This window comes from Stenella coeruleoalba (genome assembly GCF_951394435.1).
Source record: "Stenella coeruleoalba genome assembly, chromosome: 13".
Lineage (NCBI taxonomy): Eukaryota > Metazoa > Chordata > Mammalia > Artiodactyla > Delphinidae > Stenella > Stenella coeruleoalba.
The window spans coordinates 54454550-54598728 of NC_137159.1; the positions used below are offsets into that span (position 1 = coordinate 54454550).

The following is a 144179-nucleotide window of genomic DNA, read 5'->3' on the forward strand; positions in this document are numbered from 1 at the left end:
AAATACTTGAGCCAATTCCTTGCCTGATCAAGAAATTCACTACCTTCTATATTCCTAAAGGCAGGTCTTTGAAGTCATCAAAGTTAAGCTAAAAAGTGTCTAATTTAGGGGGGTTATAAAGATTTGTATTCATGTAGAATAAGCCACTTACAAACCTATTTCCCTTTACATTAACTATAAACACTGTACCTCATATTTCAGATGAGATCTGGGCGCCATAAAATCAGAGTCACAAGATGCTCTTACATAAACATTTAGAAATCCAGTAACTTCTGATTTAAATGGTGCTTTTAGAAGGGAAACAATAATGACTTTTATTAAAGCCTGCCCTTAACCATGAAAGTCCCTGGAATAAAAGCAAAAGTACTGCCAAGAAGCCACAGGTAATTAACACGTGGACAGAGCAAAATATGATTTTGAAGGGTGCAGCGATGTTCTTCTCTGCCTCCATTAATGAATGGGCTGTAAAATTAAAGGTTAATAGCAGTATAAATACTATAATTACATAATGTTGGGTTCGTTTGTCTTTCACGTTTACAAAAAACCTTTTTGTTCCTGTAATTTTAAGGCCTTGTAAGGTCTGCCAGCCACTGCCTTTCTTGTCACCAAAGTTCTCAACAGGTTTACAAGTGGATGTGCCCAAGACTGCCATCTGGTGGAAATGATAGAAATTGAAATGGTTTTTGTAAGTGATTAAGTCAGCTGTCTACTAAGAAGGTATGAATTAAAAATATATTCTAAGAACCTTTTAAACATTTTTTTAGATTCCATATATATCTGTCAGCATACGGTATTTGTTTCTCTCTTTCTGACTTACTTCACTCTGTATGACAGTGGCATGGACATATATACACTACCAAATGTAAAATAGCTAGCTAGTGGGAAGCAGCCGCATAGCACAGGGAGATCAGCTTGGTTCTGTGTGTCCACCTAAAGGGGTGGGACAGGGAGGGTGGGAGGGAGACGCGAGAGGGAGGAGATATGGGGATATATTATATGTATAGCTGATTCACTTTGTTATACAGCAGAAACTAACACACCATTGTAAAGGAATTATACTCCAATAAAGATGTTAAAAAAAAAGAAGTCATGAGGATGTAATGTACAGGAGGGTGATTATAGTTAATAATACTGTATTGTCTATTTGAAAGTTGCAAAGAGTAAATTTTAAAAGTCCTTATCGTTAGAAAAAATTGTAATTATATATGCAGACAGATGTTAACTAGAGTTATTTTGGTGATCATTTTGCAATATATACAAATATTGAATCATTATGTTGTACACCTGAAACTAATATAATGTTATTATGTCAATCATACCTCAATAAAAAAACTGTAAAAACTAAAAAAAAAAAAGAGACAATCGGAAAACAAACAAACAAAAAAGACTGGTTTATGTATTAGCTACTGAGGGAATAATGGAAAATATTACATTAGGTTTTTGCACTATAGTAATACTCCAAGTAAGTTCTATTTGTATTATATATTTACAATAAAAAGGTCAAAATCGTAAAAGAAAATATATGTAAATACTTACTCAGAAGGTGAAAAGGCTGTCTAAGTATACAACTGAAGGTTCAAACTGTTAAAGAAAATGATACAATTCTAACACTATTCAATGTAAAAATCAAGAGACACTTCTCAAAACTCATCAAATTGAACATCTTTGCAGTTTACTTCATGTAAATTTTCCTTCAATTTTTTTTAAAAAGTAAAACAAAAAGTACACCCCACTCTATTCTTAAAACAGCATATGGAGAATAAAAGATAATTATTTTTGACCAAGGAGAACTATCCAGTACTCTTCAGATGACAGCATCTTAGCTCTCTCTAGTGACTCTCCAATCATAGTGATTAGAAAGCCTTTATTCTGCCTACAGGAAAAGCTGGCATAGGAACAAAAAGTTATTGTGTAAGAAAAAGCACAGACACAGAGTAGCATGATGTAAGATTTTCTGGGGAAAAATCCTGTCACTGAGCTTGTAGCTTTTCAGGAATTAGGAGGTTTCAGTATCAGTTAGATGTGTTTTGTTTGGTCCCATCCATGCCTTGACATCCTTATTTAAACAAACAAACACACAAACAAACAAACAGTACTGAAAGGCAACTGGTGAACTCAGGAAAATAATTTGTGACATATGTAACAATAATGGCTAATTTCCTAAATACATAAAGAGCTCTCACAAATCAATAAAAAATGATCAATGTGTTAATAGAAAATAAGCAACTTATGTGAACAAGCTTTGATAAAAGACATACAATTACCAAAAAAATGAGAAAAAAATTCAATCTCACTAGTAATCAAATAATTGAGAATTAAATCAAGAAAATCACAAATAGCAATATTTTACCCACAAGATTGGCAATGTGCAATACTGGCAAGAAAGCATAAAACATGAGCATCATTGTTGTATACTGTTGGGATTATAAATTGGTGCCTGCTTCCTGGAAGGCAACCCAGAACAACTGAATTCATTTAGTTTCTGTATTTTACTTTTTAATTCAAAATTTTATTAAAAATTCAAACATACAGAAAATTACATAAAAGAATGTAAGACACCCTTACTTACTACTCAGATTTAACAGATGTTAACATTTTTATAACTTTATTTTTGAGGGAGGAGAAAATAAAACTCTCACACTTCCCAATGCTTCTGAAGTAACTACTGTCCTAAATTAATGTGTATTTTTCCCATGCATGTTTTATACATATTATGTGTCTATAAATTATGTACCATACTTCATCAACTTTATGATTTCATTATTTTACACACCATTCCTTTATGTAAAACTAAGAAAAAATGTTGCCAATTAAACCATGAAACAATGCTTTAATAACACTTAGGATTATTTTATACTTATTGTAACAGAGGTTTTTAAGACTTAGACTTTGACAAAACCTAATTATGAAATTAAAATATGAAGTTATGACAAGTTGGTGCAACTATGCCATGAGAGCTCCCTAGCCAATGGCAATTGTAAGATGCCATTGACTTAAGACACTTCTCAATTTCAAAGATACTAAAATATTAAAAAAAAAAGTTCACTTAGAAATATATTTTGGAGATTTAAGCTTTTCCATAAATGACATCCTTTTGGAACTTGCTATTTCCCTCAGCATTACGTTTTCAAACTATAAGAAGATGGCTCACCGCCTAAGGAAGCAAAGTCAGTAGCAACTAGCCACTTCTAGAGCACAGGATTCTATTCTTATACCAGCCTTTCCCTCATTTCTCTAAGTGCCGCAAAAAAAAAAATTGATCTATGCTAAAGAGGACTAGTAGGGAGAGTCATTCCTCTGTGGTAATGTCTGCCTTTAAACAGGAAAACTGTCTAGAGACAGTCACTTCAAAGGCCCAAGAATTAACATGTTTATCAGTTGGGGCTAAGGTGATACAAGTGAGGCACTTGCCTTGAAGACAAAATATAAGAGGTGCCTAAATTCGGTAATCAAGATAAATATTTTAATGCCAACAGTTACAAGAATCAAAATGAATGCAAAAACCATGACACACGAAATATCAAAAAATTTAAAGTGACAATTATTACTTAATTTTCCTTTTGCCTTAAGCTCCAACAGAGCATGCCAGGGCACTTTTACTGGTCCAACCTTATTGGACGAAGGAAGGAGGTCAGAGTGATGCATGTGATACCAGTCTACAGTTTAAAATGTAAATATGCGGGACTTCCCTGGTGGTGCAGTGGTTAAGAATCCACCTGCCAATGCAGGGGACATGGGTTCGATCCATGGTCTGGGAAGATCCCGCATGCCGTGGAGCAACTAAGCCCGTGTGCCACAACTACTGAGCCTGCGCTCTAGAGCCTACAAGCCACAACTACTGAGCCTGCGTGCCTAGAGCCCGTGCTCCACAACAAGAGAAGCCACTGCAATGAGAAGCCTGCGCACCACAACGAAGAGTAGCTCCCGCTTGCTGCAACTAGAGAAAGCCCGTGCGTAGCAACGAAGACCCGACACAGCCAATAATTAATTAATTAATTTTAAAAAAGAAAATAAGGGAGAGAAGATACCATTGCCAGGAAAGCCAGCAAGAAGCGAGAATCAGTAGTGATGCGGCCTGAAAAGCAACTTACTCTGTATTAGTAGCTACACTGTTTTACTTCCAATTACAATGTAACATCCATAAGTCACCAGAACAATGGGCAAAAATAAACGCTTATCATTTTCATTAAGGTTTACAGAATAATCCCCAAAGTTGAATAGAAAAAAAAAAATCTTACACAGCAATTGAGCATAAAAAAATGACAATGCATAGGAATTCCCTGGCAGTCCAGTGGTTAGGACTTGGTGCTTTCACTGCTGTGGGCCCAGGTTCAATCCCTGGTAAGGGAACTGAGATCTTGTAAACCACATGGTGTGGCCATAAAAAACAAAAACAAAAAGACAATGCAAATTGTTATAATGTGAACCTAATAATTTATTTGCAAAAGCAAGTAACTCTCAGGATCGCTTTGAAATAACTTAAATTCTAGTCTTAATGATTATACTAGCTTTTGACTATCTTACAGATTTTACGCACATTGTGCATTGTTTTTTTGTTTGTTTTCTTTTGCGGTACGCGGGCCTCTCACTGCTGTGGCCTCTCCCGTTGCAGAGCACAGCCTCCGATGCCCAGTCTCAGCGGCCATGGCTCACGGGCCCACATATGGGACCCTCCCGGACCAGGGCACGAACCCGTGTCCCCTGCATCGGCAGGCGGACTCTCAACCACTGCGCTACCAGGGAAGCCCTGTGCATTGTTTTAATATGTGAAAATCACATGGTATTTTTTCAATAATACTATTTAGCTACCCAAAACAGAATGTGTCCTAAAATCTTTATCAAATGCTTTCCCTTATCAAACCAGACTAATTTCAAAATACAAATAAAGGCAATTTGGAAGAAGAAATATAAATACGAGATGTCATTTAAAAATGCAATCTAAATTCTGGAGAAGGATAAGATTTGGCTAGCAAAAGAAATACAGTGGACATCTTCAGGTTAACTTCAATGACTGAAGTTGAATAAAAACTCAGTTTAACTCAAGCAACATAAATTGCTTGACAGATCATGAAAAGACAAGACCCGACTGAATCCTACACATCTGAGAATAAACCTGGCTTAGGGAGAAAAGAGAGTTGCAGTCATTCTTCGCTATCCAAACACACTTAAAACCAAAAAGTCAAGTAATAAGTATCTTAAGTAAATATTATAATTACCATGCCTCATAACTGGGCAAGAAATGTGTAACAGAAATTGAGTGCTTTTTCTTTTTTGTCCGCCCTAACCAGGGATCAAACCCATGCCCCCTGAAGTGTAAGTGCAGAGTCTTAACCACTGGACCCCCAGGAAATTCCCAAGAGTGCTTTTAAAAAAAACACTTCCATGGTTAACTTTCCCCAACCTTGTTGAATGTTCAGAAAATTTTTAAATCTAACAACAAAAAAAATTCAGCATAAAACCCTGACCCACTTAATCACCATTAAAAAAGAAAAGTCCTGTCTTTATCTGGCCCACCTGAAATGACATCTCAGTCATGGTGAAATGATTTTATTTAAAATATGAATTTAAAAATTCAATATTGAAGTGAGACCTTCTCAAAGAAATAACATAAATCTACAATAATTGAAGACCTCTTAAAAGATTTAAATAATTTAAATATAAGCCATACAAAAACCAAACTCTACTGTTAAACAATCTTAAGTCATAAATTTTCCAAGTTGAAACCCATCATAGGAATTTTCTGGGAGAAAAAAAAACAACATAATATTAAAGCCTCCACCTTGTTTATCTTGCTAAGTATCAGTGTAACAGTAAACATATAAACACCACCTCTCTCCCCCAAGTAAATTTTATGTCAGATCTGTATGTCTTAAGATTCACTTACTATGACACTAATATTTGGAATAAATGACATTGTCAAGTTGTCCAAAAGGATGAGGCAGCAACTCTGAAGGTCTGGGGGTCCCAGAGAACCTTTCAAGGAGGTCCAGGAAATCAAAACTATTTTAATAATACTAATACTTATTCTTTTTCAAAGTACTGACATTTGCACTGACTGTGCAAAAGAAATGGTGGGCAAAACTATAGGCACCCCAGCATGAACCAAAAAAGTAGCATCAAACTAGTCAATTTCAGTTAACAATGTTCTTTAGCAGTAAAAATTTCATTACACCTCTACCCTTGAGTACACATCTTTTTAATATCCTATATGATGAAATGAGAAGTACTGGCTATATAGCATGCTGAAGTGTGATGGCTGTCTCTTATGTGATTATTTGAGATGTGTGCTGAACGAGTAGCCACTTTTCATGAAAACTGTTTTTACTTAAAAGAATGACTCACAGACTATGGTTGTTCAGCAGACATTTTCTCTGAAATGAATGAAGAAAGCCCTGTCACTTAAGGAAAACAACTGACAATATTTGTTGCCAATGATAAAATTTCCCCTTTCAAATGAAAGTTAGAATTTTGAAAAATCTGTATCCATCACTGTGAGCTTGACAGCTTTCTAATACTTAAAAGATTTTTCTGATGAGATCAGTTATATTAACATTATAAACACAGCATAATAAGATGTCAATGTTCTAAAGAACTGCATAATTCAATGAACCAGTATTTTCCAAATGACCAATGCATGATATTATAAAATCACGCAAAAGTCAAAGATCTACTATTCACACTGCAAGACAGATCAAATGGATTTTAATGTAACAGAGAACAAAACTGATTGATAAAGTTTCAGATTTCACACTGCAACTAACCTTCAAGAAACTACCCATTCCGAAGTTTTGATAATGTATCAAAGAGGAATATCCACAATTATCTGAAGCTATTAAAATACTCTCTTTCAATACATATTTGTGTGAGGCCAGATTTCTTCATATACTTCGAACACAGTGCCACACTGCAACAAATTGAATGCAGAAGCAGATAGGAGAATCCAGTACAACATTAAAGGATTTACAAAAATGAAAACCAGTGCTACTTTTCACACTGTTTACAAAATAATTATTTTCATAAAACAATGCTATTTATGTTAACAGGTAATGTAAAATTTCTTGGTTTTAATTTCTAATACGATAAATATCAACAGATATAACCCACAAAAGCAAAAGTTCTTTGGGATCTTGAATTTTTAGAAATATAAATGGGTCCTGATACCAAAATGGTTGAGAACAGCTAGACTAGGGAATTCAGATTAATAAGTATTGAATATGGGCTTTTCTTTTGCTAACTCACACATTATTTATATTTCCAGGGCCACCAAACCCCCTAAGAAAGATTTTTTAAAGTAGTATAAAAAATGTTTTTGGAGTGGATAAGGGGTTACTTAGTATTGTCCTTTAGAGTTTCGTTAATTCTTACTTAGAATTATAATTCACCTACATGGTTTTGTATGAAATTTTTCACAATAAATATTCTAACTATATAAAATGTTTAAAATAACATTCAAAACTGGACTTTTATTTTTAAATATCATATGAAATAGTAATATGTCACACTGTTTTTATCAATTCTTTATTTAGGTAACAAGTTGGTTATGTTCACTGCATTGTATGAAACATCACAATATCATACTGGAAAGGTACTATCAGTACAGGGTTGGATCAGAGTGGACAGTTTGAACAACAAACCATTTTGCATTCTTCATTCCCTAGCTTTTAACAACCCCCCAAACCCAGTCAAGGGACAAACAGCTTTTAACATTATCATGTAAAGCACTTCAACTTACAAGGCTAAAATCTAAAGAATAAATAAAATATGTTGTGGCAATAATTCCTTTTTAGACCAAAAATCAGGTGCACAATAAATCAAATGATCAAGAAAGCTGTATTCAAATGTGTGGCTCTCCAGAAACAGCTTCAGGAAAATGTTACAGAAAATACCATGAATTCCATTTCACACAGGACCAGATGATGACTCATTTTAACTACACACAAGGGCAATTACATCCTGCTGAAACACAATTTAAACAGATAGAAAATGTTTACAAAGCATCCACAACATGTAAACCATGTACAAATGGATACATTCATTGCTTCTCCTACCCCAATAGCTTCTTTTAGATAAATATTTCACTCTTCATGTTCAGCATTAACTGGCTACATGCAAAACTCAAAAGAATTCAAGGATTCAAGGTTATTGTAAAAATAGAATTAAACTAATAATCTTCAAGTACCTTATGTGACAGCCACTCCGTACCGTGCCCAATGTTATAAAATGAAAGGTTACTGAACCCATGAAAATATCTCTGTAATATTTCCTTAGATCTAAAATAGATAATTTTAAATGTATTTATAGTCATTTCAGTGATATTCTGAGCTTTTAAAATAACGTAAACAATTAAAAATTATACCAAATTACACAAAACTTGTTGTATCTTAAAAGCTGAAAAATTAAAACTATAGAAACCCACATGTAAAACAAAAATCACAATTTACATTATAAAGGCAAATCTCATTTAAAAAAATTTGCAGCAGTGAGATGTCAAAGCAAATTATAAATAGCCATAAATTAATCCATTTGGTTTCAAGAGGTTTTTCTAGTGAGAGTTGAAGGATGTGGTAGGTACATGCATAAAATTTGTAAAGGTTTATAATATTATTGCCAAATACACTTTATCTTGAAGCAGGCAACATTACAATTTGGACATTATTGGAGAACCCAGTTTGGTAATACAGGTAAAATTGGAAAAAAATTAAATAACAATTAATAATAAATATAAATCCTACAGTAAATTGCTCAAATGAAATTTTAAGTCACAGAGCTGCAAAAGGCTTCCAACTTGGTGAACTGAAAAAAGGAACATCTCATACAATTCTTTACTCTTACATGCTTATATGTTGTGTGTCTCGTTTAAAAAAAAAAAAAAACACATAATGTATCTTCAGAGTACAGCTAACTATATTCCCATGCACCTCAGGCATATTCGTTATTTGTGGTGAAATAACTCCATTGGTTTCTAGGGTCAAAAGTTCAATATAGATGTAACCAGTATGCCTGAGGTTGGCAAAAAATACTGTAGTACAGGCAATGCTACAAGTGGCAATTACCAGAAAACACAAATATGAACAAATGATGGGAAATGCTAATGATTTTCTGCTCATATCACAAAACGCTGGGAATCCACAAGAATATTTTTTCCCTTGTACTGAAGAAAATTGTGATTAAAAGTTTTTTTCCCCCAATTTTCAGAATCAAAAGCATTTTAGAAGGCTTATAAGGCTACCATGGGTCTTCTAGATCTCCAGCACCCTACAGGAAGAGAAAAGGAAGAATATTATTATTATTTACCTACACCACTTCCAGGTTGGATTGAACTTCAAAAGAAAACAAAATTAGATGAACAAGTTACCTTCCTTTCTTTGTTTGAAAAGGTAATTTTTACATAGAGGTGTGTGTACTGTTTATTGTGTGTATACACACATGGATCTACCTAACATAGATAGATAACTGGTTGGGTTTTTTCTCCCCTTTCCACCAAATGCCTTCCTCTTTCTCAAACCACTTAAAAATATTCTGGCATTGGAAAAATAGATCAAAAAAACAACAGCTACATCCGAAGATTCCAAAGTTTCAACTGTACCTTAAGCAACTTTAGACATATGATAAATATAAAACATGAAAAAGATAAGTTAAAATGTTCTACATACACAAAATAATTGTTTTTAAAAATACTTTCCCATGTGACTGAGTCATCTGTATTTTAAAAATTCATTTTAGCAAAAGTGAAACTCATATGTGCCACTATTTAAAATATCTTATAATTCTTGCATTTATATCTGATGAATACTTATAGCAAAACTCACAGTCTTACAATCTTTAAAAAGCTCATCACGGCAATTTTCTGACATGTCTACATGTGTCCATACTGTCCAAAGATTAATATTTTGTATCACAAAAAGGGGATAAAAAACAGAATAGATTTACTTTGAGTAAGCAAGACTTCTCAAAAATTTTTCCCTTTTAATTAATGAAAACCGCACCTAGCCAAAGTTTTCTAAATTTTATATACATACAAATGAAATTCGAATGAGTATTTTTCCAATATACCAAACCTGGTTGTTTTCAAAAAATTAATTTAAAAATAAGTACAACATGCATAGGTTATTCCACATCACATGCTTTATTTGGACTTAAACACTTATAATTTCATTCTAAACACTTGGTTGACATACATTTTGATGTATGTAGTTAGGCTATACAGAATATACAAACCAAAGCTGTATGAATAATACATAGGTTTTTCAAAAATTATGTCTCATAAAGAATACAGAGAAAGGAAAAATAACCACACATCCAGTACCTCAGAACTACTAAAAAATAAAACTACAGAGATGTAAAATATAAACAAGTCAAAGAACACACAAATTATCATCCTTGAAAAAAGAAATTACAGGCCAGCATCTGCCATTCTTTGAAGAACTAAAATTACTAAAGAAAACATAAATTTATTACAAAGCTAACTATGAGTGTACTAATACGTGAAGCAGTATAATTCTACATTAACAAGTTCTTCCACAACGTAAAGTAATCTTGCTAATTGGTAATCTCTAATCCTATCGAGTATGAATTTAACTACTGACTTTAATAACTGGTAGCCTCATTTCTGGCATACAATATGAAATGACATATAATTTTATTAAATTCAAAGTACTCTAAATAGCCAATTTTAAACTATCTGATAAAGATGTATGCAAAGGCCTTCTTAAAAAACAAGGCTATATGACTATAATAAAACTAGTTTACCAAGATTCAAATAACAAAACGGTTATATAAATGCATACATTATACTTCCTAAGTAAAAACCATCAAATCAAAGATCACAAAAATATTACCACAAAGTAAAGTCATAGTTTTTCACCACTCATCTTTGTCCCTGCATCTTCAGTACAGCTGTCTAATTCAGCAAGATCACTTTTTGATTCGGTATGGCTTTCCTGCATTGTCACTGGGTTTCCAGCATCACTGTTCGAAGAAGTAGCTGTAGCAGCTTGTTCAGCAGGGTTTTCTTCTCCCTCTACTTTAGCTAGCCTGTAACTAGTCAGCATCTCCTCCAGAAGTTGTCGGTAGTTTCCCCTATGATTAATTCTCATTTGCCTGAGAGCTTCCACCAATTTCCCCTGTGATCCACTTTCCTCTGCTTCATCGGAGGCCTTTTTTTAAGATTCAAGACCCCAGTGTCAGTAGACAAACTAGGATATCACATGTATTTCATAACATATCACAGCAAAACACTCATTTCTCTACCATGAGTAATATAGTCTAAGAACGAGAACATTTCGTTAAATAAGTATCAAGTGTTACTTGTGTCAATTAACAAAATTTCCAATTGAAATATCTCAAGTAATTTTTAGCAAATGATCATGAACTAGTTTATGTTTTATTTCACATCGATATTTGAAGCTTAATCTGAAATTTACTTGGCTATTAAAATTCAACACCAACACAAGCATCTCCTAAAACTGACTTACTTAATTAAAAAAACAATAATTGGATATAATTATTTAGTACAAAAGGAAATTAGTGTTTAAAGCAATAGGAAAGGACAGAAAAGCAAGCCATTAGATTCTTCATTTCTGCTAAATGACAGGAAGGAGAGGAGATACAAAATGTAAAATTATATAAATTTAAACTAGATTTTGCGGGAATTGTAAAGCTTCTGTGGATAAAATTTCTATTTACTTTTTGTCTTTAAATATTTTACTAAAAACATCTCTAGATTAAAATAGTCATTTTAATCATTATAATAAGATATGAATAGTAAACTACTCAATTCTTTTATATTTTATTGAATTTTGTAAAACCTACAGGTTTCTACAATAGTAGCTACTTAATCTTGTTTACAGAACAAGCTCTAATATCCAAGCTGATCATACTGATAAGCTGACAGACTAAAAGCAAGTCAACCTTGTAATATGTGACTCCTGATGTGATGCGTTAGGGAGTACAAAGTTATGTCCTGTGTTCTTGCCGAAAATGTTTAATATGACTCTAATAAAGCTAAGTCCCAATTCACAGGAAAACAGGGAATCACGTGAAAGGGCACCACAAGGAAACAATCATATGATCCAGAATGTAGGACATCCTATAAAAAGCTGGCTTAGACTCTTCATGTTCAGTGTTAATGGGAAAAAAAATTGGGAGCTTCATTAAAGGCTTGCTTAATGTGCTTGATTGGTAACAACTGGACTAGACCATGTAACAATTATAACAGTCATTCTATGGGCAACTGGGAAAATTTGGACTCAATATTAGATAATATTAAACTTATTATCAATTTTCTTAGGTATAATAATAATGTTATGGTTATGTATACAGAAAAATGTCCTCATTCTCAAGAGCTGCATGCCAAAATATTTACAGCTAAAATATTATATCTGCAATTTGCTGTCAAAGGTTCAGTCCAAAAAAAAAAGTCATCTACGTATACATAGAGAGAGAGAAAGCAAATACGGTAAAATGTTAAAACATGAGTCTAGGTAGAAGGTGTACAGGTGTTCACTTTATTATTTCAATTTTTCTATATATTTGGAAGTTTTCATCATAAAGTGTTGGGAAAATAAAATACAAAAAGGTTACTGATATAGATGATCTGTTACAAACTCTTAACCATCTTTGGAGGCTGTTACTCTGTAATTCTACAACAAAGATAATACTACTATAACCACATAATAAATGGCAATGTTTATTAGAAAAATCAGAGCACTGGAATTTTTCTTTTAAATCGCCCCTGTGGCAAAAAGCAAGAGGTGATACTGTGTATAACATATGTTTTATGTGTAGGTATATGTGTGTTCTGTCCATATTTTTTAGGATATTATTATGTAAAATGTCTGGGAAGAAAGGAAATACAGCAATATAAAAATGATAATAATGGGTAGTGAAGTTTCAGAAGCTTTATTTTTCTTTGAATTCTCCAATTTTCTACATCAAGCATATTAACTATCAAACTAACTTTTTTTAATTTGCAAAATTTATTGTGTGGAGAGAACATAATAAAGTGTGCTCTCTGTTAAGATTTTTCTCTTTCTTCCCCCCTTACCTTTCCTTCTGTACTAAATAAATGTTATTTCCCTAAATAAAGTTTCTCATTTGAATCTACTCAGGAAAGGTTAAGATGGAACAATGAGATAAATGCTTGCTAGTCGTAAACCTTATCAGTCTTTAATCAGGTCTACCAAAAGGAAATTTTCTATTTGAGAGTATATCACAAAGAACTTTTAATGAAGGGCATAAGACTCCTCTCTGCCCTCCAAATAAAAACCCCTCAAACCAACAACTCCCTTTGACAACTCCCTAGGACACAAACAAAATCTGCTTCAAGTGGACAGTTACACATAGAGAGCTCAACCTTGGTTTTACATCAGAATCACCTGTAGAATTTTCAAAATTATACAGATGCCAAAGCTCCATCCCATGATATTCATATTCAGTGGGTTGGGGTGATTTTCTTAAAGCCTGATAGGTGATTCTGATACACGGCAAAGGTTGAGAACCACTGATAAACTGTCCTACTTCTTTGAGCTTATTGATACGGTTGGATCAAAGGTTGTTGTATTTGGATGTATGTCACTCTCCATCTGACACATTTATTATTACAGTAATCATCTGTTTCTGTGAATTGCTGTAATAGTGGTAGTTGGGGAGAGAAAAGTAGTTGCTTTATAAAAAACACATTAAAACCCAAACTGTAAATTAAGTAGGGATGGATTTACAATGGCCAATTGAAAAGAATTTGAGTTAATGACCACATTTAAGTCATTTTATATTATAGCAAATTACAGTTTCTTTTTGTGCTAGATAGACAATGGATGGGTGAAACCTCTTCCCCAGCCATTTCATTTGATTCCTCAAAATGATGTTATACAACTCTCTCATGGATTCTCATTAATATCAGAAAAGGAATCTATTGTTTAGCTGCACCTTCTTTACCTGAATTCACACACAAAGCACATCACGTTTATAGATTTACCACAGCAATTAATTCCACCTTGCAACTGTTCACAAGTCTCTCCAAATCTCTGTAAAATCTCTGAGATAAAGATAATTTCGATTCCTTTCTGTATCCTCCCTACCACCTAGAGAAGGAAAATTAATGCCTGTGGCTAAGAACTTTATATACATAATCTCATTTAATCCTTACAGGTACCCTACGTAATAGATACTGCAACTCTAGTTTTTATAAGTGAAGAAACTAAGGCTCAGAAAGATTTAAGTTATTTGTCAGGGTAACAAAGCTAGTAAGTGACAGAACTCAGATTTCTGTACAGGTGTAATTAACATCAATGTCCCTCTGAATGTTCTTTTGAATACACTATGGTAACAGTTTTTGCATACTAAGTGCCTCATATAAATAGACACTTACTAAATAAATATTGGTTAAAATTATTGTAGAACTGGACCACAAATTATTTCATATTGAAGTCTATAATGCATTTCCTTGTCACAGAAAAATTAATAAAATTATAGGACAAAAAAATCATATTAGATGGGATGGTTTAAATTACTCTGCAAAATAAATTTAAGGCAATTACAGAAATGGGAATTTAGGACTTTTCCCTCAGATTTTGTTTTTAAGGTTTTACTGTCATCTAGACTTACACAGCTTGAGAATCAAATTTCTCATTATGAAAACACTGCCTTACACCAAATAAGACACAGGAATATGGATACATCAAGCAGAGGGCAAAGAGAAGGGGGGAAAAATTTTTTTAAATGGAATTTAACTAGCTAATATTTATTTGCAGCAATTTTTAAAAAATAGTTGTCATTAGTGAAATTCTTCAAATGATTAGCTAAAACAGTGGAGAGAAAGTGAAGAATGCTAGTATATTTACTATGTTTTTTGGAGTCCCATGCCCTGCTTATCAGGTTAAAAATAATTTTTAGAAGATTCTCAAATATGACTTCATGAGATACAATTAACAGTGACTAATAAAGAATCTAATAAATTATGTTATCTTCAAGGATCATGTAAACTTCAATCAATCTGAAATAATTTAAAAAAGTCACTTAAATGGTCAAGACCACATAGCTTCAAGAAGTGGTATGTCAAATGACACCTTAAAAAATAGTGACTAGGGCTTCCCTGGTGGCGCAGTGGTTGAGAGTCCGCCTGCCGATGCAGGGGACACAGGTTCGTGCCCCAGTCCGGGAAGATCCCACATGCCACGGAGCGGCTGGGCCCGTGAGCCATGGCTGCTGAGCCTGCGCCTCGGGAGCCTGTGCTCCGCAACGGGAGAGGCCACAACAGTGAGAGGCCCGCGTACCGCAAAAAAAAAAAAAAAAAAAAAAAAGAATAAAAAAAAAATAGTGACTAAAATTAGTGCATTTTCAAACAGTGTAGGTAGGTCTTCTCCATAAAAATGCTTTGACAAGTGAAAAAGTAAACAAGAAACAATTTACAAAAAACCTAGTATTCACAAAATCCTAAAACTGTGATATAAAAATATAATTGATCTATTTGAAATAAAATTAAAAAGAAGACTGTATATAAAACTTAATAATGTGAAAACAGAACAGGGAGATTTTGGGGGGCTTTTGTCCTGTCTTCCCTCCCCTTCTCAAAATCCAAATGCCTTAAAATTTTTTTTAGTTAGAATAAAAATGAGTATTTAAATGAAAAATAACTAATAAGACACTGGGCTTCACTACTTAGTCTCAACAAGTTTATAAAATATTCCTCATCAAAAAACAGAGTATTTTAAGACTATTAAACATGAGATTCACTAAAGAACGGGAAATGATTTTTCTTGCACAACAGACAGAGGTGGGGGTACAGACACATATGTAATCTCTAAATATCTTAGAAAGGCTGCATGGAAAGGTGTAAAGGGAATAGTTTTTGGAGTCATTCTGAGTTAGATTCAAATTCTGGCTACTCGATTTATCTAGCTTTGCAACCTGGGCAAGCTACTCTGCACCAATTCTTAGTCTTCTCTGTAAGAGAAGGGTGTTGAGGAGATTACCTATAACTAATATTTAGATATAGATATGTAGATATGACTTAGCACAAGTAGGAGTTGGGTAAATACAAGTTCCCCCTTTATCATTGGAAAATCATCAACTTACATAGCTACCTGATCAGTGGTATACTGATTCAAAAGCATCTTAAGTCTCCATTGAGGGAAGAAGTGAACCTTTTGGCATGGAAAATATAAAGCTCAAAAAATAAACTTTCCTTCTAATTAGTAACCTCATATTATTTTTTAAAATACATGACTTAAAGATAGTCTTAGCCATATATACACTACCAAATGTAAAATAGATAGCTAGTGGGAAGCAGCTGCATAGCACAGGGACATCACCTAGGTGCTTTGTGACCACCTAGAGGGGTGGAATAGGGAGAGTGGGAGGGAGGCTCAAGAAGGAGGGGATATAGGGATATATGGGTACATACAGGTGATTCACTTTGTTATACAGAAGAAGCTACCACAATACTGTAAAGCAATTACATTCCAATAAAAATGTAAAAAAAAAAAAAAAGATAGTCTTGCAAACTACTAGAAAGAAAGAAACAGAAATATTTCTAACTTAACTAGTATTTATTGAGCTCTCAGTGTATGTCAGGTGAGAGAGCTCAGCACTGCTGTAGGTGCTGTGATATAGCCATAAACAAATCAGATGAAGTCCCAGATCCCAAGGAATTTAAATTCTAGTAATAAAACCAGACTAGCATTTTTTTAGATAAACAAGGACTTACTGTATAGCATAGGGAACTATATTCAATATCTTATAATACCCTATAACGGAAAAGAATCTGAAAAAGAATATATATATGTAAATACATAAACAAAACAGAAAACTGTGTATCACTTTGCTGTACACCTAAAACTAACCCAACACTGTAAATCAACTATTCTTCAATTAAAAACAAGCTAACTAGCATTTTAAAAGAAGGGCAGTCGGGGGGGGGGGGGATTCCAGAGCCCTACCTTATATAACAACTTAAAGCAAAATGCAGTTTTACTTTTTCTGATCCTCTGGGTGATTATTCTTTTGGGAGTCACAGACTCCTCTGAGGAACTAATGAAAACCACAGACTTACTCTAAATCATTAAATAATGTGTATGCACACACATAAATACATTTGCAAAAACTTTTGGGGGATTCACGAACCCCTTTATTAAGAATTCATGCTTAACTCTTTTCTACAGATTTTGATTTTAAAGCTGGGAAAATATCAGTATTGCTTATATTAAGAAGACTGAACATATTCCAGAAAGTTGAACTAAAATACAAAAATTTAGTAAAGCAACTTAAGAAGAGTCCCCTAAATAATGAACTTTCTGAATATATTTTAAATGATTTACGTTGACTTATATCCAACTGAGCTTTTAAAAATACTTTTATTAATCAAAATATTTTTTTAATATAAGAAAAATGAATAAATCCCTATTTCTAATGGTACTACTTATAGGCATTCACAGCAGAACAATTCTATCTTGGACATAAAGTAGACATTTTAGGAATCTAAATAATCTCTGATTTACTCTGATGAGCATTCATTTTTTTAAAAATATCTGAATAAAAAATTATTTTTGTTATTTAAAAAAAAACACCTCCCAACTCTCTCCTCCTCTGTATTTCTACCATACCTCTGTCTTTCCCATTCTGCAAGTTAACTACATCAGCCCCTGCCACTGTGTACTTCCTGGCAGCATCTTCCGCATGGCACGGATCTAACCAAGCTGAGAAGCATTTATGGAGCACTTCTGTGTCTAACTCACTGCTATCGTAGGTAAAGTTAAGAGCTAAGAATTTAATCAAACCTCTATAAGTTCTTCAGTTTTCTGTTTCTTTTGTACTTTTTAGTACATTTCTTCTACTTGTGATTATGGTTCAACATTTTTCTAAGGTTGTGATTATTCTGAAAGGGTAAAGTAATGTTTCCCAAAATAGGATTCTGGGCTGCAAAAGTGAGTTTTTACAGTAAACAAGGAAGTTTCTCTAATCCACACATCTATCTACTAATGATGAGTTTATACTTATCATCTCTGTGATCATTTCACAACTACTTGACTTCCAGCATCTCTTTAATCTAATATTGCATATGTTTCTAACAGATTAAAATACCAGATACTCCTTTGAGTCTGTCATTCTTATGCTGCAAACACAGGGTGGCTCTACACTCTAAAATACAAAGTTCAAAAGGTGTGTCCAGTCTCTTCACAAATACTTCTGGCATCCTGAATTCTTATTTTTCACCATAGCAATTCTCTGCTCTAGCCAAAACGATGTCCTCTCTTTCAAAGATAGCTTAAACTTTGTTCTTGCCTTGACCATCCATGTGAACTATCATCATCCTCCTTTACTTTCTGCCATTCAAACCATTCTTCAAAACCAATCTTTTCTCTGAAAATCTGACTTCCCAAGCAATTACTGTACAATTCACATGGCAATTAATCACATTCTATATTTTGTCATTTCTTTTTATCCTTTAGTAAATGATGTGAAACCCTTTTATTAATTAATTTGTATGTTTATATCTACACTGCCAGGTGCATTGAGAGTAGGGATGGGGGACCATGCCTTGTTTCATAGTCTCCTCCCATATCAATTCATTACACGGTGGATTGTCAGTGTTTAGTCTTAGAAAGCTTATATATAAAGGTGATTAACTATACATCCCCTTAATTTATAGTCATATAATAATGGTCTTTAAGGCCAGTTTTATATCCTGAGCATCTCTTCTGAGTTTCATGGTTCTGTTGCCTATTTATTCACTGTTTATATAGCTACTATGTAAAATAAGTATTTTCTATTTTTTAAAAAAGTTTAAAATTCATCCTTGGTAGATGTTAAACAGAAATTCTGGGTTACAAACTTTTTTTTTTTGGAGTAAAAGCTGCCAATGTTCTTGAGAGACCAAGAAATCCAGCAAGTATATTATGATTACACACTGGGGTTGCATTTTCAAACACATGAGGGAACAGGAGTACTTACATGGCTAATAATGAATCAATAACTATTTGAGGTCTCATTTCCTCCAAAGCTGGTGATGGGTGCTGTGTGGAACCTATAATCTAGCTGAAGAGGTAAGACTCTCTTTACTCTACCTCCCAATTACTACCATCTTTTTAGTTGTATCAACATCCTATCCTCACTTGTTTGGTTTAGGGTTCTTCAAATGCATCACATGACATATCTTTATTTTTAATTTCCACATCTTTGTATACAATTCTTAATACTTTAAGGGACGTGCCACAAAAGAGTCTCAGAATCACTGCTCCAGGCCAAGGTATAAATTCTGTTATTAGCAATATATAGTATCATTTATTCAACTAACTAAAATGCATTAATTATAAAAATTACCCTTTTTATCAGTATAACTTTTATTGTTAAGAAAAAAGAAATTATATGATATTGCTGTACAATAATGAACCCTGGAAAACATGCAATTGAGATGATACATAATTTCTACCAGTGGCTGATGTCTCTCTCAAGACCTGCCAAGAGGAGCTAGAGACTTGGAGGGTGAGTCTATTTCTTCTTAACAAGTCATTACTATGTTTGGCTCCCTTAAATCTCTGAAGCATACATGTTAAAATTAAGTTGTTCATTTTTAGATGCCCAAAAACTTGAAAACTCATAATCTGTCTCTGATTGAAAACTCATAACTTGTCTATGAGAAGACAGTTAGTTGAATTACTGACTTTGAAATTTAGGGCAGTTTTTTTAAAAAGGACACTGTTTTGCCTGCTCGTACTAGTATTAAAATAAAACAAAAAACTTACACAGGAGCAGCTGATCAGTATTTCTAAGGAAGGTAAAGGGACAAAGAGTTTTGCTCTGATGAAGCACAGCAGGATACAACAAAATGGTTATCCCAGTTCAACAGATATACCCACAGCACAACAAGAATGTTAAAAATGAATTATCCTCAGGTGTTCAACTGGGCACAAAGGGGCACTGAAAGGTAAAGGTCTACTCTTTAAAATAATAACATCACTATTGCCAACTTCCAGTGATGCTAACAGCCTGCTGGAGGAGAAATTGACATATTTAAAAGCACATTCTTTGTTTGCCTCAAAATTAATATTTAAGGGAGAAAGAGAAGGAAAGGCAGACATACAGGGAAGAAGTAAGTACAGCCCACACAAAAAGGTATTTGATGCCCATTAAATGAAAACAAACCTATCTACAAAACAGAACTTTATCTCTACCTTCCACTTCAATATATTTCCTTTAATTTTAACTGACTCCTTAAAACGAAAAGCAGTCATAATTTCCAGTATTTGTATTATAAAATTATTTAAAATACTTAAGAAATAAAATAAAGCTTACCCCATCACTTTCTCTATGTGGATTCAGCCTACTATAAACAGCTTCAATAACATTGCGCCTAAAAAGAAATATGCTTTAGTTTTATTAAATTACATACAGTTGTTAAGCTTCTGAGTATTTTAAATAATACTTCATATCTTAACTACACTCAAAAATTAATTGCTTCATTAAATACCTGCCAAGAACATAATATCTGCATTTCACTCAGAACTTGATCCTGCACAATCCATTTGTTCTCATTTACCAAGGAAAGAAGGACCTTCATCCTCAAACAGTATAATAAATAATGCCTTGAAAAGAAAATCTCTTCTCGATGAAATTTTAGAGTTCTTCTCTAGTATAAGAACTATCAACCCATTTCATCTTTAGATAATTGATGTACTTCTTACCAAAAATTATTTAATTACTAACTATAAATGAAGTCAAAATTTGTTCTTTTTCTTCTACTTACTTGCCGGCAAGACCTCCCCCAGGAGGCAAATTCGGGATATTTTCTGCAGACAAGATGCGCATGACATGGGCAAGATCAGGCATTCCTTCCTCACCAGACTTCTCCATAATTTCTGTAGGTTTTTAAAAAGAGTTCCTAAATTAATGTGATAACTCAGAATTCACACAGTGAAACAAGAGGTACTATTTGGTAGTACCTATTTTAAAATATAAAATGCAAATATTACCTTACTATCACAGCACAAGGAACAAAAAAAGTAAGATAAAAAGTTATTTGCATATATATACTCATTTTAGCATTATTCATAAAAGCAGAAACTGGAACAAATTAAATGTCCAATAAAAGGACAGTTAAGAAAATTTTGGTATAGCCACTGAGTGAAATGGTTTATAATCAGTAAAAATGATCCCTATGAGCACAGCACAGCCACATGGAAAAACACTTTTGATCTATTATTTTATGTAAAAATATAAAAGTTATTAATGCTATAATTACAGGAAAACAAAAGCAATGGAAAGATAAGGACTATAAGAAGGGGAAAATTAAAAACTGTTTTATAGGTTTTTTGATACTTAGTTGTGTTCCACAATTTATTTAAAACAGAAAAGGAAAATAAATCTCAGAACTTGCTAATACTTAGAACAAAATAAAACATTTCCATGTTTCACTTATATTTACAGTTTATGGAAAACAGATTTTTAAAGCATGATCATTTGGCCAGTATTCAGACATAAAATCCTCAAAAATCAGACAACAGCAAACTTACTTTTAAGACAACAAAAAAGCAGAGTCCTAAGCAGCCCTCAAGATGCAAACTCCAAACTGTTTCCCATGTGTCCCTCACAGGGACTTCACTGTGACCTTGATTTTCACTGCTCCCATTCAACTCTGCTCCGACTCCTACCTGTATCTCCAAAGGTGCTATTCAAAGAAACCTTCTAGATTTTCACATATACTTCCTCCCTTGGTTTGCAACACTTTTTACATCAATCCAACCAGCCTCTTTGTATGGTTAAAGTGTATTTATACTTCAGGTTTCAACTTTATGTGTCACTTTCTCAAATTCTTCTCTGACCCACACCTGGCATAGGTGTATTGCTAGATACTCCAACTGTACATGATATTTACTAGATCACGGACCGCAAGCTTCATGAAGGCAGGACTGTAATTTTTCTATGTTACACTTGTATCTCTACAGTGCAGGGTTTCTCAGCCTCAGCACTACTGATGTTTTTGACAATTTTTTGTTGTGAAGGCTGTCCTATGCATTGCAGAATGTTAAGCAATATCCTGGCCTCACTCACTGGACGCTAGTGGTACCCTCTCAGTCTGAGACCAAAAGTGTCTCCAGACATTGCCACATGTCTCATGAGGGACAAAATCCATCCTCCTCCCCACACCGGCCACTGAGAACCACTGCAGTCTAGCACTTCACCAGCCAATTTTCACAACCCACTGGTGCCCCTGCAGTCCAGTCCTCCACCATCATCTGCCACCTGCTTTAATGCATGATTCCTAATTGGTCTCTTGGCTTCCTCTCTTGTCCACTCTTTACAATCTCTTCTTCACATGGCAACTGAGAGAGATCCTTCTAAAAGTCAGATCAAGGGACTTTCCTGGTGGCACCGTGGTTAAGAATCAGCCTGCCAATGCAGGGGACACGGGTTCGACCCCTGGTCTGGGAAGATCCCACATGCTGGGAAGCACCTATGCCCATGCGCCACAACTACTGAGCCTGCGCTCTAGAGCCCGCGAGCCACAACTACTGAGCCCGCATGCCACAACTACTGAAGCCTGCGCACCTAGAGCCCATGCTCTGCCCCAAGAGAAGCCACTGCAATGAGAAGCACATGCACTGCAACGAAGAACAGCCCCCCGCATTCCACTAGAGAAAGCCTGCACACAGCAACGAAGACCCAATGCAGCCAAAAATAAATAAATAAATAAAATAAATTTATATTAAAAAAAGGTCAGATCACGTCACTCTCGCACTCTTCCAGTGACTTCCCAGCACCATTTGAATGAAGTCCAAAGACCTCATTTTAGTCTGCAGAGCCCTACATGATCTGCTTCTTAGCAATCTCTCTTCATCTTTCACTTTTCCACCAGCTCATTCTCATCTAGCCACACACTCTAAGCATATTCCCTCCTCAGTCCTTGTTGCTCCCTTTGCTGGAATGTTCCTCCCCAGATAGCCACTCTCTTCCATATATAGGTATCTGCTCAAATGTTTTTCCTCAGAGAACTGCCTAACCAATATTCCTTGTTACTGTCTGCTTACTGTTGTTTTTCTTCTATTAAAAAAAAAAAGGTCTCTACTACATTATAAACTCCATGAGATCAAGAATGTATTTGTTTTGTTTTCTGCTGCATTCCCAGTAACACACATGCTCAGGGACAGCTGAAGAAATGAATACATGTAGAAGGTATTCACCAAATATCTAATCAATTTAGGTTAAAGGCTATTCCCTGTTTAACATTATACCTCCCCTCTGCATTCCCAATAAAAACACATACAAAGACTTGCCAATACACAGAATGATTTCACCTCAAAATTTTAATGTCAGATTACATGATCTAAAACCCTAATAGAAATATAATGCTCTTGAACAACGCTACCTTATAAAAAAGAAGTTAGGTACCAAGGCATATTGATTTGTAGTGGCTGCTTTTTCAATGATTTTTAAGTGTTTTTTGATTGAATGATTAATAATCAAGTATCTACCATAGCCCCCAAGACCATATCATATTATTACATATCTGTCATCTTTGCCATATAACATATATTTTGAAACTTTAAAACTATACAGAAGAAAATTAATATTAAATGTTAACCCACATTGAGCTGAACTGACCACACATTTAAGAAATTAAAATTTAGGGGGCTTCCCTGGTGACACATTGGTTAAGAATCCACCTGCCAATGCAGGGGACATGGGTTCGAGCCCTGGTCCGGAAAGATCCCACATGCCGCGGAGCAAGTGAGCCCGTGCGCCACAACTACTGAGCTGCGCTCTAGAGCCCGCATGCCACAACTATTGAAGCCTGCGCACCTAGAGCCCATGCTCTGCAACAAGAGAAACCACTGCAATGAGAAGCTTGCGTGCTGCAACGAAGACCCAATGCATCCATAAATGAATGAATGAATGAATAAACAAACAAATAAACAGAAGAGATTAAAATTTAGCTGTTATAGAAGAGTTTATAAAACCTACAGTTTGCTGAGGACTTAGGCACTGTACCAGGTACTTAAAGTTATCTCATTTATTATTAAAACAAACTGTATGGTTGGTGTTTTTACCTTTAGTTCACAATAAAGAAACTGGAGCCTTAAGAGATTAGGCAAGTTGGTTGAGTCATATAACTAGTAATTGACCAAATTTTAGAGTTCTTCCCCAAATGAAAACTATTTAGTTTCTTCTTTGTGAATGAAGAAATAGGACAATAAGAAAATTCAATAGATAGCTAGTGGGAAGCAGCTGCATAGCACAGGGAGATCAGCTAGGTGCTTTGTGACCACCTAGAGGGGTGGGATAGGGAGGGTGGGAGGGAGGGAGATGCAAGAGGGAAGAAATATGTGAACATATGTATATGTATAACTGATTCACTTTGTTATAAAGCAGAAACTAACACACCATTGTAAAGCAATTATACTCCAATAAAGATGTTTAAAAAAAAAAAAAGAAAGAAAATTCTTCTTGCTTTCTGGTAAATTTGAGCCAGCAATCCCCCACCCAAATACACTAGACCTTTTAGAAAACGTGTATTATTAAAAACTCCTATAAACAGCTCCTCTTAATAATTATGATATTATCAACAGGAATAAGAGTGCCTCTGACATTGTCTTCAAAGTGTTCCCACGTTTCTTATCTTTCCATTACCCTGAAAACAGAACTCACTGACAATTCAGAGCTGAAGAAATTGCAGACCAACAAAAACAAAACCTTTATGCACCTTTGTTTATGGTGTGTGGCTAGATAGCTGTAAAGCTAGAAAAGATACATCTGTCCCCGCTCTCTAAATCTGCAAGAGAAGGTAGTTTTCCTTTGGTAATTACACATTTGAAATTGCAAATTTTTGCATTTCAAAACTATTACCAATTACTATAGCTACTGTTCATCTAAAACATGACTCGTAATAGGACAAATCTGACAAGCTGACTACAACATAATCATTAATTATATCATTCAAGTGTACTATTAAAAAATAGTAATAATCAAGCCATAACAGTGTTAGGAAAAAATATAGGTCAATATGTAACACTGAACTCTGCTCAATATTATGTAACAACCTAAATGGGAAAAGAATTTGAAAAAGAATAGATACATGCACATGTGTAACTGAATCACTTTGCTGTAAACCTGAAACTATCACAACATTGTTAATCAACTATACTCCAATATAAAATAAAAAGTTAAAAATATATAAAACAAAATTTTACATTTTGTTCAAAAAAAAAAAAATGTAACCCTGAATTGAGGAAAGAACTTTGTTAAGAATGATATCAAGGCAAAATAAATAAATAAAACTGACATAATATAACTTCATAAAAAGTAATTTTATATCTAAAAAGCAGCACATATAAAATCAAAATGAAGTATTAAGTTGGAGATCCTGTCACAGACTCTAACATGTATTCTCTATCAGGGTAACCACTAAATGAATATTTAAAAGGATGTATAACTGATAAGCAAATGCAGGGATGAAATGGAATGGAAAATACTGATTAACCCAAAAGGGACGGAAGGAGAAAAAGGGAAAAAGAACAGATGGAACATATGTAAACAAGTAAGATAACAGATTTAAACCCAAACAAATTAGCAAATTATGTTGAAGATAAAGAGACTAGGTTTTCCTCTCCCTCATTCCTGAATAATAATTTATTTTTAGTCCAAAAGCTGCAGGAAATTTTAAAAGAACTATTTGATAAACAAGGAATAATAATCTTCCTTTCCTTCTAAATAATAATAAAAAAAAAGCATCTGTCTTACCTTCCACCCGTGATTCCAAGTACTTATCCAACTCTGAGTCTTTTCTCATTGCTTCATCTGAGACCTTGGGGGCATTTGAAAAGCAAACTAGTACAATACTCATGTTATCTCGACTTCCCTGTATATTAAAAAAAAGAAAAAGAAAAATTATACTTCAATAGTCTACCAACTTTCTATTATTTACTTCAAAACAGATTTAATTACAATAAGCAATTACTTATTTAATCATCTAGAATGTACACCTTCAACACATTCATTTTCATTCCAAAGAACTATTTGAAGCACACCCTGAAGAAACAAGGACTCCAGGTATGCATAGATCATAATTATTTTATGACTTTTGATTCCGTGTACCTTTTCTTATCCACCACCATTCCACAACCTGAGAAATGAAGATATCTTCACATATATTAAATCTTCTAAAAACTTTGTTTCCCACTCAAGATTGCATATTCCCAAAGTGACTTAAGCCCCAAATGCATCCTCCCAAAGAAATATACATTATTTTCCTAGCTAATTAACCTGCATCAGAGCAGTGCTACTGAAACTCTATTGAACTGACTTGGCTGAAAATTGTTGATCATTAGGATACCCAAGACACTAAAATGAACAAGCAGAGAAGAAAAGTTAAACTGGAAACTCTTCTGAGGGTACACTATCAAACAATCAAACTGAGATACACTGTAGTCAGATGTAATAACTTTTGAAGAAATGACATCAGACTGTTACACAGAATTACAGTGTAAGGATTTGTAGAGAGTAGCTAAAACTGCTAATTTAAGGACAAATTTTACTGCTGCCTTTTTAATCACACCATCACAAAAGGAAAAGGAAACAATATATAGTACTCTATTACCGTGAGACTATAAGCAATAAATTTAAAACATTTTCTCACTAGTTTTCTTATAGGTATATTACTTTTATTGAGTTTTTTTTTAGAACAGAATGAAACTGTTCTTGGAATAGTGATTTTTTTTAACTCCTTTTTTTTTTTTTTGCGGTACGTGGGCCTCTCACTGCTGGGGCCTCTCCCGTTGTGGAGCACAGGCTCCGGACGCAGGCTCAGCGGCCATGACTCATGGGCCCAGCTGCTCTGTGGCATGTGGGATCTTCCTGGACTGGGGCACGAACCCGTGTCCCCTGCATCGGCAGGCGGACTCTCAACCACTGTGCCACCAGGGAAGCCCATTAACTCCCTTTTTAAAATTTTATTCACCACTCTAAGAAACTAAGTCAATGGCGGTGGGATTTGCCAACCCAAGTGAAAAGAGCCAAGGTCACACCCATGCTAGTCTAGTCTTTTCAGTCATCATGGCCAGAATCTAGGCAGGCATTGTTTGGTTAAGACTTGCCACCTTTTTGGGACCCACATGACATAGCCAAAGATAGGCCGGTCTTGAAAAACTTCTGCCACAATCTCCTAAAACTCAGTGGAGCAAAGTTTGAAGGCACTAAAGGCTGGGTCTTAAGAAGGCTTCAAAAAGAATAACCCTCTGCACAGAATTCTGATGCTTTAGTAGAAAGAATCATGATGAGTATATAACCCAGTTCTCAATATCTGGAAAAAGAATTAGGATTTCCAAATTGGCCCAAAAGAATTTTACTCCTTAATGAAACCCACCAAAACTTGCATAATGACTTAATATTAGAAATACTACACTGGCTATATGAAAAAAAAAAAAATATATATATATATATATATATATATATATGAAGATATACACACACATATCCCACATATAAACCCTATGGTTCCAAACAGCAATACATTCCACAGGAATCAGGATTTACCATATAAATTCAGGTCAGGCAAAATCTTTATACCACAGATATTCAAGAATCAAGCATCACTTGAATACCAATGATTATTTTTTAAAGCAATTTCATGAATAAACAGAATTCACACCTTACATTTTTAGAAATCCAGTTTCTTCTAACCATTCTCTATTTTGTTAACAACAGCATGATTGTTTAGCCATTCCTAATCAATCAATCTATCTATATAGTTTCCATTAGATTTTTATAAGTTATAAAACATACATCTTATCATTTGGAAAATTAACTAAAAGATAGTTTCAAGAAGTTTAAGTACCCAAAGATATTTAAAGGAAATAATTTAGATGTTAGGTGTTAACCTTGGCACATGTGATTTCAATGATGGTGTTTCTATTTCTACATAAAGAGGATTTTCCCCTAAACACAAAGTATGAGTGTGTTTCAGTAATTTTTATACAGCAATTGAAAGAGATACTTCCCTTTATGCCTCTTCAGTTTTCTAGAGATAAATCATCCTTGCATATTCAGTATAAATTTTCTGCAAATTCCAGAATTGAAATGTCATTCAAAAAAAAAAAATCAAGTTGAACAACTAAGGCAATTAGCCAGATGTTTAAAACTAATTATTTCAGCCCCTTTTCATTTTTTAATTTTGACAATAGCACAGCAGTAGTATTCTAAGGAATGAGAGCTTTAATAGACAGTTATAGATCAAAGTAGCCAGTGCCCCTGCTATAAGTAAGGGTATCTAAAATTAATCATTAAATAATTTGATGCTGTTAGCTTTAAAGATGAATGCTGCATGGTTACAAAGAAGTGTTCTGGATCAAGTCTTTACACAGCATATGAAATAGGTTGTGAACAGAATCTCTAACACTACCAAAGTTAGTAAATGAGTATCTGATAAGTGAACCATAAATATTCCTCATTTTTTAAATCAAATTTTTTAACCTGCAGCTCACTGCAGTTATCTCATTTACACAGAGCTCAAAAACCAGCCAAACTTAAGGAATAGCCCAAATTTTCAGCCATCCATGAAAGATGCATCCTACCATCACTTCCTTTCAAGAATACTCAATTCTCCCACCATTTCTTTATTGCTTGAACCTCTATTTCCCTTCATACAAATCTACCTCCGTTTCATAACCATCATCAATAGAACTAAAATTTATTGAGGACTGTAAACCAGATACTGTTCATGCACTTGCCAAAAGCTTTACTCTCAGCAACTCCATGAAGAAGATATCATTACCTCTATTTTATAAGATGAACAAACCCAGGCTTTGCACTAAGTGGCAGAGCATAATTCAAATCCCAGCTGTCTGGTTCTAATACCAAACCCGTGGTTCTAAACAGTGTGCCAAGAAGCCCCAGGATGCCACAGTGCACTCAGAGATATTTTAAATGCGGGGGGGGAAGGGGACGACACAGTGATACTCAACATCTGTGGACACCTCACAAACTAGCTCAAGGTAGTTCACACTTTTAACATTAGACAGCACTATATTCCTCTCAATGACATCCTATTTTTCCAAAGCTGGGGTTCTGGGAGTTACTGTGATTAAAAAGCAAGTCCTCATAAAAGTCAATGTGATACAGGAAACAAGTGTGACAGTGCCTAATGATTCCAAGGTTTGAGAAGTTGTGCATTGTCCAACAGGTGCACACATGTCATCAGTATGTAACTGTAGTTTTTAAAAGAATGAAATAAAACATTTTTTCAATGTATGAGTATTATTTGTTAATTATTTTGTATACTCATTAAGTTTGGCTCTAACTACTTAATACTCATAACTATTAGGTATTAATACGGCTAAGTAGCACTGTAAAAAAACTTACTGAGATACTCAAGACACCATCAACAAAGAAAGTTGGGGGATTTCTACACTACATATACTGTATTTTTACATCCTTCTCTTCCATACTTCAAAAAACCCAGCCACACCCCACTCTAATATTATCTATGTCTACTTTTAAAGTAGCATTATTTATGATCATATTTTCTGAAAACTATAATGGAAAAACTCCTGAGTTCAGGGCTAAACAATTATTTTGGGGGTATACAATTTAAGTACATTTTCCATGTTTTATCAATAATTTGGATTGATATTGCCTTTGGAAAATGTTATTAATTTCCCCTAACTTAATCCAACTATCAGGTATTATATCTCATGTTTCAAAATAAATAAGCTTCTAATAGGTGATATATAAATTGAATTAAGGGAAATCAAATTGTTATTTTTAAAAAATAACTTAAAGGAATATTGACTTTTATGATTTAAGAAAAACAAAGCAGGTGGCAAAGTAACATGCATAACATGATCCATTTCTGTAAAAAGCAAAAAACAAAAAAAGGAAAGAAGAGGCCCTGAACCAAGATGGCGGAGTAGAAGGACGTGCTCTCACTCCTTCTTGCGAGAACACCAGAATCACAACTAGCTGCTGGACAATCATCAACAGGAAGATACTGGAACTCACCAAAAAAGATACCCCACATCCAAAGACAAAGGAAAAGCCACAGTGAGATGGTAGGAAGGGCGCAACACAGTAAAATCAAATCGCACAACCACTGGGTGGGTGACTCACAGACTGGAGAACACTTATACCACAGAAGTCCACCCACTGGAGTGAAGGTTCTGAGCCCCACGTCAGGCTTTCCAACCTGGGGGTCTGGCAACAGGAAGAGGAATTCCTAGAGAATCAGACTTCGAAGGCTAGTGGGATTTGATTGCAGGACATCAACAGGACTGGGGGAAACAGAGACTCCACTCTTGGAGGGCACACACAAAGTAGTTTGTGCATCGAGACCCAGTAGAAGGAGCAGTGACCCCAGGGGAGACTGAACCAGATCTACCTGCTAGTGTTGGTGGGTCTCCTGCAGAGGCGGGGGTGGCTGTGGCTCACTGTGGGGACAAGGACACTGCCAGCAGAAGTTCTGGGAAGTACTCCTGGATGTGAGCCCTCCCAGAGTCAGTCATTAGCCCCACCAAAGAGCCCAGGTAGGCTCCAGTGTTGGGTTGCCTCCGGCCAAACAACCAACATGGAGGCAACCCAGCTCCACCCAACAGCAGTCAAACAGATGAAAGTTTTACTGAGCTCTGCCCACCAGAGCAACAGTCAGCTCTACCCACCACCAGTCCCTCCCATCAGGAAACATGTACAAGCCTCTTAGATAGCCTCATCCACCAGAGGGCAGACAGCAGAAGCAAGAAGAACTACAATCCTGCAGCGTGTGGAACAAAAACCACATTCACAGAAAGATAGACAAGATGAAAAGACAGAGGGCTAAGTACCAGATGAAGGAACAAGATAAAACCCCAGAAAAACAACTAAATGAAGTGGAGATAGGCAACCTTCCAGAAAAAGAATTCAGAAAAATGATAGTGAAGATGATCCAGGAAAAAGAATGCAGGCAAAGATTGAGAAGATGCAAGAAATGTTTAACAAAGACCTAGAAGAATTAAAGAACAAACAGAGATGAAGAATACCATAACTGAAATGAAAACTACACTAGAAGGAATCAATAGCCGAATAACTGAGGCAGAAGAACGGATAAGTGACCTGGAAGACAGAATGGTGGAATTCACTGCTGCAGAACAGAATAAAAGAAAAAAGAATGAAAAGAAATGAAGACAGCCTAAGAGACCACTGGAACAACATTAAACGCAACAACATTTGCATTATAGGGGTCCCAGAAGGAGAAGAGAGAGAGAAAGGACCAGAGAAAATATTTGAAGGGATTATAATTGAAAACTTCCCTAACATGGGAAAGGAAATAGCCACGCAAGTCCACGAAACACAGAGAGTCCCATACAGGATAAATCCAAGGAGAAACATGCTGACATAGTAATCAAACTGGCAAAAATTAAAGGCAAAGAAAAATTATTGAAAGCAGCAAGGGAAAAAGGACAAATAACATACAAGGGAACTCCCATAAGGTTAACAGCTGATTTCTCAGCAGAAACTCTACAAGCCAGAAGGGAGTGGCATGGTATACCTAGATGAAAGGGAAGAACCTATAACCAAGATTACTCTACTTGGCAAGGATCTCATTCAGATTTGATGGAGAAATCAAAAGCTTTACAGAAAAACAAAAGCTAAGAGAATTCAGCACCACCAAACCAGCTCTACAGCAAATGCTAAAGGAACTTCTCTAACTGGGAAACACAAGAGAAGAAAAGGACCTACAAAAACAAACCCAAAACAATTAAGAAAATGGTCATAGGAACATACGTATCGATAATTACCTTAAACGTGAATGGATTAAATGCTCCAACCAAAAGACACAGGCTTGCTGAATGGATACAAATACAAGACCCATATATATGCTGTCTACAAGAGACCCACTTCAGACTGAGGGGATGGAAAAAGATATTCCATGCAAATGGAAATCAAAAGAAAGCTGGAGTAGCAATACTCATATCAGATAAAATAGACTTTAAAATAAAGAATGTTACAAGAGACAAGGAAGGATACTACATAATGATCAAGGGATCAATCCAAGAAGAAGATATAACAATTATATATGCACCCAGCACAGGAGCAAGTCAATACATAAGGCAACTGCTAACAGCTATAAAACAGGAAATCGACAGTAACACAATAATAGCGGGGGACTTTAACACCTCACTTACACCAATGGACAGATCATCCAAAATGAAAATAAATAAGGAAACAGAAGCTTTAAATGACACAATAGACCAGATAGATTTAATTGATATTTATAGGACATTCCATCCAAAAACAGCAGATTACACTTTCTTCTCAAGTGCACACAGAACATCCTCCAGGATAGATCACATCTTGGGTCACAAATCAAGCCTCAGTAAATTTAAGAAAACTGAAATCATATCAAGCATCTTTTCCGACCACAACGCTATGATATTAGAAATGAATTACAGGGAAAAAAATGTAAAAAACACAAACACATGGAGGCTAAATAATACATTACTAAGTAACCAAGAGATCACGGAAGAAATCAAAGAGGAAATCAAAAAATACCTAGAGACAAATGAAAATGAAAACAAGACGATCCAAAACCTATGGGAAGCAGCAAAAGCAGTTCTAAGAGGGAAGTTTATAGCTATACAAGCTTACATCAAGAAACAAGACAAATCTCAAACAATCTAACCTTACACCTAAAGGAACTAGAGAAAGAACAAACAAAACCCAAAGTTAGCAGAAGGAAAGAAATCATAAAGATCAGAGCAGAAATAAATGAAATAGAAACAAAGAAAACAATAGCAAAGATCAATAGAACTAAAAGCTGGTTCTTGGAAAAGATAAACAAAATTGATAAACCATTAGCCAGACTCATCAAGAAAAAGAGGGAGAGGACTCAAATCAATAAAATTAGAAATAAAAAAGGAGAAGTTACAACAGACACCACAGAAATACAAAGCATCCTAAAAGACTACTACAAGCAACTCTATGCCAGTAAAATGGACAACCTGGAAAAAAATGGACAAATTCTTACAAACGTATAACCTTCCAAGACTGAAACAGGAAGAAATAGAAAATATGAACAGACCAATCACAAGTAATGAAATTGAAACTGTGATTAAAAATCTTTCAACAAACAGCCCAGGACCAGATGGCTTCACAGGTGAATTCTATCAAACATTTAGAGAAGTGCTAACACCCACCCTTCTCAAACTCTTCCAAAAAATTGCAGAGGAAGGAACACTCCCAAACTCATTCTATGAGGCCACCATCACCCTGATACCAAAACCAGACAAAGATACTACAAAAAAAGAAAATTACAGACCAACATCACTGATGAATATAGATGCAAAAAGTAAACAGAATCCAACAACACATTAAAAGGATCATACACCATGATCAAGTGGGATTTTTCCCAGGGATGCAAGGATTCTTCAATATAAGCAAATCAATCAATGTGATACACCATATTAATAAACTGAAGAAGAAAAATCATGTGATGATCTCAATAGATGGAGAAAAAGCTTCTGACAAAATTCAACACCCACTTATGATAAAAACTCCCCAGAAAGTGGGCATAGAAGGAACCTACCTCAACAAAATAGACGCCATATATGACAAACCCACAGCAAACATCATTCTCAATGGTGAAAAACTGAAAGCATTTCCTCTAAGATCAGGAACAAAACAAGGATGTCCACTCTCACCACTATTATTCAACATAGTTTTGGAAGTCCTGGCCACAGCAATCAGAGAAGAAAAAGAAATAAAAGGAATACAAATTGGAAAAGAAGTAAAATGGTCACTGTTTGCAGATGACATGACACTATATATAGAGAATCCTAAAGATGCCACCAAAAAACTACTAATCAATGAATTTGGTAACGTTGCAGGATACAAAATTAATGCACAGAAATCTCTTGCATTCCTATACACTAATGATGAAAAATCTGAAAGAGAAATTAAGGAAACACTCCCACTTACCACTGCAATAAAAAGAATAAAATACCTAGGAATAAACCTACCTAGGGAGACAAAAGACCTGTATGCAGAAAACTATAAGACACTGATGAAAGAAATTAAAGATGATACCAACAGATGGAGAGATAGCCCATGTTCTTGGATTGGAAGAATCAATATTGTGAAAATGACTATACTACCCAAAGCAATCTACAGATTCAATGCAATCCCTATCAAATTACCAACAGCACTTTTTTTTTTTTTCGGTACGCGGGCCTCTCACTGTTGTGGCCTCTCCCGTTGCGGAGCACAGGCTCCGGACACACAGGCTCAGCGGCCACGGCTCACGGGCCCAGCCACTCCGTGGTATGTGGGATCTTCCCAGACCGGAAGCTGCATTGGCAGGCGGCTGCATTGGCAGGCAGCCTCTCAACCACTGCGCCACCAGGGAAGCCCCAATGGCATTTTCTATGGAACTAGAACAAAAAATCTTAAAATTTGTATGGAGACACAAAAGACTCTGAATAGCCAAAGCAGTCTGAGGGAAAAAAACGGAGCTGGAGGAATCAGACTCCCTGACTTCAGACTATACTACAAAGCTACAGTAATCAGACAATATGGTACTGGCACAAAAACAGAAACACAGATCAATGGAACAAGATAGAAAGCCCAGAGATAAACCCACACACCTATGGTCAACTAATCTATGACAAAGGAGGCAAGGTTATACAATGGAGAAAAGACAGTCTCTTCAACAAGTGGTGCTGGGAAAACTGGACAGCCACATGTAAAGGAATGAAATTAGAACACTCCCTAACACCATACACAAAAATAAACTTAAAATGGATTAAAGACCTAAATGTAAGACCGGACACTATAAAACTCTGAGAGGAAAACATAGGAAGAACACTCTTTGACATAAATCACAGCAAGATCTCTTTTGATCCACCTCCTAGAGTAATGGAAATAAAACCAAAAATAAACAAATGGGACCTAATGAAACTTCAAAGCTTTCTCACAGCAAAGGAAACCATAAACGAGATGAAAAGACAACCCTCAGAATGGAACAAAGTATTTGCAAACGAATCAATGGACAAAGGATTAACCTCCAAAATATATAAATAGGTCATGCAACTCAATATTAAAAAAAACAAACAACCCAATCCAAAAGTGGGCAGAAGACCTAAATAGACATTTTTCCAAAGAAGACATACAGGTGGCCAAGAAGCACATGAAAAGCTGCTCAACGTCACTAATTATTAGAGAAATGCAAATCAAAACTCCAGTGAGGTATCACCTCACACTAGGTACAATGGGCATCATCAGAAAATCTACAAACAACAAATGCTGGAGAGGGTGTGGAGAAAAGGGAACCCTCTTGCACTGTTGGTGGGAATGTAAATTGATACAGCCACTATGGAGAACAGTATGGAGTTTCCTTAAAAAAACTAAAAAAAGAATTACCATATTACCCAGCAATCCCACTACTGGGCATATACCCAGAGAAAACCATAATTCAGGTGTCTACAGGCACCCCAGTGTTCACTGCAGCTCTATTTACAATAGCCAGGTCATGGAAGCAACCTAAATGCCCATCGACAGATGAATGGATAAAGCAGATGTGGTACATATATACAATGGAATATTACTGAGCCATAAAAAGGAACGAAATTGGGTCATTTGTTGAGATGTGGATGGATGTAGAGACTGTCATACAGAGTGAAGTAAGTAAGAAAGAGAAAAACAAATATCGTATATTAATGCATATATGTGGAACCTAGAAAAATGGTACAGATGAACCGGTTTGCAGGGCAGAAATTGAGACACACATGTAGAGAACAAACGTATGGACACCAAGGGGGGAAAGCGGCGGGGGAGTGGGGGGTCGTGGTGTGATGAATTGGGCGATTGGGATTGACATGTATACACTGATGTGTATAAAACTGATGACTAATAAGGACCTGCTGAATAAAAAAATAAATAAAATATAAAAAAATTTTTTTAAAAAGGAAAGAAAACCTTGTTTTTATACTTCTATTTGTATGAATAAACACAGAGAATTATTTGGAAGGATATATAGCAAACTGTAAACAGTGGTTACCTAAGGGGAATGAGACTGACAAGGAGGGACATAAAGATTAATAACTTTACTTCAAACATCACTGCATTTGTTTAAAAATTCTTTAATCTTGTAATTATTGAAAAAAGAAAAGGAAAGTCTTAATGTTTCCCTTAGGAAAAAATTTTTCATCAAATCCTCTGGGAAAGTTTGGCGACATATATACAAAACTTAAGTCAGAAAACTTGGATTCTAGACTCTGCTTCAAAACTCACCAAATATCTGACTTACAGCTTTTCTTTCTTCCTTTTCTTTATTTTTCTTAAAGTCTTTTAATGACAAACCTCCATTTCCTTACTTGCAAATTGGAAATTAAAATTTTAATTTTTTTCACCTGAGAAGGTTACTATGAGGATAAATGAGTGTGATCTATAAGTTATGAAAGGCTATGCAAACAGCTGTCACATATTCTATGTGACCTGATATTAGTTAGCATAAACACCACGAATGCTAGCAGCAGTGGCAGTAAAATGGGGAAGCTGCTTTCTTGGGGACCATTCTTCCCTAGAGTTAATCATCTAAATAGGGTAATACCTGACCAGAGTCATCCAACACTTGTAGCTTCATATTGTTAAATAGCAACTCTGAAAAATGACTATCTTTAACAATAATAATGCTAACTACCTTTTATGGTTGTTGTGAAAAATAAATTAAAGTATGTGTAAAGTGCTTAGAGTATACTGCATTTGGCTCATAAAAAGCAATTTTTTTATACTGTTGTGATTTTGATGGTTATCATAATCTCCCAAGAGTTCATGAGTTAACATATAAAAGTCCCTGTAAACTATTAGGGAATGACAAACGTTAGAAGTGTTAGAAAAATTTTAACACTTAATTCATTTATTTATTTTTTATTTTACTTTATTTATTTATTTCTTGGTTGCGCCATGCAGCTTGCGTGATCTTAGTTCCCTGACTAGGGATCGAACTGGGGCCTGGCAGTTAAAGTGCCAAGTCATAACCACTGGACCGCCAGGGAATTCCCAACACTTAATTTAAATCTATTATCAGGAAAATATCTTTAAAAAACCTACTTAAAAACCGGATCTACTCTATCTTTTCTCTTAAAGCAGCTAACACCTGGACCTAGAGATTGTCATACTAAGTGAAGTGAGTCAGACAGAGAAAGACAGATATCATATGATAGCACTTATATGTGGTATCTTAATAAATGGTACAAATGAACCTATTTACAAAACAGAAATTGAGTCCCAGATGTAGAAAACAAACTTACGGTTACCAAGGGAGAAAGGTGGAGTGGAGGGATAAATTGGGAGATTGGGACTGACATATATACACTATTATATATAAAATAGATAACTAATAAGGACCTACTGTATAGCACAGGGAACTCTTCTTAATACTCTATAATGATCTATATGGGAAAAGAATCTAAAAAAGAGTGGATATATATAACTGATTCACTTTGCTGTACATCAGAAACTAACAACACTGTAAATCAACTATACTCCAATAAAAAAATTAAAATTTTTTTTAAAAAAATAAATTTATTCCACCATTAAAAAAAAAGGCAGCTAACACCTACTGAGCAATTGCTAACGGCTAGCACTGGCCTACCTGCTTTCCATGGATTTTAAAATTTAAATTCAATCTTTCAGACTAAATTCAAAGCAATCATATGTTCTATTTTAATCCTATTGTTTTATAATATTGCTAACCCTTGGTTTTACAATACAAACAAGTGGAATGACAAAATTATGGAGTCAGAAAAACAGGAATGGATAAGAAGCTTATCTAATTCCATAAGTAGCATGTGGCAGTTCAAAAAATTCATATGTCTGCTGTGTTTCAACACAAAACAGCTAACTAAGCTTCTCAAAACTGATTTCAATTTAAATGCAACTTCATTCAAAGGGAACTACGATGGCCAACTTCATTCAACTAAGTTAAATGAAGAGGCTGGTGTTCCAACCCCTTGTCCCTCTATGACTATCATTTATCATTTCTGAGATTCTGGGATTCTGCCTAGAATCTTTTAACACCATCAACAAAAAAAAATAATCAATTTAAACTGATGAAACCTATCAAATGAAGATATACCACCAGAATCATTCAAACCCCATTCAGAAGGGTTGGGTCAAAATTCCTGAAAACTAACATCCTTTCAATGGAAGGCAGAGTGCAGTTTATCCACAATATAAACTTCTTTCTTTACTCCAAATTACAGATCTAATAGATTTCTGGCTATTCCCTCAAAACTACATGACACTCCACTATGCAACCATGAAATATGATTTTGATAGATACATACAGACATGGAGATCTTTCTACAATATATTGTTGAATGAAAAAGCAGACTACAGAATAACAAATATAATGATCTCATTTTTATAAAAGTATACACATTCAGAGGCAGGCAAAAAACTGAAAAAATAAATACTGCAATTATGAAGATAGCCCACTTAGGTGGGTGGCAAAATTTTTGAGTGTTCTTTACATATTCTGTATTATATAAATTTTAAAAATATATATATTCTGTATTATCTGGCTTTCTTTTCAATAACTTTTTTTTTTTTTAATAATCGGGAAAAATGTTGTTTTCACTTCCTAGTTAGGCAAAAACATATGCTTGCTTTTGTCTCAAAAAGCTGCAGGTCAGACGCTCTCCATATAGAGTCCAAGGAGATAGACATCTTTAGAACCACGTACTAGTCCAGCACTGACAACCATCAATATTTCTGTGTTTAATTCATCTAGAGAAGCAAAAAGGATACAATACAAAAACAAATAAACAAAAAACAGAAGAGCTAGAAATACCATCATTAAAATCCTTTCAGAAAAAAGCTGGAAACACCAGCTCTTACATTTTCTCTTTTTGAAGTTGTCTCTTCCCATTCTATGGAAAAGAAGTAGATACTTCAACAAAACCTGGGCATTTCCATAGACTCAGAGATCCTTTGAAAAACTTTTTGGCTATGCCTGTATCTTCCCCAGCATTTTACATGGTGAGGAAATAGAGTGGCTCTAATCTAGACAGAATAAGTAAGGCAAAACCTTTGCATCACATAACCAAAGGTTGGTTTTGTCTTGATAGCCTTTCAGAGTCACAGAATACTTATATATTTTAGGCACTGGCCAGATAACTAAAATTTTAATTGACTGCTATGTAGACGCTGTCAAAAACCCAGTTGAAACTACTGAACATTTTAAAGACATCCAAGGAAACTGCTAATTATCTGTATTTTCTTCCCTATTATTGTATCAAGTTAAGATTCATAAAATATTGCAAATGTAAATTAAACTTTTGTGTTCCAAAGGAATTCTTAACAAGATTGCACTTTATATTAGTCTTTGGTTTTTTAATCAGTAATGATAAAAACATCTGTATGAAAAGAATTCTGATTATCTCCTCTAAAAATATTATCTACCATGTCATATATTATTTATATACAGTCACATGTAAATTCCTTTTAGATTTTATGCTAGGAAAAAGCTTCTTTTACTACAGAATAAGAAATATACAACTCTTACTTCAGTTTTTGTCTTAGCTGCTAGTGAGCTCAGAACTAAATTACAAAACTTTACTTAGTCTAGGCTTCTGGTGTATCTTCCAATACTATGTGGCTCTTGATCTTTTGTATATCTAATATAGAATCATACCCTCTCTACATTTTTTTTTATGAAACTGCTGCATAGACAGCTATTGCCAGGAGTTCCCTGGTGGCCTAGTGGTTAGGATTCTGGGCTTTCACTACCGGGGCCTGGGTTCAATTTCTGGTCGGGGAACTGAGATCCCACAAGCCTCACAGTGCGGCCCCTCGCTGCAAAAAAAAAAAACAGGACGGCTACTACCAATGTTGAGAATTTTAATCAAAAGTCACAAATGTGTATAGATGCCTCTGCCACAACAAAAAGCCATAAATTATTTAAATGACAACAAATGCCACAAATTTATTAAACTTAATTTGCAAATTAGAAGATTAAGACAAATGAGGACGGCAACCAAAAAAAAAGGTTTCATTTCTGGTGAAGAAAATAATTTTTAAATATATAGGTCTTCCCTAATGAAAATATTAAAAGCCTTAAAACTAAGTTTGCTTAATTTTACTTACCATGTCTTTTCAAAATTAATAGGGCATTTTAATTATAACAAAAAAGACTTACATACCTTATGCAAACAAGTGTCCACTACCCAATTGCACACATTTTCCAGGTCATCAGATACCTCAAGCCTAGATTTAACAAATTCACAGAGCTCCTCATTACTCATAACATCCCAGATCCCATCACAAGCCAAGATGATAAATTCATCCTCTTCTGCTCTTAAAATTTCATAAACCTCAGGCTCTGGAGAAACAAGTTGTTCTGTTGGGCCCTTGCCATCAACACACTTGTAATCATAGTCCCCCAGAGCACGAGACACTGCTAATGAACCATTAACACGCTGTATCATTACGCTGCCTCCTGCATTTTGGATTCGCTCTTTCTCCCTTGGGTTGCAAGGTTTGTGATCTTGGGTAGAAAAGCAGACTTGTCCATTCCTATACAGAACAGCCCGTGAATCACCACAGTTGATGAAGTAAATATGCTTAGGTGAAATCATAACTCCCACTGCAGTTGAACCGCTCCTGTCCATGCCATTTCTGAGATCTGAAAAGTTACGCATGTATTCATCAATTTTCAAAAAGCCAGTTCTGATACCATTCTTGACGTTTTCCACTGAAGGCTCAAGAGCAGATCCTGATTTTCCAGCTGCCCTAAAGTCTTCATTATTAGTGATGTGTTCTAATAAGTGTGTTGAGCAGTAATTTGCTACTCTGGATCCAGCGTGACCATCATAAACTGCAAAAAACGACCAGTCTTCCAAGCCGTGAGGAATACCTACGACAGCTGTGTGTGCATCTTCCATCTCCACTCTCCATCCTTGCATGCTACTCAGGCCATAACGTAAACCATTCCCAGCACCATGAGCATTATGTTTCTCAGTTTTGGGTTTATCCAAAAATGCACCCATGTTTAGTAATGAATCTGAAAGGAAAAAAAAATTGTAGGTGTTACATGTTTAAATTTGATAGAGCATTTATATACAATATTTTATCTATTTTCTAGTAACTCCTGATCAAGTATATTTTTCAGTATTATCAAAATTTACTGGAACAACAACAAAAAAGAAACCAAGAAAATGTCCCCGTATACCCTTCTTCTAGAATAGTAGTTTCTCAATCCTAGCACATTAGAGTCTCTGGGGATGGGACCCAGATATCAATATCTTTTTAAAAATGCCTCCCTGGTGATTTGTCCGTAGAGCAAGTTGAGAACCACCATTCTAGGAGAAAGGAAACCAAGAAACAAAACCTGGTTAAGTTTTTTTTTTTTTAATTCAATTTATAACTCTAGGGTTCAATATATAAGCCGCAGGAGTGAGAATACTCAGAACGATGCAACATCTTGTTCAATCTACTAAGGTAGAAAAGCATGCTAATATATTTTAGAAAGACTTCCAAAAGCAAGTGTTGTAATCAAGTATTTTCCCCCCAGTAATCCTGAAGACAACCCCCCAAATTAATTAAAACATAAAATCTCAGTTTTACAAACATGTGATTTTACTTAGGTTTTACTGCACATCAAATAAAAAACTTTACTTGGATTGACTGAAGCCCATTAACCCATAAAAACAAATATAACTTTAATGATGTGCTGAAGAACATACTACTTAATATTGCGTGTTTCACAATCCATGAAGTAACATTAGGACAGCTTTTACTCAGTGCTGGCTGACAAAGACTTAAAGCCCACAGAGAGAACTGTAAAGTACCACTATGCATCACGCTCCCTCTCAGCTTTACTATTACTTTAGAATAAAGCTTTTCCAATTTCAAATGACTTGGACTGGAACAGTGGGGATGAGAATGCCTGGTACGTTTTCCACATACAATCCTGGCCCTAACACTTGCTAGCTGTGTGATCTTGAGTTTCCTAGTCACTGGTACCTCAAATTCCTTCTCTGTCAAATGGGAATAATAACAATAGTACCTACACCTGACAGGGTTGCAGTGAAGAATGAGTTAACATATAGTGCTTAGAACAGTTCCTGAGACACAGTAAACACCATAAAATGTTTGCTGTTATTATTTGCTCAAAATGCAAATTCCATGGCCCTATCCCCACACCCTCAATTTTTTTTTTTCCAGTAGATCTCGGATGGGATCTTCAAAAAAGCCTGCTGGTGACTAAAGAATCACATTTTGAGACACACTAGTCTAGATCAACTGACTTTCATTTGGATCTAGGTATCTTTGTGAGATATCTTTTTCAGCTGTAACCATTACCTAGCTTTACAATAAAACTAAATATTCCTATTCCTAAAAACCCAATGAACCACCATATATAATATTTATAAATTACAGCAATTCTATAAATTTTCATGAGTTATATATAATACTGTACTAATAAATTACAAACACAGATATTTATAAAAAGGAATTTTGGAAGGACAAGACTTAGGACTCAGACCTAAAAATTAATTTCATTCAAGTATGATAAAAAAATTATATTTTGTATTGAGAACAATGTAATAGAATATGCTTATTTGTTAGCACATTGGTTTGATATTTTGATAAAATGATTTGAAAGCCTAGTTCTAAGCACATTTTAATTTAGATTGTTTTTAATGCTTATTTCACCTGAAAAAAAAAAACACCCTTATAAAGATAGCTAAACGCAAATGAAACTGAATTGTTGACTGTATTTATCACCCATTCTTCAATCCCAACTACCAATTATAAAAAAAAAATTTGTTATCATTTCCCTTATCTTGATGTTCTTCGAATTAAGGTTCTGCTGTTTCACATTTCAAGAAATGGGCTCAAAATTCACAAGAGTTCCTCATTTAGAAGAGTTTTAAAAATAGTTTGGAAATTTCTATTTCCAAATTTGTTTTTAATTTAGGGATAAAGAGAGAAGGAAGGAGGGGTCTTCAATAGAAAGCTATTGGAGACCCTAAGAATCAAAGGGAGCCTGGAACGCCAGCTTGGAAAACCATCAGGAAACAAAGGAGCCCTGAGGCTGGGCAGCCAAACACTGTGAAAGTTACACCAAGAACAGCCTTGCCTGCTGCTGCAGTGATCTTCTACGTTCCGTCTAATTGCTTTCTGAAAGTCACTTTCTCAAGATTCAAGGTTTGGGAAACAGGTATCTAAGTATCTAATTGACTGAGCTTCGGTCACCAGCACACCTGTTGGCTGTAACTGCGACTGCATTCTTTCACAAATCAGTAAAAATTTTTTTACGTTCAATATTGATCTCATTTTAAAGTTACGGTTGTCCCATAATGATTTAATTCTTTAAACATCATGAAATATCATACATATTTTATATAATGTATACACACAGCTAAAGAGTACTAAAACTACCATACAGTTTAAGAAATAGAACATTATCAAGACCACTGAAGCCTCCTATTATCCTGAATTTTAAAATTAGTATTTCTTCTAGTTTAACCATATTCATGTGTGGTTGTTTAGTTTTATATGTTTGACACCTTACACTGATGTAAAATACAGTATGTTTTACTCTAGTACTTTTTTTTTCCAGCTCAACACTGTATTTCATTTACATTGATGTATAGAGCTGTAGTTCATTCACTATATGCCACTGTATGTTTGTACCACAATTTTTATCCATTCCACTATCAATATGAGTTATTTCTCAATTTTTTAAAGTATAAAACAGAGCTGTTTTGAACAATCGTGGTGCACATATGTGTTTTCCTAGAACATATACCTAAATTCCCAAGTGCTTAAAGTTTATATAGATCTTTTTCCCCCAACAAAAATCACAAAACAAACCATCTCCAAACATTTGTTTCTCAACCCTTCTTTCACTAACACTACTTTCTTTAAGACAATTACTTTCTTAGTAAGTAAGCTTCATCTTGAATGGCATGATTAAGAGTGTATTTTCTTTTATCCAAAAATATCTGCATAGGAATTAGCAATTACTATTTTAAGTTCTCTAACTCTTCAAAAGCAAAAAACTTTGCTATGAGATAATCATCAAAACTCTATGTGGCAGACTGTACCTTCTTGGTCATTTCTCATTTCATTCACAGTAAGCCCTCAGTATCAGCTGGTTCCACACCCTCAGATTCAACCAACCACAAGTTGAAAATACTCAGGGAAAAAAAATTCCAGAAAGTTCCAAAAAGCAAAACTTGACTTTGCCTTGCACCAGCAACTTGTACATGGGATTTACATTGTATTAGGTAATCTAGAGATAATTTAAAGTACATGGGGAGGTTGTGCATAGGTTGTATACAAATACCACACCATTTATAGGGGGCTTGAGCGTCTGCATATTTTGGCATCACCACTGTAAATAGCTCACTGAATCTTAAAGTTAAAGGTCTTGTTTTTATAAAGTTAACTACACTGATGACACCCTAATAGCTCTGAACTCCTGGTTCAATTTCTTTGCTGCAGTAATTTTCCTATGAATGTTGCAGTGAACAATTTTCACCTTAAGTGACTATGATTTTTCTTCCAAAAAAGGTTATCTTTATTAAAGAAGCATTTACTGTTGAGAATATACATCTGTCTAGCATCTCTTTGCTTCTACTCTTCACTCCCCCCCAAAAAACAGACTTTATTACTGAAACAAAATTTAGCAAATACTAAGAGGAACGTATGTTACAAACACCTATATTTTAGTCAATCTTAAATCTCCCATGTGTAATAGTTCTCACACTGGTTTCTTCAACTTGGCAATGATTACTACATGTTTCAAAGGCATGTGATGACAAAGGAATGTATTTTAATTTGGGGCCACATATTCTACGTATTATTTCAGTCATTTTGACCAAGGCAGGAAAAACTAGTGTTTCCCCAGTGGTATGCTTTGTCTTTTACTACTCAGCAAGAAACCTCAAAGGGCCTTGTAAACATTTATAATTAAATTTAGTGAAACTTTGTAGTTACTGTATTGAATATTATATGGCTCTATCAAACACCTCTGGGGGGGAAAAACTCATAAAGGTTAGTTTTTACCCTCCGAATGCAATTTTTAAAATGTCTTGCTAATTTGCTATGATTTTATACTATGATTTAGCCATACGTCAAGCACACTATACACTTAGGCAAGCTATGGTTTCAACAACAGTAAATAGAGATCCACATTTCAAATAATCTTTGACAATCTCAAATTTTGAGAGGTTGATATTTGAGATCTGATTATATTATAGGTTTTACCCCATAATAAGAGCCCATACTGGGATTAGGAGTTCTAACGTTTTTTACACTGTGTGCTTGTATGTGCTCTATTATAATTAAAATCAATCTAATGTTTTGATAGGAATCTTTTACAGTCACTTGCTCATTTTTTGAAGACTGTTTAGTTAAAACTAGATCACATGGAGGGACTTTCCTGGTGGCTCAGTGGTTGGGAGTCCACCTGCCAACGCAGGGGACACAGGTTCGAGCCCTGGTCCGGGAAGATCCCACATGCCGCGGAGCAGCTAAGCCCGTGTGCCACAACTACTGAGTCTGCACTCTAGAGCCCGCGAGCCACAACTACTGAGCCTGCGCTCTAGAACACGTGAGCCACAACTACTGAGCCCGGATGCTGCAACTACTGAAGCCTGCGCCCCTGGAACCTGTGCTCCACAACAAGAGAAGCCACCACAATGAGAAGCCCGCACACCGCAACAAAGAGTAGCTCCATCGCAACTAGAGTAGCTCGCCGCAACTAGAGAAAGCCTGTGCGCAGCAACAAAGACCCAATGCAGCCAAAGACAAATTAAAAAAACAAAACCAAAACAAGAACAACAATAACAAAAAACTAGATCACATGGAAAATCAATGTAATCACATGTAAACTTCAATGTGATACAGCAATGAATACAAGTGAGGAAGTAAAAATTCTACCGTTCCTTAGGATCTCTCACCAGCCCATTTGACATACTAACAGTGTGGGGAAGCCAGTGTCAATCACTATATTAAATGTAATTTGCCTTTTTCAAGATGAAAGACAATTGATGGATGGTCCTGCATACTCCCTGTAGAGACCACTTGGTCTATACAACTCTGCGGGCCTAAGAGGTTTTACAAGACTGAGAGAGAATATATGCATAGCAAGCACTGTCTAAAGACTGAATGAGCAATATTCTCTGCACATGTCTTTTTCCATTGCCTTCTTTGAGATAAATACATTACTGAACTCACAGCAGCATAATGTTATTATTTACTTGCTTAATCAATGGAACACAGTAATTGTACTATAAAGTAAGCACCTGAGAAATGGTATTTTAAAAGGAGTTATACACGGAAGACTGGGGACTACTGGCTGTCTTTTTTATTTAAGTAGTTTGCTATAATCACCTTAAGTAATCACATTTTTAATAATCACTTAAAAGGTATCACATGTGTGTATATAGTATATAGCATTCAATTCTGGGCTGATTCTAAAATTTTTCATTCAGAATCAGTACATAAAATACAGCAATAAATCATACCTACTTGTATTTGCCACAGGAATACCTTAAACGTACTTTAACAACAGTACATTAGACACTCACTCAAGCATTTTCTGACTGCCTACTACCTGCCAGGCACTGTATTAAGTACTAGGAATAAGATGCCCCCCATCCCTAAAGGAATGTATAGTCTGGTGGAAGACAAAGACCAGTGCACAGGTTTTGAAGGCACACTGTGATACAGGGGCTATAATGGGATAAATACAGGTATGCCAAGAAGAGGTATCAAAAAAGTCTTATGTAGTTATAATTTTTCCAAAGGAAGAAGCCTAAGCTGAGACCTAAAAGGTGCAAGTGGGAGAAGGAAATAGCCAGCATATACAAAGACCAGAAGAAGAGTAAGAGCACAATTAATTTGGTATGGTTGTGTGTGTGTGTGTGTGTGTGTGTGTGTGTACATGAGCATTTCAAGGAGCAAAGCAGAAGCACTGAAATTCTAAGAATAACATTATTTCCTACTGAGATGTCCACTGTCTACTTATCTTAGAATCACAGATTTGGGAACTCAAAGATGTGTCATGCCCTTCTTGCCTAAACAAGTAGCAAACCAAACTGATAATAACTGCTTTTCATTGAGAAGAACAAATCTGGGGAAAAAATTCTAGAGGCCCTAAAATTTAGATAGGTAGATTTGGAGTTGACATTTTTTTCTGGAATAAGCCTCCACATTAAAAGACTCTGATACCTTTGAGCTTGCTTACAAACCAACTCTGAAAGGGGGTGAGGGAAGAGGGTGGGCAATCTTTACACATAACAAGCCAAAATTAGGTTAAACGAAACTTAAAGGGCTGTTTAAATACTCAAATTGAAATATTACTATAATGTTCAAAATAAGGTCAAATACATGCAAAAGCACATACTAAGATACTAACACTACTCATCACCAGATGAAACACTTTCAAAACTGAGTATTAGGTTCCCGTTTTCTAAACCCCTCTTTAGCTCACTCAAAGTCATCTCTACTCCTTAAGTCAAATGATCCATATAACAGAGGCTTTTTTCTCCCTTTCCCCCTAAACATATCTAGGGAATAGACTTCATCTAAAGAAGTGGATTCATAGTTGCTGGAGAAGAACAAAAGCTAATCTCGACTTACAAAACACCCGATTCCCTGGATAAAACTCTATACTATTCCTAAAAACATTAAACATAGTGCACTTGGCTAATCATTTATTTTGATGATAAACTCTGACAAAGAACAAGAAAAATTATCTGAAGCATTGTGTTTTAAAAATTCTTTTGAATTTAAAGTTCTAGTTCCCTTGCCTTTGCTGGCAGACTGGCTGATTTGTTCTCATCAATCAAGTAAGAGGGACCAACTTACTTCAAAGCTGTCCTCAGCTTACAATCTAGCCCACCTATATTACATATTTATAAACAAAATTGACAGCACAGTAGGAAACAATAGGTCCTCAAAGAATATAGCTTCATTTTTTCAAATAACAAGTAACTTAGAAATATAAAGGTGAAGGAAAAAACACTTATCGTACTGAACATTTGTACTAACTGATTCTAATATAGTCTAAAATCAAAAGCAGGACTGTTGGGACTTCCCTGGTGGTCCAGTGGCTAAGACTCTGTGCTCCCAATGCAGGGCGCTCGAGTTCGATCCCTGGCCAGGGAACTAGATCCCGCATGCCTCGACTAAAAGATTCCGGACTCGGCAATGAAGATCCCGCGTGCCGCAGCTAAGACCCAGCGCAGCCAAATAAATAAATATTTAAAAAAAAAAAAAAAAGCAGGAGTATTTCGTCTACCATAATTTAGACAATGAATTATTTTTAAAATTGTGCCCTCCCCTTCCTTAACTTCCTCCCATCCTTGCACAGTTACATCCTTCCTGAAATGTCAGATTTGGGTCCTATCTTTCCCAGAAATCCTTTCCCCCAAGGTGCTCTACTAAACTTCATTAACAGTTCTTTACCATCCACTTAGCACTTAGCACATGCTACTCTGCATAATTAACGGTCCTTCTGTGTATACCTATTTCCCAAAATAGTAATTTGTTTCTTTATCTTCCTGCCAAAACAAATACTAAATAAGTGTTGGAAGATTTTTTTAAATTAGTTTGACAGAAGTGGTTTAACAAAGCAACGTTTCCATCCCTAATAAATGTGATAAATTTCTTATGTGGCCTTTACCCTTAGTCCATACACCCCCTAGAACTGGAGTAGATTCCATAAAGAAAATAGACATTTCTTACATTACCGAAAAGAGAAAGGACTCAAGCCAAAAAAAAAAAAAAAAAAAATCCCTGAACTCATCACTCCTGTGTTATAGAAGACCCTCATTCTCTCAAAGGAAGACTTCCAGGGAGGACAGCATCCAGGAGTGGAATCTGGAATAATGGATGCTTAAATGGTGTCCACTACATGAAGGCAATCCAAGAATTATACCATATGAATGAAGCTGTACACAGGCTAGGCACAGACTAGATTATGTATTTGGCTATTGTGCTCTACGTTTATTTCCCCTTGGAGTTCCTCTACCTTTAATAAAGTTTAAAAGTTCTTATCTCAATTAACTCATGTCAAATTAAGTAGGAAAAGTCTCATGTCCATGTTCTAGAGAGGGCACTGAAGGTAAATTGAATGCTCTCTGCCTCAGTCAATACTGAGGGGCAATAGTAAAAAGGGACAGAGTCTCCCAAAGGAGAGAAAAATTTTGGCTTAAGAAAAAGAGCTGGGAATGAGAGGACTGACCTCTACCTGCTTGGACCTGGATTTTTTTTTTTTTTTAAGAAGTAACAGTTTACTCTCACATACTCATAAAGTCATTTTAACAGTTATGACATTTAACAGTTTCCCTTCATAGAATCACCTATAAGGTTTGGCCATGAAAACTTCCTCATATGAATTACAAAAGTATCTATTAGAAGAGATTATTAGGACCAAGTGCCATATTTTACTGAAATGATCTGGGAAACCTTCATGCAACAGAAATCCTAGAAAACTATGCGTTTGAGTACCCACATCTATCTAGACTTCAAAAGTACCAAGAAACCCATAGTGCCTAAAAAATTAAATATTTTCTGATAATAAATAAGAGTACCAACTTGTACCCAAAATACATACACATACAATAAACATATAATCTCAAGACAGTGAACTGTAGGAAACAAGAAAAAGAATGCCTAAACATTGGGTTTGATTCCTCGCTCTACCAAGTATCTGTTTTCTTAGAAAAAAAGCTATACACAACAATATTGAACATCTACTGTTCTGAAATTCTATGTTCTGGGAGTCTGATTAGTAAGTGAATTACCAGCTACCAACAGGTAAAAGATTATATATGACACTGTAAGACCAAAATACAACCCGTAATAGATAGAACAGTACCACTGGCCAAGTTCATATCTCATATGCAATACCTGATTAATGTAAAAAAAGAATAAAAAAGGATTTAGGAACTTGAACCAGATTTCTCAATTTCTAAATGAAAGTTAAAAGTTATGTGGGCTTGTTCCCCAAAGCTTCCAAAATGATAGCAACCATATCCTCTACTCCAACTTAAAAAAAAATAAAACAAAACCTCCAAGTCAAGCACATCCTCTTATATGAAATTTTATAAAACACTCCAATCAAAAGTATTTATCATCCTTCTGAACTCTTGGAAGTAGCGTCTCTCACACACAAGGCAATTAACTATATACTGTTTTATGATAAGCCTTATATTAAATATTAACATTTACACCACTCTAAATGTGCTCATGTCATGTGGAACCAAGTTTCAATGTCAACATTTTATTCAAACCAAAAGCAGTCTTCTTGCTGAAATTTACCTTTTCACAGAATTATACTTGCTTGTTATTATATTTTTCTTATTTACCCAATTTGGATTTTCTTTTTCTTTTTTTTAAAGGAGTCACTGGTTTGGCACGGCTATCTTTGGTGGAATTTTAGTTTTACATTCTACATAAAGGAAGTCAATCCTTCATGTTGCTGAGCATTGTTTGACAAAAGAAGGGACTAACATTTCAGTAGAGAATACCCCTAACTGATAGAATGTAAATTCTAAAAAATAAAATGTATACAAAATACTGTGTATTTATTTTAATTATTTTTTCTCAGAGGACGTTCGAAACATTCATCAGATTGTCAAAGAACTTTCTGATAGCACAAACAGATGAAAAACAACAGCCACAAAAAGGCTGAGACATTTAGCTTTACCTGATCCAAGCTTATCTCTGAATGAGCTAAAATATTTAATGACTCACGTAAAGGACTTCCAGTTAAAGATGAAGGACTGAACACAAACATTTGTTTCTCTTCTAAAATTCTGCTACACTTTTATATCCATAAAGATAAAGTTAATGGGAGTGGAGACAGCAACAGGTACACGTGAAGCCTGGGAAGCAGAAGAACCAAGACCCTTAGTGGAATGCTAAGTTACAAACTAAGCCAGCTGCGAGGAAAGAAAAAAGCAAACTAGCTTAAACTCCTCTGGAAGTGGAAGTGAAGCTTGGGCTACAAACTGGAGCACTGACTGAAAGTGTACTGAAGAAGTAGTTGGACTCCCCAGAATTCTCCTCTCCCGTTCAGTGTAGCAGAATGAATGAATACAACACTCACTCCCCAAAGAGAAGGCTTATTTCTGAAGAACGTAAAACAGGACTTTGGGAACTGAAGAATACCAGGCAGAGATGAGGGCTGGAAGCTACAGTTAAAAAACATAAGTGAAAGTTTATACTTATTATTTGACATACTAACCTTTTTCAGACACTTGATTTTTCAAAATGATGGCAATCAAATGTATACCCTTGTTTTTCTACTCTTTAGAATCTCACTAGCCCAAAAGGGAGATCAAAAGGTGCTAACATTGGAGGTTACTCAAATATTTCAGCCAAATCACCCTACAGTGAAACCCACAGCCAACAAATCCCACGGACAAGCACAGAGCTTCCAATCAGCTATTCAATGCCCACTTTAAAATATAAGCAGACAGTCCATGGACAAACATAGAAGAAGTTCCCTAGAAGAAGAGAGGGGGGCCAAAACAAGCAGAAAAGGGCAATTTGGAAGAGAAAGGGATGAGGTTAGGAAAAGAAAATTTAAGGAAAGAAGGGAGGAAAGAAGCAAGTGAGCAAACTCCTTTCAGAAAGATAAGATTTTGAATTCATGAAATAACAGGATGTTATTAAAAGGAAAAACAGAACATTCAGAGGAACAAAAGAGCTCCTGTAAAGTAAAAACATAATCATAGAAGAGAAAGCTGGGAAGATAAAAATTGAAGGAAACTCCCAGAAATTAGAGCACAAGGCAGACATGGTAAAACAGTAGAGGATCAGTCCAGGAGGTTCAAGAGCCAAATAACAGGAGTAAGAGACACAGAAAATTGAAGAGAAGAAGTAATTTTTTTTTTCATTTTAACATCTTTATTGGAGTATAATTGCTTTACAATGGTATGTTAGTTTCAGCTTCACAACAAAATGAATCAGTTATATATATATATATATATGTTCCCATATCTCTTCCCGCTTGCGTCTCCCTCCCTCCCACCCTCCCTATCCCACCCCTCCAGGCGGTCACAAAGCACCGAGCTGATCTCCCTGTGCTATGCGGCTGCTTCCCACTAGCTATCTACCTTACGTTTGGTAGTGTATATATGTCCATGCCTCTCTCTCGCTTTGTCAGAGAGAAGTAATTTTTTTAAATAATCTAAAAAAATTTCCAAACTGAAGGGCATCAATTTCAAGACTGAGAGGGCCCACTCTGTGCCAAGCACAATGGATGAAAACAGATACTTACAAAGGCACATTATCAAAAATTTCAGAACACTGGAGGTAGGCAGAGCCTATATGCTTTCAGAGAGAAAGAAAAAAGTTTCATACAAAAGCTCAAGAATCAGAATGGCACTGATCTCAACTGGGGGAAAACTGGGGGTTAAATTAATGATTAGCACACCAAACAAAACTTATTAACTCCAAGGAAAACAAGAAATTGTGCAGGAAATAAAAAGTAATCCTATCTGGAAAACATGAGGAAGAACGGGGCGGGGGGGTTGGGGGGGGAGAAGGGTATGTGGAGTGTGTGTGTGTGTGTGTGTGTGTGTGTGTGTGTTTGGGGTAATGGAGTGATTAAATCTCACCTTCCATAATGGGATAGATAATTCCTAGAACTAAAAAAAAAAATCAAGAAGCACAGTTGTTTAGAAATCTGAAGATAAATTCCAAAGGAATCAGCGGCAAGAGTTCGAAATGGTTCTGGGGAATCTTCTCCAAGAAGAGGAGCTTATAGAACTATTTGGTTCTTTAAACTGTGTAAATGTTTATTTTAATTAAAAAAGAAAACACACTAAATTAAGGAAGCATAAAGTAAAACAAAAGCACACTACGTGCATAAGAAATAAAGAACCGTATTGCATATCATGAGCTCATTTCCCTAATATAAAAAAGGTCCCATAAATTAGTAAGAAAATGACCAACATGATAGAAAAATGGACCAAAAAAACCCACAAATGGATCTTAAACTGCACCCAACACTCAAAAAACAAATGAAAATTAAGACTACACTAAGGTAACATTTTTCATGTGTCAGATTATCAAAGGTTTGGTAATCATTCTCTTGACGAGATGATGCAGAAACATACACTGCTGGCACCAACAGACTGGTACAATCTCAGTGGTAATCAATTTAATAAAGTCTACCAGAAATTACAGTTGCACATAATCTTCAGCCAAATTCTAAAAATTTACTTACAGGTTTACTCCTACGTGTACAAAATGATATGTAGGCAGAAGTAAAACACACAAAAAAATCTTAGTATCACTCATTTGGGAACTGATAATTTTATTTAATAGGGATGAATTATGATACATACTAAATGATAAATCATAACACCCTACAGTTTTTTAAAAAAGAATATATACACGTGTGTGCACATGTATAGCTGTATATATTCATGCATCAATGTATGTATTCATTTTCTGGAAGCATACAAAGAACTGATACCTTTGGGAAAGAAAAATCAAGAGGCTGGAAGACAGTAATGAAAGATGTACTCTCCATTATACACTATGTTGTACCTTTTCCATTTTAAACCATGTAAATGTAATAAAAATTAAATAACAAATTTAATGACATTTAATGAATGTTATTTCAACTAGGAAAATTCCTTTATAGTGAATCCTTCTTTAGCAATCGAAAGCTATAATCTATAAAAATGTAAACCATTATAAATATCAATATATTGATACCCAAAGGTTATTTTTTCCCTGCAAACAAATCAAAGAAACAATCACTCATACTGACATGGTGAGTGAGCCATTAACACCTAGCAGATACATCCTGTTCATTTTAATATACTGTCATTTCCCTGAAGTAGTAAACCCACTGGTGAATCCTGCTATTAAAAAGAATAAATAAAAAGCATAAATTCTACACTCAATGCAAGATAAAAACTGAGATGTAATTAATGGTCTCTATAAGTTAGCATCAAACTAGGGCAAAGCATATCATAAATTCATAAAGAGATGTATATACCACTAACAGACAGAAAAGCCCCTTTCTGAAAAGAATTTAGAACAAGACTAAATATTTAGTACTGCTATGATATAAATAAAAGTATCAAATTCTACTTAAATGAACTGCACTTCTGTAAGAGACAAGGTGAAAACAAAATTCTCATGGTGTACTTTATAATTTTACAGAAATAGGATTAACAGATACTTCTCTAAACAGGAATATAAAATCTGTATTACGAGGCATGTTAGCAAAAACCCAATATTTCTGGTACCTCTTGCAAGACATTTCTTCAGTGTAAGATACCGTAGTATAAGCACACTCTGAAAGAGACTTGGTACAAATGCAGTATTAAGCAGATTTTAGCTAGCAACACAGAGCTACAGGAAAACAAAAAATAATTTTTTCATATTTTCACAATGGCAGTAAACAAAAAATTACAGATGTCCCTGAGGAAAAACAAAAAATACGAAGTTCCAATTAAACAGAACTGTATCTTACATAGGGATCGGTGTAAAAAGTCAGCATATGGCTAACATTATGTCGACTCAAAATTACCCTTGCAAAATCCTTTAAAATAATAAAAGTTAACATTTACATAGGCTCTTTAATATTAGCAGCCACTGAAGCCTAATACACCTATATCAATCAACTCATTTAATCTTTGCAACAACCTTATAAGGTAGATATTATTATTGTCCTCATTTTATAGATGAGGGCGCTGAGCCAAAGAATGGCTGAGTAACTTGTCCAAGGTAGGCAGAAGAGCTATTGTAACCAAGCTGTCTGGCTCCAGAGTCCATTCTCTTAACCATCAACAACACACACCATAGTAAATATTTAAAATATGCCAGTGGGGCTTCCCTGGTGGCGCAGTGGTTGAGAATCCGCCTGCCGATGCAGGGGACATGGGTTCGTGTCCCGGTCCGGGAGGATCCCACATGCCGCGGAGCAGCTGGGCCCGTGAGCCATGGCCGCTGAGCCTGCGCGTCCGGAGCCTGTGCTCCACAACAGGAGAGGCCACAACAGTGAGAGGCCCGCATACCGCAAAAAAAAAATAATAATAATAAATAAAATAAAATATGCCAGGTTTCTTCCTCCAGAGTTGAAACAAATCTGTTTCCTCACATGAACAAAAATATCTGTATGTCAGAACATTGACTCTGCATTCTCTCAAACACACCATTTATTTCATTAGCGAATCCTATCAGTTATATCTGCAAATATATCCAGAATCAGAATCAGTCCACATCTCTCATCTGTAGCTGCACCATCCCAAAGTGATCATCGTCTCTTGCCTAGAATACTACTGTAACTAGTGGTCCTGCTTCCACTTCTGCATCCCTGTAATTCATTCACCAGAGTGATCTTTCTTCAAAATGTAATGAAATCATGTCACTCTTGACTTCCCATTGAATTTAAAAGAAAACCCAAACTTACTACAGCCCTCTATGATCTGACCTCTGTTTAGGTCTTCAACCTTACACTCTCTAGCCACTGTGGACTTTTCTATTCACTCAACATGTCAAGCTTGTTCCCTATCTCTGGACTCCTGTTTTTACTGTTTTCTCTTCTTGGAATCGCCCTTACCTCTCCACCCCCATACCTGCATGGCTGGCTCCTTCTTGACATTTAGATCTCAGCCCAGCTGTCAACTCGAAGAGACCTTTCCTGACTACCCAATCTAAAGTATTCCCCTAATAACATCACAGCTCATTTTCCAGTTTTCTTTTGCTCATAGCTTCCTGAAACAGTTTCTCATTAAATTCTTTACTTTTCTGATACCAACCAGAATGTGAGCTCCAAGAGAAGAGAAACATCTGTCTTGCTCACTGACAATATGATTAAAACTACGCATGACACATGGTAAGCACTCCATAAATATTTATGGAATGATTGAATGAGCAAGTGAGCACCAAATGAAGTAGCTGGCTTACTAGAAATAATCTGCATTTGACAATGCTCACATTATGGGAGGCTGAACCATGGTTCCCAAGTCAAGCTCATTAAAGCTATAAGGTTCAGTACTCTGACTTACCAAAGATATAAAACAACACATTCTGTTCTGAAGCACCACATTTTAAGAGGAACATTGACAAAATTAAAATATATCCCAAGCAGAAGAATGAGAACAGCAGGCAGCTCAAAAAACACATCATATAACAAACATCTGAAGAACCTGGGACTGCTTAGACTAGAGAGGAGGTAATAAGTCCCCGTGTCCTTGTAAAAGAAGAAATGGCATATTCATTTATTCCAGAGGGCAGATCTAGCAGGTGTCTGGTTAACATTAAGACATTTCTTAAAAGATTGCTATTTATTAGGGATGCTGAAAGGATGCTATTAAGTTAAAAACTGGAGTACAGTTGTCCTTCAATCATTTAACTTTTAAAAATTTACACGCACTCCTCACCTACTCCCACCAAAGATTAAAGAGAAAAAGACACCTCTATATTAGAAGATGTCTATTGTTTATAAATACATAGAAACCAATATGCATCATCTTGGCATCTACTGCAACATAAAAATATGAGTGCCTTTTCTAAGCTAAAGTCAAAATAGAATATGGAAAGAGGAGCTAATAAAGAAGGGGGAGTTCGGGGGCATAAAATAAAAATTGTGATCCCCACTAAAATGATTATTGCTAATACTACTTAGAAAGAAACATAATACAAAAATTGTACTCATGTAATAATGTAAAATTTGTACATATAAAGGAAAATATACAAAAAATGAATATGATTGCTGTTAGACTGATGATGTTATGAGAGTTCACAGCAATTTAAAAATACTATCTTTAATTGGCTCTATGTTAATAACTGTTGAAGTAGGGTGATAGGTACATGGGGGCTCAATTTACATTGTTATTTCAACATTTAGGTACGCCTGAAATTTTCCATAACCAAAATGTTTCAAAACTAATTTAATGCTGTCTCTCTAGGTTCTACCAAAATTAAGACCACTTATTCCTGAGCAACCACACTTAGATACTTTTAATTGTAATGATATTTAAATTGCAAGTCATGTAGAGGAAAACAAAATGCCTGAAGCACTTCATTCTGCCTTTATTCCCTCATAATTACAAATGCCAGATAGTTCTCACACTTTTATCAGGCTCTTGGCCAAAGGTAAGAATCTTTTGCTGTCTCAACAGCATGAGGGGGCGGACTGCAGAGAGTTTTGGTCAGAAACCAAACCCTTTCAAGGACAACCAGGTGACTAATCTGAGAGGGTTAATGGTCCTCTCACCTCTTATTTCAGTTAATTTTTGCTCCAGAGGCTCATTATAACAAGTAATCATAATATGCTTTTATTTTATTTGAGGCACTGAAGAATAAGTAAATACTTCCACAACACTCATTCTGTGGCAGGCACTGTTTTAAATGCTTCACAAACATTAACTCATTTAAATTCTACCCTTTAAAAAAACAAATATCAAAAAAGCAAAGAATTCTCAAAGAGACCTTTAACCAAAAATCTTTAAACAAAGCAAATCATAAAATTTCAACAAAGGACATTCAGATACTGCAAAATCCCCCCTCTCCTTTCTACATTTGGCACACTATTTCTTAGAGGGGGCACATGGACATTGGCAAGCCCTGCACAAGAATAACACAATCTGTCAATCCCATCTGCTTCCTATCAAACAGAAGAGGTAGTGTCAGGGATGCCTCAGGCCCGTGGACAAGATTTTCCCCAAGGGTTTCTAAAGATTAGTATGTTGTTCTTTTGACTAAAAAACTAATATAAACAGCAATAATAAAAATGCTTAGTTTTTTGGTTAGCTCTTCACGCCAGGCTTTACATTAAGAGACTGATGTGCACTATATCATTTAAATCGAATAACAACTTAGTAAAGTTAGCACTATTAATATTATTATTTTACAATTGAGAAAAGTGAGATACCCAGTGTATCCAGACAATACAACTTAGGTGGCATGTCAGGATTCAGACCAAAGCAGACTAGCCTAGAATTCATCTTCTTAAACTCAAGGCTTAAGTAGTTGATGCATTACAAACTTCTCCTTCTTTTTTAAAAATCAAAGATAGTTACACCAATGTATGGGGACCTAAAAGGCAAGGGTACTAAATATAATGTGGTACCCAGATTGAATCCTGGCCCAGAAAAAGGGAATTACCAGAAAAACTGGTGAAATCCAGATAAAGTCTGGAGTCCAGTTAATAGAATAGTACTAATGTTGGTTTTTTAGTTTAGACAAATACACCACAGTAATGTAAGAAGTTGACACTGACCAAAGTGGTTAAAGGATATGCAGGAACTCTCTCTACTATCTTTGTAACTTTTCTGTAAATCTAAAATTATTTCAAAATTTAAAGTGTGGATAAAACAAGGATTATAAATTGGCTATGGAAAAATCTTTCTACCTGTGACTTTGCCCATCATGCTAGGGTGGCTTAGAAATGCATCCTAAAAATACCAAGATTATAAAATTGGAAACTCTGACTCAGTGGTTCCGTTTCTCAGAAGTTACCTAAAGAAACAACCCCAATTGTACATAAATATTGTTATTATTTTAGGGCTTCCCTGGTGGCGCAGTGGTTGAGAGTCCGCCTGCCGATGCAGGGGACACGAGTTCATGCCCCGGTCCGGGAAGATCCCACATGCCCCGGAGCGGCTGGGCCTGTGAGCCATGGCCGCTGAGCCTGCGCGTCCGGAGCCTATGCTCCGCGGCGGGAGGGGCCATGGCAGTGAGAGGCCCGCGTACCGCAAAAAAAAAAAAAAAAAAAAAATATTGTTATTATTTTAAAATATTAAAAATACTAGCAAATAGAATCTATCAGCATGTGAAAAAATCCTCTATAATAGGAATAGAAAAATAGTTGTATATTTGGAAATTAATGTAATTCACCATTAATAACAGATCAAAAGAGAAAAATCTTTGTGTATAATGATGTTCATTACAGTGTTATTTATACTGAATATAAAAATAACTTGCATTTCTAACAACAGAGGAATGGAATATATCTATAGCAGTGGTTCTCAACCAGGAGAGATTCTGGCCCCCAGAATACATCTGGCAATGTCTACAGACATTTTTGATTGTCACAACTGATGTGGGGAGGGAATATCAGTAGCATCTAGTTAATAAGAGTCCAGGAAGGCTGTAAAACATCCTACCCTGCAAAGGACAGGCCTGCAGCAAAGAACAGTTCAAATGTCAACAGTGCTGAGGCTAATAAACCCTCATCTACAGGATGAAATATCATACAGCAACGTCTACAAAGGATGTGGGGGAAACATATTTACAATTTAAGGAAAAACTAGCTGCTATATTTAAGCTATTTGATTTTAAAGGCAATTAAAGAATGCCATGAGAATTCAATTCCTCACTCTCCCACACCCTTCTAAATAAAGCCACTTAAAGCAGGAGAGGAAAAGATAAATCAGGCTAGTTTTCAGTCTTCCAAAGTGCTATGCACAGGGAAGTGGCACAGTGTCAGACTTCAAGGAAGCAACGCATGACAGAGTGTTTTATCTCTAACTCAACTGTTGTTCTTTCAAACATGTGAAGGGATGCAAATTATCTCCCAGCGGCATAAAAATTATTTCAAGACATCTGAAAATCAATAGATGCAGAAAGAGGCTTTGTCTAAACCCCACTCCCCTTATCTACCTAAAAAGCAGAGTCTTCCAAAAGAATTTAACTAGACAAAAATGCCACTTTCAAGGGAGGTTTCCAATAATAGAGGACATTGACTCCTATCACCTGAGATGAGAAATCAAACACTGTCAAAGACTATCATAACTCCCATCTACCTTCCTAAAGACCTATTTGTCTTTCCTAAAAGTCTTCTGTTTTTCCATAAGTGGAATAACACTACACCAAAATACATAAGTAAAAACTACCAGTAACACAAGGGTAAAGAACCAGAAATAACAGAACAGAATTAATTCACCACTCCTGGCCTATGGTAGATCAAACAAAAAAAAATTTTTTTTTGTACAAAGCTAGAATAATCTGAGCAACAAAATAAAGTAGTATTGGATTATAACTCAAAGTATAAATATTAATGAGTCCATACTGATAAAAATAAATGGTTGAATAAATGAATAAATAAGAGAACACACAAATCTCCAGTGTGGACAAATGCCAGGTAATTTATGTAGATACTCCACACTCAAATAGATGGACTATTTAACGTCCCACCCTGTAAGTGTAGATTGGGCTTGGGGACTTCCTTTTCAAAGAGCACAAAATGAAAAGGGGGGCAAAAAGAGTAATTACAGTGGAGAAATCTGACACACTATTTCAGCCAGGGGATCAAGGTCAACATCAACAGTCATAATCATGTTCACTGTATGTTCTCTTGATACAATGCGATGAAGATAGCACTTAATCTCTGTGGTCTTCTTCCCCAAACCCCATTACTCCAGTCTAATCATGAGAAAGCATTAGACAAATCTCAGTAGAGACATTCTACAAAATACCTGACCAGTACTCCTCAAAATTGTCAAGGTCAAAAAAAACAAGAAAAGTCTGAGCATCTCACATAGCCAAGAGGGACCTAAGGAGATATGACGATTAAATGTAATGTGGTATATCTTAAATGGGACCCTGAATAAGTATGAGCTTTAGTTATTCTTATAACCAATACTGGCTCATTAATTGTAAGGGCTCAATTGAGCAGTTCTCACTTGGGGTTTCTCATATTATTGCACACAGATAATGGCTGGGGAGACACAGGCAGTCCCCCATGTCCACAGGTTCTGGATCTGTGGATTCAACCAACTGCAGATTGAAAATAATTGGGGGGAAAAATTCCAGAAGGTTCCAAAAAGCAAAACTTCAATTTGCCATGCTCTGGCAGCTATTTACATTGTAGTGGGTATTATAAGTAATCTAGAGATGATTTAAAATATACGGGAGGATGTGCATAGGTTATATGCCAATACTTCACCATTTTTTGGTTAACTGTCAGCAGTCCTGGAAACAATTCCGACACCCACCCCCCAATACCAAGGGATGACGGTAGTCACCTGAAATCTCATTTAATGATTAGCAGCTGCTAGAAGCTCTTGGCTAGGAATTCAGGTGGGACTCGTCCCCAGGAGTGCTTGTAAGTGGTCTCTCCAGTTTGACTAGGTTAGGGTAGTCAGACTTCTTACATGGCACCTGGCTTTCCCCAGAGGGAATGTCCCAAGAGAACCAAGCAGAAGCTGCATGGCCTCTTCTGAGTGTCACCAGAGCTACATGCTGTAGGTTACAAGCAAGTTACTAAGGCCAGTGCAGAGGGACACGGACACACCTCTTACATAGGAGGATTAAAAAACAATTTGCAGACATGTATTAAGACTACTACACATGGGGGACTTCCCTGGTGGTCCAGTGGCTAAGACTCCATGCTCCCAATGCAGGGAACCAGGTTCGATCCCTGGTCAGGGAACTAGACCCTGCATACTGCAATTAAAGATAGCACACGCCACAACTAAGAGCTGGCACGGCCAAATAAATAAATAAATATTAAAAAAAAAAACTACTACACACAGGAAAAGACTGGAGGTTTACTTTGAAAAGGCTGAACTACAAGGGCTCTGGATTCAGAGACAGATTGAGTTGAGAGTCAGAGTAAACAAGTCTTAGTGAAACCCTCAGCCTTCTTTCTCAACTCGACTTCCAGAAATGTTATAAACCTCAGGCAGGCAACAGCTCTACTGCTCTCTGAGGAAAATTCAGTAAAATCCCTTACAGATTACTTACAGGAACACTCTACAAAATCGTCAGGTCACCGTACAGGGAGGCCTGCCAGATGACAGTCTCCATCCATTCACATAAGGCTTCCAAATTCAAATATGAATAGGCATCCAAAGATTACCAGACATAGAAGGAAAACATACAACACGAAAAACAGAATCAAAGAAACAAAAAGGAATCAGAGAGAAAAGAGAGTAGAAAAAAAAAAATCATCAGGAGAAATAAGAGTATTGTACTCATGAAACAAGAATGAGATGTTATAAAAATTTTTTTCAGAGAAAAATAAAGTACTCTTAGGAACTAAAATGAGGACAGACGTTTTTCAATAAAAGGTCACAAAATCAAGTTGGAAAAACAACCCCAAAAAGATTCTCTGCACCTTACCCCCACACCCAGCCAAAAACAACAACAGAGAGACTTAAAATAGGAGAGAATGAAACTAAGAAAATTTTCAGATCAGTCCAACTAATAGAAAGAACAAGAAAAACAAAGAGAAGAACTTTATCAAAGAAATGATTCAGAAAAGTTTCCCAGCACTAAAAAGTATAAATGTCAAGACTGAAAGTGTCTAGTAACTGATGAAAGTACAACCACAAGAACAACAAAAAAGGTAACCGAAATTTCAAAACACTGGTGACATAAAAACCCTGAAAATTCCCAGAGGGAAAAGAACAGGTCACACATAGAGAATCAGGAACCAGACAGCATCAGAAATCTCAGAGTAATATCTGGTAGAGTTCAGATGCACATAACTTCCCATGGAATTGTTGGTTTACAGACTATTCACCCTAGAGAAATTCTCATCTCTATGCAAGGAGAAGCAGCCAGTGATGCTGATGCAATGTAACATATACAGAAGTTAAAAGTATGGGTTTCATGCACATGTATCACCATGAATAAATCTCAAAAACAAAGCTAGCTGGAAAAAAAATGCATACAGTGTGACGCTATTTATGTAAAATTATAAAACTTACAAACCAATAAATAGATTAGATGTGCGAATAAACAGCAAAGGTATTAAAAACATGCTTAAGCAGTATAAAAACTAAAACTACTATCAAGACCCACTTGATAATAGTTAACTTCTAGGAAAGAGGAGATGGGGTGAGATAATACTCAGATAAAGCTGGTAACATTTTCATTCTTTATGAGAGCAGTCTGATGCAAACAGCAAAATTTAATGTCCATTAAATCTTGATGATGGGCACATAAATCCTTATGTCAAGAATCAATTTAAATTTTCACGCTGCAAGAAAATTTTCATGCTGTTCAAAAAGCTGCACACCCCTATAAAATTTCAACAGAATAATTCTGCAACAATTTCTCTTATTATTGAATGGTCATCTATACCCATTTCCTTGACAAATGTTACAGTAAAATTTAGTCAACCCACTTGCTCTGTTCAATTTATGGAGTGTGAAAATGCTATGTAAACACATATGTAGAACAGAAACTGTTTAGCCAAAATAAATGTCACTTCTGTTTTAACAGACGCCTGGTCTAACACTTATAAATAAGAGATTAACTCGTTTAACTTCATCAGCCTACTAAATTTTGAGAGTTCTTTAAAATTATTTTCAAAAGAAAAGAAAAAATCTTTCAAAAAATGGGAACAAGTAAATGGGAGAAAAGCTTCAAAAGTGCTATAGGAAAGAAGACATGAGACTTAAAAGTTTCAGTATTTTCTCAAAATCCAGTATTTTTAAATTTCTCTATACTCCTATTTTCAAATAATGATCTGTGCACAAACAAATGCCCTATGGTAGCTTAATCTTTAGTGAAATATTTTTGTAACGAAAATAATGATTCATACTGATATATTAACCCAAGTGATAAACGATTTTCTAGTTCAAGACATGGAATGCAGCCATTTTCTCCAATCCCTCCCAATACACCATTCAAAATGATAGTAAAAGAATTTTTTAAAGTAGAAAAAACAATGACAACTTAGGAGGCAGGAGAGGGAAGTAAGAGGTGCACCATCCATGGGAAGAGATATTAAAAATCTTTGCAAGGTATAAAGCAGATGGAAGCATGGTGATTAACAAAACAGAATGGAAGGATTGGCAGTTAGAATATGCCAGTAACAAATTAGAAGTGGGGAGAGACTCCTGGACAGAACTCAGACACAGCCTGCACGGGGACACAGTAAAATGGGAGACTGTACATGAATGAAAATAGGGGGAGCTAGTGAAAGTTATAGAGAACCATTAACCTCACCCTCTGTTCACACCTAGTCCGTATGCAGAAAAGCTTCTGTCAGACTTTTACCCCCAAACAAAAATCAGAAACTTAAGATGAATTTTCTGCTCATATTTAAGAGTAAGAATGAACAGACAGCCAAGGATAATTAGACATATAAGGAAACCTAGCAGCATGAAATGCAAAGACCATGATAAACAGTAGGGGAGGGGACAAAGACACCACTGTAAAGGGAATTTCAACAACAAAAGGGGATTTTTAAAAAATCAGAAGTCAGAATCCTTAGAAACTGAATAAGATATTGGTTCTTGTTTCCATAAAACAAGAACAGGATGCTATGAAAATGGAACACAGGATGAGAAATAGATCTTCAGATTTAAATATATGATTACCTCTACCACTCCCACCCCCACACCAAAAAAACCCTCGCTGGAGAGTGTTTGGGAGTTTAAATAAGTCAAAGTAACCTCCCAGATTGTATGACAAATACAAAAAAAAAAAAAAAGTGCACATCATAGTGGTTCAATCTAGGAAGTACAACAACGGATGAAATAAGTATTCCAGAAACAGAACAAGAGAACTAATTAACAAAGAAGGAATACAAGAAAAACAATTTCTCAAAGCTGAGGGAAGACACAAATACTCAAAGATTATTGCTTAGAGAAGTCACAGAGGTGGGAGTCTGCGCAGGCAGAACCCAGGGCACGCAGATCCAATACTGCCTGGTTCAGGTTCTTCTCCCTAAGAATGGCGGCTTCCACAGTGTCCTCCTGGGTTTTACCAGACTCATCTCGAGAAGACTTCCGCACATCCTAGAAAAGGGCACGGCCGCAGCACTGGTTTTGCATTTTCAAGAGACGTTGGGCGCCCTCACACTTCTCCTCAGCCAATTGGTGAAAAAAGTGGTCTACACTGTCCAGAGTCACGTTGTTGCTGTCAAAATAGAAGCCCAGAGAGAGCCGTGTGGCTGACAGGGTCTTGGTGCTGCGGCCAGGTGTCAGGCCTGTGCCTCTGAGGTGGAAGAGTAGAGTTCAGGACACTGGTCCATCAGAGACCTTCCAGCTCCATGGAATATCAAACAGCAAAAGCTCTCCCAGAGATCTCCATCTCAACGCTAAGACCCAGCTCCACTCAACGACCAGCAAGCTACAGTGCTGGACACCCTATGCCAAACAACTAGCAAGACAGGAACACAACCCCACCCATTAGCAGAGAGGCTGACTAAAATCATAATAAGGTCACAGACACCACAAAACACACCACTGAACGTGGTCCTGCCCACCAGAAAGACAAGATCCAGCCTCATCCACCAGAACACAGGCGCTAGTCCCCTCCACCAGGAAGCCTCCACAACCCACTGAACCAACCTTAGCCACTGCAGGCAGACACCAAAAACAATGGGAACTATGAACCTGCAGCCTGCGAAAAGGAGACCCCAAAACACAGTAAGTTAAGCAAAATGAGAAGACAGAGAAACACACAGAAGAAGGAGCAAGGTAAAAACCCACCAAACAAATGAAGAGGAAATAGGCAGTCTACCTGAAAAAGAATTCAGAGTAATGATAGTAAAGATGATCCAAAGTCTTGGAAATAGAACGGAGAATATACAAGAAACATTTAACAAGGACCTACAAGAATTAAAGAGCAAACAAACAATGATGAACACAATAAATGAAATTAAAAATTCTCTAGTAGGAATCAATAGCAGAATAACAGGCAAAAGAATGGAAAAGTGACCTGAAAGATAAAATAGTGCAAATAACTACTGCGGAGCAGAAAAAAGAATGAAAAGAATTAAGGACAGTCTCAGAGACTTCTGGGACAGCATTAAACGCACCAACATTCAACTTACAGGGGTCCCAGAAGAAGAAGAGAAAAAGAGAGGGACTGAGAAAATATTTGAAGAAATTATAGTTGTAAACTTCCCTAATATGGGAAAAGAAATAGTTAATCAAGTTGAAGAAGCGCTGAGAGTCCCATACAGGATAAATCCAAGAAGAAACACACCAAGACACATATTAATCAAACTATCAAAAATTAAATACAAAGAAAAAATATTAAAAGCAGCGAGGGAAAAACAACAAATAACATACAAGGGAATCCCCACAAGGTTAACAGCTGATCTTTCAACAGAAACTCTGCAAGCCAGAAGGGAGTGGCAGGACATATTTAAAGTGATGAAAGGGGAAAACCTACAACCAAGATTACTCTACCAAGAAAGGATCTCATTCAGATTCGACAGACAAATTAAAATCTTCAGAGACAAGCAAAAGCTAAGAGAATTCAGCACCACCAAACTAGCTTTGGAACAAATGCTAAAGGAACTTCTCTAGGCAGGAAACACAAGAGAAGGAAAAGACCTACAATAACAAACCCAAAACAATTCAGAAAATGGTAATAGGAACATACATATCGATAATTACCTTAAATATAAATGGATTAAATGCTCCCACCGAAAGACACAGACTGGCTGAATGGATACAAAAACAAGACCCGTATATATGCTGTCTACAAGACAGCCACTTCAGACCTAGGGACACATACACACTGAAAGTGAGGGGATGGAAAAAGATATTCCACGCAAATGGAAATCAAAAGAAAGCTGGAGTAGCAATTCTCAGATCAGACAAAATAGACTTTAAAATAAAGACTATTAAAAAATAAATAAATAAATAAAGACTATTACAAGAGACAAAGAAGGATACTACATAATGATAAAGGAAGGGATCAATCCAAGAAGATATAACAATTGTAAATATTTATGCACCCAACAAAGGAGCACCTCAATACATAAGGCAAATGCTAACAGCCATAAAAGGGGAAATCCACAGTAATACAATCATAGTAGGGGACTTTAACACCGCACTTTCACTAATGGACAGATCATCCAAAATGAAACAAGGAAACACATGCTTTAAATGACACGTTAAACAAGATGGACTTAATTGATATTTATAGGACATTCCATCCAAAAACAACACAATACACCTTCTTCTCAAGTGCACATGAAACATTCTCCAGGACAGACCATATCTTGGGCCACAAATCAAACTCTGGTAAATTTAAGAAAACTGAAATCATATCAAGTATCCTTTCTGACCACAATGCTGTAAGACTAGATATCAATTAAAGGAAAAACATCTGTAAAAAAAAAAACAAACACACGCAGAAGCTAAACAATACACTACTTAATAACCAAGAGATCACTGAAGAAATCAAAGAGGAAATCAAAAAATACCTAGAAACAAATGACAATGAAAACACGACCACCCAAAACCTACGAGATGCAGCAAAAGTAGTTCTAAGAGGGAAGTTTATAGCAATACCGTCCTACCTCAAGAAACAAGAAACATCTCAAGAAAACAACCTAAACTTACACCTAAAGCAATTAGAGAAAGAAAAAACACTCCCAAAGTTAGCAGAAGGAAAGAAATCATAAAGATCAGATCAGAAATAAATGAAAAAGAAATGAAGGAAACGATAGCAAAGATCAATAAAAGTAAAAGCCGGTTCTTTAAGAAGATAAACAAAATTGATAAACCATTAGCCCAACTCATCAAGGAAAAAAGGGAGAAGACTCAAATCAGTAATTAGAAATGAAAAAGAAGAAGTAACAACTGACACCGCAGAAATACAAAGGATCATGAGAGATTATTACAAGCAACTCTATGCCAATAAAATGGACAACCTGGAAGAAATGGACAAATTCTTAGAAAAGCACAACCTTCCGAGACTGAACCAGGAAGAAATAGAAAATATAAACAGACCAATCACAAGCACTGAAATTGAAACTGTGATTAAAAATCTTTCAACAGGGCTTCCCTGGTGGCGCAGTGGTTGAGAGTCCGCCTGCCGATGCAGGGAACACGGGTTCGTGCCCCGGTCCGGGATGATCCCACATGCCGTGGAGCGGCTGGGCCCATGAGCCATGGCCACTGAGCCTGCGTGTCCGGAGCCTGGGCTCCACAACGGGAGAGGCCACAGCAGTGAGAGGCCCGTGTAGTGCAAAAAAAAAAAAAAAAAAACTTTCAACAAACAAAAGCCCAGGACCAGATGGGTTCACAGGCAGATTCTATCAAACATTTAGAGAAGAGCTAACACTTACCCTTCTCAACCTCTTCCAAAATACAGCAGAAGGAGGAATACTCCCAAACTCATTCTACAATGCCACCATCACCCTGATACCAAAACCAGACAAATATGTCACAAAGAAAGAAAACTACAGGCTAATATCACTGGTGAACACAGATGCAAAAACCCTCAACAAAATACTAGCAAACAAAATCCAACAACACATTAAAAGGATCATACACCATGAACAAGTGGGATTTATCCCAGGGATGCAAGGATTCTTCAATATACGCAAATCAATCAATGTGATACACCATATTAACAAACTGAAGAAGAAAAACCATGTGATCATCTCAATAGATGGAGAAAAAGCTTTTAACAAAATTCAACACCCATTTATGATAAAAACCCTCCAGAAGGCAGGCATAGAGGGAACTTACTTCAACATAATAAAGGCCATATATGACAAACCCACAGCCAACATCCTTCTCAATGGTGAACAACTGAAACGATTTCCACTAAGATCAGGAACAAGACAAGGTTGTCTCCTCTCACCACTATTATTCAACATAGTTTTGGAAGTTTTAGCCACGGCAATCAGAGAAGAGAAAGAAATAAAAGGAATCCAAATCAGAAAAGAAGAAGTAAAGCTGTCACTGTTTGCAGATGACATGATACTATACATAGAGAATCCTAAAGATGCTACCAGAAAACTACTAGAGCTAATCAACAAATCTGGTAAAGTAGCTGGATACAAAATTAATGCACAGAAATCTCTGACATTCTTATACACTAATGATGAAAAATCTGAAAGTGAAATTAAGAAAACACTGCCATTTACCACTGCAACAAAAAGAATAAAATACCTAACAATAAACCTACCTAAGGAGAGAAAAGACCTGTATGCAGAAAACTATAAGACACTGATGAAAGAAATTAAAGATGATACAAACAGATGGAGAGATATACCATGCTCTTGGATTGCAAGAATCAACACTGTGAAAATGACTATACTACCCAAAGCAATCTACAGATTCAATACAATCCTTATCAAACTACCGATGGCGTTATTCACAGAACTAGAAAAATGGCACAATTTGTATTGAATTTGTATTGAATTGTATATTCAATTTGTATTGAAACACGAAAGACCCCGAATAGCCAAAGCAATCTTGAGAAAGAAAAACGGAGCAGATGCTCAACATCAATAATTATTAGAGAAATGCAAATCAAAACTACAATGAGGTATCACCTCACACCAGTCAGAATGGACATCATCAAAAAATCTACAAACAATAAATGCTGGAGAGAGTGTGGAGAAAAGGGAACTCTCTTGTACTGCTGGTGGGAGTGTAAATTGATACAGCCACTATGGAGAACAGTATGGAGGTTCCTTAAAAAACTAAAAATAGAACTACCATATGACCCAGCAACCCCATACCGGGCATATACCCTGAGAAAACAGTAACTCAAAAAGAGTCATGTACCGCAATGTTCACTGCAGCTCTATTTACAATAGCCAGGACATGGAAGCAACCTAAGTGTCCATCGACAGATGAATGGATAAAGAAGATGTGGCACATATATACAATGGAATATTACTCAGCCATGAAAAGAAATGAAATTGAGTTATTTGTAGTGAGGTGGATGGACTTAGAGTCTGTCATACAGAGTGAAGTATGTCAGAAAGAGAAAAACAAATGCCGTATGCTAACACACAAATATCGAATCTAAAAAAAAAAAGGTTATGAAGAACCTAGGGGCAGGACAGGAATAAAGATGCAGATGTAGAAAATGGACTTGAGGAGATGGGGAGGGGGAAGGGTAAGCTGGGATAAAGTGAGAGAGTGGCATGGACTTATATATACTACCAAATGTAAAATAGATAGCTAGTGGGAAGCAGCCGCATAGCACAGGGAGATCAGCTCGGTGTTTTGTGACCACCTAGAGGGGTGGAATAGGGAGGCTGGGAGGGAGACGCAAGAGGGAGGGGATATGGGGATATATCTGTATAGCTATAGATAGATAGATAGATAGATATGTATAGCTGATTCACTTTGTTATAAAGCAGAAACTAACACACCATTGTAACGCAATTATACTCCAATAAAGATGTTAAAAAAATAAAAATAAAAAACCCCCACAAAGCTTATTGCTTGGGACTTGTGAGTCACACAGTATTAATACCAATCCAGAGCCTTAAAGAACATATTCTTTCACAAATATCTGCATCAAATCCTAAACACTAGTCTCTGAATAAGAAGCAAAGGAAGAGTACTTTTCCCTCTCACTAAACACAACATTTGGCTCTCATCCTTCCTTCCAATTCTTAATGCTTTCAGAATTAAATCAAAAGTTCTCTCTGCCTCCAAATCAACTCTGGTGAATTCTTATATGAGTGGCATTTGTTTTAAGATTTTTGAAATAATAGTAGATATGGAAAGTTCAAAAGGGTCTGAATAATTGTTAAATTGATAGTTTTAACAGTTTTCATTATAGTTGGGTAACTAGGCATTGACTACACCCAGCTCCAGTAATAAAGAGATGTTACTGATGAAAATATGCTGCGTAGTGTTAAGAATCTCCCCAAATTTGGAAACTATAGCTCTAGATTAGATTATGAAAACAACTCAGTAAGTCAGATTTTGTGAAATGAATTTATAAGTGAAGTTCACCACATACGAGAATAACTAGATTTCTTGTTCTAACTCAAAAGCATAGCTAAAAATTTCAAATTTGGGGTAACAGTACCAGTTCTTAATCCCTCCCATAGTCCTTCAGTAAGGAAAAAGTAGGTCATAAAATGGAAACAGCTTTGTTGACAGTGGCATTTCGTTTTAGCTGCCAATTTAATGAGAAAACAAAAACATATCACTGCTTGGATATGTACAGTGTACTCTAAAAATTAGACTACATGCATATCTGAACTGTGAAGAATATGCATTCAGGCTTTGTCAGATTTTCATCAAACTGACAGCAATGCTCTATGCCAGAAAACAATGATACTTTAAGATATGCAAAGAAAGAAATGTTTCTCATAGATTTTACATACAGCAAAACTGATTTTCAAGTACAAGAGCATAAACAAACTCTTATGAACATGAAAGAACTCAAGAAATATTGTTCCCATGAGGCCTTCCAGGGGAACCTGATTTGAGACAATGACATAAGCACGTGAGGATGAGGAAGCGAAAGAGGAGAAAGGGTCTCCTGAAGGCACAGAGCCAGAATGTTGCGTGAAAGACCTTAGGAATGACAGAAACCTCATTCCCAACGGCCATCATGACCAGATCCATGAAGCACTGCCTGCCATCATGAGGTATCAAAAGCTAGGAATGTCAGATTCTTTGGTACCAAAGGTACACTTATTATGAGTCACAGGATCTGCAGAAACCCCAAGTCATGCCCTCTCTTTTAAATTACCACTCCCCCCTCGACTTCTTTTTTACATTAAAAAAAATAAAAACAAAATGGTATGGGCGTTAAAACGAAGTAAACTTGAATTCAAATGCCAGCTCAACCACTTACTGTGTCACCCTGACCTAATTATTTAATTTCCTCAAAGCCATGATGTATTCATCTAAGAGACAGGAATAATAAAAGCATCTATATCACAGAGCAGTTGTAGTAACTGAAAAAGACAGTGCAGGCTAACTGCATAGGTCAGTGTCCAGCATAAAGTGCTTTACAAGTATTACCTATTATTATCATTATAATCCACAAATCATACCTTAGTCTATCATAAGCAACATAATACATAAAAATCAGATATGTTCAAATAGCAAAAAAAAAGTACACTTTATGTCCCAGATCAACTATTCATATATAAACTGACATTAGAAAATATCTGATGTTTAAGAGAATGACTGTCCTATGGATAATGTATTGAACTCTGAAGTTTTTCCAACTAGGCAAAACTATACTATTTAAATATTCTTTAAAAGCTTTTTTCATTTCTGAAATCCTTTCAATGACTTCTGAAACCAGCAAACCAAAAAAAAGTTTTAAATAAACTAGATATTATCAGACCATTTTAGTTGATTTTATATATATACATGTTTACTTATATTCCCAATATAGTAAAACCACTGCATTTGTCTGAATTACCTTCTCATATGTATAACTCCCTATTAGGACACATGAAGAGGTAACACCGGTGTTAGATAGCTTTACTGTCAAAAAACAGGTCACTTCACTACGAAAACCTCGGATTAGAGTCCAATCCATAAAGTTCCATTCTGCTGCCCAACTTGTCCTTGTTGCTGAAGACCCCGGCTGCTGTTGTTTTACGTATGATAAAATGTACCCATTTTACATATACAATTTGACGAGCTATGACAAACATATACACTTGTGTAACCACCACCACAATATACAGAACATTTCTATCACTCCAAAAAGTTCCTCTGTGCCCCTTTGAGGATAATCTCCCCATCACCTCTAGACTTAGGCAAACACTCATCTGCTGTCAGAGTAGTTTTGCCTTTTCTAAAATTTCATGTACACAGAATCATACAGTATGTACTCCTTTGTGTCTGGCTTTTTTCACTTAGCATAATGTTTCAGAGATCCATCCATGTTGTGTTTATCATTAGCTTGTTCCTTTTTATTGCTTCCATGGCTCTTGAAAATTTTGGGCCCTCAGATTTGGAAGAAGGCTGAGGAAAGCCCAAAGAAAGTAGTTTAGGCTGGTATAAAGAACACATCACCAGCTACCTGCATGTGTCCATTAAAAGCTTGATATTATAAGGTTAAAGCATTTTCCCCCTTGACCCTAACACTGTCTTTTTCAGCTCAAGCTGCTGAAATCAGAGGGAGTTCATGTCCTACCTGTATTTGACTACCTGGATGATGAAACAAGGGCTAAAGGTAACTTGGACTTTGTCATGATTTTATGCTTGTTCATTTTACTACAAGACTGACTTCATACATATTGACAGAAATGACCTTTCTTAACTTCAGCAAAGCAGCTCACGAATAAAATAACTGCTCTTCCTAATCCCAATAGTTTTTCAATTAGCAATGACAAAAAATAAGTTCAGGGCTACATGATTTTACTTCTGGTTGTTCTTTGTCCTCTTCTCCATCCTAAATAAATGACTCCAGATTACAAAAAGTATAAATAAATAAATAAATAAAAATCAGAGAGCAAAGGTTTCATGAAGCTTTTGGAGAAAATTTTATTTGCAGGTTTGATTATCTAATCATTTTAGTGCTATGTTTATAAGAAATTAGTGAAGTAGAACAGAACATGACTCTAAAGTACAATCATAATCCTAATATTCACCAAAGTGAATTTACTTTACCCTGGAACATGGTCATAGTATGAACAACTTATCTAGAATGTTTCATACAGAGAATATTTTCTCAAGATATATAACCATTATCAGGGCTTCCCTGGTGACGCAGTGGTTAAGAATCCTCCTGCCAATGCAGGGGACACGGGTTCGAGCTCTGGTCCAGGAAGATCCCACATGCCGCAGACCAACTAAGCCCACGTGCCACAGCTACTGAGCCTGAGCTCTAAAGCCCACATGCCACAACTACTGAGCCCGCGTGCCTAGAGCCCATGCTCCGCAACAAGAGAAGCCACTGCAACAAACAGTAGCCTCCGCTCGCCGCAACTAGAGAAAGTCCACACGCAGCAACAAAGACCCAACGCAGACAAAAATAATAAAGTAAATAAATTTATAAGAAAAAGATACAATATATAACCATATCAGTACAAAAGTCCCCAATATTCCTGGCAAAACAACTCAAACACTGATGCTTTGCTTGGTAGAATAGGCTCCTGCTCAAAAAAATTAGCTCATATATCAGTCTGGTCCTAAAAAGGAGGCTTCTCAAGACAAGGTACTTTGTGGCACTTCACACTACTGATAATTCCTCCCTTCCTGAAACTCTTGACACTTCTGCTGACTTTCAAAACACTCGAATTCAAAACACAATCATTCATGTTCATACTTTTTCCTTCAGCCTCCTAAATTCAAGAGGGAAGTGGGCCCCCCAAAACAGTAATTAGCCTTCAACCCAAAACATAGTATCTGCCCTCTGATCCAATCTCATTGCTTCAACCATCACTTCTAGATTGACTTCTCAGATGAATTTTAGTCTGGATTTTAATCATTAAGCTTGGTTGCTGTACACAGCTCTTTAAACATAACATAACCAAAATCTTCATCTCTGCCCCCAAACCACCTTCATATCCCAATCTAACTACTATTTGTATTAACTACCTGTTAATCTACCTATTCGTAATCTCTCTTTTAGTAACTTGGGCTAGAAACCATAAATCTTTTATATAAATCCAGTCACTACACACCATGTCCCAACACATCTTCCATTTAAGTATCTCATTTGTCCTCCATCATAATCTTGAGCCTTATGACCTATTCTCTGGATTATCTAACAGCCTCCTAATTGGTCTCCCTGACTTCAATCTCCCCTTCCTTCAATCCACCTTACAGATTACCACCAACTTGATTTCCCTAAAACATACCTTACCTGTTCCCAAAAGATAAAGTTGCTTCCCACTCCCCAACTAAAATTGAGTACAAAATATCCAGTCTGGAACCGTCTCTAACCTGCCCAGCCGAGGACTTACACAGGCCACGTACATCATGCTTACTCCCACCTCACAATTTGCCCTATCTCTTTAAGCTAACCAAATCATTCAACACGCCTATGAAATAACATCTCCTCCTTGATGCCTTCTTCAACCTTTCACCCCACCCTCTCACCATTCCTATACAATCATTCATATTCCTTTTAACATTTTCACCTTCCTTATCCCCTCACATCCTAATCTGTGACCTTGGCACCTAGCAAGTATTGAGTAAAATACACAGTAAGGTAAAAAATACTTCTTCAAGAAAAGATATCCTGTCAGCCATTCCAACATTCACAAAAATATTATATTGGAAGACTGATTAACCCCTATCATCCACTGTAACATTTATTAAGTACAGGCAGTTCTGGATTTCCAGGAATTTTACTTTTTGCATTTCACATTTAAAGCACCCAGACAACTACATCCACTTAACTGCAGACAGAGGACACACTAATGAATTTGTCACCTGGTTTGTTTCCAGATGCAACATAAAGCATCCCCAACTCCCTACCTCAGTGGAGCCCTACAGCCCTTTTTGAAAGCATCTTTGGCTCTAGGCCAGAATCCACTCCGCCTAGCTCTTCCTACGGGTCCTTGAGATTAGAGTCAAGGAAAGAAGCAGCAAGACTAAGCCCCGAGCAAAGGGAAGGAAAACAAATATACACAAAGGATTGTTAAGTATAAAGCAATCACTGTGTTCCCCTTCTCTCCCTCATATAACCATTCAAGCATTATTCTTCCAAGGATTCACTTCAATCCAAATACTTTTGGAGTCATTTTAAAACTGGCTTTAGGTTAAAATGTTTAATGTGTCATTTTATAGAGATACTGTCTAATTAATTCGTAAAAACTCTTAAACACGATTAACAAAAACACCAGCATTCTAATGGCAAAGTAAATCCATATCTATGCCAGTAAGATTTTGTCATTAAGAAAAAAACAGGGACTTCCCTGGTGGTCCAGTGGTAAAGAATCCGCCTTAAAATGCAGGGGACACCGGTTCTATCGCTGGTCAGCAAACTAAGATCCCACATGCTGCGGGGCAACTAAGCCAGAGCCCACACGCCCTGGAGGCTGCGCACCACCACTAGAGAAGAGAAAACCCGCCGGCAACAAACGATCCCGCCTGCTTCAACGAAGAACCCGAGTGCCCTGACACAGCCAAAAAAAAACAAATAAAATTTTAAAAAAAGAAAAAAACAAACAAGAAAATAGAAAATAGGGGAAATGATAATAGCAAATACACAAAAGGGGAAATTTAAATGGCCAATAAACATATGAGAATGTTCATCCTCACAGTAATAGGAAAATGCAAAATTAAGGTCACAATGAAACATAATTTCTCTCTCATCACATTGAGGGGGGGAAAGATTCTCAGTACCAAATGGAGACAAGGATATAGAGCTGTGCTGTCTGATACAGTAGCTACTAGCCACTTGTGACTAGTAAGAATCTGAAATGTGGCTAATGCAAATTGAGACTTGCTGTTAAACATAAAATACATGATGTAACTACAAGAAAATTTTAAGTTACATGTATGACCAACATTATATTTATATAGGACAGCACTGATATTGACATAGAGCAACAGGCACTTTTATATACCACTGGCCAGAGTATAAACTGGTACAGCCACTTTGGAGAGAATTTCAAAATATTTAGGTGGGTTGTAGGATAAGAATAACCTAAGTTCAGCAGTTATACTCCTAACTTCGTGCTCTAGAGAAACTCTCACACATATATACAAAAAGATGTAAATTATGTTTCAGCACGATTGTATATAAATACAAAAATAATCCAAATGTTCATCCAGAAACACTAGACAAAATGTGTTATGATCACACAATGGGATACTATGCAATACTATTTAAAAAGAGGAATAGATCAACAAGGAAAAACTTTGCAGAAATGTTAAGTAAAAAAAGCTAATTTTATTTAAAAAATTCCATATACAATCATGCTCAGCAGCTATAAACTATCTTAAAACAGTCCTATACGCTATTTTCACATAGATACACATGGAGATTGTATATGTGAGGGTAGGCACAAAATTCAAGACAGTGGGAAAGAAACGATGGTATCCAGGAAGATTACAGAAGGGCTTCAACTATACCGATAGTGTTCCATACCCTAAAATAAGCTGGGTAGTGGGTACTTTATGTTCTTTATTCTTTTTATGCCTGAAATATTTGTTTTAATATATGATTTTGTATACCATGTATAGCACTATAACTGGGTATACTTTATGGTTTGGGGGACATAAGCAAAAACTTCACAATTTTAATCATGCGAAAAGCAACCTTTATACCTTGAATAACATCAGCATGCAGGAGAGGCAACACTTAAACACCAATTATATAAAACACCAATTTTATACCACTACTAGCAACATAATGAGAAAAACAGAAGAATACAAATCAGGGGTCAGCAAACTTATTCTTTAAAGAACCAAATAGTAAATATTCGGGGCTTTGCAGGGCCATATGGTTTCTGTCACAGCTACTCAACCCTGCCATAGTAGTGGGAAAGCAGCCAGACAGTATGCAAACAAATGAGCATGGCTGTGTTCCAATAAAACTTTATTTACAAAAACAGGCAGCATACCAAATTTGGCCAGTGAGCTACGGTTTGATAACCCCTGTCAAGATCCATCTTTAAAAAAGAAATCAAGGGCTTCCCTGGTGGCGCAGTGGTTAAGGATTCGCCTGCCAATGCAGGGGACACAGGTTCAAGCCCTGGTCCGGGAAAATCCCACATGCCGCAGAGCAACTAAGCCTGTGCACCACAACTACTGAGCCTGCACGCCTGGAGCCTGTGCTCCACAACAAGAGAAGCCACCACAATGAAGAGTAGCCCCCACTCGCCACAACTAGAGAAAGCCCACACGCAGCAAGAAGACCCAACACAGCCAAAAAATAAAATAAAATAAAAATAAAATAAAATAAAATAAATATAATTTTTTAAAAAAATCAATAAATCCATTAAGTCAAAGTCTGAAGGAGAAATGGATTTCTATAGTAACAAAGTATGCCATGAATTACCTGGTAATCATAAAAGAGAAAATGTTTCTTGTCCATGGAGACATCTAGCAATCACCACCTTAACCCAGCAATCAAACTTAGTACCACAAATAGTGCGACGCAATCATTTTGTACCTCCTGATGTGATGTAATACGAAGCAGCATCACCTATGAAGTATCCCGGCCAAATGTTTAACCTGAATTCAACGCAGTCTTTAGTTAAGTTTTAAACAAGTTTAAAAAAAACAGACAAATTCTGAATACAGGACATTTTACAAAATAATTGGTCTCTTGAGAAAGTCATTTTTTAAAACTGGTGTTTAAATTTAAAAGTGAATTGAGACACAACAGCAAATGCAATGTAATACAAGATCCTCACTGGACCTTGGTATGGAGGGGAAAAAACTATATACATCTGGATTGGGGATTACATGACTTCTGGGGATTAGATAATTGTGTTACGTATGATAAAAATATTTTAAGTATTGAGGAAAATGTCATTTTTTGGAGATTCATACTTAAGTATTTAGGGGTGAAGTACATGATGTCTATAGTTTATTTTTAAATGGTTCGGCAAGATTATGGATGAAGCAAATAGGGCAAAAATATAAAATACCATCGAATTTAGGTGGTGGCATATATGAACTCAATGTACTGTTACAATATTCCATAGGATTAAAAATTTTCATAATAAAAACACCAGAATGCAATGAGATTATATACTTATTAAATTTTTTTCATCAATCTCCTCCACAAATATTAGTCTTAAGTTTCCCTAAAAGCTCTCAAGGTCCTAAACTTTCCTAAAGTTCACAACCCTGATGTTTTTCCTTTTAAGCATCTGATTTCTAAAAGTGAGAACAAGGCAATTACAAGGTAAGACAATCTAATTATACTGCCATTTGACTTTTATACATTTTATAAAGATTCTTAATATATAAAACATACTGATAATTCCTTTATAGCATTTTTACTTTTCACTTTGTATAATAATTCATATACACGTTTACTCCTTTCCTCATACCACACATGGCAGACTCAGATAATCTTTGTCCCCCAAAGTATCTAACACTAGCAGACAATATTTACTTACTAAATAAAAATTGAATAGCAGGAAATTTGTGTTCATACCTTTAACACGTTAAGCATCAAATCTTTGAGAAGGAATGCAAACCTCCCTCCCCTCTTCTTACTCTCTATTCTCCTCCCCCTGAAAGATACTGTTTTTATGGGAAAATCTATTCAGCAACTATTTATAGAATATAATATAGATACATGGATAAATCTGCACACAAAACTAACACAGTTGTTGTCCCTGTGTTGCTTACACTTTGGTAGAAAATGACAATCTTAAAACAGAACTCTTTTTTTTTTTTTTTTTTTTTTGCGGTACGCGGGCCTCTCTCTGTTGTGGTCTCTCCCGCTGCGGAGCACAGGCTCCGGACGCGCAGGCTCAGCGGCCATGGCTCACGGGCCCAACCACTCCGAGGCATGTGGGATCTTCCCGGACCGGGGCACGAACCCGTGTCCCCTGCATCGGCAGGCGGACTCTCAACCACTGCGCCACCAGGGAAGCCCCTAAACTTTTAATTATTATAAAGTGCATGTAAAAGTTCCATCTTAACCGGTACGTGGGCCTCTCACTGTTGTGGCGTCTCCCGTTGCGGAGCACAGGCTCCAGACGCGCAGGCTCAGCGGCCATGGCTCACGGGACCAGCCGCTCTGCGGCATGTGGGATCTTCCCGGACCAGGGCACGAACCCATGTCCCCTGCATCGGCAGGCGGACTCTCAACCACTGCGCCACCAGGGAAGCCCAGAACTCTTAATTTAAGAGTCAAAAGAACCTCAAGACATCAGATGGTCCAACCCTCTGCCTTAATGCAAAAATATTACATTACAGATTAAAGCCACTAAATTGGAGAAAGAATAAGTAACTCACAAAGTCACAGGATCATTAAAAGGTTCAGTGGGAACCTCAAACAGGGTCTTCTGCCTCCTGGTTTACCATATATCATTTAGTATAGCAATAAGAGAAAGCACTCAAATGTTCCAAGGCTCTATGGTAATGACTACCTGGAATACCCCAACCCAACAATTTTATGAAATATCCTCACTTAACAAACAAGAACACTGAGGCATAGAAACATTAAGTAACTTGCTTTAAATTACCCATCTACAGAGTGGTGGAAGAGGGATTCAAATCCAGGTGGTCTGACTTTAGAGTCTATGCTTCCAATCACCTTCCTCCTTTTGGAACTTTTTCCAAAAACATAGCCCACTCCTAGTACAAAGCTTTCTTACACTTAATATACACATACAAACATATGCAACAAAACAGTGCCAAGCATCCTACAGCATTACCTAAAAGCATAGAGTAGCAAAGATTCAGAAATATGTATCTAAATCTTTGGAAAAGACGCCTCATGCACATTTGTGAAACAGTAATTCTCACCTAGGTCTGTGGATGTAGACCAGTTTTCATTCTTAGGTGACTAAGAAGATAACAGATTTAAGGCCTAAAAACATACTCTTTTAATGTCATCACTGTTTGGCCAGCACCTCTGACCATCGTTCAAGTATAATCCTGAAGCTACTGCTATCTAGCATCTCCCAAACTTTGTTAGACAAAATATCACACAACCAGTTAACCATCACACTTATTTTTACCTTGTTAGATCGTTTTCAGTCCTCTTAAAACCCAGGGTCAGTGTTATTCCAGACAGCTCTCTATAATTAACTATGCATTTCTACTCCTTTATATTCAAAATATACCTTATACCTGACTCCGTAACTTGGCCATGTAATATATATCCGAACCAAGACAAAAGACCCACCTACATGAATTCTACTTTGTAGGATGGTCATAAAGTCTGAAAACATAAATATTATTTTAACATATTCTATAACATCAATAAACCATTTATTGTGTATGCATCTGTGTTTCCAGACCTGGTAGCCACCCTGTACTTAAATAAAAATCAAGTAAGCAAAGACAGAGGCACAAAAAGCAACACAAATCAAAAGTACAACAGCAAATAACCTGAACTAAAATACAAACCTATCTCTGAGAAAAAGACTCAAGATGTAAGATAAGAGCAATAACATTCTAAATCATCACTTAATCCTTATAAGCCTCTACTTCCCTTATGAACTAGAGTTAGATTTTATAAAACAAAAACAAAATGAAAGTATAACTTAACTCTATTATGTACTGAGCTAAAAGTTACCATTTCACTTTCACATTTTGATTCAAAACACTCCAGAAGAGCTGAACATAAAGAAGTTAAACTCAGTTTCCTTACATTTAGGACCTAGAACCACCAAAGCTTTAATTAAATTCTGAATCATATAAACAAACCCAATTATAAGAGATAATTTAAGAAATCAAGTAAGGTTGTTTTTGTCTTGTTTTTCCATCTAAAATACAGGCACTCAAAGATGTCCAAATGTTGAACAGCTTCATGAACCTGGTCTGAATTACAGTACTAAATTTAATATATTCAAAAGTACAAGTTCTTTTGCACATCAATTTTGATAAAAGTGATAAACACATTAAAAGTGAAACTAGAAATTTGAAGGCTTATTTGAGTGCTATAAAGGAGGTATCTTAGGTCATGAATGGAACTAGTGTTCATTTTTACATTGGGGCACTGAAATAAACACAAGTTGATTTGCTTTAAAATAAAAAAATCGATCTCAATTCACTGCAGCAAGCAAGATCACATGAAACTCTAACTCAATGACTCACTAATGAAAGCAAAAGACCATTATGCATTAAAACAAAAACAAACATCAAAGATCTCTCATGCTTATAAGTGTGCAATGTTTGCGTAAACTCAAGAAGAGCCATCTTTACCAAACTGGATCATCACTAGTAAAGTTAAAGAACAGAAGTAGAAAACTAAGCACCTACTTCATCATAAGTGCAAGAGGACATCCTCATCCAGAAACTTACAATGCAGGAAGACAAAGACACAACTTCAAGTAATATACCACAACTACGGAATTAAGGGACGCAGTGGCTATATACAGATCAATATGAGCACAATAAACCTAAGAGACAGATTGACTCCATCAGCTATCTTCAAGAGAACGGTCTTATAACTAGAGACAGAACAGCAGTCACAAATCAGTGACAGTATTTCAGACACTACTGGCCAACCATTAATCTTTCAGCTATATTCGCAAAAGAAGAGAAACAACAGGGTCTTTTCTAAACACAAATAATAACATATATTTTATAGGTACATCCCAAGTTATGGAGACCTGTTTACCCTCCTCCCATTTTCCCATCTTTTCTCCCATTCTCCTGTCCAAGAACCCCTCTATCCAAAGTTGGACAGTACATGGTGTTTCCCCCAGCTTCCCTCATGCCTAATGTAGGGATTTCTTTTTTTATCTTTGGCTCACATTTTAATCTTAGGTACAACAATATTTCCCCCTTCCTACTTCCTCTTTTCATATTCCAGTTTTTGTCCAGTTACAGAAAAACTCTTCTTCCCTCTCTCTTGTCAAAAATAGTAAAGCTCTAATCATAGCTTCTCAGCAAAGTGTAGAAAACACCATACATGCCAAATCCCACTCATAATTAAATCATCCACAAAGGAAGCAGAGTTGTAATGTAAATTAAGGAAGAGTTTGTCATCGGAACAGAAGATCTCCGAGGGCAGGGATTGTGTCTATTTTGTTGGGCCTCCTGCCTGGAATGGAACATTGCATATTAGAAGGCACTCTGAATGCAAGAATAATTGGGGCGTAAGAGGAGGGTAGCCCACAGACTAAATACTATTAAGCTCTACTGAATTTTTTTACTTCTCAATGGGTTGGTAGCCTAGAGAAGTAAAAGTAACAAGAAGCCTCTCATATCTAAACTTGATCTCCCACACATTCTACCATTTAGAGTTGCTTTGAGTTTAATTATTTGCTCTTTGTAAGAGACTAGGAAGGGCCACCTGTGTTCAATAGATATCACCAGTTCCTTAACTCAGAGTTCATTGCTTTAATCAGAAAAGGGAAAAAGAAAAACTCTTTGCCAAAATAGCTTAAGCACCCATGAGTAATATGGACACTCCTAGATTCTCCTATTCATAAGAACATCTATTAACCATCCCTTTTCAAGGTTAGGAGCGCACTTATACATACCTACACCAAGAAAATGCAATTATACTTAAGAATCAGTGACATTACCCTCAAGCTTTTAAAAGTTCTTTGAAATCCTTCAGAACTTCACAAATTTATCAAACCTACTTCTCAGGTATGTACTACCTATCAAACAAACTCTATACACTTGGCTTTTTTCTTATATAACAAACTTGATTATACCTAATAACATAACCACATTGGACAACAGTTTTCCATGAAAGAAAAGGTTTTTCATATTTCTTTCATACAAATGCACTTTTCATTCACAGCCTATTTTGAAATGGAGATCATTCTACATAGACAAAAAGCACCAGCAATACCAGACACAGGTCTTACCCTCCCTATATCACTACCAGTAATTGGTCCCATCTCTAAAAGTAAAACAAGTTCCTTAATATTAAATACAAGTCTTGCAATGTTTCTCTCTCATCTAAACTTCAGACCATGTTTTAGTAGATCTTCTTTTATTCAAAAGGATGCAAAACAAGTTTTCCAACTAGCATTATGTTTCTTAACTTTAAGATCTTTAATTTTCAAGAAATAAATCAATTTAAAGCCAATAAATATAATCTTGATATTTTAACATACTCCAAAAGAAAACTATGAATCCATTTTTAGCAAGTTACTATTAAACTACTTATTAAGTCATAAAAGCATGAAATTGGCAAACTATGCTTTAAATGTTACAAATCATGTTAAATGTCTAAATATATGAACAGGCTAAAACTACAATTGATTGTTAAACTACTGGGTTCTTCAGTAAGTTATTACGAAGGGTATCATGTTAAGATATTGCAGATGTGGTCAGAAGTTAGCTGTAGTAAAAGAAAAAAAAATTTACTTGAGAAATTCTGTGTCATGGCTTACCATAATTCAGAGCAAAATGTTTATGTCTGTCATTAACATTAAACTTAAGAGGAGAAATAAAACACTTGAAAACTTAAAAAAAAAGGTATGAGCTACCACATGGTATTTGTTTCCTAGGTTGCTAGATGATACTAAAAACTATATCTCAAAATCTTCATAACACCTGAGAAATGAAACTACAGTAGATAGACTACACTTTTGGAAAGCTTTATACCTTTATCAAGAATTCAGTGAAGACTTATTTTTATAACACTGATTCAACTACCTAATCAAATCACTCTAGTCTAAATGGTGGTGGTCTGGTCTGGGGACAAACCAGAGAGACAGAATGCTGAAAAGTGTAACTCAAGTCAAATCTAAACTAGGAGGTTAAATCACCTTAGAAATGTTTCATTTGAAAAAAAGATTCAAAAATGGCTAATCAGAGATATAAGCATATTTAAATTAGTTGGAAAGATCAAAAGTGATTTTATTTTAAATCAATGTTTTGATGTAAAGAAGTATCACCAACAAAGACAAGAATAAAAAACAGATTATGAACCCCATGTATCTTTTTTTTTTTTTTTTTTTTTTTTTTGCGGTACGCGGGCCTCCCACTACCGTGGCCTCTCCCGTTGCAGAGCACAGGCTGCGGATGCGCAGGCTCAGCGGCCATGGCTCACGGGCCCAGCCGCTCCACGGCATGTGGGATCTTCCCGGACCGGGACACGAACCTGTGTTCCCTGCATCGGCAGGCGGACTCTCAACGACTGCGCAACCAGGGAAGCCCCCATGTATCTTTTTCTTCACCTGTACTTGTTAGATCAGCTGCTAGAAGCTGATGACAAGCTCTGTTACTTTATAAATTTTATGACAGTCAAGCAAAAACTATAAAAATCAATACTCCCCAAATCGACACTATTTTACCTTCACCGTTCAGTTTGAGTACAGGATAGTGAGATGGGTAGTAATCCAGATTACACTTTTGTAGTTTTCTCAATTTCTAGGAATTTTATTCATATCCCCAATTACTCAATCCTCCTAATCCACACAGTGTGAAAAATCATCAAAAATCCATATTCCCCAAAATTCTCTTACCACTCATTGTAATTTTAACCTAAGTATTACTTAAATAAATTTTCCTATTAGAATTTTGGAACTTAAAAAAATTTTAACTCTTAGAACTCTGATACTTCAGTTGCTTCCCTACTAATTTTTCCTTAAATCAGTGAACTGTGAAAGGCATATTTCACAAAAAAGTAAAATGCCATGTATATTTTAATAAGTGAATTTTATTCACCTTATTAATATCTTATGAAGGACTACTGTAGAGTTCTATTTTATTTACCTTCTATGCTAGATAATGTCAAAAAATACTTTTAAATAATTACGTATAATATACAAATATTCATATAATGTAGATAATACATGTAACTACCACCACTGAGTATGGGGGGGAACATTCACTCCCAGTATCACGTGCAATAAATGTTTACCAATCCATCTACAAGGACATGTTTGCAATCTTTCCACTACTGGCTCAGCCAGTTTTCAATGAAACTCCACAATCGCTAAACAATACTATGGCAAATCCTACTCTTCCACGAATGCCAAGAGATAGTGTATCAGCGTCACATTTTAATTCAAAAAACTCCATTAAAAAAATGTACGTTATAAGAAAATAAACTTTCAACGACAGCCACTTTTTCTGACCTCGTCAACTTGTGAATGAGGCGTTCTTAGAAGCACAGATATTTTAGACACTATATTATTCCTTCAAATGCTGTAATCTTAAGGGATTTGGTAATTACATGTGAATTACTAACATAAGCTAATATTTACTGACCTATCAGACAAACTGAAAAGGCTTTCACCTGTTCCTGGAGTCTTTATAGAAATCACCCAGTATAAGAAAACAGGTGTTGAAAGCTCTGATGGTCACATCACAGAGAATAATCACAACATGAACAAATCCAAAGGGTAATGTCCAAGAAACTGGGGAAATCTTAACTAACGGGTATGAAAGATCAAATAAAAATACTATTCCATGCTGACAGTGCAACATAAACACTGCAGAAACTGTAGTAAGACTTTTTATGAGAGCAAAAATAAATGAAGAGGAAAAAAGACAAACAACCATTTAAAAAAAAAAAGATAAAGAAGACACTGAGAGAAGGTAAGAAACACAGTAAAAATCAGGATTATCCCTGAAAGAAAATCTGTTGACTAACAAAATCTGTTCTAAATACTAAATAAAAGTTCTATTGAAACAACCCATTGTCCATTCAAGAAGCCTACAATATTATTCCTTTAAGAAATTACCATTTCAGGGCTTCCCTAGTGGCAGAGTGGTTAAGAATCCACCTGCCAATGCAGGGGACATGGGTTCGAGCCCTGGTCTGGGAGGATCCCACATGCCGCGGAGCAACTAAGCCCATGTGCCACAACTACTGAGCCTGAGCTCTAGAGCCCGCGAGCCACAACTACTGAGCCCGTGAGCCACAACTACTAAAGCCCACATGCCTAGAGCCCCTGCTCGCAACGAGAAGTCCCGCACCGCAACGAAGAGTAGCCCCCACTCGCCACAACTAGAGAAAGCCCGTGGGCAGCAACAAAGACCCAATGCAGCCAAAAATAAATAAATTAAATAAATAAATTTTTTAAAAAAAGAAATTACCATTTTAATAGTAAAACTGCAACTGTATCTTTTTAAAAGGCTATACACTTGGAAAAGACTACTATAATAATTAGAACAACTTGCCTCACCATTTATTTAGAAATGCTCTATTTAAAAGCAGGCCAACAATAGGAACTTTGCTATTGCACAACAGAGAAAGTAAATGAAATAATGTCTATTAACATTCAGTGTTGATAACATGTTTCTGCATCTCCTAGAACATACTGATCTACGCTAACCTGAACAATTTACCACTTCCACATCCATGCAGTAGCTCAAATAAAATGAGTTCCTGTGTTAATCCCACAGTAAACCTCGGTAATTCTCACATCACAGGAGTTGTAAACGTTTGTTAACAGAAAAAGAATGTTTTTCCCAAAATAGCTACATAACTCTTAAGACTACTCAAATTCCTAAATAATCCTTTTTACAAGTCTCCCACCAACTTTATTTTGATACATTAAACATGTGGAGCCTATTTTAAAAGGTATTTAACAGTGACTTCATCAAAACAGCTTCCTAGTTGTTCTCATGTCTTTTTTCTAAAGTTTTCAAATTGTTTTTAAGCCAACTTGAATAGTGATGAATGTGAGCCGCTATCAAAACGCTTAAGAAGCATTCTGCCAAACAAGATGGGCAAAAATGTTCTAGATCTGCTCAATCTGACATTAGAGGTCATGCAACTTGAAAAATGAAATAACTATTTCCAACACTCATTGAGCCCTTCATTTTAAACATAACTTCAGGGCTATTTCCACACTCTACATTTAATAATACAATTTTTTAAAAAGGATGTTAGGCTCGGTGAAATCAGAAACTGATCTGCCACTTAAAGCTGGTGAGTCTATTCTTAATGGGCCTCTGGTAGATTTGGGATACTGACGATAGCAGTTTCATTTAAGAACTTCACTAGTAAAAAGAATGACACCCGAAAAGGATTGCTGGGGAAGACAGGGAAGAGAAGACCGGAGTCTCCTGAGAAAAAAAAGATAAACGATTTAAATAAAGTCGCTAAGGAGGAAGGAGGTGGTGAGACGCGCAGACAGAAGAGCGAGAAAGAAGATTTAACGAGGAAGTGAAATGGAGCGCAGAGGAAGGCAGAAGCTAATGAGGAAACAAATGGGAAAAGGTAGTGTTTTCAAACAGGCATGCACCAGGAAGGGACGAGTTACGGCCTGGAGTAGCCCCAGTGCTTTCAGGTGAAAGAGATGCTCGCAGAGAACAGGGACAAGCAGTTTACTTCCAGGCTTTCGAGCAAACTAAAATTCCCTGCCCCGAACCTCTCCCAGCCTCGGCCGAGCGCGGAGGCGGCGGCTGGGGAAGGGGCCTAGCCAGGAGCCAGGCCCGGCGTTCCGCTCCTCTGGGCTCCGCGGCCGAGGGAAAGAGGCGAGGATTAAGCGGGGAGAGGTCCCGGCCGCAGCTCGGCGGCACCCCGAAAACGGTCCGGGGCCTCGGCGGTGCCCGCGAGCCGTTCCCCCTGCGGCGGGGCGCCCAGCGGCCTTACCTGGGGCGAGGGAGGGAGGCGAGGTCTAGGGCGTCCGCTCGCGCCCGCCGCAGAACCCCTCTGCTGCACTCAGCCCAGGCTTCCAACGGAGGCGCGACCCTGGCTCAGCCGCCGCTTCCCCCTCGGGGTCTTGGCCACCGCCTCCGCCGCCTCCGGGGCTGTTTACACCGTTGGGCCCCGCACGCCGCCGCCGCCGCCGCTGCCGCCTTCTCTCCACCCTAGCGCCGTTGCCGATTCGGCCGCCGCCACCTCCTCCGCCGCAGCCTCGTCTCTCTGGAGCATCTTCCAGCCACCGAACCCTGAGAAACAGAGACTCCAGCCGCGCCGGCAGGAAACTCCCCCGCAACTGCTAGGGGGACGAAGCGGTCAGAACACCGGCGGCTTTTCCGCCATTGAGCAGCAGCCGCTCGGCTCCTTCTGCAACCCCCCTCCCCGCACCCTGTCCTTCCCCGCCCCTCGGAGAGCCCCACCCCCAGCTCCCACCCATTGGCACGCCGCGCGGTATCTCGCTGTACCCGGTTTGCTGGACGGCCCGTCAATCACCGCCCTCCCTCCCAGTCCCGCAGCCCCTGTGCCGCCGTCCTTAGTTTTCCCCGCCCACAATGCCCCGCCTCTGTGTTCCTAATTTCCCATTGGGCATCAGTGACCACCTTCAATTGGCAAGGTCAACTATCCATCAAACACCGCCCACTGTGTGAGACCCAACCCTTCATTACCCTTTACTTCATTCAGCCCCGCCTCTGCTATACCTCCGGACGTCAGGGACCAACCCACCCTAACAGCCATACGTAGAGACCGTCGTCAATCAAATAACGCCCACCTGCGCTCCGCCTCTCAAAGCCCGAGTCCTAGCGATAGTCTTTTCTTATTGGTATAAAGGGTGGCCCGAACTCTCAATCATTGGCTTTCTCTACATGTCCGTCACGGAACCAATTTCCAAGTCCGTCACACCGGCTTTTTTTAAATGAACGCGCAAAAGGCGGGGAAGTATTCGAAAAGCGATTGGCTAGTCTTCGGAAACGGTCAAACCCAGAGTCTTTGCGGAGGCTTCTCGTTCTGTGAGGACCATGTCCCTTTATTTTTGACCTCCAAGCCTCGCGTAAAACAAACGCCATAAAGGAGCCAGCGGGCTGTCCAATTATAGGTGTGGAGGCCTAGTCCCACCCGGAATTGCAGGGGGTTGGCTGCTGATTGGCAAACAAAGTCCTACTAGGCCCCCATTGGAGGATATAAACGCCTCTCTTAGACGTCGAGACGGGAAGGGAAGGCGCAGGCGAGGACAAGAAGCGATCTAGGGAGAGGCGGTTGTTTTGCTTTAGCCAGCGGGTGGGGCGCACGCGGGAGAGGGAACCTCGGGAGGCAGGGCTCTGGAGGGGGTGTTGCGGGGAGGGGAAAGGCCCGGATGCTCCCTAACAATGAAATCATCGCCGACCAATCAGAGCAGCTGAACTGGGATACCTGCCTAACCTGTCCCCAGAAGCGAAGAAAATGAGTTAGAGAGCGGGAAATTGGGGTGTCAGGAGAGGACAAAAAGCGACGTGAGAAAATGAGACAGGCGATCCCTTCAGGAGGATTCTGTGCTGTTAGGGGTTATTTTTATTCCTTCTCGGCCCGCACTGCCTGGCATTCAGCCCTTGACATTTCCGTGTTTTGTTTCTTAGTCAACGTTGATTTTAGAAACTCTTGGCCTAGTCTTTGACATTCGTTCGCTCCACAGTTATTGAACGCCTGCTATTTGCCAGGCACTGTTCGGAGAGCTGAAGTACAAAAATTAGGTATAAGATGATGGGTGCTATAACTGAAACGTGGTGACGGTGAAGTAAAGGATCTCCTGTGAGTAAGTTTACGGAGGAAGGCTTCACAAAGATACAGGATTAGTCTAGAATGAATGACTCAATAGGAGGGTGAGGGAAGTGGACTTAATTCTTCCAGCAACTGAATTAGACTAAAAGGTACTGCCAGGTTAATCTGCCCCTCCTCCACCCCCAAGAAAAGAATGATAACTAGAGTGTAATGAAGGCATTCTAGTACCTTAAGACACTTTTTTTTTTTTTAATGAAAATTCCCTGAAAAAGAATTTAAACCTTATTCATACTTCGGTGTAAATTGGTTTGGGTAGACAATTTAAGGTAAGATCCAACAGAGTGCTGTTCAGCTTAAGGGCTGTCAGTGTTTGCGGGAGAAGGGCAAATTTAAGAATAGGGCAGTTGTCCTAGCCATGGTGAGGATGGCAGAAATAAAGACTTGATTGCAATTCAGATGTCTTGATCTACTCAAGTTTGTGTAAGGATAGTGTTTCTTACAGCATGGTGGCTAGACCACCAGCATCAGAATCACCTGGGGTGCAGATTCCTGGGTCCACTCACATCTATAATATCAGGGACTCTGGGGACAAGACTTAGTTGAATTTTTAAACGATTCCCCAAGGTGGTTTTTATGAACACCAAAAATTAAGACCTTCTAGCATAGGTAATGAAGACACCATAAACTAAAATTCAGTTTCCCTACTTCTGCACCTTGGGAAGACAGATAATAAGAAAAAGAAGTAGACCCATTTAGATTTTGCCTCTCCCTTGTCCCCTTTATTATCAGTATGGGATCATACAGTCCTCAGGAAATATTTCTTCAATGACTTATAAAATCTGTTTCTTTAAATCATACTCCTTTGCCTGACACACCTTATATAGGGGTAAGGGAATCTAGGATCCCAGCTTCCAAAACAGGAATCATGCTAAAGATCATAAAAATGGAGACATCTAGGGACCCTTGTCTTGAGAATCCAAGCAACCGCAAAGGGCATCAGAGAATTTTCTTGGTCTGCTTGATGTCCTTCTCACTTTCCCTTGGTTGACCTCAAAATTAATACAAAGCACAATCATTTAGTTGGGCTCATCATGCATTCTTTGAATCACTAAAAATAAGGATGTTTTGAATACTGTTCTAGGTGCTGAGAATATAACAGGGATCAAAAAGATTTTAGGTTAACTTTGTTATATACTTTATCTAATTAAAACACTAAACCAATAGAGAAGGTCCAAGAAGATTCACAAAATTGATGTGTACCATTATAACATATAATGTGTCAGAAACATTGAGTACCATCATAGTGGGCTCTTCTACAAACTAGCTATGTGGCTTCAGCTAGTAACTAAGCTATCTTCAGCTAGTCAACAAGCCTTGGTTTGCCCTTCTGTAAAATAGCAATCATAACATCTTCCAAAGTCAGATGAAGAGCTTTAGACACTCTCAGTAATAATACAAAGCACTCCCCAATACATAATTTAAAATGGAAATAATACTAAACGTAATGTAGAAAAGGTTCTAATTTTTCCAATGTTGACTATAGTATTCTCAAGTTCTTTTTTAAATAAGACATCAGATATCAATTTTTTCCAAATTTGGGTGCCCCAGTTTTGCTGGGGCACTAAGCCCACACTTGGTAATCCAGTGCTGCCTACTTCACGTGACTATTTTAAAGATTAAATGAGATATGGTATATAATAGCACCAAATACAGTGCCTGTCACAGTTGAATCAGAATATATGTCATAGAGAAGAAATTTCATTTATTCATTCAGCATATTTACGTGCCTGTTATATGCAGATGACTATATTCTCTATATTCTCTGACAAGGAGCTTCAGAATCAAACTTCAAGTAGTCTGATTTGAGCAGAATGATCCTCTCCCTTCTTAACCACTGGAAATGTCCCACTAATAAACCTGTTTTCTTAAAATAATTTCACCAGCTCTACTCTACAAATATGTATTAAGCGTTCACTGTGAATCAGGTACTATGGTAGGTGATAGGCATTGCTGCCTGTGGAATTAATTAACTGATATTGTGGTATAATAAGAAATATATATTTGGTCTTCATCCAAACATAGTTTTGCAGCCATGTTTCTGTTTAATCTATGCATGCACAGATGAAAGTAAAATCAAGCAGAGGCAAAACCAAGAAATCTTTGCAGATACCAGTAGGTCCTCAACGCACCTAGCTCTTTCATTTCCAAGCCATTAAAGACCTTAGGCTCTGAGACACCAGGGCTTCACAGCTTTCTAACTTCCATTAAGATTAAGTGGATCTGGTGCCATGGATGATACTTTAACTGAAGTTTATCCCTAAGGTCATGTAACTCTCAAAGCTTGCATTAATCAGAGTTGGGCAAAAAACAGTTGGTGCAACCAAATGAGGAATTTTGAGGACAGTGTAATAAAGGGACTATTTTCAAAGATGCAGGCAGGGTAGAGATAAATCATAAAGTCTAATCCCCTCAGGCTAGTAATAGGGAAGCATGGTATCACCTCTGTTCCTGAAGGGATGAGAATAGGAAGGGCTTCCAGAAACCTGTACCTGGAGAGCGTTGTATGCAGAGGGTTCCGTGACAAGAACTCTGACCTGTGGTGAAGGAAAAAGTAAGCCCTTCAAGTAGGGGATAAATATCCCAGCCTCACTCTCCTCCCTCCCTTTGATCTCCCACAGGTGCTACCCATTGGCCAAACCCAACTGGAGCCTGTTGATGCTATCCATATAGGTCACAGAACAAGATGGAGAAATGGAGGGACACCTGGATGTCTAGAGGGACACCAAGAGATAGCCAACACACATATATTTGAAGACAACAAGCACACACATATCATTTATTTCTAGTTATAGAATTCGTCTTCTTCCGTAGTTGAAGAAAATTCAAGTCATGAAACGAAGAAGAAAAATGTTCGAAGAAATCCCTAAATCAAAGATCTCAAAGTCTGAGGACCCCTGAGGGTCTACAAGGTCAAAACTATTTTCACAATGATATTAAGACATTATTTGCCTGTTTCACTCCTGTTCTTTCACAAGAATACAGTGGAGCTTTCCAGGGGCTATATAACAGTATGTTGCTTTTGCAACATACTGAATGCAAAAGCAAATACAGATTCCAACTGTCTTTTTTTGTTTTTTTAACTAGGATTTTTTTTTTTTTTTGGCTGTGTTGGGTCTTTGTTGCTGCATGTGGGCTTTCTCTAGTTGCAGCGAGTGGGGGCTACTCTTTGTTGTGGTGCATGAGCTTCTCATTGCAGTGGCTTCTCTTGTTGCGGAGCATGGGCTCTAGGCAGGCGGACTTCAGTAGTTGTGGCTCACGGGCTCTAGAGTGCAGGCTCAGTAGTTGTGGCGCATGGGCTTAGTAGCTCCGCAGCATGTGGGATCTTCCCGGACCAGGGATCGAACCTGTGTCCCCTGCATTGGCAGGCCGATTCTTATCCACGGTGCCACCAGGGAAGCCCCTCCAACTGTCTTTTATTAAGCCAGAGTTTAAAGAGATTTGCAAAAATATAAGACAATGTCTCTTTCCTCACTAATATTTTTGTTATTACAGAAAATAGTGATGTGTCACCAAAAAATGCTATTTATGTAACATATACTATAAATTGATAAATATTTTTAAATTTCTCAATTTTAATTTCTAGTATAATAAATATTTATAGATATAACCCACACAGACAAAAGCTCTTTGGATACTCAATAATTTATAAGAGTGCAAAGGGATACTGACATCAGACTGTTTGAGAACTGCTCTAAATCATACTCCACCTAGGGCCAGCTCCAAAAGTAAGCCAGTGGTAGTTTAATGAGCTGAGGAGTAGGAGGATGGGAAGAAAAGGATGACCCAGAAGCTAATATACCTGCCTCCCTTCTCTCCACTCTCTTTTCTTCCCCTTTACCTATTTTTAAGCCTTTTCAGATTTCCTCTCCCTATTGAATCCCTGTAGCACTTTGCTGCTGCAATCCTACTGCACTTACCCTATTCTACCTCATATTTTAATTATTTAGGTAATTTATAATTCCAACATGCTACCCCGTCTGAAGGACACGTGTATGAGCACATGTGCACACACACACACACACCCCCAATGAGAAGTTCTTAACCTGAGGTCCACAGAGTCCAAGGGGATTGAATTCACAAGTTTGTGAATTTGGAGGGGAAAAAAGTTACACATTTATTTTTATTCACCTCTAACTGAAATTTAGCCCTTCTTTCTTATGAATGTAGACAACATACCACAGTAGCAGTAACTGTACTGTGACTTTATCATCATCATAGATTACCGATCTCTTTATATCACATTAGAGTTGTTACAGAGCTCTCGAAATATTTACAATCAACACTATTTTGAAATTACAGGAATTATTAGACTCACCATTAGATCTTTTTATTCATGAAGAAACATATATACCACTGTATCACAAATTTGCCTCTTTAATAAGTTTGATGACTATTTCAATATAATTGGTTTCCTTTGAAATCTTATGAACTTTATTTTATGTATTTTAAAACATTATCCTGGGAAGGGATCCACAGGATTCACCAAAGGACCCCTTTGCAAAAAAAAAAAAAAGAAAAGAAAAGGTAAACTCTGAGGAGTAATAACCCTGCTGAGACAGTAATCTCCAGTTCAGCAAAGACGTTATTTCTTTTGTTGTACATCGTACACAGTGGCTGCTCAATAATCACTTATTGAATTGAATTCGGGGGATCTCGAGTGGTTCACTGGATGATTTCCCCTTCCTCAACGCCATGCTGCCAAGGCTGGGCAGGCCCTGCCCTGCTTCCTCTGAAGAGAGGAAGTTGATCAAGCTCTCGCCATCCTGCATGCAATCCCCACAGCCTTGGAGGCCAAAGCTGGCTGCCTCAGAGCTAGATGCGCCTCTGTGTCTTAAAGTGCGTGTCATGCATAAGAGATCATTGAGATTATGGTTACAACACAGGGGGTGTTATCAGAAACACTTTTTACTTGGAGCCCAGCGATATAAATTCTGCAAAACTACAAAATGTTCAAACATGCTTGGCTGTATAAAACTACTATCAGGCATTTATGCCCAAACTCATTTACATTATTCATTTGCTTTGTTATATTTTGTTTTCTTTTTACAGTAAACTGTACATTTCTGCCAACTTTTCGTCTTTTGCTTCTTGGTAGCACTTCCATTTGCTTATGCAATCTGGTAGTTTGCTCATGTTTCAGAAACCTAAGGGAAACATTGGGCTACTTTTCCCTTATTTTTCTTCCACACCTGCAAGTACTCCTTTCCTGTTTACCTTGTCTGAAAGCTCTTTATCTCCTGCTATTAAAGCTGGATACGAGTGCTGATCTTGAGAATCTAAGCAGCCTGTCAGGATGAAGCAGTCATCAAGGTGATGAGCACAGGAGTAAAGTCACAGGTTGGTTATATTAGCGACAAGTATGGAGGGATATAGTTGTAAGAAAACTCTCAAATGAAAAATTCATGATGAAAGGGACATGCCGGACTTGAATGCTATTAGTTTAAAATGTTTCATAATAAGGCCCACATTTAATGTCCTTTAGATAAAGGCCTTATGTTTCTGGAAAATAGCAGAGACCCCAGCAGTTAGATAACTAGTCCAGAGGCAGGTATCTTATCAGGACCTGGCCACAGAAAGATTGAAGATCAGGGTTGAGAAATTCAGGCTCTGAGGCCAAGTAGAAATGGCGACAGGAGAGGAAGCCAGAGAATCCGAGAACAGCCAGGGGAGATCAGCAGCAGAAATGAATGGAAACCGAACCAGTGAGAGGCCAAACTAGGGTTTCTTATGTTTTCCCTGCCTGGGACCAGAACTTGTCTCAAAGTCCCAGAGTGGGTTCAAACATTAGACAAGGGTTACGGAAGGTACAAGGCCGCAGAAGGGCTGGGGAAGCAAGGACAGGAAGTCCCTTCCAAGTGAGAGTTTCCAGAGTCTCCATGGTTGGTTTTTGTTTTGCTTTGTCTTTCAAAAATTTTCATTAGGGAAATTTTCAGACACACACAAAAATAGACAGTGATATTACATAACCAACCCCATGTACCTACCACATAGCTTAAACAGTTCTCAACATTTGGACTATATTGCTTCAACCATCCTTCCCCTGAACTTCTTTAAGTTTCAGTTTTTAGCCCTCTGATTTCTATACCATCTTCCTCAGAAATTTGTCCCATTCTGGTGACTCCCGCTACTGCCTCAGTGAATCTGAGCCTCAAATGTGGAGCAGAAGCCCCTTCCTTTGAAGAACCTCACTTAGTTGATGTCTAGGGGGAGGTTTAGTTACCCTCCAGCCCCAGAGATTACTCTTGGTTAGTCTAAACTATCTATGATAATTTCATTCCCCTTAGGGTGATTTGGTTTAGGAATGTGCATGTGATGCAAATCAGGCTAGCTAGTGACACTTGAGGGGCAAGAGGCAGGAAATGGGAGGTTCTAAAGAGTTGTTCTTACCCTTATAAGGGAACATGAAAAAGGCATGCTCTTCTTTTGTTGGAGCCAAACTGCCTGCAGTTGTATCTCAGTGATGCCACTCACTAGCTAGGTAACTCTGAACAAGTTACATAACTTCCACACCTCAATTTTCTTATCTGTAAAATAGGATGACAGAAACAATTCATGGCGTTGTTGTTGTAAGGAACAAAGGAATTAATGTATGTAAAGTGTTTAGAACAGTATCTGGCCTATCAAAAGTGTGAAGTAGGGACTTCCCTGGTGGCACAGTGGTTAAGAATCTGCCTGCCAATGCAGGAGACATGGGTTCGAGCCCTGGTCCAGGATGATCCCACATGCCGTGGAGTAACTAAGCCTGTGCACCACAACTCCTGAGCCTGCGCTCTAGAGCCTGCGAGCCACAACTACTGAAGCCTGTGTGCCTAGAGCCCATGCTCCACAACAAGAGAAGCCAACACAATGAGAAGCCCGCACACAGCAACGAAAGAGGAGCCCCACTCACCGCAATTAGAGAAAGCCAGCGTGCAGCAACAAAGACCCAATGCAGCCAAATAAATAAATACATAAATAAATAAAAGTATGAAGTAAATTTTAGCTATTATTATTATTTTATAAGGATGTGATGCTTGGAGCTGTGGCAGCCATTTGTGACTATGGAGGGGCAAGCTTGAGGAGAAAGACCAGCTCACTGCGCATGAGAGGGAATGTAGAAAGGACCTTAATCACTGATGTCAAGTTACTGAATTAAACAACCTTGGAATCATTCTATCCCTGAATTTCTCAGTAAGGGAGGGAATAATTTTCCTTATTATATGTGTCTCTTTGGTTGAATTTTCTATTATTCATAGCCCAAAACATCCTAATTGATACATAGGCCCCAAATAAGATTTCTTTTCCCCAAAGCTTGCTCAAGTTTATTGCCTCTTTCAAGGCACTGCGATTTCCCCATTCAGTCTTCTATATAATTCCCCATAACAAGCCAGTTTTGTCAATGTTTTTATAGTGTTTTTTTGTTTTTTTATGAATTTATTTATTTATTTATTTTTGGCTGTGTTGGGTCTTTGGTGCTGTGCAGAGGCTTTCTCTAGTTGTGGCGAGTGGGGGCTACTCTTTGTTGTGGGGTGGGGGCTTCTCGTGGCAGTGGCTTCTCTTGTTGCAGAGCCCAGGCTCTAGGTGCGCAGGCTTCAGTAGTTGTGGCACGCGGGCTCAGTAGTTGTGGCTTGCGGGCTCTAGAGCACAGGTTCAGTAGTTGTGGCACACAGGCTTAGCTGCTCTGCGGCATGTGGGATCTTCCCAGGCCAGGGCTTGAACCCGTGTCCCTTGCATTGGCAGGCAGATTCTTAACCACTGCACCACCAGGGAAGCCCTTGTCAATGTTTCTTTCCAACTTTTTCTTTCTCTCCATTAACAAAGTTACTCTTACTGGCAAAACAAAAAATAGTGCAGTTAATGCCTTCATGAGAAGTGAGGGGCTCATATAATGTAAAAATATTGGTCATGGCCATCTCTGTCTTATTCACAGAGTCTAGCACATAGTGGGTATTCAATATCCATTTGTTGAATGAATGAATGGAGGGATGGATGAGGCATTTTCCAAGTGAAGATTTTTCAGTGAATAATTTTTCAGAGAAAGAAATCTTCCTCTGCCAAATAAGTTTATTTGATTAACCATTAAATAAAGTTGCTCCAGGACTTCTCAGAGCCTTCTCTACGCTTCTATGCATTAAGAATCAAGAGGAGACACTACTGTTCAGTGCTTCCCTAACTTAATTGACTAGAGAGGCATTTGTTTTCCAGTCACCATTTTCTGGAGTTCCACAGAACATAACTGGAAAAATGTTTAAGGCAGTGTATTTTTAATGAACACGATAACATTAGCTAACAAATGAAATTATACTTGAATAGAAATCAACTGTAGTTGGATTTTCTTTAAAAATACAGGGGCAGCATTCTGAAATTGGTACCCGCCTCCCACTTTTATATGGGACTGAGCCTACATGATAATACAGTAGGTGAAATTCCATAAATATCCCAAGGTCTCTGTAAGTTAACTCAGATATCCTATACTCAAATGCCTACAGAGGCCAAGAAGTAACTGAGTGAAGCACGTGAGTATAAGAAAACATACAGCACTAGCATGATATTAAATGGCAGTTGGTCCTCAGTATCCGTGTCAGGGAATAACAGGTATCCAGCTAATGGGCCAGCTAATTCACCACTCTGGCTAAGTAGTGAATAAAGGCCCAGTGGCAAAAGCATTCCTCTTTTTTATTTTTTTCCCAAGAGAAACCTCACATCTGGACTTTTATGTAAATTTCCCAGTTTTTCAATATTAAGAATTAATTCAATTCCTTTTTAAAAATTGCCTGGGCCAAACACACCTCTGTCAGTTTTAGACCAATCAGCCTATCAACGGCATCTTTTATGGTCCATCCTCATAATTGAAAAAACACCCGTAAACTCAGATTACACAGAACAGTGAGCAATCACTCATGCTAAATTTCTGTGGCTTAATCTTTAACAGAGCAAAGAATTTTCTGGAGTTTAGGTATCCTAAAGTGCATGATGAAAGAAAAAAAAAGAGACATTTTACCATTTTATCTATTATAAGCTTAATAGTTAATATTCATATACATTTTATATATTCATGTAACATATGTACAGATATAAAATTTCAATTTAACACTTTGAAACAGTAGTTTCTCAGAAAAATTAAGCCATCATTTATATCCTAAGTAGATCATGCTGTCACTTCTAACTACTACTACAGCAAATAATTCTTACATCACTTCATTGGGTTGATTTTTAACGGTTGACCATTAAAACAATCTTTTTAGAAAAGTTCTGTTGTCTGAATGCCATCAGTGTCTTGCTTCTCAGATTAGCAATTTTATACTCTAGAGAATAAATGTAAACAGATGGATATTTTAATATTAATAGATCATAGTATTTGTCAAATTTACCCTGTATAATTTAGATTGCTGTTTGTTCATAAAAAGAGAAAGCCCTGGCCTTTATTAATAGCAGGTAATAGGAACAGAACTGTTGGTCTCAAACAGCTTTTGCCAATGACAGCTTTAGGCAGTAGAGAAAACTCTAGAAAAATCTACACCCTATACTTGCTTTCCTATATACTCATTCTCATTTCCCAATGGAAAAAGAGTTGCAGATAACAATGAAGTACCACTCAATGGGAAAGTTGGGGGAGATTATGTATGCATCTATTTCTGCAATTCTAGTATGACTTATTTATTATTTAAACAATGTGTACATATTCTGAAGTCTAAATATTGTAAAATTCCATGCTAAAACACGATTGATGCAAACATATAGTACTGCATGTTGTTAGTTGATCAAAACCCCTATTGAAGCTTAACTGAGCATGGAATGGAAGAACAGCAACTTTGGAAAACCATAACCAACCTAAAAGAATACTGATGAAGCAATGATAACAAAAGTGTCCTTCCTGAAAATTGTGGGAATTTCCGCCAACCATTTATGTGCATATGCTATAGCTTTGCGTGCACCCTATCTTCCTAGAAGAACACTGCATTAGTCCTCACTAAATTCTAACAAATCACTAATTTTAGCTTATGAATATCAGAACCTCATAACCCTCGGTAACTCAGCAGGTTTCAAGTAGGCCTTAGTTTTATGTGAAAAAGAACGTCATTAAAATTGGCTAAGATAATGCTTATAAGAACCAGGGACGGGCTTCCCTGGTGTCGCAGTGGTTGAGATCCCGCCTGCCGATGCAGAGGACGCGGGTTTGTGCCCCGGTCAAGGAGGATCCCACATGCCGCGGAGCGGCTGGGCCCATGAGCCATGGCCGCTGAGCCTGCGCGTCGGGAGCCTGTGCTCTGCAACGGGAGAGGCCACAGCAGTGAGAGGCCCGCGTACCACAAAACGAAACAAAACAAAACAAAACAAAAAAGAGCCAGGGACCATACTTCTGAGAATGACTTCATGGCCTGCCTAACTCCATACAATGTGCAGCGAGATCATCTGTTCATCTCCCTTATATGTTGGAGGCCCTCGTGGAGGGGCCCAGATTAGCTTTTACATGAGGCCTATTTTACCAGCTGCCACTAGTTACTGGCTACCATATTAGCCCAGACCAACATCTCCTCACACCTAAAGAACCTAATAGCTACTGGCAATGAAAGTTACCAGCCCCTACATCAGTAGCTAGCACCTCTAATGGTGTGCAAAATTAATCAAAGGAACCTAAGAGCTCACAGTTCAGGCATACAAAAAAGCATTGGGCAGCCATTCAGGATCTAGTCTTAGACACACCTCTGCACCATCTCTGAGGCCTTGAACTTTCTTTGAATTGTACCAGGCCCAAGGACACCACCTGCCATATTCAGAATAGCACCTGCCAACTGCAACCTTATGGGTCTCAGAGTTTCCCCTTGTAACTCTGCAACCATTTTGGACCCCAACTAATGTTTATTTAACAAGCACCTGTACTTCTTGCCAGCTCCAATTATAATTCTTGATAAACAATTCATGTAATTAATGTACCGTTGCTGTTTTCGCCTTTAAAAGCCTCCTCCGCTTTGTATAATAGTTCAAGTGCTTTTTGAATCTGTGTCTCCTGGGCTGCAGTCCTAACAAACCCCAAATACAAAGTGGGGGAGGCTTATAAAGGCCCCAAATAAGCACCTTTTAATTTCAATTAGGTCTCCATTTCTGAAATTTTGGTTAACATAGCTATTTTCAATATTTCAAAAAACCTAAAGGAAATCATGCATTTACTTGTAATATTGTGGCATTGACCACATTTCCTACTTTTAGTCTGGAATTATGCCAACTCAATGAAGAAGTACCAGTATTCTCCAAGAGATCTGAAGTTTAGAATGACAGCTTTATATCTTTGATTTATAAAACATGTAAACTCCTCCTCACTTCCATGTCTTTGCTCATTTTGATTCACTCAACTGTAATCTTTTAATTCTTCCTTTTCAAATCCTCCCCATTTTTAAAGGATAGGCTCAAGATCCCACTAGTGCAGTCCTCAGAGATCTCCCATTACTCTTAAACTCTCCAACACTCGTTATTATCCTAATTTCTTAACATGTGCTAATCCTAATCCCAAACGCTGTATTCTTGTCTTCTCCAACACTTTTGAATCAGCATTGCATGAATGCAATGTTATCAACTGAGTAGATACTCAACAAATGAATAAAACTCACTTTTTGAATGAAACTGATTTGAATTTGTAGGACAGTTGATTGAAGTTCATCTATTTAATTTACATAATTTGTGGTGTCCTTAAAAAAAAAACTGAGGTTAAGCAGAAGTTTACACACTTGATTTTTATCTCTCTAACCTTTTTATTATGAACTTATTCATACATGGAGACAAATGTAAGAAAATTACAATGAATATCTGTATACTCTCCACCCAGATCAAACAATTTTTATGATTTTACTATATTTATTTCATCACTCACCAATGAACTATCTATACATATTTTATACTGTCGCTGAATCATTTAAAAATAAATTGCAGGTATCATAACACTTACCTCTTAAATATTGAGTTGGCCAAAAAGTTCATTCGGGTTTTTCCGTAAGACGTTACCCAATGTAAATTAATAATTAATTCACTTATGTCATTCAATATCCAGTTCTTATTCAATTTTCCCCCATTGTCCCAAGAATATCTCTTCTATTTGTTTTTTTCCTAAACGGGATCCAATAAAGTTGTATGCATTGCATTTGTTTGTTATATCTTGTAGAGGAGGAAATGGTTTTCCATGTTTTGGGGTAGTGTGCCCTGGGTCCCGTCAATCTCTTTACATGCTTTTATTTATTTATTTATTTATTTTGCGGTACATGGGCCTCTCACTGTTGTGGCCTCTCCAGTTGCGGAGCACAGGCTCTGGACGCGCAGGCTCAGCGGTCATGGCTCACGGGCCCAGCCGCTCCGCGGCATGTGGGATCTTCCCGGACCGGGGCACAAACCTGCGTCCCCTGCATCAGCAGGCGGACTCTCAACCACTGCGCCACCAGGGAAGCCCTCTTTACATGCTTTTAATCTAAAAGAGTCCTCCCTCTTTCTTTCTTTCTTTCTTTTTTTTAACATCTTTATTGGAGTATAATTGCTTTACAATGTTGTGTTAGTCTGTGCTGTATAACAAAGTGAATCAGCTATACGCCGTACGTATATCCCCATATCCCCACACTCTTGGGTCTCCCTCCTACACTCCTTATCCCACCCCTCTAGGTGGTCGCAAAGCATCAAGCAGATTTCCCTGTGCTATGCAGCTGCTTCCCACTAACTACCTATTTTACATTTGGTAGTGTATATACGTCAGTGTTACTCTCTCACTTCGTGCCAGCTTACCCTTCCCCTCCCCATGTCCTCAAGTCCATTCCCTACGTCTGTGTCTTTACTCCTGTCCTGCCACTAGGTTCATCAGAACCTTTTTTTCTTTTTTTTTAGATTCCATATATATGTGTTAGCACACAGTATTTTCTTTGTCTTTCTGACTTACTTCACTGTGTATGACAGTCTCTAGGTCCATCCACCTGACTACAAAAAACTAAATTTCGTTTCTTTTTATGGCTGAGTAATATTCCATTGTATATGGAATATATGGAAGATGCCACATCTTCTTTATCCATTCATCTGTTGATGGACACTTAGGTTACTTCCATGCCCTGGCTATTGTAAACAGAGCTGCAATGAATATTGTGCTATATGGGTATATGCCCAATGGTGGGATTGCTGGGTCGTATGGTAGTTCTATTTTTAGTTTTTTGAGGAACCTCTGTACTGTTCTCCATAGTGGCTGTATCAATTTACATTCCCACCAACAGTGCAAGAGGGTTCCCTTTTCTTCACACCCTCTCCAGCATTTATTGTTTGCAGATTTTTTTTGATGATGGCCATTCTGACTAGTGTGAGGTGATACCTCATTGTAGTTTTGATTTGCATTTCTCTAATGATTAGTGATGTTGAGCATCCTTTCATGTGTTTGTGGGCAATCTGTATATCTTCTTTGGAGAAATGTCTATTTAGGTCTTCTGCCAGTCTTCTATGTTGTCCTCTAAGAGTTTTATAGTATCTGGCCTACATGTAGGTGTTTAATCCATTCTGAATTTATTTTTGTATATGGTGTTAGGGAGTGATCTAATCTCATACTTTTACATATAGTTGTCCAGTTTTCCCAGCACCACTTATTGAAGAGGCTGTCTTTTCTCCATTGTATATCCTTGCCTCCTTTGTCATAGATTAGTTGACCATATGTGTGTGGGTTTATCTCTGGGCTTTCTATCCTGTTCCATTGATCCATATTTCTGCTTTTGTGCCAGTACCATACTGTCTTGATTACCGTAGCTTTGTAGTAGAGTCTGAAGTCCAGGAGCCTGATTCCTCCAGCTCCGTGTTTCTTTCTCAAGATTGCTTTGGCTATTCAGGGTCTTTTCTGTTTCCATACAAATTGTGCAATTTTTTGTTCTAGTTCTATGAAAAATGCCATTGGTAGTTTGATAGGGATTGCATTGAATCTGTAGATTGCTTTGGGTAGTACAGTCATTTTTACAATATTGATTCTTCCAATCCAAGAACACGGTATATCTCTCCATTTGTGTGTATCATCTTTAATTTCTTTCATCAGTGTCTTATAGTTTTCTGCATACGGGTCTTTTGTCTCCTTAGGTAGGTTTTTTATTCTTTTTGTTGCAAGGGTAAATGGGAGTGTTCCCTTAATTTCTCTTTCAGATTTTTCATCATTAGTGTATAGGAATGCAAGAGATTTCTGTGCATTAACTTTGTATCCTGTTACTTTACCAGATTCATTGATTAGCTCTAGTAGTTTTCTACTGGCATCTTTAGGATTCTCTACATATAGTATCATGTCATCTGCAAACAGTGACAGTTTTACTTCTTCTTTTCCAATTTGTATTCCTTTTATTTCTTTTTCTTCTCTGATTGCCGTGGCTAGGACTTCGAAAACTACGTTGAATAATAGTGGTAGGAGTGGACATACTTGTCTTGTTCCTGATCTTACAGGAAATGCTTTCAGCTTTTCACCATTGAGAATGATGTTTGCTGTGGGTTTGTCATATATGGCCTTTATTATGTTGAGGTAGTTTCCCTCTGCCCACTTTCTGGAGAGTTTTTTATCATAAATTGGTGTTGAATTTTGTCAAAAGCTTTTTCTGCATCTATCTAGATGATCATATGGTTTTTATTCTTCAATTTGTTAATATGGTGTATCACATTGATTGATTTGCATATTAAAGAATCCTTGCATCCCTGGGATAAATCCCACTTGATCATGGTGTATGATCCTTTTAATGTGTTGTTTGATGGTTTGTTAGTATTTTGTTGAGGACTTTTGCATCTATATTCATCAGTGATATTGGTCTGTAATTTTCTTTTTTGTAGTATCTTTGCCTGGTTTTGGTATCAGGGTGATTGTGGCCTCGTAGAATGAGTTTGGGAGTGTCCCTTCCTCTGCAATTTTTTGGAAGAGTTTGAGAAGCATGGGTGTTAGCTCTTCTCTAAATGTTTGATAGAATTCACCTGTGCAGCCATCTGGTCCTGGACTTTTGTTTGTTGCAAGACTTTTAATCACAGTTTCAATTTCAGTGCTTGTGATTGGTCTGTTCATACTTTCTATTTCTTCCTGGTTCAGTCTCAGAAGGTTATACCTTTCTAAGAATTTGTCCATTTCTTTCAGGTTGTCCATTTTATTGGCATAGAGTTGCTTGTAGTAGTCTCTTAGGGTGCTATTTTTTTTGTGTGTTGTCTGTTGTAACTTCTTGTTCATTTCTAATTTTATTGATTTGAGTTGTCTCCGTCTTTTTCTTTTTCTTTTTTTTTTTTTTGCAGTACGCGGGCCTCTCACTGTTGTGGCTTCTTCCGTTGTGGAGCACAGGCTCCAGATGTGCAGGCCCAGCAGCCATGGCTCACGGGTCCAGCTGCTCCGCGGCATGTGGATCTTCCCAGACCAGGGCACGAACCCGTGTCCCCTGCATCGGCAGGCAGACTCTCAACCACTGCGCCACCAGGGAAGCCCTCCCTCTTTTTCTTGATGAGTCTGGCTAATGGTTTATCAATTTTGTTCTCAAAGAAACAGCTTTCAGTTTTATTGATCTTTGCTATTGTTTTCTTTGTTTCTATTTCATTTATTTCTGCTCTGGTCTTTATAATTTCTTTCCTTCTGCTAACTTTGGCTTTTGTTTGTTCTTCTTTCTCTAGTTCCTTTAGCTGTAAGGTTAGATTGTTATTTGAGATTTTTCTTGTTTCTTGAGGTAGGCTTGTATAGCTATGAACTTCCCTCTTAGAACTGCTTTTGCTGCATACCATAGGTTTTGGGTTGTTGTGTTTTCATTGTCATTTGACTCTAGGTATTTTTTGATTTCCTCTTTGATTTGTTCAGTGATCTGTTGGCTATTTAGTAGCATATTGTTTAGCTTCCATGTGTTTTTTTCCTATAATTGATACCTAGTCTCATAGTATTGTGGTCAGAAAAGATACTTGATATGATTTTAATTTTCTTGATACCTAGCATATTGTTTAGCTTCCATGTGTTTTTTTCCTATAATTGATACCTAGTCTCATAGTATTGTGGTCAGAAAAGATACTTGATATGATTTTAATTTTCTTAAATTCACCGAGGCTTGATTTGTGACCCAAGATATGATCAATCCTGGAGAATGTTCCATGTTCACTTGAGAAGAAAGTGTATTCTGTTGTTTCTGGATGGAATGCCCTATAAATATCAATTAAGTCCGTCTTGTTTAATGTGTCATTTAAAGCTTGTGTTTCCTTATTTATTTTCATTTTGGATGATCTGTCCATTGGTGAAAGTGTGGTGTTAAAGTCCCCTACTATGATTGTGTTATTGTCGATTTCCCCTTTTATGGCTGTTAGCATTTGCCTTATGTATTGAGGTGCTCCTCTGTTGGGTGCATAAATATTTACAATTGTTATATCTTCTTCTTGGATTTATCCCTTGATCATTATGTAGTGTCCTTCTTTGTCTCTTGTAACAGTCTTTATTTTAAAGTCTACTTTGTCTGATATGAGGATTCCTACTCCAGCTTTCTTTTGATTTTCATTTGCATGGTGTATCTTTTTCCATCCCCTCACTTTCAGTCTGTATGTGTCCATAGGTGTGAAGTGGGTCTCTTGTAGACAGCATATGTACGGGTCTTGTTTTTGTATCCATTCAACCAGTCTATGTCTTTTGGTGGGAGCATTTAATCCATTTACATTTAAGGTAATTATCGATATGTATATTCCTATGACCATTTTCTTAATTGTTTTGGGTTTGTTATTGTAGGTCTTTTCCTTCTCTTGTGTTTCCTGCCTAGAAAAGTTCCTTTAGCATTTGTTGTAAAGCTGGTTTGGTGGTGCTTTAACTTTTGCTTACCTGTAAAGGTTTTAATTTCTCCATTGAATCTGAATGAGATCCTTGCTGGGTAGAGTAATCTTGGTTGTAGGTTTTTCTCTTTCATCACTTGAAAAGTGTCCTGCCACTCCCTTCTGGCTTGCAGAGTTTCTGCTGAAAAATCAGCTGTTAACCTTACAGGGATTCCCTTGTATGTTATTTGTTGCTTTTCCCTTGCTGCTTTTAATATTTTTTCTTTTTATTTAATATTTGATAGTTGGAATAATATGTGTCTTGGCGTGTTTCTCTTTGGGTTTTTCCAGTATGGTACTTTCTGTGCTTCCTGGACTTGGCTATTTCCTTTCCCATGTTAGGGAAGTTTTCAACTATAATCTCTTCAAATATTTTCCCAGACCCTTTTTCTCTTCTTCTTCTGGGACCCTTATAATTTGAATGTTGGTGTGTTTAATGCTGTCCCAGAGGTCTCTGAGACTGTCCTCGATTCTTGTCATTCTTTTTTCTTTATTCTGCTCCCTGGCAGTTATTTCCACCATTTTATCTTCCAGCTCACTTATCCATTCTTCTGTCTCAGTTATTCTGCTATTCATTCCTTCTAGAGTATTTTTAGTTTCAGTAATTGTGTTGTTCGTCACTGGTTCTTTACTCCTTAGTTCTTCTAGATCCTTGTTAAATGTTTCTTGTATTTTCTCCATACTGTGTTCAAGATTTTGGATCATCTTTACTATCATTACTCTGAATTCTTTTTCAGGTAGGTTGCCTATTGCGTCTTCATTTATTTGGTCTTGTAGGTTTTTACCTTGCTCCTTCATCTGTAACATATTTTTTTGTCATTTCTTTTTTTTTTTTCTTTTTTTTGATGGGTGGTACTGTATTCCTGTCTTACCGGTTGTTTGGCCTAAGACGTCTAGCCCTGGAGTTTGCAGGCAGTTGGATAGAGCTGAGTCTTGGTGCTGAGATAAGGACCTCCAGGATGCCTCAGTCCAATTAATATTCCCTGGGGTCTGAAGTTCTCTGTTAGTCCAGCGCTTCGGACTCAGAGCTCCCACCACAGGAGCTCGGGCCCAGCCTCCATCCTAGGAACCAAGATCTCACAAGCTTTGTGGCACAGTAAAAAAGAAAGAAAGAAAGAAAAAGGAACAGTAAAATATCAAAGAATAAAAAAGGAAATAAAATTAGAAAGATAAAGAATATATTAGTAAGAGTAAAACTATAATGGAAACAACCAGTTGCTGGGGGTTCTTCCCGTCCCCTTAGGTGTTTGTGGTCCCCCACAGTGCCTGGTAGGTGCCTTAGTTGTGAGGAGATGCGAATTCTGCGTCCTCCTAGTATGCCATCTTGACTCCCTCCCTCTTTCTTTATTTCATCGACTTTTAAAAGAGATAGGGAGTTGTAGAAACAGTTTTAACAATGTTAAATAGTTCTGTAAGAGAGACATTTTTCAGTTTCATATGATTACAGAAAAAGAAATTCCTGTTCTGAGATTCTGAGATTTTGAAATTTAACCTGATCATTGGTTGACACAGTTTCAAATAAAATAGCTACTGAAGGGAAAAGAGAAAACTGTGAATTTACAAGATAATAATTGGGTTCCAGCAATCACTAGTCAGGACTCCTTGAGGAAGTTATTTAGCTGCTATGAGGTTCATTTTCTACTACATAAGAAGGAGATTGTATCTACTTTGTAAAGTAAGGATTACTATGAGATAATTATGCAAATGCCTAGCATAGCATAGAAGCTTAATAAATGCCGGTTCCTTTCCCCTAAGTCCCTATTTTTTGTCTAAGAATGGGGTATTTCAAGATTGGTAAAATTCTTATGTATGATTCTTTCTTTGAATATTTTGTTGCCAAGTGAATTGCAAAAGAAAGTCCAGACTGGAGTTTTACACTACATTTTACCTTGCTTTGCCTCTGGGTCATATTTTGAAAGTAATATCTGTGAACCCTCGTTTTGAGTTTCTTATGCAAAATGATTTCTAAAAAGTACTTCTAAAAACAATTTAAGACAAAAGCGTTACTATTCGAAATTAACATTTTAATCTAAATATGTTTTAAATTTTGTTTAGATAGTATTTATGCCTGAATTATAAATTTAAAATATGACATTTAAAAAATAACAAATTATGGGACTTCCTTGGCTGCACAGTGGTTAAGAATCCGCCTGCTGGGCTTCCCTGGTGGAGCAGTGGTTGAGAGCCCACCTGCCGATGCAGGGGACACGGGTTCGTGCCCCAGTCCGGGAAGATCCCACATGCCGCGGAGCGGCTGGGCCCGTGAGCCATGGCCGCTGAGCCTGCGCGTCCGGAGCCTGTGCTCCTCAACGGGAGAGGCCACCACGGTGAGAGGCCCACATACTGCAAAAAATATATATATGTACATTCTTTTATGACATTATTATGAAACTATTATTAGAATTCCAGAATTGACCTGTATAATTAATGAACAATGACCTTTATTTGGTGTTAACCTTGCCAGCGGCCATGGCTCACAGGCCCAGCCTCTCCGCGGCATGTGGGATCCTCCCAGATGTACTTACTGTAGGGTGATTATTTTATAAAGCAAAACACTTTCTGAATTTTAATTGCTACATGAATATTCACATGTTTGTTCATATTTAGATGACTGTATTTGGTTTATTTGTGATTAATCATCATCATACAGGACAACATACAATAAAGAAAGTGAGATTTTTAGACACAATTGTTAATGTTTTTTACAAAATACTTCATTGAGTAGGACAAACAGCTGATTGGCCTCAGGAAATTTAATCTCCTTATATTAAGCTGAAGTGAGTGAAAGCAGACTGAGCATTGAAAATGCTATGAGATTACAGAGAAGAACAACATCAATTAAAGCAATGTGCTTTCATAATTTCCCAACATTACAAGAGAACTCTCCACCAACTAGAAGCTAGTAATCAGAAATAAGAGAACTATTCTTAAGCAAATTTCCTACCAATTAGCCATGGGAACCCTCTTCTCCAGTCCTGCTAGTTTGCTCACTGTGGAACCCTTCCCCCTCCTCTCTCAGCTCTGCCCATTCAAGCCACAAGGATCTTGATCTGTCTCTTGTATGATAGTAATGTTTCTGTGTCCTGAAATTTAACACTTAATTATATACTGTTTTTTTCTAGTCTCTAATTGTTTTAGGTGTGTTTTGTATTCTCTTCTCAACTAGATTGTAGCCCTTGAGGCTACAACCACGTGTCTTATTTCTTTGTTAATGCTTTTTATGCTAAACATGGTAGGCATGAAATAATGTCTTGCTGGAAAATCTAAAAAGAGCCATTGATTTTGTACAACTGTGGCCAGAGCTCAAAGCAAAAAAACTTCATGTCTGTGTGGGGTAGAAAGGACACTCGCTGGGCCCTGATGTTTTCAAATTCATTCAGATTGCCCTGGTTACAGTAAACATAAATCTACTCAAGTTGACTGAGCTAGTTTGGTATCTGCAATAAACAGACAAGATGATTTCATGGAACCCAACTGCACACTGGTGATTAAGACTGCACGAGACTGAACCTGGGAATTGGAAGGTCAGAAACCAGTCAGTGTCTTTTTCTTAAAACCAGCATGGTCTTTCTTCCATTTCTCCAGTCAGCTGCTTCTATCTCATTGTGTATCTGTAGGTCAGTTTCCCTTGCCTGAATGTGCCTTAGCATGGCTACTCCAATATCAACCTTCCATGGTTTTACAAGTCCAGGACCCATGAGTAACTGACCCAGCTTTCACATCCCATTTCCAAATTTCAGACAGAAAAACTATGATTGGCCTGTAATGTGTCAGATATTAAACCCTGGCCCAGTCAGCTGTCACCTGGATAGCAAGAGTCAAGTGGTTTGATATCCATTCTCAGCAGGGTTGTGGGAACAACTCTCAAAGAAGAGGAAAGGTAGAAAGCAGGCAACTTGGTTGATGCAACTACTACAGTTAAAATCTATAGGAAATTGCAACAAAAGCTTTTATGGATGTCTTCCCAGCTCATAACTCCCTTTTACTGAAAACTTACGTCTTGCCCACTGGAGTAGTCCCCTAGTGGACTATTTGCACTGAACACATTTGTACTAAATGACACTGTACTTCTGGCCAGTTGACCAAACCAGAGTGATCATTCTTCCCAAGCCAGGCTAAACTGATTTTCTCCCAGGAAATTTTCTTTGAGGCCAAGAAACTGCCCATCAGGCTAGGCTGGTCTTTTGAGAGGAAAGGCTGTCACCTCAGAACTGTTTTAGGACCATCCTTCCCCATTCTGTGCACAGGGAAGGAGAGAGAACCAGTCTGTTGTGAGGGAAGAATGAAGCAGACAGCCTTAAAGAGGCGCGGCTGAGACAGGAGAGCAAGTTCTGCCACGTTCTTCAAGGCTGAATAGTTTCTGATTCCAGAAGCCCAACTGCTTTACTACCCTTGAGTTCTTTGAGACATCTCCACATTCTTTTTTGCTGAAGTTAGCTTGAGTTGGTTTCTGTTATTTGCAACCAAATAGTTGAGATATCGAGATTAAGAGTCTTTCCTACACTTGTCCACCGAGACAAGTCAGTTGTGTTAAGATGCCAATATTTTATTACCGTGAAAAGCTTCTAAATTTATCTTGTAGACTCACATATCTATGTGGCCATATAGTACATCTGTTTGTGACTCATGAGGATTAAATAGTATGGGAGGGCTCCGTTACCTGATTCTCAGTTGGGTGTTATATGATTTTTTGAAAGAAAACAATTTGTGAAGAAAAACTGGCCTTGAAATTTTTATCATTTATATATATCTGCTATTGTAACTGATGCTTGTTACAGTTTTCAAAGCACATTTATGTATAACCTGTCGTTTGACATTTACAACAATCCTCTGGGGAAGGATTAATTACATCATTCCTATTTCATAAATGAAGAAACTGAGCCTCACAGAGATCAGTTCGTTGTCATTAATCTAGGAAGGAAACAACACAGACTCAAAATCAGTGTTTATTAATATTTCTGACCCACATTTGATCTTTGTCTTCTTATAGAATGTTCTTCCCCCCTTAAAGAACTTGCTTTTCTATTGAAGTATAAAATGGGTACAGAAAAGTGCACAAATCATATGGGTACAGTTCAATGAGTAATCACAAAGCAAACACACCATGTAATACCAATAGGGCATGAAATTGGATATGACATTTCTGTCCTCTCCCAATCACTATTCCCTCCTTCTTCCCAAAAGGAAATCACACTTCTGACTTTCAATACCATACATTTGCCTGTTTTCAAACTTTATATAAATGAAATTGTGCGGTATGAATACTTTTGTGTTCAACTTCCTTTACATAAATGAGATTCATCTATTTTATTGTAACAGTAGTTCATTCATTTCTATTCCTGTATGGTATTCCATTGTATGAATATACCACAATTTATGTATCCATTCTATTATCTATAGATACTTGAATTGTTTTCAGTTTGGGGCTGTCATGAATGATGCTGATAGAAGCATTCATGAGAACATCTTCTAGAGCACAACATGCATGCTCTATTGAGTAAATACCCAAGGAATAAAATTGCTGGGTCAAAAGTTCAGATTTAATAGCTACTGCTAGGCATTTTTGCAGTGTGGGTGTATTAATTTACACCCTCACCCCACTGGTGTAGGAAAAATTTAGCTGCTCCTTATTCTCATCAATACTTGGTATTTTCCGTTTTTTATTTTAACTCTTCTGGTGAGTGCATAATGGAGTGTGTGTGTGTGTGTGTGTGTGTATCTCATTGTGTTTTAAATTTGCTTTTCCTTGATAACTCCTGAGCTTGAGCACATTTTTATGTTCACTGGTCATTTGGATATCCTCTTTCTTGAAGGGCCTGTTCAAGTTTTTGTCCATTTTTCTATTTCTTTGTAAGAATTCTTTATGTAGGCTGAATAATATGCATTAACTTTTGTAATATGCATTGCAAATATCTTCTGCCCTTATGTGGTTTGCATTTTCAGTCTTGAATTTTATTTTTTATAAATTTATTTAATTTTATTATTTATTTTTGGCTGCAGTGGGTCTTCGTTGCTGCGTGCAGGCTTTCCCTAGCTGTGGCGAGTGGGGGCTACTCTTCGTTGTGGTGCACAGCCTTAGCTGCTCCGCAGCATGTGGAATCTTCCCGGACCAGCGCTCGAACCGTGTCCCCTGCATTGGCAGGCGGATTCTCAACCACTGCGCCACCAGGGAAGCCCTCAGTCTTGAATTTTTGACATCAAAGAAATTATAGCATCTTATTTGCATTTTTTTGCTTCAGTAAAAAATGTAATTATTTGGGATAAAATCCAATGAAACAAGATATTCAAATGGCACTTCTCTCTTCATTTTTGGCCAGGCTCCCAAAGCTGAAATCAACACAATGGGTAACCAGTACTCCCAAGTCACTCTGGACCTGCTAAGTGTGTAAATACTCTGTCTTTCATGAACTCACCATTGACCTTGACAGTATAAGGAGATTGAGGTAGAGAAGATGGGAAGGTGAGGATTTCTTTGGAAAGGGCTTTCTCTTCCCCCCACCTTCACATGGGGTCAGGGAGAAGTGTGCTCCCCCCTCACTTCAAGCCAAATGAGAAGTACCTCAAGGAGACCTCCCAGAACTTGTCTCCAGGAGTCTCAGGAAGAAGGACTTGGGTCTGATCCTTGCCAATGTGAAGGCTGCAGACACAGCTGAAGCTTCACTTGTTTGCAGGGCCATACTGGGTGTAAAATGGCCTTTCACATACAGGAGGCAAAGGGTAGTATGTTTCAGGGAATAAAGTGGAATCCACAAAAAGCACTGGCCTGTGATCATCTGAAAAGGAATCTTGCCTTCTTGCTCCCCAATTGGGAAAGAAACCACCAGAAGTCCAGATTTGAGGGAGTTATCAAAAGCTGACAGCCAGAGAAGTGCTGTCTGCAACAAGGAGCTATAGTCAGAATATGTGGAAGCAGACAGTGTACTTCTGGGAAAAAATTTGGAGAGAAAGTGTCATCTTTGGAGAAAAAGTGTCATCTTTGGATAGTCTTCATACCCAGAGGGCACTGACACCAGATGACACAGTACCAGGCATACAAAACTGTTTCCCTTTCCCCCTAATCACTTTTTCCCCTGGCGCAGGGTGGCAGAGGTCAGAAACAGCCCACAGAAGTGGGGGAGGTATTTTGGGAGGAAAGAAGCAGCTGACAAGGCCATCTCCCCGACCTCAGGCTCTGAGGCCTGAAGCAGGCCTGCGCTAGAGAAGCAAAGAAGATTCAGCTTTGAACAAATCTGGAATTTTGAAATTGCCCTCAACGGAACTGAAGTTACAAGATTAAAAGCTTGAACTGGACTCTTCCACAAATTCTCTTCTCAGCTGTTTCTACTCTGAAGCTTAATTCATCTACTGAGTTTTCAACTTATTTTTTTTTATTTTTTATTTTTTTTTCCGGTACGCAGGCCTCTCACTGTTGTGGCCTCTCCCATTGCGGAGCACAGGCTCCGGATGCGCAGGCTCAGCGGCCATGGCTCACGGGCCCAGCCGCTCTGCAGCATATGGGATCCTCCCGGACCGGGGCACGAACCCGTGTCCCCTGCATCGGCAGGCAGACTCTCAACCACTGCACCACCAGGGAAGTCCTATTTTTTAAAATTTTTATTCAATTTATTTAAACTAAAAAAAAAGTTCACCCATTTCTTCCACTCCCTACCCTTCACCTCTTGCAACCACCAATCTGTTCTCAGTAGTTATGAGCCTGCTTTGTTTTTTGATTCCACATATAAGAGAGATTATGCAGTATTTGTCTTTCTCTGTCTGACATATTTCACTTAGCAAAATGCCCTCGAGATCCATCCATGTTATCAAAAATGGCATTCTTTTTATGGCTGAGTAATATTCCATTGCATATGTGTACCCAATTTCTTGACCCATTCATCCATCAATGGACACTTAGGTTGTTTCCATATCTTGGCTATTGTATATAATGCTGCAATGAAAATGGATGTGTATATATCTTTTTGAATTAGTGTTTTTGTTTTTCTCAGATAAATATATAGAAATGGAATTGTTGGATAATATGCTAGTTCTATTTTTAATTTTTTGAGGAACTTCCACACTGTTTTCCACAGTGGTTGCACCAATTTACATTCCTATCAATGGTGCATGAGGTTTCCCTTTGCTCCACATCTGTGCCAACATTTGTTATTTCTTGTCTTTTTGATAATAGCCATTCTAACAGGTGTGATATCTCATTGTGGTTTTTATCTGCATTTCCCTGATGATTAATGTTGTTGAGCATTTTTTCATGTACCTGTTGGCCATCTGTAGGTCTTCTTTGGAAAAATGTCTATTCAGATGTTCTGCCCATTTTTAAAGTAGATTGTTTGGTTTTTTGCTATTGATTTGTATGAGTTCTTTGTGTATTTTTGATATTAGTCCCTTATCATATATATGATTTACAAATATTTTCTCCCATTTAGTAGGTTGCCTTTTCATTTTTCTGTTGGTTTATTTGCTATACAAAAGCTTTTTGGTTTAATGTAGTCCCAACTTGTTTATTTTTGCTTTTATTGCTTTTGCTTTGGGTGTTAGATTTTAAAAATCATTGCCAAGACCTATGTCAAGGAGTTTGCTACCTATGTTTTCTCCTAGGAGTTTTACGGCTTCAGGCTCTTACTTTCAAATTTTTAATCTATTTTCATTTAGTTTTGGGGTATAGTGTAAGATAGTGGTCCAGTTTCATTCTTTTGCATTTGGCTGTCCAATTTTCCCCGTACCATTTGTTGAAGACACTGTCCTTTCACCATTGTATATTCTTGGCTCATTTGTTGTAAATTAATTGACCACAAATGTGTGGGTTTAATTCTGGGGTCTCCATTCTGTTCCACTGATCTGTGTGTCTGTTTTTATGCCGATGCCATACTGCTTTAATTACTATAGTTTTGTAATATAGTTTGAAATCAGGGTCCATGATGCCTCCAGCTTTGTCCTTCTTTCTCAAAATTGCTTTGGCTATTCAGGGTCTTTTGCGGTTCTGTACAAATTTTAGGATTGTTCTATCTCTGTGAAAAATGCCACTGGAATTCTGTTAGAGGTTGTCTTGAATCTGCATATTGCTTTGAGTAGTAATGGACATTTTAACAATATTAATTCTTCTAATCCATGAGCATGAAATATCTTTCTGTTTGTGTCTTCTTCAATTCCTTTCATTAATGTCTTGCAGTTTTAAAATACACATTTTTCACCTCCTTGGGTAAACTTATTCCAAGGTATTGTATTATTTTGATGCAATTGTAAATGAGATTGTTTTCTTAATTCCTTCTGATAGTTTGTTATTAGTGTAAAGAAACACAACAGATTTTTGTGTATCAGTTTTGTATCCTGGGACTTCCCTGGTGGCGCAGTGGTTAAGAACCCACCTGCCAACACAGGGGACATGGGTTCGGTCCCTGGTCCGTGAATATCCCACATGCTGTGGAGCAAATAAACCCATGTGCCACAACTACTGAGCCCACGTGCCACAACTACTGAAGCCTGCATGCCCTAGAGCCCACACGCTGCAACTACTGAGCCCATGTGCCACAACTACTGAAGCCCGCATACTCTAGGGCCCATGTGCCGCAGCTACTGAGCCTGCATGCTGCAACTACTGAAGTCTGCGCAACTAGAGCCTGTGCTCCACAACAAGGGAAGCCACCGCAATGAGAAGCCCGCACACCACAACGAAGAGTAGCCTCCACTTGCTGGAACTAGAGGAAGCCTACGTGCTGCAAGGAAGACCCAACGCAGCCAAAAAAAAATATTTGTATCCTGCAACTTTACCTAAGTTATTAGTTATAACAGTTTTTCGATGGAGTCTAGGTCTATATAGTCTTTCTATATATAACATCATGTCATCTGCAAATAGTGAAAGTTTTACTCCTTCCTTTCCAATTTGGATGCTTTTTATTTCTTTTTCTCACCTAATTGCTCTGGCTAGGGCTTACTATGTTGAATAAAATCATAGAGAGTGGATATCCTTGTCTTGTTTCTGATCTTAGAGGAAATGCTTTCAGCCTTTCACCATTGAGTATAATGTCAACCGTCAACTCTCTGATCTTGGACTTTTGTTTGCTGGAAGGTTTTTGATTATTGATTCAAGTTCCTTGCTAGTAATTGATCTGTTCAGATTTTATATTTCATAATGATTCCTTCTTGGTAGATTGTATATTTCTAGAAATTTATACATTTCTTCTAGGTTGTTATATATGGCCATTATTTTGTTGCAGTAAATTCCCTCTATATGCACTTTGTTGAGAGTTTTTAATCATAAATGGATGTTGAATTTTGTCAACTGCTTCTTCTGCATCTATTGAGATGATGACATGATTTTTATTTTTCATTGTGCTAATGAGGTATATCACATGGACTGATGTGCGGATGTTGAACCATCCTAGCAATCCCTGGAATAAATCCCACTGGATCATGGTGTATTACCCTTTTAATGTATTGTTTAATTTGGTTTGCTAATATTTTGTTGAGGATTTTTACATCTATGTTCACCAGAGATATTGGCCTGTAATTTTCTTTTTTAATAGTATCCTTGTCTGGCTTTGGTATCAGGGGAATGCTGCCCTCATAAAATGTGTTTGGAGGATTTTCCCCCTCTTCTAGTTTTTGGAGGAGTTTGAGAATTGGTATTAATCGTTCTTTGAATCTTTGGTAGAATTCACCAGTGAAGCTCTCTGGTCATGGACTTTTGTTTGCTGGAAGGTTTTTGATTATTGATTCAAGCTCCTTGCTAGTAATTGATCTGTTCAGATTTTATATTTCATAATGATTCCTTCTTGGTAGACTGTATGTTTCTAGAAATTTACACATTTCTTCTAGGTTGTCCAATTTGTTGGCATGTAATTTTTCATAGTATTTTATTATGATCCTTTATATTTCTGTGTTATCTGTTGTAATATCTCTTCTTTCATTTCTGATTTTATTTATTTGAATCCTCTCTCTTTTTTTTTTCTTGGTGAGTCAACCTGAAGGTTTAGCAATTTTGTTTATCATTTCAAAGAACCAGCTCGTAGTTTCATTGATCTCTCTGTCTTTTTAGTTTCTGCTTCATTTATTTCTGCTCTAATCTTTATGTCTTTCCTTCTACTAACTTTTGGCTTCATTTGTTCTTGTTTTTCTAGTTCCTTGAGGTGTGAAGTTATGTTGTTTACTTGAGGCTTTTCTTATTTCTTGAGGTATGCATTTATCACTAAGAACTTCTCTCTTAAAAGTGCTTTTGCTGCATTCCATACATTTTGGTATGTTACATTTCCATTTTCAGTTGTCTCAAGGTATTTTTAAAATGTTTCTCTTCTTTGACCAATTAGCAATTCAGTAGCATGTTGTTTAACCTACACACATTTGTGAATTTTCCAGTTTTCTTTGTGTAATTAATTTCTAGTTTCATACCATTGTTGGAAAAGATTCTTGATATCATTTCAATTCTCTTATAAAGCCTTGTTTTGTGACCTAATACATGGTCTATCTTGGAAAATATTCCATATTGCACTTGAGAATAACGTGTATTCTGTTGCTTTTGGATGGAATGTTTTGTAAATATTTGTTGTCACTCTGTTCTACCATGTTTCTTAAGGTCGATGCTTCCTTATTGACTTTCTGTCTAGGTGATCTGTCCATTGATGTAAGTGGTATATTAAAGTCCCCTACTATTATTGTATTGCTGTCTATTTCTCCATTTAGGCCTGTTAATATTTACTTTAATATTTAGGTACGCCTATGTTGGGTGCATAAACATTTACAAATGTTATATCCTCTTGTTGGCTTAACCCCTTTATTATTATGTCATTATGTAATACCCTTTTCTTGGTCTCTTATTACAGTTTTTGTTTTAAAGTCTACTTTGCCTGATACATGGGTAGCTACTCCAGCTTTCTTCTGGTTTTCATTTGCATGGAATATCTCTTTTCATGCCTTCACTTTCAGTCTGTATGTGTCCTTACATCTAGAGTGTGTCTCTTGTAGGCAGAATACAGATGGATCTTGTTTTTTTTAAATCCATTCAGCCACTCTGTCTTTCGATTGGAGAATTTAGTCCACTTAAATTTAAAGTAACTATTGATAGCTATGTGCTTATTGCCATACTGTTATTATTTTCTAGCTCTCTTTGTAGTTCCTCTCTGTTCCTTTCTTCTTCTTTTGTTCTCTTCCTTTGTGGTTTGATGACTTTCTTTGGCGGTATGCTTATATTCTTTTCTTTTTATCTTTGTGTACTTACTACAGGTTTTTGCTTTGTGGTTACCATCAGGGTTACATATAACAGCTTATGTCTATAACAGTCTATTTTAAGTTGATAACAACTTAAGGTTGATCCCATTCTATAGCTCAACACTTTTATTCTTTCCCCACCCATGTTTTATGTTTTTGATGTCACGTTTTACATCTTTTTATCTTGTATATCCCTTAACTGTTGTTATGGTTGTTTTTACTACTTTTGTCTTTTAACCTTTATATTAGCTTTTTAAGTAATTAACACACTACCTTGATTATATATTTACTTTTCCAATGAGATTTCCTCTTTCATATGTGTTCTTATTTCTAATTAGCACCCTTTCTTTTCATCTTAAAGAAGACCCTTTAACATTTCTTGTTAGACCAGTTTAGTGGTGATAAACTCCTTTAGCTCTTGCTTATCTGGAGAACTCTTTATCTCTCCTTCAGTTCTGATGATAACTTTGCTGGGTAGTGTATTCTGATGCTTAATTTGTCCACTGAGTTTTCAACTTTAATTATTAAAATTTTCATCTCTAGAAATTCTGTTTGGCTCTTTATCATATCTGCTTAACCTTTTTTATAGTCTTTTGTTCCTTGCTTGTATTTTCAAGCCACTCTTATTTCTTTAAACACATTAAACACAGTACTTTTATGTTGGGCCTGACAATTGCAATTTCTGAAGTCTTTGCAGATCTGATTCTTCTGTTTTGTTTCTGCTAGTTCTAGCTTTGAGTGCCTTATTTCCTTGCATTGTTAAATTTTTTTTTTTTTTTTTTTTTTTTACTGAGAGCTGAATCATTGGCCTTGGCATTTCATCTGTGAGGTCCAGGTTGAAATTGCAGTCCTCCTGCCTGTTGCCTGGGGGAACCACCAACCTGAGACCACTTCAAGTTCAATGATCATTTGAGGTTTTCAAACCTCACAGGGGGCAGGCTTTTGGAATGAAAATCCACTTGGAGATCAGCTTGTGTTATAAATGCTCAGGGGAAATTTTTCTGTCTCATTTTTCTATCTCATTGTCTTCAACTAGGATCAAGTTCAAGATGCAAGTTTCTTGCTGTCTACTCCTGAGTGATAAGTTTATTTTTCCTTGGGATTTTTGGGGTCCTGGTTTTATGCAGATCTCCTAGTAGACGCTCTACCTGAATAGGCCCTAACCTTTATCTCCTGTCCCCCAAATTCTGTGCAGCCATCAGAGTGGAATCTCAAGGTCACCAGAGTTCTTCAGAAACTTTAGGGCTAATCCAACTTTGGTGCTCACTTTACCTCTTTGAATTCCTGCTTTAACTTCATTTTAGGCCTTAATAGTTCTCCTTGCACCATGCCAGTCAGCAACACATTTTAAATATTTTTTTCAATAACTTATTCCAGGTAAAACCACAAGTGAGGGTTTACCAAACCTCTTACAGACTTTTGACTGCTCACCAAAACTGTGTCACTTTTCTCCTGGACATACATACTTCCGGAAATCTGGACAAGACCCCCTCATGTTTGAAAGAGATGAAAGGACTTGTTATCTGGGGAGTAACTGGATATAAGTCTGAGTTTTCACCCGGGCAGGGACGTTTAACTAAAACGGGTGGTGATGAATAGGGTCACTTTCATACTTGGACACTGCTGAGCTCAGCTTCTATCTAAAACTTATCATACACTCTTTACAATTAGGTGACTAGCTAGAGATGCCTTTAACATTTCTAAAGAAACATTAAGAAAGTAGTGGGAGTGCTTCTCAGCTATTGAAGTAATCCTGCAGAGGAGTAAGTTTGAGACCTCAGTGAAATGTAGCACTCATTGACATATATTTAATACAAGTAAAAGTTTGCAGCAGTGAGGCCAAACCAGCCAAAAACAACAGAGACCATCAGGCTTGGAGTGTTTGGTGACTGCAACTTCTCTAGCATTCACAGTCCCTCTCAGCTTCACAGGTAACCACGAGGTGGAGGTTTGCCAAAACTCCTACAGCCTCTGTGGGAGAGAATGACTGGCTCTTTTCAAAGCTGTTATCACTTTGCTCCTAGACCCTGTTTCCTAGCCTCCTTTACAGATGGGTGTGGTCTGAGTTTTGGCTGACAGAATGTCAATGTGGGCAGAAGTGATATGCAGCACTTTCAGCCTGGCCCATGAAACCCTCCTGCATAGTTGCCGGTGAGCAATAGCTTTTGGCCGGGTGTATTTGCCCCTGCTTTTCCCCAGTGGAAGTAGCCTGTGTCGGCGCTTTCCATAAGCTGAAACTCTTTGCTCGACCACTTGTGAACACTGCATAACATAGAATTCCAGTGATCCGTCCACCCTACTGGTACCTTATTTTAACTCTGGTTATTTATCTCATTCTCTTTCCTCTTGTTCTATGTTTAAAATTGATTGTATAAACCATGTACTTCTAAAACCAAAATCAAAAACCTACGTGACCTTACTCTTCTGCCACTGGAAGCAAAGGACCAGAAGATGGCAGATCATGAGATGGAAGATATCAGAGAGTCTGAGTTCTTATGTGGAAGATCATTCACCAAACACCAATTGGACATTGACTGAGAGAGGAATTAAGTTTCTATTGAATTGTCATTGAGATTTTAGTTTTTCTATTACTACGACTATTATATTAACAAATACAACCCAAGTCACCCTGAAATCCCAGCAAAATTACCTAATATGGTTGTAAAATCTGCCTTTAGCAAGCCAGGTCATCTGTATCTAGCAACTGGGATTTGGATATAATGTCTGTCACTAGTTTCATCATGCTACATTGTCCACGGAGTTATGACAATGACTAAGCATCATAAACAGCACAGTCTCATTGCAGCTAGGTAACAATGATCAGTCCATGGGCTTGTGTATCATTTATCTGAGGCATAGGAGGGCTCACCAGTTACACATCCTGATAGAAAATGTTTTTCTACATGTATCCTGAAAAATCTGGAGGTCCTGTAGGCATGGGCCTTTGTGTGGTATCACAGTCATATTTGAAACTCTGAAGATAATGTTGATCTTTACCCCAGTGAGGTAGGAATTTTACACAATGTTTTCTCACATTGTAGGAATCGGTATTTGGTGGAAAATAACAGAAGCCAATTCTAGCTAACTCAAGCAAAAAATAAAACAAAACAAATTATATAGGATACTTCACATACTTAAAAAAAAAAAAGGGATACTACACATACTAAAAAAAAAAAAAGTTTTCTGGTGAACCATACTTAATAAACTGGCAAAAACTACTAAGAAGGTTAGGCCAGATGAGAACTCCAAGACCACAATATAGGCTAGTTACATGTCTCAAAATATCACCCTACGGATTACTTATTAACTAAAATAGGGAAAAGCCACTTTTACAAAGGAGGGATCTGAAAGACTTAATTTAGTGACCTAACTTAATATTGCTAATAATGGGACAAACTGATATGACGTGTCTCCTGAAGTGATACAATGAGAGGATACATTATATCCTCTGTGTAGTATACTGTGTAGTATACTTATAAAAATATTTAACCCAAAACTAATCAGGGGGAAACAATCAGACAATTCCAGATTGTGGGATTACTTGCTTGTAATCTTCAAAATGATTAGTGTCACAAAAGACCAAAGAATGTAGAAGACTTTTCTAAATTAAAGCAGACTAGAAAAACATGAACCTTGACTAAATCCTACCTTGAAAAAAAAAAAAAAAACTGTTTTACAGGGCATTTGGGGAACAATTTTAAAATCTGTATATATATTGGATAGTACACTGTATCAATGTTAAATTTCTAGAGTGAGATAATAATATTGTGGTTTTATAGCTGAATGTCCATGTTCTTAGGATATGTATACTAAGTATTTAGGGATACAGTTCCATGATATCTATAACTTACTTTCAAGTCATTTAGCAAAAAATAAATATAAGTCGGTAGATAGATAGACAAAGACAGAGAGAGCAACCAAATGTCACAAAAGTTAATGATAGATGAATCTAGGTGAAGGGTATATGGCTGCTCATTGCACTATTTTTTCAACCTTTCGTAGGTTTGCTATTTTTCAAAATAAAAACTTTGGAAAGTTTTTAAAAATCTGTAATGCCTCTGAATTGTGCCTAGGAATTTACAGTAAAGGTTTGGGTAATATTATACTGGGATGGGTCTGTGGGCAACTACCACATTAAATGTTTATGTTAGTCTCTGACAAAACTCATGTACCTTTTTGTAGATATAATTAAATTTTCTAAATGAGAGAGAGAAAGAATATTACCAAAGATCACGTAGCTCACTCATGGCAAAGCTGGGATATAAACTCATGCTCAAACTCTTTTCCTCTATGGACAGCAAATAAGCCAGAGTCTTGTTATGGTCTGAAATCAAATAACATACTTCTCGATTTTGCAGAAGGCCAGTCTTGAAAGTAATTTCTAAATAATTCTTAAATGCTAAAGATAGTCACAGAATAAAAGGAAAAGAACGCTTTAAAAATGCTGTTCTACTGAGCCAAGCTTGAGAATATGTTTGGGATTTATAAGAGGATTTGAGGAACTTAATAAAACTATTATTTAAAAACAAGAGAACAAGAGGTTCTTTGATATGGATTTAAGAAGAGTTTAGGAACAGTTAGGAATGACCCACTTCCAGGTAGTCTAATTAATATGTTGGATTTGTGGGAGGAAATTAATTGCTAAAGTAGAGCAATATTCTGAAAAATAAGATGATTTTATAAACATCACTGTCTTATAGTAATATGACCTTTGTGTTTTCTCCCAGTCTTTCAAAATTCTGTTCTCAGACCACATCTCCTCTTTGACCCTTTTCAGTACTCTTACCTGCTCACCTTCCTTTAACCAATAACTCACTGCAAATGTCTCCTAAAATCTATATCTTTGGTCTTAGCCTCTTTCTAGGCTCCACAAGTACATTTTTAGCTGCCTCTGGAATTATGCTAAGGTATCCAGTTAAATCGCAAACTCAAAACAAATTCATCATTCCCCCTTAAAATCTGGCCCTCCTTCTGACTTCTCTATTCCTGTTCCTGACATCATCTTCCCAGATACCTGCTTTAAACCTTGGAAGGTTTTTTGTTGTTGTTGTTTGTTCACTTCTAATTCTGCCTTCTCCTCTGCTCTATAGACACAGTCATTTTCAAAAGTCTATGTATTCCCCTTCCACAGTGCCACTCATGTCTGCCGCATCCGTTCTCTTCTTGTTATGCATTCTAATTATCTCTAACCCAGAGTTTCTCAAGTGGGATACTACTGACATTTTGGACAGGAGAACTCTTTGCTGTGCAGGATAACACTTTGCTGATGTTAAGCAGCATCCCTGGCCTTCAACCACTAGATGCCAATAGCACCCCCTCACTTATGAGTATCAAATATGTCTCCAGACGTTTCCAAATGTCCCCTGAGAGGCAAAATCACTCCCAATTGAGAACCACTGCTCTAACCTGAATGATTGCCTTCTGTTTGAAACATCTTCTATTAGAAACATCTTCCCATCTACTAGGAGTCCTACCACCCATTCATTCTAGATGTTGCTACTGGTTTACTCTTCTTAAGCTTTAGCTCTGATTGTATTATTTCCCTGCCCATAAACTTTTAGTGGTTCCCTACTGCCTACAGAATAGTGCATGAATACCTCAGCTTAGCATTTAAGCCTCCCTACTATATGGTCTTAACCTACATTTTAATTGTATTTCCCACTGTTACTCTCTGTAGTCCTTGTTTCAGCTTTGTGACCTCTAAAACTTCGCTTATGGGAGTTACTTATTCATTGTTTATTCATTAAAATAACATTTATAGAACAACTATTAAGCATTAGGTATTACATTGGGCACTGAAGCTATAAAGTGAGACACAGCCCCATCCCTCACAGAGTTAGCACGGAGAGGCAGATTAACAGTGGTCTGCACAGCGGTTGCTGTGGGCTGCCTAGCCTTCCCTTCTACTTCTGCCAGCCACAGAGCCTCTCTTTGTTGTGGGGGGATGCTCTCCATGAGGTTCAGGCAGGGCTGATTTGTCATTCACAACTTTAGAGATGAGGAAACTGAGGCTTTAAAAAGTTGATGAGGAAATTTAGACTTGGGGGAAGTTCGATGTGATTTCCAATTGACTGGTACAAGGTCACACTGCTGGTGAGTCACTGAGCCAGGATTTGAAGGCAAGTGTTTTAACTCCAGAGTTCACATCCTTGACCACCACGCTACACTGATTCTCCATTACTTAAAGAAAACAGAATTAATGTCATGATTGAAATCTACCAAACATCAATATCTCAGCTGCCAGAAAGCTCAGCCCATGTTTGTGTTAGGGAAATATAATCAAAACAAATCTTTCTTCAATTCAAAAGCTCTCCACAAGGTAGAAAAAAAAAAGGGGAAATTTTTTTTTTTGAATAAGATTAAACCAGAGCGTGATATGCCACACAGGTAACCTGCTAAAGGGATTACAAAGACAGAAGGGAATCTCCCTCTTTTATACAGCTAAGTGGACACATCATTCAATACTTAGGTAGCTTTTACAATTTACAGTCAGGTGACAAATTAGACCCATCTTTTCCCAAAAAACCCATCTTCCAGGAGATTGGAATTATTTTCCTTGATGATTACACTTCAAAGAGATGGCTCCCAGGTCCTTGAGGAAACATTCCTGAGTTGTGAGACTGGCCAGAGGCTTACATAGCCATTACAAAGATTTACATACATTTGACAAGGACAGAGAAAGAAATTCAGAAAGTAAATGGAGAAGGGGAAAATCTCTCTGCTTATTTTCAGAGGGGAGAAAATCTGTATTTGCCCTTATACTTATTCCAGCACTTAAGATCAGTCAGTATTCTCAGAGATTAACTCTATACACTATATTTTCACTCCATTTATTTATATTCAATTTTATATTGCCTTGTACATTTTTTGAAGTCATTTTCTTAGACCGATATATAAACTCACAGTTAAATATTATATATTCTCTTTATATAAACTCACAATTCCTCTGCCAAGAAGAAGATTCAGTAAATCTTGTGAAATGATTGACAGCTTTCAGCTTCAAGCACATGGGAGCAACTGTGAAGCTGCTGCAGTTCAATCCACTGATCCCCAGACCAGTGTCAGGTAGGAGCCATGTGCTGGGGACCAAAGACAATAGATGAGTCTCTGCCCTCTTGGAGGTTATGAACAATCATGTTCCAAGACATATGTGAGTAGAGGATATATTCAAGTCTGCCTTATTACTGGCTCCCAAGCAAGATCGACCTTGAAATAACCTTGAAATAATGCTTAGAATAATAAATAATAAATAATAAACCTTGAAATAATGCTTAGAAAATTATCAATCCACCTATCTATTCATCTCTCTCTCTCTCTCTCTCTCTCTCTCTCTATTTTTACAGTCAAGTCTACTCTTAAAGGAAGTATAAATATTTTTTACTGCTCTCATTGGGATTCATATTTGACAACAAAAATAGCATTCACTCTGAACAAATGAATGGAAAGCCATTTACAAGGGTAACTAACACAATGAAAATAAGTAAAACTATGAGGTCAAGGACAGAGACTTGAGATACGGAGTAAGATTAATCTTTGTTAAAAAATAAACTGAGGCATATTGAACATTTTAAGAGCTTATTTGAGCAAAAGTCTATTCCAATTGGGATAGAAGTTGTTAGAAGCATTCCACCCACAGGGGCTGGTCAGGGGGGTGGGGGGGTGGGGTGGGGTGGGTGAGGGTGAGCCTTTTATAGAGAAAAGGTGGAAGCAAAGTAAGGAAATTACTGATTGGCTATAGCTAAAGCCTAGATGGCAGTTTGTGATTGGTTGTCCTAACTTTTCAGCATTTGCATGCTTAGATTTTGGTTTGCTTCCATAGGCGGCCAGTACATCAGAGCCACCTCCGTCTAATGGCCTCCTTGCTGAATTAATGTAATACCTTTTAAGTTAACCTTATAGGATGGCATTAGATTGGAGTTTAGTGGTCTGGTTTGAACAGTCTTAAGAGCTTCCCAGACTCCTGTGTAAAAAAGCAAACATTACTATCAGGGGTCTCACTTCAAGCCTTTATCAATGAAGTCTTCCTTAACTTTTTGCTCTCAGTCAGTAGCTTTAGAACAGGTCTCCACATGGGAGTGTGGGGAGGGGGAGGTAAATCTGGTGATCCTGGAGGAAAAACAGCCACCCAAACGGAAAACACGCTGCCTGCCAACCAAACTGAAGCTACCTCTGTTTTGCTGAGGGCCTGACCTAGGAGAGGAATGGGCTGCACTAGGCAGTGTTTCCAAGGTGAGCCTTAATGATGACCTAGATGGGTGGGATGGAAGCGGGGGAGAGGGAGGCCCAAGAGGGAGGGGATATATGTATATGTTTAGCTGATTCACTTTGTTGTACAGCAGAAACTAACACACCATGGTAAAGCAATTATACGCCAATAAAAAAATGAATTAATGAGAATGAAACTTGTTTTTTGCACTTCTCAGAGCCTCTACATTGATTTTTCCCTCCCTTCAAAGCCCCTACAAGCCTTCACGCCATTCCTTCTCCCTGGCCTGCTACCTTGGCTGACTCTCCAGTACAGGGCCCTGCAAGATCTGACTCTCCCACCTTCCTACTTTTCTTTTTCCTCACATTGTAACTTACCTATCTATTTACTCAGGGGTCTAATAAATCAGGAGTTAAAAGGAGCCCTTAGAGGGTCGAGATCTGGTTTTATTCATCTACGTTACTCCAGCACCTAATATCTGGAGGCTGTAAAAGGATGATTATCAAGTAGTTGCTGGATATATTAATATATGTTAATGGAAGATACTAGCTTAAAGTGTTTCCCTATGGATAGCCAATAATTTGGAGGGAGATATTTTTGAGGAAGGTAGGCCTTCTATTCCTGTCTCCTTTCAGGAGAAATACCAACTCCATTTGTTAGAACATCCCTGAATATTCTGGGACTGGAGGTGACTTGGCCACTGCCTGAATGCGAGTAAGAAAAAAGGAAAACATTAAAGGCCCCCCTGAGGTTTCCCATATGGCAGGGGGAGGGGAAATCAGGTAGGAAGCCTCATGGAACCATGAAACAGGCACTGCTCTAAAATCCAAGCACAATCAAGTGCTCTCTGTAACCTGATTCCACAGTTCACTTTCAATTTAGCCACATTATTATAAATTTATTAAAAGGAACTTAAATCTTTGAATATATGCTTACTTATACTTAACCAGAATTTGACCCATAATACTCTCAGTGCTGTTGTATCTCACAGAATGTCCTAGATATACTGTGATCTTATTTCTAATAGCTGAATAAGCTAATCCCCATAAAGCCACATGAGTACTTCACTGTGATGTAGTACAAGGAAGAATTAGGATGTTCTTAGTAGGCAACTGCAATAAGCTACCTGCTGAGTCATTGAGCTGATCTATTTTTTTTTTTTTTTTTTTTTTTTTGAGCTGATCTATTTTTAATCCAATGAGCAAAACTCCTATTTGGTGTGACCTTATCTGAATGCTATCCTCTGTGGAGCTTGTAAAAACTATACCACTCCAAAAAATGGAGGAAATATTCATTTTCATTATTCCCTGACAAGATAATCATTCTGTTAATTCGGTTGGACAAAAATCTTTTATTTTAACTAGAAATCAAATAAGTATTACCTTAATGAAGACAGACAGGCAGCCAAGTTGTAAAAACAAAACAAAATGAAAAAAGTTCAGTACACCTAAATGTCTGTTTTGCTTTGAGAATTTACCTTAGTAATAATTACTGGAAATGCATTAGTCATGGTGAAAATTATATTCTTATTTTACATATACTTCTCTACTGGCACAGAAAAATGAAACTGGCTACAGTCACCACATGATACTGCTTTTGAGAGTCCCAAATTAGACGAGCCCCTGGTTTTGTTATTGGCAGAAAATGTCCCATCATGATTGTGAAACTCCTGCTGAAAAAAAGAACCAATAGTGTTTGTAAAACCACTGCAAAATAGAAATACTAAATAGAAAAAAAAAATCTTATAATTTGGTACCATTTGTTAATGATTTTCTCTTCAATTTCCACAAGAAAAGAAATAATTTGATGCTAATTTTTTGAAAAGGTTGAGAGAGGTGTTAATGTCCAGTGTTAGTTAATTGTCTCTTGGTAAGAAAATCACTTTAGATAAGGGAGAAAACCTCTTGTAAAATTGTGTTGGATGAGAGGACAATTGTTCTATCAGGTTTAAGAGTTTTTGGCCTATGGAGATAGGATTCACTATTGCTATTTTAGATGAATTTCTTTTAATAGACTTCAGTAAGTTAACATAATCAATATGCATCTTATAGCAAGAGACACACTTTCCTTGCTATAGTCTTTGGGGCATGGCTCTAGGGACCCCATTTCCATTTTTGAGTCAAACTAAAGGCAGTCTCTTTAGCTTTCACCACTAATTTGCTAGAGTTAAGGCTATCCTTAAATCTATGGGTGATAATTTCTCAGGAAGGTAGAGGACCCTAAGACTAGTTAAGACTAACAATGGGAAATTCTACTTTTTGAGTTTCTTTCACCTTTCAAATTCACCATGCATATTTGTGTGGTCAAAATAAAATTCAAAATAGTCATTGAAAATTACTTTTACCTTTCATTGTAGATATCGCATGTTGCCTATCCTATGTCTACACTTCTCTCCTTCATTCCTAGTGAAAATCAAATTTTTTCAGAGTGGCAGAGTACCCAATTAAAAATATTCACTTCCCTGGTCATCTTTGTGGCTAGCAGTGGCCAGGCAACCCAGTTCTGGCGGATAAAATACAAGTAAAGTCTACAAGATGGAGTTTCCAGAGAAGCTACTGTTTTCCTGTTTTAAAGGATCAGACTCAGTTGGTTTAGGACTACTGTATTCTCCATTTTTCTTTCCCCCAATCTTCCTGCCTAGAACATGGAGTTGATGCCTGGAGGTACAGTATCCAATCTTACAACCATGAGGACAAAAGCCACAAAGAAAGGATAGTAGAGTAGGATGTTAGAAGGAACTTGCTGACATCCTTGAGCAGCTGCACCAGCCCTAAACAGCTTGCATCTATGAATGCCAAATAAAATGCATGTGGCCCAGTTACATTTGTCCCATGGGACACTTATACTAAAAAATTGTTTATCTGAAATTCAAATGTAACTAGATGCCCTGTATGTTTATTTGTTAAAGCTGGCAACACTACTTGCTTCTAGACTTCCTGCTATTTGAAAATTAAATTCCTATTTGGTTAAGCTACTACTGTAGTCAAGTTTCTATTATATACATCTGAAGTCAACCCCTGATTTTTTTTAAATAATTAATTGTTACAAATTATTTTAGACTTTTCCTTAAAGCCCTAATTTTTAGATTAACTATTTGGAATTATGAGCTACGTAATATTTTCTTTCTTAGAAAATGCAATCCAGATATAGCAATTGTTAAATTAATTAAAAAGGAGGTCATTAAACTGAGATGGTTCTAATGTGTTAGTGGCATTACATAAGCAAACCAAACCCAATCCTGTAAATTTCTCAAGGTTAAGAAATTAAAATCTAAGGACAACCGATCACAAACAGCCAATAAGGTTTTCCCAAGTAAACTGAATGCTTAAGCTATAGCCCAACAAATAATCTCCTTGCTTTGCTTCCTTCTTCTCTGTAAAATCTTTCCCCTAGCTCCTGTTGGTGGAGCGCTTTCCAGTTTGGTGATTTGATTTAACTTTGGTGATTTGATTTAAACTGAGTTTTGCTCAGATAAACTCTTAAAATTTTTAATATGCCTCAATTTATCTTTTAACAGTTCAAATGATTGGGTATTTGTTCTACCAGAAGTTAGCACTTGAAACTTAATAGCATTAATAAACAGAATTCAAATTTGTTTTCCATATGATTCAGCAAAAGAAGCAAAAAGATTTAAGGCAATAATCCCAACATCAAAACACAACATAGGGACTTCCCTGGTGGCGCACTGGTTAAGAATCCGCCTGCCAACACAGGGGACACGGGTTGGGTCCCTGGTCTGGGAAGATCCCACATGCCGCAGAGCAACTAAGCCCGTGTGCCACAACTACTGACCCCACGTGCCACAGCTACTGAAGCCTGCGCGCCTAGAGCCCGTGCTCTGCAACCAGAAGCCACCACAATGAGAAGCCCGCGAAATGCAATGAAGAGTAGCCCCCACTTGCTGCATCTAGAGAAAGCCCGTGCGCAGCAATGAACACCCAACACAGAAAATAAAAAACCCCCAAAACATACATAGGTCACTTCAAAAAGGGCTTGTGGGACCAAAACCAGGAGCTCTTAAATGCTGCAACCAAAGACTGAAGTTCTCCAAAGGTTGTGATCACTCAATTGTGCTGTGTTTTCCTGAGGAGATAGAAGCCTTAGCCACTCATATCCATGATTGGTGATGTGGGGAAGTAAATAAAGTCTCCCAAGTTTAACCAAAACTAACAATCAAACAAACAAAAAATTATATACATGAAATGTAAGTAACTTAGTAAATTCAAAGGGAACTATTATTCATGGAATAACTGATATATTTGTAGATTTACTTACATTCTTTACCTATAATACCAAACGACTCAAATTATTGAAGATGAACTAATTCAATTGAATTATTGACTACTGTACTTACCACTATGCATAAGAAAGTGTAGAGCATAAAGAAGTAGAAAATAATATGGTTTTTATCCTCAAAAAGTTACCATATTTTGAAGAAGATAAAACTTAACAGGGGTCAAATACTTAAAGATGAAACATGGAAGAATAATATAAAAAGATAAATTATAGTTAAAATGGAGGGGAAACGGGAAGAAATGCATCAAAAGGCTATGGTGGTTATCTCTAAGGGATGAAGATTATGGATGTTAATTATTATTTACTTTATGATTTTATGTATTCCTAGTTGTCTGAAATGAACATGTATCAATTGTAAGATTAGAAAGAAAACAATGTGTCTTTAAAAATGAAAAAATAAATAAAATGAAATGAAATATAAAGAAATACCAAAATATACAATGCATATAATGGACTGCTAGGACAGAATATTGGGGCAGATTTCTTGGAGGAGGTGGAATTTGTGATGGACCTTGAGATTTGCCTGACTCATGTCTGTGATATCTACATAGCATGTCTAATTTAGGAATCTGATTTAATTCCACGGGACACCTACCACTAACGTCTAATGCTATGGGGATGGTGTCACCTCCATATGAATGGTGTCCCCTGAAGCTGTGCAAGGAGGCGGCACTGTCAATCATTCTACAGCATATCAGGGCTTGCAAGTTCAGGGTCTGGTCAGTTTAAAAGTAGTTTATGGAAGTCATAAATATAAAGCACCAATAAATTTGTCATTTCCGTGAGTATCCCTGCTGTACACTGTTCCCTTGTTCTCCAGTTTTAAATAGTTCCCAAATTTTCATGTATCAGCTACAAGTTTAAGTTCTCTCTTGCAGCTATTTATATCATAGTGCTTGTGTAAAATAAGACTCCTCATTCATAAAATGAGGATGATAACAAAACCTTGTCCTACTTACCTAAAAATAGTTTCCTATCTGCAAAATGGTGCTAATAATACCTACCCTATTGATTTCACAGGGCTGTTGCAAGCATCAGAAGGGATACTATGTAAAAGCAGGTTGAAACTCAAAGTGTTACACATATCAGAGGCATCCCTGTAGCTCTGCCTAGCACTGGAACAAAATCATTTGTGAGACAAGCACCAAGCTGTCCACTACAATATGTTTGACCATGAAGGGGTATGATATTTACTAGTCTGTGGACCTACAAAAACGTTTGTGCTACATTTTGTGTTTACTGTTTTTATGAATAGCTATTTTTAAAGGAGTTGGCAAAAGCCTGTGCAACTAGTGTGACTACTTACAAGCCTGCCCATAAATGGCCTAGTGTTTAAAGCAAGAAGGTGAATTCTATTTCTCCTCTCTTATTCTGCTCATTTTCCCATTTCTTTCCACAAAGGGTGACCTTTTTCAGAGCAGAATTGTAGATAGAGTACTTTTCTAGTAGATACTTTCTTTTTACCTCTTAGGCTAACTCCAGTTTGAATGCATTTGGTATGATCATTGGAATTTTCTTCCCAGAAGTGAAAGGGGTATTGTAATACTATTCTGGGGGATGAAATGCATTCTATTACAGGAACCAGAAACCTGGGTTCTAGTCCCAGCTTTTGAGTGAGTTTAGGTCACTCACCCCTCTCTCTGGGGCTTTAGTCTCCCCCTCTATAAAATTATCTAAAAATTTTTCATACGGTTAATTTTTTTCTATAATGTAGTTGATTTGGGGGGGGGCAGAGAACAGCTTTATTGAGATATAATTTACATACCGTACAATTCACCCATTTAAAGTGTATAGTTCGATGGTTTTTAGGATATTCACAGATATGTGTAGTCATCACCACAGTCAATTTTAGAACATTTTCATCTCAAGGAGAAACCCCTATCATTCATCTACCCCTGCAAACTCCTCACTCCTACACCCCAAGTAACCACTAATCAACTTTCCATCTCCACAGATTTCCTATTCTGAACTTTCATATAAGTGGAATCATATAATATGTAGTCTTTTGTGATTGGTTTCTTTCAGGTAGCATAATGTTTTCAAGATTCATCCATATTGTTGAATATATCAGTGCTTCATTCCTTTTTTATGGCCAAATAATATTCCACTGTATGGATATATCACATTTGTTTATTCATTTGTCTGTTGATGGACATTTGGGTTGTTTTCACTTTTTGGCTATTATAAATAATGCTGCTATGAACTTATATACAAATTTCTGTGTAGGCATGTTTTTGTTTCTCTTGGTGAAATTCTATGTTTAATTGTTTGAGGAACTCCCAGACTGTTTTCCAAAGTAGATGGACCATTTTACATTCTCATAAGCAGTATATGAGGGTTCCACTTTCTCATCATCCTCACCAATACTTGTTAGTATCTGGCTTTTTTATTTCTAGCCATCTTAGTGGGTGTGAAGTGGTATCTCATTGTGATTTTGATCTGTATATCCTTGATAACTAATGATGTTGAGTATCTTTTCATATTCTTATTGGCCATTTGTGTATCTTCTTTGGAGAAATGCCTTTTCAGATACTTTCCCATTAATGTAATTATTTTTTAGAGAATAAGTAACAGGAGAGAGAAAACTATCTCATTGACAGATCTTTTAATGCTTGAAAACAAAAATATAATTAGCTAAGCTAACTTTAAAGTCTTTAAACTTTTGACCCGAAGTTTGTTTTTAAGCATATTAGAAAATCTAAATTAGTCCTAAATCATATTGTTTTCCCATTATGTGATTTTTATAGTAGTTGCCCCATTAAAAAGGCATATATCATAATCAGTGTTCTACTCCAGCATTCTGTTTCAGATGTCAAAGGTTCTTTGTGAGGAAATATGGTTATTTTCTGTGATGGTGGTTCTCAAACTGTGGTCTGCCTACCCCTTGGGGTCACCAAAACCGTTTCATGAGGTCCACAAGGTCAAAACTATTTTCCTAATAACATTAACTGTTATTTGCCTTTTTCATTATGTTGACATTTGCACTGATGCTACAAAAGCAATGGCGGGTAAAACTCCTGGTGCCTTAACATAAATGAAAGCATTTGTACCAAACTGTAATAATAGCCATTATGTTGTTCTCTGCCAAGCACTAGCAGTAAACAAACAAAAAAATAAATTAAATTTCAGATGCCATTTTCACTTAAGAATGTTCTTGATGAAACAATTACACATATCAATTTTATTCAGTCTTGATCCCTGAGTACATGTTTGTTTTTTTTTTTTTTTTTTTTGCGGTACGCGGGCCTCTCACTGTTGTGGCCTCTCCCGTTGCGGGGCAACAGGCTCCGGACGCGCAGGCTCAGCGGCCATAGCTCACGGGCGCAGCTGCTCCGCGGCATGTGGGATCTTCCTGGACCGGGACACAAACCCGTGTCCCCTGCATCGGCAGGCGGACTCTCAACCACTGCGCCACCAGGGAAGCCCAGTACATGTCTTTTTAACATCTGTGATGAAATGGGAAGTACACATAAAGCCCTTGTGCGGCATACTGAAATAGGGGGCTATGAGGAAAAGCACTTGTTCCCTGAGTTACAAGCTGAACTAACTGCTTTTTTCATGGAACACCATTTTGACTTAAAAGAATGACTGGTAAACAAATTATAGCTATTTAAACTTGGGTATTTGGTAGACATTTTCTCAAAAATGAATGAAGTAGGTCTGTCACTTCAAGGAAGACAATTGACGGTATTTGTAGCCAGTGATAAATTTGAGCTTTCAAGCTTTAGGAACCTTGTATCTGACACTGCGAACTTGACAGCTTCCCAGTGTTTAAAGACCTTGCCAATGAGGTCAGTGGTAATATTAAAGAATGTGAGTTTTGTTTGTTTGTATAATATGTGTCAACATTTGGAAGATCTGCATAACTTCACAGAAGTTATCATTCAATATCTTCTGAATGATAATGCATGATGTTATAAAATCATGCATAGGTAAAATGTCCATTCGAAGTGTGAGATAGATAAATTGATTTTAATATAACAGCATATGAAAAGGTCAGCTTTTAGATTCCAACTAACCTTTAAGAAACTACAACTTGTCAAGTTTTGGTGTAATATCAAAGACTGTCCATAATCATCTGAAAAGACTGTTAAAAATTCTCCTCCTTTCTCGACTACCTGTGTGAGGTTAGATTTTTTTCCGTGTGTTTCAACCCAAACAACATATGTCAACAAACTGAATGCAAATATGAGAAGCAAATACGAGAATCTGGTTTTTATTAAGCATGACATTATGGAACTCAGCCAAACAAATAAAAAAACAAATCAAATGTCACTTTTCTCACTGGATTTTTTTGTTTTTGGAAATAATTGTTTTTCATAAAATATATTTTGTTAACATATAATGGGTTTATTACATTTTAAATGAATGAATAAATATTTTTAAATTCTCCATCTTAATTTCTTAGTTCTCCTTAGTAGCTCAGTAGACATCTAAACCACCATGGCCCTTAACTTTTTCTTCAGTAACGCATTTGAGGAAAATACCATAAACCCCTCTGTAACGGTGGCTATTATGCAAGGAACAGTGTCATCTCAGTCTTTACTGTGTTCCATGCACACAGCACAAAGCCTAGCACATGGTAGTTACTCAACAAATACTTTGCTGAATTGAATTGATTGGAATTATGGCATTGATCTTCAGCTTACACTGTGCTTACTCATGTCTTGGAGTACATCGTTTTTCAGAGCAAGGATTTAATTTTGTTACAAAGCAAAATAACCACACTTCAAAGGCATCAAAGAGGTAAACTTGACTCAATCACTGCCTGTTAGACATAAGGGGGGAAGAAAGGAAATTCCAAAATTCAACTATGAAATTCATTCACTAATTTTTTTTTTTTTTTGCTTGAAATTGTCAACGGCTATAAGTGCTGCGCCAGAAAGACTAGAGACAGGCTGCCTAGGTTCAAATTCTGGCTCTACTTTTACCATCTTTGTAAATGGGCAAGTCTTTAACCCACCTGTGCCTCAGTCTCCTCATCTGTAAAATGGGATATCAATAGTTTTGTAAAGTTATTTTGTAGGGTTATTTTGAGAATATAATGAGTTAATATATATAACTCATTTAGAGTTTTATGTATTAGAATAGTGAATTTAGAACAGTGCTTGGCACTTAGGTTATCAATAAATTTTCTCTATATTCCATAAAATAGGGGACATTCATAAAATATTTATGTTGACATGGTATATAATTATTCGTAGTGTGTAAAAGTACTTTGGAATTTTTAAAAAACCATTACGTACATAGAAGATAATATTTGTATGATACACTCGGTGTACAGAGGGGCTGCTCATGACCTAAGTTGAGTAGTCTAGAGATTCCCACCTCCCAGGACCTACCTACCTATCTCAAGGATGAATGAACAATATCTTGGTATCACATAACTCATTCACATGTTATAACGTTCTGCACAGCACATATACACATACCCACACCTACGCCAACACACATCCTCATATATAAACATAAATTTGTATGTTCAAAACAAACACATCTTCATTCCTGTTCCCAGGAAAACTGTTTTGATCACAATAAGCTATTCCATGCTGTGATGACAAAGTAAATCCCAAAACTGCAGTGACTGTTAGAGGCTGAATTGTGTCCTCCTCCTAAATTCATATTTGAAGTTCCAACCTACAGTATTTGGAGATAAGTATTTAAAGATAAGTAATTAAGTTAATATGGGGCTTTTAGGATGGGCCCTAATCCAATATGACTAGTGTCCTTAGAAGAGGAAGGGACAGCAGGGATGTGCCCACACAGACACAAGGTCATGTGAGAACTCAGCAAGAAGATGGCCATCTGCAAGCTAGGGAGAGAGGACTCAGAAGCCACCAAACCTGCCAGGTACCTTAGCTTAGACTTCTATGCTCCAGAACTATGAAAAAATAAATTTCTATAGTATAAACCACCCAGTCTGTGGTGTTTTGTTATGGCAGCCCTGAATTAGAAGGTATATGCACTCTCTATTTTTTGCATTCCTCTTCCCTCCCCAATATCTAATAAAATACTTGACATACAATAGAAACTCAGAAACAATCTAGGTTTTTTTCTTACTATAAAGAGAATAATAATTTTTTTCACTACCTAGCATGTCTTACACACTTTATTTCATTTTATCCCATTTTCCCTCTATGAGAACATGTATTATTCCCTCTGGGCATACGTAGAAAGTCTTCTCTGACTTACATAATAAGGAAGGAGACTCAGAGAAAAACAATTTGCCTGAAGTTATACAGCTAGTATTTGGCAGGACTGTCCAACTCCCAGATTCATCTACGCTTTCTATAGCACAGTGCATCCAAACTCAGAACATCATCAGGAAGAAATAAACAGTTCAGGGCTTCCCTGGTGGCGCAGTGGTTGAGAGTCCACCTGCCGATGCAGGGGACACGGGTTCGTGCCCCGGTCCGGGAAGATCCCACATGCCGCGGAGCGGCTGGGCCCGTGAGCCATGGCTGCTGAGCCTGCGCGTCCAGAGCCTGTGTCCCGCAACGGGAGAGGCCACAACAGTGAGAGGCCCGCGTACCGCCAAAAAAAAAAAAAAAAAAAAAAAAAAGAAATAAACAGTTCACAGAAGCAGGAATTTTTATCTCTAACAGGGCAATCTATCAGTGATAGCTATTGGAATCACTGATGCTATGAGTCACAACCAATGACCATCTACCAGAGAAAAGCAAAATTCCTTGAGTTTGAAAAGCTCTTTTAATTTTTTCCTCTATATCAGATTATGTTTTCTTTCTTTGTCTTTTTTTAATCAATTTTCTCAGACACGATCGTCTGGATTAATCATACTCCCAGGTTTTTAAAATTTTTATCTTTTTTATGGTAATTCTGTTTTCTTAATAAGATCTTAAAATTGTGCCTTTATTTATTCACACATTCACAAATACTTATTAGGGACCACTAACTACATTTCCAGGACTCTGACTCTGGGGACACAGGTGAAAGAAACAGCACTTATTTGTAAACAGCTCACCTGGCAGTGAAATAGACGCGTAACCAGCAGCAACAATAACAAATGGCACCTGTATACCTTAAGGGCAATACAGAGGTTAGCTCTTCAGCCAGCCTAGGGGAGTCAAGGAAGGTTCGCCATAGGTGACTCTTAAGGAAGATTTAGAACTAATTTAGAAGCAGAGTCCAAACTCAGCCAGGCAAAAAAACCCGTGTGTGTGTGTGTGTGTGTGTGTGCGCGCACGCATGTGTGTGCGTGTGTGTGTGTGTGTGTGTCACACAGCACAAGGTAAAGGCATGTAGGGGAGAGAATGTGGGACATCGAACAAGTAGTTGGCAAATGCTCCTGGCAGTTACCGAATTCTTCATGTTGCCTGAGAATCAACCCAGAGTTTAACAATGCGTATTTCTGGCCCCGTACCTCACGGTTTCTGATTCTATAGATCTCAGACAGGACCCAGCATTTTTTTTGGCCGCACCATGCAGCTTGCAGGATCTTAGTTCCCCTAGCAAGGATGGAACCCTCGCCCTCAGCAGTGAAAGTGCGGAGTCCTATCCACTGGACCACCAGGGAATTCCCAATAAGTGGTGATTTTCTTGGGGATGGTGCAAGGACAGCATTTTGAGAAACACTGAAGAAGTAAAGGATGTGGGTGATGGGAGGAGGTAAGGCTAGTAAAGCAGGCAAAGATACAACCCGTCTGGCTCAGGAGTTTGAAGTATACTCTGGCGGCGGGACAGAACATTTTAGGCAAAACAGTGAATGACGTGACTAGATTGTTGTTTTAGAAAAATAATTCCAGGTCTAGTTTTCAGGAAAGACCGTCTGGGAGACTGGGGACCTTAACCAATGCAGTGAGGATAAAGATGGAGAAATGAGAATGTTTTTGAAAGATATTTTGGAGGTAGAACATCATGGATTTGAACTTGAATGTGGTGGGGGGGAAGGGTGACTGAGTAGGCGGAGTTTAGGATACTTTCTGAATTACTGCAAAACTGGAAAATGAGTAGACAGATCGGTCTAAAAATAAAAAGACAATTACAGCATGAGGCTGAGAAAGTCCACTAAAAATATTGGTAGTAAATTTAAAAATCTTTTTTATCTGAAAAAAAATTTAAATCTGTGTTTGATTTAGTTTCTGAAACTTAACAAATAAAATCACCATTGAATGTCATGACAGTTTCCTAAAACCAGGCATTATAACCTCAGGTTAAACACTAGTCCCAAGCAAAACTCTTCTATTTCAGGCATTGTCTGATCACTCCTTCTGGCACTATAGAGCACCTCAAAAGAGGATCATTCTTCCTTTGCTACCTATGGGGGGATGAAGGAGAAATTAATTCCCTGTCCTGGAGCAGACATTTTCTTCCTGAACTATGTAAGAACGCTGCTAACTCGTTACAGAATCAGTCTACAGGTGTATAAAATGTGCTGGGTGCTTTTAAAATTTGTTATTTACACTAGTGGGTCACACATAGAGGTATTGATAAAAGGATAAAATCCACTCATATTAGGATTACATATGCATGAGAGAGTTTCTCAGAAATAAAGGATATTGCTGGGCTTCCCTGGTGGCTCAGTGGTTAAGAATCCGCCTGCCAGTGCAGGGGACACAGGTTCGAGCCCTGGTCTGGGAAGATCCCACATGCCACGGAGCAGTTAAGCCCGTGCACAGCTAATGAACCTGTGCTCTAGAGCCCATGAGCCACAACAACTGAGCCCACGTGCCACAACTACTGAAGCCCACGTGTCCAGAGCCCATGCTCTGCAGCAAGAGAAGACACGGCAATGAGAAGCCTGCACACCACAACGAAGAGGAGCACCCCCTCGCCGCAACTAGAGAAAGCCCGCGTGCAGCAATGAAGACCCAACAGAGCCAAAAATAAATAAAGTTATAGGAAAAAAAAAAAAGGATATTGCTCCTGGAAGCTGGTAAGACTGTCTTCATGTGATTACCTAAGAAAAGAATGTTGTATCAATAATTTTCAAGTCAGGGCTTACCACCCTGCCATGGTCACAGCCTCAGCAGCTGACAGGGACTGGATGAAGCAATGTTTATGGAGTAATAACTGGCACTAAGAATAAAACAGACTCATAACTAGAAGGGTCTCAATTATACCTTTATGAGTCAGACTAGTCATTCTGGTTTGCCCATTATGTAGCGATAGGACCTGGTCAGGCTGGCAGTTACAGGAGATCCGTAACCTTGATCCTAGCAGCTGAATGTTGTCTCAGCTTCTTACTTATTGAGAGAAAACGATAGCTACTTGCTCTGTCTCAAGAACATTTCATTTGCTTTTGTTCGTAGAAAATTCTTGAAAATCAGACTTGCCTACCACCTCCTCCTATGCTCCAATACGCTTAGAAGCAGAACCATAAAGACTGGATTCCTTGCCATCAAGGAGCTTACCATCTGGGGACATAAAAAGGTCATGTACACAAAGTACCAGGCAATACTGTGATATCTAACTCCGAAATGATAAAAACAAAGTCTATTAGGACTAAAGAGGAGAAAAGGATCACTCTGGGGTGATCAGGAAAGTTTTCACAGAGGATTGGAGCTGAGTCTTGAAGTGTACAACCTCTGCTTAACTGAATTCAGGTATCTGTTTATATTAGTTTTCTATTGTTATGTAACAAATAGCTGTAAATTTAGCAGCTCAAAACAATATTTATTTACTAGCTCTTAGTTCTGTAGGACAAAAGACTGGGCAGGCTCAACTGGGCTCTCAGCTTAGAGTATCACAAGGTCAAAATCAAAGTGTTGGCCAGGTGGGGCTCTTTTCTGGAGGCTTTTGGAAGCAATCTGCTTCCAACTTCATTTGGCTTGTTGGTAGAATCTAGTGTCTGGCAGCTGGTTGTCATCCAGGGGCCACTGTCTGCTCTTAGAGACTACCCACCTTCCTTCTCACATGGCCTCCTCCAACTTCAAAGTCAGCCATGGTACACTGAGTCCTTACACTTCCAATCTCTGCTTCTTCTGCTACCGACCAGAGAAAAAGCTCTGCTTTTAAAGGGCTCTCTGTGTCTTAAGGGCAACTAATTTGGGACCGTAATTATAGCTGCTTCACACCGCTACTTATATTAGTTTTGACTGAATAATCAGGGACAGGAATCTTGAGGGACACCTTTAGAATTCTGCCTATCCCATGTTATTCTGTAAACCTACCTTAAGGTGTCTATCAATTCAATAATCAACTGGCCACTTATTAAGCACACTGTACCAGTTACAGTTATACTAAGTGGAATCTTAATTTTTGTTTGAAAGATTTTTCAGGTGCTTCAAAACTTGAAGTCTATTCCAGGTTTAAACAAAAGCAAAATATTTTCAATAAACGAATATAACATATTTAAATAGTATTTCAAAATGTTTCAGTGAAGATGTATAAGAGCATTACTTAGGGAGCTGTTAAAGCAACACACACAACTTTCTGCCTCATTTCTGCTCCATAGGGAGAAGACTGCTTCCTATTTTGCCCATCCTCACCCCATTCATAGAGAATCACCACCATAATGACTCAACGTCATCCATTTCTTTATCCACAATCTTCTCTCTGTTCTCTTTTATTTCTGGAACTTTCACATACATAATGCCTTCCTATCCATTACACCTATAAACATTTCACATACACTTCGAGACTTTGCCCAAATCCTGCTTTCTCCATGCTTCTGACCATACCTACATTTTTCTTCAGTGCAATCCATTTGGCAATCAGTAGTATCATTGGGTTATACCACTTCTATTTCAATCTTCATTTATACATACATATACACACACATATATTTTTTAAATTTTCAAATGACAACGCCTTTCTGTATGTTACTCCAAAGTGTTCAGTGCAGGAAAGGCATTGGAAAATATTTGTAGTATTACTAAATTGCTCTGACTGGAAAAATCTGACAGTTGCTCATGATTTACTGCTGTTGATATTATCTACCTAGTTGTTAGATTCCTTAATTATTTTTAAACTAATCAGCGTTTTAACCAACAAGCCGTCACCTGGTTGTGGCTGCGGCCCTGTGTTTTCCATTTACGAAGAGGCTTTTTTTCTGACGCTTGTAAGAAAGCAGGCAGGTGTCACCGGCAAAGCCCATTAACAATACTCAGGAAATAAAAATAGAATCTGGGTAATAAAGTCTAACCTTTTTTTTTCCTTTCCTTTGTTCTTAGTCTGGTTTCACTTGCTCACGGGGTGTTGTGTGCAGAGGCCCTGCCCCCGGCACCTCAGACCAACGTGGCTGCACCCGACACTTCAGCTTCGAGACCGTGTGCAGAAGCTGCAAACTACACCCAATTCAAGATGGCGGTGGCAGGCCGTGTGCAGAGATGCTGCAGCCGGCACCACGCCCGGCTCCGCCAACCCCTCCGCCCACTCCCTGCGGGAACTCCACTCCCTTCCATTCCCCTACTGCCAAGTTCCCTCTGAAGCAGCCCCGCCCACGCCCACGGCCTGTCCTGAGAGCCTGTGCTCTAGCGCGCAAGGCTGCACCTCTCCATTCTTTCATTAAAGGATAGAACTTTGCTTCGAACCAAACTTGGTCTTGTTCGATTGGCTCCAATGACACTGGGCAGGAGGACCCTTGTTGGGGATCCACTTGAAAGGGTTGATAAATCCTTTGATATTACCAAGCGAATGACTATAAAATGCTCTGGAGCTAAGAAGCATGCTTTTCTTCTTTCCCAGCTCTATTGAGGTATAATTGACATAAAACCTTGAGTAACTTTAAGGTGTACCACTTGCTGATTTGTGAGAGCCATTCTTTTTTTTTTTTTAAAGGTTCCACACCCTTTTATTAAAAAAATTTATTTATTTATTTGGCTGCGCCGGGTCTTAGTTGCGGCATGCGGGATCTTCGTTGCTGCGTGTGGTATCTTCGCTGCTGTGTGTAGGATCTTCTAATTGCAGCATGTGGGACCTTGTGCCCTGGCCAGGGATTGAACCCGGGCCCCCTGCATTGGGAGCGCAAAGTCTTAACCTCTGGACCACCAGGGAAGTCCCTGTGAGAGCCATTTTTATTAATAACTTTCTAGCTTAGATTTTCTGTGATTATCCTTTTTCTTTCTCTCAGTTTATACGATGAAAGCAGTAGCTGCCCATCAAAATCTTCTTCTTCCTTATCAACGGCTGTGCTTGAAATCAGCTGCTCAGTCTGGAAACACATTTCCCAGCAGATCCTGCAACTGCATGTGGCCATGTGACTAATTTTTGCCAATAAAATACAAGAAAAAATGATTTGTGCGGTCATGGGTGTAGCTCTCTACACCCATGACCGAAAGTGTTTACTCATTATTTCCCCATCCTCTAACTGAACATAGACATCAAGGCCCCAGGGAAGCAGAATCTCAGATGGAAGAGCTTGGGGCTACAATTCTCCATGTGGAAGAGAGCTGCTGCTGACTTGGAATACTCTCCAATTTATTAGTGATAAACTTTTGCTGGATTTCAGCCACTGTATTTTCGGGTCCATTTGTTTCAACAATTTAGCCTTCCCTAACTAGTACACTTCATTTTTGTATTTCCTCAAGTACCCAATAGATACGTAGCGCGGCTCCCACAGCATACGCTTATTTAGAAATCATCCAAAGGAGATGAGACCCAGGTGATCACTGAGGAAAGTGATTCTGAAGAATGGCTGTTTTCATCTTTGTAAAAAGAAACTATTTATAGTAATTGAAAGCAGAACTTCTAGTTAGCAATATCCCTGAGGCAATGTGGTTAGGGTTTTGATCAGTTTGTGGCTTATGGTCAAGGAGGCTTGCTGGATAGCTCATCTCTGCCTCACCAGAAAAAGGTAGAAAAAACCCTAAATTCTCTTCTATTTAAGGCCAGAACAATGTCCTCCCATGACAGTTTCCCCTAGTTGAAATTCTTCTCAGGTGTTACATCTTCTGGGAAGGGTTTCCTGACCACCATCCTCTCCCCACTAATACCAGGATGAGATGTCTCTTCTCAAAGTATCCCCAGGACTCTTTGTAAATCTCTATCATTGCTCTCACCACACTAATGCCTATGCCTCCTCGCCTCCCACTCCAGTTAGTCAGCCCCTTGAGTGCAGGGACATTCATCTTTGTGGTCCTTCTGCCTAGTACAGTGCCTGACAAACAGTAGATGTTTCATAAAT

At 37.4% G+C, this 144179-nt stretch overlaps 1 protein-coding gene across 2 annotated transcripts; it reads right to left on the minus strand.

The window, feature by feature from the left end:
* Window positions 1-5544: 5544 nt before the first annotated feature.
* PPM1B (protein phosphatase, Mg2+/Mn2+ dependent 1B) lies at window positions 5545-88181 on the minus strand. Of its 2 annotated transcripts, none has more exons than XM_079940334.1 (6): window positions 87766-88181; window positions 40158-41017; window positions 25732-25849; window positions 20741-20852; window positions 20290-20347; window positions 5545-9255 (listed from the first exon to the last, which is right to left on the minus strand). In XM_079940334.1, exons 2-6 carry the CDS (start codon window positions 41001-41003, stop codon window positions 9226-9228), a joined length of 1164 nt encoding a protein of 387 aa, XP_079796460.1. In that variant the 5' UTR covers window positions 41004-41017; window positions 87766-88181; the 3' UTR covers window positions 5545-9225. The 2 variants fall into 2 exon arrangements, with proteins under 2 accessions (XP_079796460.1, XP_079796459.1); XM_079940333.1 differs by lacking the exon at window positions 5545-9255 and adding an exon at window positions 9262-11156.
* Between the last annotated feature and the right edge of the window lie 55998 nt (window positions 88182-144179).

What these genes read in the sequence shown, in the direction of transcription:
- PPM1B (XM_079940333.1), bottom strand. Translation starts at nt 41,003, where the DNA reads ATGGGTGCATTTTTGGATAAACCCAAAACTGAGAAACATAATGCTCAT. An exon ending in CTTGGAATCACGGGTGGAAG is followed by an intron (nt 20,853 to 25,731) that starts GTAAGACAGATG and finishes AAAAACCTACAG; the next exon opens with AAATTATGGAGAAGTCTGGT. An exon ending in GGGGGAGGTCTTGCCGGCAA is followed by an intron (nt 20,348 to 20,740) that starts GTAAGTAGAAGA and finishes ATTTCTTTTTAG; the next exon opens with GCGCAATGTTATTGAAGCTG.